This window comes from Schistocerca americana, chromosome 5 (assembly GCF_021461395.2).
Source record: "Schistocerca americana isolate TAMUIC-IGC-003095 chromosome 5, iqSchAmer2.1, whole genome shotgun sequence".
Taxonomy (NCBI): domain Eukaryota; kingdom Metazoa; phylum Arthropoda; class Insecta; order Orthoptera; family Acrididae; genus Schistocerca; species Schistocerca americana.
The window spans coordinates 217,961,825-218,106,003 of record NC_060123.1 but is presented as its reverse complement, the minus strand read 5'-3'; the positions used below and the strand labels follow the sequence as shown (position 1 = coordinate 218,106,003).

General features: G+C 39.9%; 1 protein-coding gene and 1 non-coding gene across 2 annotated transcripts; both read left to right on the top strand.

Moving 5' to 3' along the window:
* The first annotated feature begins 4,266 nt into the window (after positions 1 to 4,266).
* Trnas-cga lies at positions 4,267 to 4,341 on the top strand. The gene has a single exon. It is a non-coding gene; the product is annotated as a tRNA-Ser (tRNA).
* Positions 4,342 to 50,055: 45,714 nt separating this feature from the next.
* LOC124616699 (SPRY domain-containing SOCS box protein 3) lies at positions 50,056 to 140,097 on the top strand. The gene is made up of 4 exons (XM_047145041.1): positions 50,056 to 50,160; positions 102,377 to 102,512; positions 123,440 to 123,709; positions 139,020 to 140,097. The coding sequence occupies exons 2-4, from the start codon at positions 102,414 to 102,416 to the stop codon at positions 139,374 to 139,376; spliced, it is 726 nt and encodes a 241-aa protein (XP_047000997.1). The 5' UTR covers positions 50,056 to 50,160; positions 102,377 to 102,413; the 3' UTR covers positions 139,377 to 140,097.
* The last annotated feature ends 4,082 nt before the right edge of the window (positions 140,098 to 144,179 follow it).

Genomic DNA, 144,179 nt, shown 5'->3' with positions numbered 1-144,179 from the left:
TACTGATTACTGTATTGGGATGACCAATGATTAATTAATAATGCTTTGTAACTGGGAAATGAATGCTACTGATTACTGTATTGGGATGACCAATGATTAATTAATAATGCTTTGTAATTGAGAAATGAATGCTACTGATTACTGTATTGAGATGACCAATGATTAATTAATAATACTTTGTAACTGTGAAACGAATGCTACTGATTACTGTATTGGGATGACCAATGATTAATTAATAATGCTTTGTAATTGGGAAATGAATGCTACTGATTACTGTATTGGGATGACCAATGATTAATTAATAATGCTTTGTAACTGGGAAATGAATGCTACTGATTACTGTATGGGGATGACCAATGATTAATTATCAACATTATTCTGTAATACTATGTTATTGACTACCTCCTGTTTTAAGTAATGACTTCTGATGATTTGTAATTAGGCAACGAATTTCAATGTTCTCTGTAAAACAAATGACTACCGATGATTTGTAATTAGGCAATGAATGCCAATGTTCTCTGTAAAACAATTTATGAACATTTTTCTGTAATACCACATACACGTTACAGAAATGTTCAATAACTGGGCTATGACTGCCACAAACTACTAATGTAATTCCCAATGAAGACTAGTATGTGACTTAATGTCCTTCACCTTCTGACCTAACTACACTGAATTACTGCAATATCCATTTGTCCTGTATATCCTCTTGATCATGGAGCACTATATTTGGTTTTTGCACTAATTCTACGTTGGTGTGCCTTGTAAGAGCGTGGTGTTGACACGACATGCTGTCCACCACCGTGAGCGATGGAGACGTTATTATGGTCCCTCTGTTTGGTGTACCTGATGTACTGCCAAAATGATAACATGGAATATTACTACGACATTTCAGTGTCTTGGCTACGCTGATAAACACTTATGGGAAAAGAACTTCAGATTGTCTCACTTGGTGTTGTACTTCTGTGGAAAGATATGGACTTTCAGTGCAGCTGCGTGCAACCTAAAGTGCTACAACCATGATGCAATCCTTCCCTTTCCTATCCTAATTCTTGTAACATAGTGAAAATCATTTTTTTTTGCTAACATCATTTGTATTCATGGCCTATACATTTTTTTTGATTTGCTGATATATTCTGAACGACAGTGCGTGTGCACTTTTGTCATTTTTCTAACATGATTTCTACTTATTGTATATTCATTTTGTGATTTGCTGATATGTTCAGAACTATAGTAAATGTGCACTTATATCACTTGTCAATATGATTTTTTTGCCATTACGTTTATTTGTTGTGAAAATACTAAAGAGTTTTTCAGTGCGTGTGCACTTTTGTCATTTTTCTAACATGATTTCTACTCATTGTATGTGCATTTTGATTTGCTGATAAGTTCTGAACTACAGTACATGTGCACTTATGTCATTTGTCAATGAGATTTGTACTCATTATGTTTATTTGTTGTGAAAACATTGAAGAATTTTTCAGTGCATGTGCACTTATGTCATTTGTTAATATGTTTTGTACTCACATTTTGTTATTGTCTAATATGTTTTGTACTCAGTGCTTGTGCACCACATTTACTTCATATTCTACATCTGTATATTCTGTGATTGTAAAGATAATTAGTCAAGAAAAAATTTGTTGCTCATGGCAAGTCCAAATGACTCACCATCACTGCCAAATTTTTGCCCCCCCCAGTGGATGGTTATGAAACACGTATGTATTCAGTACCAGCGATGGCGAGGCATGACAGAATCTCTGACCAGAGATTTATTTATCGTGTCTACTCTGCGCTTGACTGTGCGAGAGTTCAGTTGCGAGTTGTACTCAGTCGGAAGTAGTGTGTGAGGAGTCGGCGGGCGTCGACATGGGTCTCTGGTCACGGTTCGGGACGAGGTATATTGTTAAATAAGGTAATGAAGCAGCATTGCGCACATCTGATAATGTAATGTATGTTAAATGTAATTAATTTGTTCAAGAAATGCCCCAATAATAATTTTGTTTTCAAAGCAATCGTTTTTAAGAAAAGAATCATTCCAATTGAAACAATATTTCCTATCCTTTTCCTCCCAGAATCAATTTATCAGATTAATTATTGCACAGGGCCTAAGGTCAGCGCAGCTGCCCTTATAAAATTTATCAGGTTCACCTTAACGTTAATTTTGTGGGGACTTAACATTTTTGCACATTTTTATTATCATTGAGTTTTATTACTGTGGGAAGCTAACATTTGGCATTATTTGCAATTCTATTCAATTCTTTTCACTTTTATATTTTCACGGGGAGGTTACAAAGTGTAGAATATGAGGGATGTTAGAGGAGCAGTCGTCGTAACTGTGCCATGGCCGAGTGCTCAATAAGAAGAATGTTGAAGATTAGATGGGCGACCACGTAACTAGTGAGGAAGTATTGAATATAACTGGGGAGACAAGAAATTTGTGGCACAACTTGATCAAAGGAGGGATTGGTTGATAGGACACATTCTGAGACATTAAAGGCTCACCAGTTTGGTGTTGAAGGAAAGTGTGTGTGTGCGTGGGGGGGGGGGGGGGGGGGGAGGGGATAAAAATCTTAAAGGGAAACCAAGAGATGAATACAGTAAGCAGTTTCAGAAAGATTGCAGTAGTTATTCAAACATAAAGAGGCTTGCATGGGATAGTGTAGCACGGTGAGCTGCACCATACCAGTCTTTGAACTGAAGACCGCAACAACAAAAGCAACAACATGGTCAAATCAAAACCAGCCAGCTGGTCCAGCCAGCACGGACTTCAATGTCACAGCGGGATTCGTTCCACAGAAATGCAGGACAAACAGAATATCCCGTGTCATTTACAAGTATGTGGTTATTGTAAACACATTTCATACAGTGGCCCTGACCCTAGTGCAACTGCTGATTCTCTGGATGGTAGGGATGGAATCAGGACTATTGAGCCGACAGTTGAGGCGAGAATTATGGTGCTTCTTCAATTTGCGCGGTTGTTTCCTCTGAACCACTCCAGTGGTCAGAACATTAGTTACGATTCCCTTGTCGCCTGTTCCGTTCGATCCACCCACTGAGTAACAGCACCAGACCCCTCTCTCCTGGTCCCTTGTGTGGTGCTTCCGACGGTGACTGTATTTCCATGCTCTTAGAGAAGCTGGATTCGGCAGTAATACCACATGATTTATCTCCCGTGACGCACGGATTGTCATGTTGACATGGTTCGGTCGCTTTTGCTGGCGGTTCCTCCTGTGCAGGCAGCTTCTGGTTCAGAGTCAGCAATGATTGACTTGATTGTGGTGAACGATCCTCACACTTCGCTGGCGGCGGAGATAACTTGCCACACGGCCGGTGTAAACAACGAATCCAGCCTGATCATGCTGTTGCAAGGAAAAACAGAGGCACGAAGGTTCGACGGGATTCATCGATGGATGCGGCGATCGACTGTGATGGTCGAGGGGTTGAATAAGGTGTCTTTTTTTTTTGTTACTGTTTTCACCTGTTTCTTATCCTGATTCATGATGTAAGCTAACGCCTATATTACCATGAATGTTGATATAATTGAATCACGTTTACGTTTGGGTTCGTTACGTCAGTTTATTTATGATTCCTGTGCTGACATGACACCTTTACAAGAAGTTTTAGTCACCAGTTTTGCTCACCCTGGATTTCAGACTGTTTTTTAATGTAACTTCTGAATGTGAGACGGGTATTGCCCTTTCCTTTCGTGAGAATATTCCCATTGCTGATATTGAAATACATGATATTGGCAGGGGGATAGGATGTCGTCTTTTTGACCTCACCTTGGTTGTTTTGTGTGAACCGTCTGGTTCTGGTCAAAAAGTGGGGCATTCGTGATTTTACAAAGAGGAGCCTTTTTATCTTTTACGCAGGAATCTTCGATGTCTCATGTTGGGCGGCGATTTTAATTGTGTTTACGTCCTAGCGATCAGTCTCCACATACACTTTTTTTCTTGTAGTAAATGAGTCGGTTCATTCGATGCGTTTGTCTGACGTATTGGAGTGGAAACATCCCACCGTGGTTGAATACACGTTTTGTACAGCCACCTCTTGTAGCTGTACCGACAAGTTTTATTTAACTTCCTGGCAGATTAAAACTGCGTGCCGGACCGAGACTCGAATTCGGGACCTTTGCCTTTCGCGGGCAAGTGTTCTACCAACAGAGCTACCCAAGCACAACTCACGCCCCCTCCTCACAGCCTTACTTCCGCCAGTACCTCGTCTCCTACCTTCCAAACTTAGGCTGTGAAGAGGGGGCGTGAGTCGTGCTTGGGTAGCTCAGTTGGTAGAGCACTTGCCCACGAAAGGCAAAGGTCCCGAGTTCGAGTCTCGGTCCGGCAAACAGTTTTAATCTGCCAGAAAGTTTCATATCAGCGCACACTCCGCTGCAGAGTGAAGATCTCATTCTGTAAGTTTTATTTATCTGATTGTTTATGAGGTAGGATTCTTGCAGCTATCGTTATCCCCGTTTCCTTTTCTGAGCACTGTTCAGTGGCGACAACTGCAGATCTTGAACGGCAACCTGCGCAGCTATTTCAGACAAAATTGATGATAAATATCTCCCACTTCATGGATAGCACACTGGATGATGTGACTGGTGCCATGCAGGACCGTTGCCTCCTCTCTGCCATGTGTTATTCTTCGCTTTTGGATTGGTGGTTAGATTTAGCGAAGCCGAAGCTCCATCGGTTATTAACACTATACTGTGCTGCTCGAGCGAGAGGCTTTAGGAAAACTTACGAGTTATATTACTCTCTTTTGTGTGAACTGCATGAACCTGTGGGTAATGCCCTTCTACGGATCCAACACGTTCACCAAATTAAAGCAAAGCTGCAGGAGCTCAAGCAGTACCAACTGGAGGGTTTACACGTCAAATCTAAACCTCGGTCGCTTGTTGAAGGGAACTGACACCATTGTATCATATGCTTCCTCATATGTCTCGACGACGTCACTCCTTCATTACCTGTCTCACAGTTCCCACAGGCTGACAACAGATTGAACAAGGTATATTTTTGTAGCTCACCACCAATGCTATGCGGAACTACACTGAGGTGAGAAAAGTCATGGGATATCTCATAATATTGTGTCGGACCTCCTTTCGCCCAGCACAGTGCAGCAACTCTACGTGACACGGTCTCAACAAGTCGTTGGAAGTCCCTCTATAGCCGTCCATAACTGCAAAACTGTTGCTGGTGCAGAATTTAGCGCACGAATTGACGTATCGATTATGTCCCATAAATGTTCGATGGGATTCATGTCGAGCGAGATGGGTGGCCAAATCACTCGCTGGAAATGTCCAGAACGTTTGCGGCGTGGCGGGTTTTTATTTGTTCAAATTGGTTCAAATGGCTCTGAGCACCATATGGCTTAACATCTGAGGTCATCAGTCCCATAGAACTTAGATCTACTTAAACCTAACTAACCTAAGGACATCACACACTTCCATGCCCGAGGCAGGATTCGAACTTGCGACCGTAGCGGTCGCGCGGTTCCAGACTGAAGCGCCTATAACCACTCGGCCACACCGGCTGGCTTTTTATTTATTTCGCTAGCACTTCGTGAAGCAAGATGCAAATTAAAATTCACCTAGCTCAGAACGGTGTCTGCTCAATATCCTTCACTCGGCAACATAGATACTTATAACATAAAGTGAAACCAGCGTTGATGAAAAACACAATATGTACAATTACTGAGGCCGCGCAACTCTAGTTACGAAAGAAATTTCTGTAGAATTACAGTATTAAAAATTTTATCGGGCGGGAAGATAATGGATTGACTTCTGAAAAATAATGTCCGGAATTTCCACACAAAAATGGTTATTTTGTCCTTGATAACCAAAGAAAAGTTACTATTCAGTCCACATTTAAACTATTGGCTATTTCCTTCCAGTTCACACGCACAGTAGCCAGGAATCTGTCCAAACCCTACCCAAATTAAACAACGTTTTCACAGTCATTAATCTCACTACTAATATGAGTTATTACATTCGGTCCTTCTTGTGGATTTCTAAAAAAGAAACTGCTCGCCATAAATGCTCAGTGGTTGAATACCGAAACATGCCATGCAGATACTATGAAGGCCAATATTTCACACACGAATATCTGTCCAACAGATTTAGTCAAAATCTCTAAAATTTTACCGAGCAGTCCTCAACAACAACTGGCCGGCCGCGGTGGTCTAGCGGTTCTAGGCGCGCAGTCCAGAGTCGCGCGACAGCTACGGTCGCAGGTTCGAATCCTGCCTCGGGCATGGATGTGTGTGATGTCCTTAGGTTAGTTAGGTTTAAGTAGTTCTAAGTTCTAGGGGACTGATGACCACAGTAGTTAAGTCCCATAGTGCTCAGTGCCATTTGAACCATTTTTGAACCTCAACAACAACTACTATCGACTTAGTTCACCAGTAACTCAAACACTAAGTAATTCTTCATCTTACACATTATTTTGACTGGCACTAGTAACATAAAGCAACGGCCTTCCCGCAGTGGATACACCGGTTCCCGTGAGATCACCGAAGTTAAGCGTTGTCGGGGGTGGCAGCACTTGGATGGGTGACCATCCAGACCGCCATGTGCTTTTGCTGTTTTTCGGGGTTGCACTCAACCTCGTGATGCCAATTGAGGAGCTACTCGACCGAATACTATATCGGTCAGGAATACCATCATAACGACCGGGAGAGCGGCGTGCTGACCCCATGCCACTCCTATCCGCATCCTCCACTGAGGATGACACGGTTGTCGGGTGGTCCCGGTAGGCCACTCGTGGCCTGAAGACGGAGTGCTACTAGTAACATGACCGTCCATGTTCAAATCTAGCGAGCAACTCCCTCTTCCAGCCTCACTCCCAGTGTAGCTATCAGGTAACGAGCTGGAACCGTCTCAGTTCTGATTGGCTGACCATACTCGCTGCCAATCAGAATGCTCAATCATGATCGTATTCGTGCCAAAACTGGCCTGCACCAATCCTTACACACAGACGCATCAATTTGTCATACAAATATTAAAGTAATGTTCAATAAACGAAAACGAAAAAAACAGTAAGTATGGATATATTCTTTAGATACAGATTATACTCCAGATGACTTTCTGGCTGCTCTGTTACAATAGCAATCACACCTAGACTTACGTCATCAGCGAAGTGAGTAAATCTCCTAGGATCATTTTTCCATGACAGACTTGTGTAACTCTTGAAGGTTACTTAAGATGATATATAATGCAACATTAAAATTTGACGAATGTCCCACGTACACACTCTCATTTACTCAAATTTATTCCCACAACAATATTAAACACAAATAATAATTTTGTCTGATTTTTTATATTACGAAAACGAAAAATAATTAAAGTTTTAATATGAAAATCTCAGTTAATTAATTCTGCACACTGAGAGTTCTGTTTATGTTTTTTTAAATGATAGCAAAAGATAAACTATTACAGTTCCTAACTGAATTTAATTCCCTAAGTGTCGGTTTTCGACTTTTTAAGTAATCCGAAAATATGATAGTTACAACGTTGAAATTTTTATACAGTCTTCTCCTGAATAGCAAAAGGTAGTGTGCCGATTTTGAAAATGACTGAATAATATTTAATATCGTTTATTTAGGTTCTTATAGGTGGTGAACGTACACGTTCAGTAAGAGACATTGAATAGCTTTCCCACGGCAGGCAGTGCCAGGTGCACGTGTTTCTCCCAGGTAGGATGCTAGATGTCAGCCCCCAAAGTTACATGCAGCAAGCTAACAAACGTTCGCTCGGAACAGCTTGCGACGCTACACGTTCTTCAAATCAATTGCGAAAATTGTGGCCCAGTGACATGGTGCATTATCACCCAAAAAAATTCCTTGATTGTTTGGGAACTCAAAGTAATCAAACATAATCATTTCCAGTGAACTTTCGGTTCAGATGGACCAGAGGACACAGTACAGTCCATGTAAGCACAGACCATGTCATTATGGAGCCACCGCCTTGTTGACAACTTGGGTCCATGGCTTCGTGGGGTCTGCGCGACACTCGAACCGTGCCATCAGCTCTTTCCAACTAAAATCGGGTTTCATCTGACCAGGCCACGGTTTTCCAGTCGTCTAGGGCCCAACCGATTTAGTCACGAGCCCAGGAGAGGTGCCGCAAGCAAAGTCGTGCTGCCAGCAAAGGCACTCGCGTCGGTCGTCTGCTGCCATAGTCCACTAACGCCAAATTTCATCGCATTGACCTGTCATTCATCGTACGTCCCACATTGATTTGTGCTATTATTCCACTGAATGTTGCTTTTCTGTGGGCACTGACAACTCTTCGCAAACACCGCAGCTCTCAGTCGTTAAGTGAAGCCCTTTGGGCAATATGGTGTCCGCAGTGAAAGGCAATGCATGGAATGTGGTATTCGTGGTAAATGGAATGTCCCATGCGTCTCGATTCAACCACCATTCCGCGTTTGGAGTCTATTAATTCCCATGGTGCGGTTTATTCACGTTGGAAACCCTTCCACATGAGCCACCTGTGTACAAATGGCAGCTCAACCGCTGCACTGTCCTTTTATACCTTATGTACGCGATACTACCGCCATCCGTATATGTGCCTACCGCCATCCCACGACTTTTGCCACCTCTGTGTATACACAGAGGATAACAACGTGACACCCTTTACCGATGATATTTATGGAGCCCTAAGTGGGATGATCACGCATGATCAGAACGTTGAATTCTTTGCCGCCTTTCAGGCGCACTATTGTTGCCGCGGATCGCCTGAAAGACAGTGTGGAATAATGTTAGTCTCCTGGCTCAGCCATGACAGTGGCCTCTTTTTGCTGTAGAGTCGCTGCAAAACCATGGATAACTTCGACAATGCCGAATGGAAAACAATCACAGTTAATGCCACTGATTAATCGACACGAGGAAATTTTAATAGCTGTTTCAGATTTATTTTTAATTTTAGCTTACATGTCCTTATCGTAGAGCAAGTGACACTGAAGAGCAACAAAAATAGTAAAGTTATTGTAATGGACATGATATGTAAGCTCATGTTAGATATGTCACATTGCACAATGAACGAATTTCATTTTATAAAAGTATGAAACATGTAATAATAACAGTAATAAAAGAGGTAACGTAGCTTTAAAAAACCTGTAAAGCACGTGCCTACAAACCGAGAGATTGTGGGATCAAATAGTAGTGAAACGTTCGTTTTAACCGAGCCTTCTCCTCTCAGCATTTGAGGAAAAAAAATAATAGCTCTGTCAATTTACCACAAAGGCAAAGGTCTCGGTTCGGTGTACTGTTTAATCCCCTACAGTTATAACACAATGTATTTCGTGCAACGGCGCAATCGGCATGGATGCGAAGTCTATAGGTACTGGTGTAGTCAACTTTGACAGCAGAAAAGGAAAAAAAAGTATCTCAGAATGGAAACACACCATCAGCAATGACTCATCAGCAATAACATCAGTGACTCAAAGCGCAGTGCTGTCTGCGGAGTAGGCGTTGCGTAGCGATTGATGAAATCACTGAGACCACAACACCAGTATTTCACTTTCTGGACTGAAACTGAGGTCTGATTATCGTGCTTGAGTGATAAACTTTGAATTCATGTCAGAGTGTCGTGGGTGAGTACTTGTACTGTTGCTTTTTGAAAGGAGGATGGTACTTCAAAATGCAAAGCGCAACACGTATGACAAGAAGTGCGCACTGTGTCTTACTTTCACTGCCAGTAGCCGTCATTCCGGAAAACAGCTGAATACAGATTAATTTTCACGAGCAGTTATTTCTAAATGCACTGCAATCGCAGTACATATTAGGCAAAATGTCACGAGGAGTGTCAACTGGTGCCTCTTAGCAGACTTCATCACTGTGGAGCGTTACAGCAAAAGACGCATCTGGAGGCTTGAATGGCGCAAAGTTATGCTTAGCTATGAAAGCAGAACCTGTCTCATAGTCTTACTTAATTTTCCTTTTTTTCAGTCTTCTGTTCTGACTAATTCGATGCTGGCTTCGCGCAGTTCTGTCTACTACCTGCTTCTTCATAAAAGAAAGAAAGATAGGGGATAAGTGCACTGACTGGCGATTTGTCGTTTAGGTTCGAATCCTACTGCTACCAACATTTTTATGCCTCAAAATATTTAGTAATTAACTATCAAATTTAAATATATTGAAACAGTTCAGTTTATCAAGACACAAATTAATTAAAGACATTAGTTGCCAGTGGGCACTGATTTATATCAATGGGGCAAATTGAAAATTAGTGACTGACCGGGATTTAATGGTTAATAGGCAGTAGTACTGAGCACTGCGCCATCTGGACACACTGCGCTTCTTTTTCTCTCCGTCCTTAAATTAAGGATGTGGCTTATACAGGGTGGTCAGAAACAGTCTGGAAAGCGTATAAGGGTTTTGCAGGATAGGTTGTTCTGAGAAATAATTGTTAAGAAAAAAATTCGATACGTTACACCATTTCCGATTTAATTTATCATTGACGTTATCCAGTCACGTAGTTGCACTCGCAAATGCAAGCCGCCTGCCACAGACAGTGTCGCCAAAGACTTCGTCGTTTGGTTCCCTCGAACCGAACAACCGCAGCTTTTGCTCACCCAGCTCAAAATTTATCACACTTGCAAAGGGCACATTTTAACTGGTAATGAGCATTTGAACAAGGGGTAACTCGCGGACTCATAGATGTCCGTGCATTGCCGCTTTTTAGCGGATGCAATCACTTGAATTTGCGGGCACAACGACCTATCTAATTAAATCGGAAACGGCGCACTTATCAAATCTTTTTGTCAATGTTTATTCCTCAACACAATGTACCCTCCAACACCCTCGCAAGCTTCTCAGACTGTTTTTGATCACCCTGTATGCAGGACTTATGTACAGGGTGTAATGAAATCTCGTTTCAGAGACTTTAGGGATTTATTCTTGACATAAAAAGTTCATATGAATACGTGTCCGAAAATCCTTCGATAGGGAATTATGGAAAAAATTCCCTGTAGTGAATCGTGTTTCTGTAATTTACTCAAAACATGCATTTTTACTCACTTTCTAGTTTGAGGTTTGTAATGACATTTGTTTTGTCTGGTTGTTCTTCGTTCTGTTTTAGAGCAATAGACGGCACAACTATGTGCGAATATTCACCGTCTGAAATGACGGATATACATTGCATCTATGCGCTAGCAGATGAGAATGCAGGCACAGGGCGTCAAGCTTTTACTGAACATTACCCTGAGGGGCAGTTACCTCGTGCAGGAACATTCGTATGACTCTCATCAACCCTTCCAAAGAACAAGCTCACTGAAGAAGAGAGATGCAGATGATAGGACACCACACGATGTACAAACGCCTGGGCTTGAAAAACGGTTTTGTCATACTGTGTAACCTATGAAACGCTATAATTTAGCACAAGGTGGATTACAAGAAAGGAAGGCGTTAACCACATGACAATTTGGAACAGTCTACGTGAAAATATTATATACCCATATCAGCTTCAACAAGTACAAGGATTAAATGAGGCAAGACTTTTGGCTAAGAATATCTTTCTGTCAGTGCAGACTAGGACAGTATGCTGTGCTGCAACAGTTCTTAGCATCTGTCTTATTCACTGATAAGACTGACTTTTCACATGAATGGATTTTCATTAAACATAACAATCACGCCTGGACTCATGAAAAGCCTCATGAAGTTTGACAAGACTGTCATCAACTGGGTTTCAACCTCAACATGTTCTGTAGTATCACTCTTGATCTGTACCTGCATCTATGTGGATTCTCAGCATATCAGACTGAACTGCCTGGCAGAGGATTCATCGAATCACCTTCACAATAATTCTCTACTATTCCACTCTCTAAGAGCGGGCGGGAATAAGGAACACCTATATAATTTTGTGCGAGCTCTGATTTCCTAATTTTATTATGATGATCGTTTCTCCCTATGTTCATCAACGTCAACGAAATATGTTCAAATTCGGAGGAGAAAGTTGGTGATTGAAATTTTGTGAGAAGATTCCACCGCAATAAGAAACGCCTTTGTCTTGATTATGTCCACCATAAATCCTGTATCATGTCTGTGACATTCTCTCCCCTATTTCTCGGTAGTACAAACGTGCTTCTCTTCTCTGAACTTTCTCTATTTACTCTGTTAACCCTATCTCGTGAGAATCCCACACAATGCAGCAGTACTCTTTAGTAGATTTGTTGCATCTTCTAAGTGTTCTGCCAATAAATCTCACTAAGGTTCGTCTTGCCACAAAATTTTCTATGTGTTCTTTCCGATTTAAGTTGTTCATAACTGTAATTCCTAGGTATTTAGTTGAGTTTATGGCCTTTAGATTTGATTGACTTATCGTTCAACCGAAGTTTAACAGATTTCTTATAGCACTGATGTGGATGACACCACGCTACAGTTCATATTTCATTATTTAGAGTCAATTGCCAATTTTCGCAACATACAGATATGTTTTCTAAATCGTTTTGTAATTGGTTATGATCGTCTAATGACTATGCTAGATGATAAGCGACAGCATCATCTGCAAACAACCTAAACTGGTTGCTCAGATTCTCCAGAATCGTTTATGTAGATAAGGAACAGCAGGGGAACCATAACACTACCATGAGCAACGCCAGAAATCACTTCATTTTTACTCAACGGCTTTCTGACAGTTACTACAAACTGTGACCTCTCTAAAAGGAAATCACAAATCCAGCTGCATAATTCAGAGTATATTCCACAAGTAAGCAATTTAATTACAAGCCTCTTGTGAGGTAAGTAGTTCATTGATGTGAGTTCTGGACCAAAGAGCATTTTGATTTTTAAATTCCACGTTATAGACCCAGATTCTAATTTTGCAGTATTTCCCAACCAAATCTCATTTGCCTACGTTGATAAACCAAGTTCACATTTTCTCTTTCAAAAGTTTACAAATCTAATAAATTATATTCTTTACAAATCTAATAAATTTTATTCCTTATAAGTAACAACCATCAAAACTCATTTACCGGTATTGAAAAACATAATTCTCACATTCTCATTTAAATATTTAAAATCTAATAAATTACATTTATAAATAAGAACCATCAAAACACATTCACCTATACAAAAAACAAATTCTGATTTATTTAAAAATAACAGCCTAATAAACGTTTCTATTTACAAATAACATCTATTAGACTTTTCCTATCAGTACCACCGATTGAAATTTAATCTAAAACTCAAATGTACATTTTAACCTAAACATTTTAGAAAAACAAACAACAAATTTCATTCTATATAAATAAAACCAAAACAAAATTACCAGCATAGTTGAGCTATTTAATAACTTTGAAAATTAGTAAAGGAAAGTATGGATTGAATTATAGTGATTTAGAAAATTATTGTAAAGAAAATAGTTATTCAAACGCAAACTAAATAATATCTGATGGAATTTTATGATTATTTGAATAAGAAAGAAAGGAAAAAATTGGGCTCTTTAATAAATAAGAAACCTATAGTAAAGGAATATATGGATTGAGTTACAGAGATTTAGAAAATTATTGTGAAGAAAATGTTTGTTCAAATTTAACTAGACAAGATCTGATGGGCTTCTATTGATTATTTTACTAAGAAAGAAATGAATGAAGAAACTTAATAAACAAAATTTAATCAAACTTAAGGTAAATTCTGTTGACAATAATAATAACAACCATGATGATAATGATTTGAATAAAAGATCTTTAAAAGAACGTCACCAAATCTGTAAAATGGAAGAAAAAAGTATATCTAAACTTATAAAACGACAATTAATCGATCTTGTAAAAGAAAAAATTAATAACAATAATGATTAGAATAAAACATATTTAAGTGATCTTCATAAAACCTGTAAAAGCAAAAATTTTAAAAATTAATATGATCTTAATTAACAACAGTTAATCAGACTTATAAGCAGAACTGAGAATAATTTTCAAAACCTTCTCCTAGCTAAACATCAAGAAATCAGGCAAAAAACTTGTAAGAAAAATTTAGGAGGTATCAATTTTCTAGATGCTAATGATTTTTTCAGAACACCTTGGTGAATTTATAAAAAAGATTTTGCTCTTATGAAGAGAATAATAATTTACTGAATTCATAATAATGATAACATTGTTGAACCACAAGCATTTTTTCATCAAGTTAAAGAAGAAATTATCATAAAATTATTTTAACTCAAAGAAGAGCAATTAAAGTTAACATGATATTTTTTATATCAAGTTTTTTTAAAGAACAACTGATTTAGAAGACTATTAATTGAAATGGAAGAAATGCAAAGGAAAGAATCTGGTTGGTCTTTATTTTATATAGATAATTTAAGATTCTATATTAATAATCAAAATCGAATTTTTTATTCTTCTTATATCGTTTCCCAAAAGTAATAAAAGATAAAAAACTGTAATGCATGTAAAAGAATGCAGATCAAAAATGTATTCATTATTCAATAAAATCAGCTTTGTATCCAGCAAATGATCATGTAGAAAGAGTTAATGATTTCAAAAAGATTGGCTTAGCATTAGATGACATTCCTGAAAAAGATTAGTTTAATTTTCAAGTTAAGTTAACTGACATATCAAAATTTAAAAAGAGATCAAATATTTCAATTAATGTTTATGGATATGAAAGCAATGAAGAAGAAAAAATAATTACTGTTTATCCTCTTTGACATACACAAAATAAACAAGAAAAACATCTTAATTTCTTCTAATTTGAGAAGAAATTAACTCACACTATTGTTGGCTAAAAAATCTAGATTAATAAGCTCACAAACAAGCAAACACAATGGAAAAATGTATCTTTGTGATAGTTGTTTAAGATATTTTGATTCACAAGGAAGATCAAGCAGTCTTGAAACCGACTGCAAAGAATGTACAGAAGTAAAAATACATATGGCTGTAAAAGGTCAAAAAAATTTAATTTCAAAATTATAATCATTTATTAAAGGTTCCTTTTCTAATTTATGCAGATTTCGAATGTTTATTAGAAGACAATAACCCTAGTCAACTTTTAGGGAAAAATATTATACTAAGGTGGGATCTGGCCGCGTGGCAGCTGCCTTACCCCTTTCCAACAGGTACGGGGTGCTTCCTAGTGGTGATGACATCGTTTCCGAGCCACCACAGGGTGCCTCGCCTGTTGGGCCAGTGGCCGATTCTCCGGCAAGGTCCCGACAGTCACAGAGGGCGGGCCTATTAGTTATAGGGAGCTCCAACGTTAGGCGGGTTATGGAGCCCCTCAGGAAAATAGCGGGTAGGTCGGGGAAGAATGCCAGTGTGCACTCGGTGTGCTTGCCGGGGGGTCTCGTCCGTAATGTGGAGGAGGCCCTTCCGGCAGCTATTGAACGCACTGGGTGTGACCGGCTGCAGATAGTAGCACATGTCGGAACGAATGACGCCTGCCGCTTGGGTTCTGAGGCCATCCTTGGTTCCTTCCGGCGGCTGGCTGATTTGGTGAAGACAACCAGCATCGCACGCGGAGTGCAAGCTGAGCTTAATATCTGCAGCATAGTGCCCAGAGTCGATCGCGGTCCTCTGGTTTGGAGCCGTGTGGAGGGTCTAAACCAGAGGCTCAGACGACTCTGCGACTATAATGGTTGCAAATTCATCGACCTCCGTTATTGGGTGGAGAACTGTAGGGCCCCCCTAGACAGGTCAGGCGTGCACTACACACCGGAAGCAGCTACTAGGGTAGCAGAGTACGTGTGGCGTGCACACGGGGGTTTTTTAGGTTAGAGGGACCCCCCCTTGGGCGAAACGATAAAATACCTGACGGCTTACCAGAGAGGACATTATCATCGTTGATAAAGAATGTCCGTCCTCAGAGACCAAAAACAGGAAAAGTTAACGTAATATTGGTAAACTGCAGGAGTATCCAGGGCAAGGTTCCTGAATTAGTATCTCTTATTGAAGGAAATAGTGCGCATATAGTATTAGGAACGGAAAGTTGGTTAAAACCGGAAGTGAACAGTAACGAAATCCTAGACACAGAATGGAATATATACCGCAAGGATAGGATAAACGCCAATGGTGGAGGAGTATTTATAGCAGTAAAGAATTCAATAATATCCAGTGAAGTTATTAGCGAATGCGAATGTGAAATAATCTGGGTTAAGTTAAGTATCAAAGGTGGATCAGATATGATAGTCGGATGCTTCTATAGACCACCTGCATCAGCAACCGTAGTAGTTGAGCGCCTCAGAGAGAACCTGCAGAACGTCGTGAAGAAGTTTCGTGATCATACTATTGTAATAGGGGGAGACTTCAATCTACCAGGTATAGAATGGGATAGTCACACAATCAGAACTGGAGCCAGGGACAGAGACTCTTGTGACATTATCCTGACTGCCTTGTCCGAGAATTACTTCGAGCAGATAGTTAGAGAACCAACTCGTGAAGCTAACGTTTTAGACCTCATAGCAACAAATAGACCGGAACTTTTCGACTCCGTGAATGTAGAAGAGGGTATCAGTGATCATAAGTCAGTGGTTGCATCAATGACTACAAGTGTAATAAGAAATGCCAAGAAAGGAAGGAAAATATATTTGCTTAACAAGAGTGATAGGGCACAAATCGCAGAATATCTGAGTGACCACCATCAAACGTTCATTTCTGAGGAAGAGGATGTGGAACAAAAATGGAAAAAATTCAGAAACATCGTCCAGTACGCCTTAGATAAGTTCGTACCGACTAAGGTCCAAAGCGAGGGGAAAGATCCACCGTGGTATAACAATCATGTACGAAAGGTACTACGGAAACAAAGAAAGCTTCATCATAGGTTTAAGAGTAGTCGAATCATAGCTGATAAGGAAAAGCTGAACGAAGCGAAAAAGAGCGTATAGAGAGCAATGAGAGAAGCATTCAACGAATTCGAACATAAAACATTGGCAAACAATCTAAACAAGAACCCTAAAAAGTTTTGGTCATATGTAAAATCGGTAAGCGGATCTAAATCCCCTATTCAGTCACTCGTTGACCACGATGGAACCGAAACAGAGGACGACCGAAGAAAGGCAGAAATACTGAATTCAGTGTTCCGAAACTGTTCCACTGCGGAAAATCGTAACACGGTCCCTGACTTCAGCCGTCGCACGGACGCCAAAATGGAAAATATTGAAATAAACGATATCGGAATTGCAAAACAACTGCTATCACTTAGTAGCGGAAAAGCATCCGGACCAGACGAGATACCCTTAAGATTCTACAGTGATTATGCTAAAGAACTTGCCCCCTTTCTATCAGCAATTTATCGTAGATCGCTGGAAGAACGTAAAGTACCTAGCGACTGGAAGAAAGCGCAGGTCGTTCCCATTTTCAAGAAGGGTCATAAATCAGATGCGAATAATTATAGGCCTATTTCGCTTACGTCAATCTGTTGTAGAATAATGGAACATGTTTTGTGTTCTCGTATTATGACGTTCTTAGATAATACAAATCTCCTTCATCATAACCAACATGGATTCCGCAAACAGAGATCATGTGAAACTCAGCTCGCCCTATTTGCCCAAGAAATTCACAGTGCCGTAGACACTGGCGAGCAGATTGATGCCGTATTCCTGGACTTCAGGAAGGCATTTGATACGGTTCCGCACTTACGTTTAGTGAAAAAAATACGAGCTTACGGAATATCGGACCAGGTTTGTGATTGGATTCAGGATTTCCTAGAAGAAAGAACACAACATGTCATTCTTAACGGTTCAAAATCTGCAGATGTAGAGGTAATTTCGGGAGTACCGCAGGGAAGCGTGATAGGACCTTTATTGTTTACAATATACATAAATGACTTAGTTGACAACATCGGTAGCTCCGTGAGGCTATTTGCAGATGACACGGTTGTCTACAAGAAAGTAGCAACATCAGAAGACTCGTACGTACTCCAGGAGGACCTGCAGAGGATTAATGCATGGTGCGACAGCTGGCAGCTTTCCCTAAACGTAGATAAATGTAATATAATGCGCATACATAGGGGCAGAAATCCATTCCAGTACGATTATGCCATAGGTGGTAAATCATTGGAAGCGGTAACGACCGTAAAATACTTAGGAGTTACTATCCGGAGCGATCTGAAGTGGAATGATCACATAAAACAAATAGTGGGAAAAGCAGGCGCCAGGTTGAGATTCATAGGAAGAATTCTAAGAAAATGTGACTCATCGACGAAAGAAGTAGCTTACAAAACGCTTGTTCGTCCGATTCTTGAGTATTGCTCATCAGTATGGGACCCTTACCAGGTTGGATTAATAGAAGAGATAGACATGATCCAGCGAAAAGCAGCGCGATTTGTCATGGGGACATTTAGTCAGCGCGAGAGCGTTACGGAGATGCTGAACAAGCTCCAGTGGCAGACACTTCAAGAAAGGCGTTACGCAATACGGAGAGGTTTATTATCGAAATTACGAGAGAGCACATTCCGGGAAGAGATGGGCAACATATTACTACCGCCCACATATATCTCGCGTAATGATCACAACGAAAAGATCCGAGAAATTAGAGCAAATACGGAGACTTACAAGCAGTCGTTCTTTCCACGCACAATTCGTGAATGGAACAGGGAAGGGGGGATCAGATAGTGGTACAATAAGTACCCTCCGCCACACACCGTAAGGTGGCTCGCGGAGTATAGATGTAGATGTAGATGTAGAATAAGAAAACCAAATAAATTTACCGATTTCATTCAGTTATTATGTTAAATATTCTAATGGTGATTATAAAAATCTTACTATATTTACTGGTATAATTGCAGGTAAAAATTGGTTGAAATTTTGAAAAAAGGTTCTAACAAAACAGCTGAAATATATAGACCAAATGTTCCAATGAAAATGACTAAATAACATGTAATCAATTTTAAAAATTCAGAAAAAGAATTTACTTTTGGTGAAAAGAAAATGAGAGATCATTGTCATTTAACAGAAAAATATCAAGGCATTACACATGAAGATTGTAATCTTAATTACCAAAATTCTAAATTTATTCCACTTTATACTCATAATTTAATAAATTACAATGTTCATTTGTATATGAAAGACATATCAATAGGTAAAAAATATATTGTTGTTCTTCCAAATCATGAACGAAAATATATTTCTTTTAGTAATTATATCAAAGATGGATTAACATTAAGAGTTTCAGAGACATTTAAATTTATGTCTTTGGTATTGATAAAATATCTTTAAATCTTAAAAAAGAATCATTTATAGAAACAGCAAAATATTTCGAATGTGAACAATTAGTTTTAATAGTACAAAGGAGTCTACCAATATGAATATATGAATCCAGAATAAAACTGCAAGAAACTAAATTACATAAAAATGAATGTTCTAGTCAAGATTTAATAAAGATAATATTTATGATGAAGATTATAATACAACAAAAACAGTCTGAAAAAAACTCAATCTTAAACATTTAGATGAATATACAAAATTATTTAGTAAATCTCATATTTCAGTTTTAGTAGATATTTTCGAAAATTTGAGAGATACATGTATTTAATCTTATAAAATTGTTCCATTTCATATTGTATTGCACCAGGATTATCTTGGCATCCTACATAAAATCATAAAAGTTGATTTAGATTTATTACATTATTATAATGTGATTTTATTTTATGAGAAAGGAAATCGAGGAAAACTTCTCAAACTATTAAAAGATATGTTAAGTCAAATATTAAGTACATGAAAAATTTGAGCAAAAACAAAACAATCGAATTATGTTGTATGTTTAGAAAGATATAATTTATATGGTTGGGCAATCTTAATTTTTACCACCTACAAATTTCACTTGGGTAGAACCAGAAAGTTGAAATTTTGAAAAAATATTAAAAATATCAAATTATCATAATAATGGTTATATTTTAGAAGTTGATTTATAATATCCAAAGGAATAAATTTATATAAAATTTTAAGCAATAGAACAAACTAAATTAATAAGAACTTTAAATAATAAAGAAAAATATCTCGAGGGGGAACCTGTTCCCCTACCGGGCGCGTCCCCAGGTGGCGGATAGGGGAAAGCTCTACAGATATGTAGGGTAGGTGGGAAATAAAATACCACCCGTGGACCAACACAGGACCAGAAATCCAAAGGCGACTGTCTCACATTGGGCGGTCTTTGGTCAGCGTCTGTTCCCCAGGTTAGGGGCGGCTGGGAAAAACCTCCAGGGCTAACAACCGTGGTTGTAAATTTGTGGCTCGAAGAGTCACCCCTTACATAATACTATCAATCATGGAAGAGTGTAATGTGAAACAAATTACCCCAGGTGGACAATCCACCGCACCAAGGTGTGCAAGCAGACTATCGGATTCTGGGGAGTCTGCAGCATTGCACAGAGATGAATCGGGACATGATAAGACATCAAGCAAATTGAAATGTAAAAAAACAAGTTACATAGCTACTTTCAATGTAAACTCTCTTTTAAAAACAGGAAAATTAAAACATCTTACAGATACCCTCAAACATCATAGAATACTCATAACATCACTACAAGAAACTCGATAAATAGATGAAAACAATTTTGAATCCGGAGGTTTCAGAATATACAAAGGAAAGGTAGGCAAAAGAATAATGAAAAACACACCCCACCTCGGAACGGGCTTTATAATAGATAAAAGTATTTTAGAGTCCATTATCAGCTTTCAATCACAATCGGAAAGACTCTCCACACTCACTTTTAAATCTGCTAATAGAGTATACACAATTGTGAATGCACATGCCCCCATAAATGAAGACAATAGGAAAAATAAGGAAAAGGTGGAACGTTTTTGGGAACAACTAGATGACGTGGGGCAAAAAGATCCCAGACAAACACAACATCATACTTACGGGGGACTTCAATGCTCAAGTAGGAAAAGAGAAGAAATACAAAAATATTGTTGGAAACTACCCAGCGCACAATAGAACTAACCAAAGTGGAGTCAGATTAGTAGAACTCTGACAAGCGCATGGCTTAATCCTGAAATCCACAGCCTTTAAGAGACTACCCAGAAAACAGAAGACATGGACCTCACCAAACCCACACTTGTGTGAATTTCAACTTGATCATGTGGCGATAAAATGGAAACACCATACAGAAATACAAAATGTCAAAGTACTCAGAGGAGCAAACTTGGATTCTGATCACTATCTTTCTAAAATAAAACTCAAAATTATCCCCAAAAGGAAAGATAGAAACAGTAAACCCAAAAGCAGAAGATACGATCCAGAAAAGATAATGAATTCGAAGGAGTTTCCCCTCGCGACTCAAGATATAAGGAACCAAAATTGGGATCAAATGAAGGAAAGCCTACTAACCAAAGCTGAACAAATAGCACCTATAACCAAAATCAAAAAACACGCATGGTGGACAGAGGAATGTGACAAACTTATTGAGCAAAGAAAGAAAGCATGGCAACAGATGCAATCTCAGAAAAATGAATATAATAGGCAAAATTTCCTGAGTGTAAGAAAACTAGTGAGTAAAAACCTCAAAAGAATTAAAAAAGCACAAGAAGATCAACTCCTTTTGCAGATCAACGAAGACTTCAACAAAAACAAGACTAGGCGCTTTTACAGAACTTTTAAACAAAAAATAACCAAGTACAGCCCACCGACACTCCAATTACAAGATAAAAATGGTAATATTGCACACAACAACAGGGATAATTGCAAAATTTTGAGGGAATATTTCAGAAACCTTCTCAACTGTAAAGAACCAATTGAAAATATGGATTTCAGCAACTCAACTTCAACAAGTCCTAACTCAGAACCACCCACCGTCGAGGAACTACAATCAATCATTTTGAATCTCAAAAACTATAAGGCTTCGGGAGAGAACTAAATTACAGCTGAACTGTGGAAAAATGTCAATAGAAATGCCATAGAATCTCTCCAAAACATATTTGAAGAAATATGGAAAACAGAAAGAATTCTGGATGAATGGAAGATGGCCCTCATTCACCCAATTCATAAGAGGGGATCCAGAACAGACCCCAACAATTACAGAGGGATTTCGCTCCTTGACGTAACATACAAAATACTGTCTAAAGTCCTTTTGAACAGAGCAAAACCCCAGCTAGATTGTCAACTTGGAGAATACCAGGCAGGCTTCAGGAAGGGAAGATCCTGCCCAGAACAAATTCTAAACCTCAAAAATCTTATGGCCTACCAAAAATCGAGAGCAAAAGCGTATGTCATCACATTCATTGACTTTCAAAAGTCGTACGACTCCATAGACAGGGAATCTCTAATCTCCATATTAAAAGAATTGAACCTAGACAATAAAACTACAAACCTAATTAGAGAAACCATCACCAACACATACTCCAAAATTAAATTTATGGGAGAACTCTCAGACCTATTTGAGATAAAAACTGGAGTACGACAAGGTGATGGACTCTCTCCATTGTTATTTAACTGTGCCCTAGAAAAAATAGTAAGAGAATGGAACAAGAAAATCAATAGTGGAATCCGACTAGGAACAAAAAACAAAGGCATCAAGGTTAATTGCCTAGCATTTGCAGATGATATGGCCCTACTAGCTGAAACATGGGAAGAAGCCAAAGAACAGATCCTCGAATTACAGAAACAAGCAGAGAAAATAGGCCTTAAAATTTCTTTTGAAAAAACCAAAATAATCACAAATATAAAAAAGCCAATGAAATATCTTAAAGTAAGAGACCAAAAGATCGAAATTGTTAAAGAATTCAAATATCTTGGTGAATGGATTAGCTGGAACGGCCTTGAGAAAAAAGCAATAGAATTAAGAAGAAACAAAGTTGAACTAGCCTTTCAGCTTACTAAAAATACTTATAATAAAAAGTCCCTCTCATGGAATTCAAAAATAAAACATTACAACACTGTCATTAAACCAGAAGCACTATATGCAGCTGAGACATTATCTATCACTAACCATGGCCCAATTGAAAGGCTAGAGATCAAAGAAAGAAAAATATTGAGAAAAATTTTAGGCGCCAAATTTCATAACGACAAACTAATTCATACCAAAAATGAAACACTCTACAAAACCACAGAAAAACTTTCGGATACAATAAGGAAAAGAAGAATTGAGTTTTATGGGCACATTCTCAGAATGAACCCAAACAGACTTACAAAAAGAATGTTTGACTACTTCAGGAATAAAAAATCCAAACCAAACTGGTTTATCCAAACAGAGAAAGACTTAAGAGAACTACACATCACAGAAAAAATGCTCACAGACAGGACAGCAAAAATGATAAGCAAAGACAGAAAAGAGGGATTCCAGCTCCAAAATAGAAAGAAAAGAACGATTGTCATCTCTGATGAGGAAAGAAAAGCAAGATCAGAAAGAATGAAGCAGTACTGGGCGAAAAGAAAGGCACAGAACACACAGAAGTGATTGATTCAACGTACCCCAAAGTTGGGTGAAACGAAGAAGAAGAAGAAGAAGAAAGAAAAATATGTTTTACATTACAGAAATCTTAAACAATGTTTAAATCCTGGATTAGAATTAAAGACTAGTTGCAGATTGGTTGCAGAAATACATTGATTTTAATATAGAAATCAGAAAAAGGCAGTTAAAGATTTTGAAAAAGATTTCCACAAGTTAATGAATAATTCAGTGTTTGGGGAAGCAATGGGGAATATTACAAATAGACAAAACATTAGAATAATAACAGATCCAAGAAAACATACGAATTATATTTCAAAATCAAATTATCAATATACTACTATATTTTCAGAAACAATAGTGGCATTTAAATGAAGAAAATTTTCAAAACTGTATCTGAGTGGACAGTGTGCCAGTTTGTCGTAATGTGGGGCCCCTTGTTCGATTCCCAGCTGGGTTGGAGATTTTCTCCACTCAGGGACTGGGTATTTGTGACCTCTTCATCATCATCAATTCATCATCATCGACTCCCAAGTCGCCCAAGTGGCATCACTTCAAAAGACCTGAACCAAGATGAGGCCCTCACCATTAATATGAAGCAAATAAAAATAACGTTCAACAAATGAATATATTTTGAAATGAGTATTCTAGACATTTAGAAAACAAAAATGTACAATTTTTCACTTTATTGTTATGAAACCAAAATATGGTGAAAATATTAATTTATGTTTTTGGATACTGATTCTTTCACTCATGATATAAGAAATAAAGATTTTCATAAAAATATGAAGTCAATGATTGATTACTTTGACACAAGTAATTATCCAAAAATTAATATTTATGGAATTCTGCAAAAACACGAAAGTGTTAGGAAAAATGAAAGATGAAAATTTTGAAACAATTATATTAGAACACGTTAGTTTAGGATCGAAAATGTATGCTTATAAAGTTGTTGATAAAGAAGAGAAATAACATAAAAAGTTAAATACTCTATTGTGAAAAACGAAATTAGTTTCGAAGAAAATAAAAATGTTTATCTAACAAAATAAAATTTGATTAAATCATTTAAAATATCAGTTGTATACAGCTCAGTGTAATAAAATTGTTTTAAGTTCTGATGATGATAAACATTCTGTATTACCAAATGGAATTAATACATTCCATATGGTAATTATAAATTAAATCAAAATAAAATAAAATATGATAAAAATGATTTCTTATGAGGATTAAACAGCCGACCAGAAGATTAAATGAAATAAAGAATTAATTACATTTTAATATTATTTTATGATATTGCAATATTTTACATCTTTCCAAAAATATTTTACAAAGAAATTTTCCACAGAAGACAATCAATTTTTAATAGTCCCTTTCTTTATTTTTTTGATAAATCAAAGCTATTTCCTCATTTCTAGAAAGATCACAATTATGAATATATTTAGAAGAATTTTTAATTTGTTCTCCACATATTCACAAATAAATGTCTTAATAAGCCAATTACAAAGTTATTGTTTTTGTTTCTGTGTTCTACAATCGTCACAACCTGATTTTGGAGGAATATACTGATTTGTTATTTTAATTTCTTTATGAATTTCGTTTTCTCGATTGCACAATGAACAAATCATTTTATTTTAGCTTTCCTTTTTTAAGGAAAATAATCACTGGAATTAAAAAATTAAAAAAATATAATTTTTATATATAAATGGAATCGCTTATGGATCTATAAAATATAACAAACTTATTTATAATGACAAACAAGTATTATAAACATTGATAAAAAATAATCTTTGTTTTTTTGCAAATCAAGTTGCTGATATCTTAGGATATGAAAGTCCTAGGAATGTAATTAAAGAACATGTTAAACCAATATATTGGAAAACATATGGAAATTTCAGTAGCACCAAAATCATGCTATTTCAAGATATTCATCCTCATACAAAATTTATTATTGAACCTGGTTTATGTTCTTTAATTACGAAACACAAAATAACTTTTGCAGAAAATTTTCAAGATTGGATTTATGAGCAGAAAATTTTCAAGATTGGATTTATGAGGAAGTCTTACCAGCCATTAGAAAACATGGTGAACATAAAACGAAAGAGAAAATAACTAACTTGGAAAATTTAAATGCAGCGTGATTATAATTAAAGTTAAAATTTCAAAACGCTGTAGAATTAACACCACTGGTCAAAATGAAGTCAAATTGCAACAACATATTGTCGGTGAAGGGGGAAATGTATGGCAGAGGAAAAAAAGAGTGAGAAAATGCAAAAATTGATGGCACTGTATGTGTCAGAATATGTCAATGACAACACCCTTCAAGCGCACGACTCCTTGAAGTTGGTATACACACACCCGGTATATGGCTTTTCCTCCTTGCCTATCTCTGACTTTCGCCATGGCTGTCTCAATGCAGGATCGCGCTCTGCTTGTAAAGCTGTATTACACAAATGATGATTGTGCAGAGGTCGCTCTGCAGAAGTTCCAGACACTATAGAATTTGAAAAAGGCGTTGGTCCAATGATGTTGTGGGTCTGGAGAAAATGTTTTGGAAATTCGAAAAGACGGGTTCTTTTGGTGTGCAACCTGGTAGAGGGAGGAAACGAATTGATTCAACGGCAGTGGAAGCAGCTGCCACAGCAATGCAGGAGGAGGTGAGTGGTGGTGTGCAGACGTGTAGCGCACGGAGAACTGCCCTAACATTGGAGATACCCATGTGTACAGTGTGTAAAACCCTATGAAACATCCTTCTTTGCTATCCATTCAAAATTACCCATACGCAAAATTTGCTTCCTGTTGACCTGCCAGCAAGAGAGACCTTTGCTTTAGAATTTCTTGCTCGCATGGAAGTGGACAGTGATTAGCCGTGGAAGATTTTTTGGACAGACGAAGCCCACTTCCATCTGACAGAATTGTCAAATAAGGGGAACAGAAAATCCACATGTAAATAACCAGTACCACTTCATTCTGGAAAGTTCACTGTGTGGTACCAGTTTATGGCATCATAGAGCCATATTTGTTCAAAGAGTCAGTTTCTTCTGGTCTAGTTACCTGTACTGTCATTGGTAAGTGCTATGAGTGTCTTTTACGCAACTACGTCATTACAGCTCTCCAACAGTGTGGATGTGTGGATGGAATCATTTTTATGCAAGATAGCACACCTCCTCACATTACAAATCCAGTTAACAGCTGCTGAAGCGCCATTTCGAAAATTCTAGAATAATCAACCGCCATCTCACTACAGCCTGGCCATCCCGATCACCTGATCCTAATCTGTGTGACTTCGTGCTGTGGGGCTATCTGAAAGACGTTATGTTCAGTGTTCAGATTGCAAACTTAGCTTCATTGAAGGTGTGCGCTGTGCAACACATCTGAACAAGACCCCAGATACACGGAGGCCAATTGTGGAAAATGCTGTGTCCCCATTTCAGCATGTTGCAGAAAACGGTGGACAGCATATTGAACATGTTATGTGCCAGTCACACGGAAATGAATAATCTGATTAGATTTTGATTCATGTTTTTTATGCAGTTTTTGGCTTCAGGACAATTAAAAACCTTTGTGATTGATGATTTTTTTAATGCAATTTTTGGCCGCAGGACAATTAAAAACCGATGTGAGTGATGATTTTTATGCGGTTTTTGGCCTCAGGACAATTAAAAACCGATTTTTCCCATTCTCTTTGGTATATGATTCATTTCTCATTTGTAGTCGACCACTATTAAATCATGGTGCTTACAGCGCCATCTATTGCTACATATTATAACTATTTATTTTTCTTCTGGTATACATTTTCCCCCTTCTCCGATAATATTCCATTGCAATTTGACGTCATTCTGACCAGTGGTGTTATTTATACAGCAGTTTGAAAGTTAAGTTTTAATTATAAGTGCCCTATAAAATCAAGAATAGAAGTATAGAAGTTTTCACACAAGTAATTCGTGATCCAGTTGGAGCAATAAACGAAAGAAATGAAGAAATAAATACATTATTCCCACTTATTGTTCCTCAATTAAGTCATCAGTATGTAAGACAACCATTTGTAGCTTAAATAGTACATTATTTTATTTATCCATTTGTGTTATTCAAACATGCACAAAAACGTATAGGTATTATTAGAAATGTTGTTTGTTGTTGTGGTCTTCTGTCCTGAGACTGGTTTGATGCAGCTGTCCATGATACTCTATCCTGTGCAAGCTTCTTCATCTCCCAGTATTTACTGCAACCTACATCCTTCTGAATCTGCTTAGTGTATTCATCTCTTGGTCTCCCTCTACGATTTTTACCCTCCACGCTGCCCTCCAATATCAAATTTGTGAACCCTTGATGCCTCAAAACATGTCCTACCAACCGGTCCCTTCTTTTTGTCAAGTTGTGCCACAAACTCCTCTTCTCCCCAATTCTATTCAATACCTCCTCATTAGTTATGTGATCTACCCATCTAATCTTCAGCATTCTTCTATAGCACCACATTTCGAAAGCTTCTATTCTCTTCTTGTCCAAACTATTTATCGTCCATGTTTCACTTCCACACATGGCCACACTCCACACATATACTTTCAGAAACGACTTCCTGATACTTAAATCTATACCCGATGTCAGCAAATTTCTCTTCTTCAGAAATGCTTTCCTTGCCATTGCCAGTCTACATTTTATATCCTCCCTACTTCGACCATCATCAGTTATTTTGCTCCCCAAATAGCAAAACTCCTTTACTACTTTAAGTATCTCATTTCGTAATCTAATTCCCTCAGCATCACCCGAATTAATTTGACTACATTCCATTATCCTCATTTTGCTTTTGATGATGTTCATCTTATATCCTCGTTTCAAGACACTGTCCATTCCGTTCAACTGCTCTTCCAAGTCCTTTGCTGTCTCTGACAGAATTACAATGTCATTGGCGAACCTCAAAGTTTTTATTTCTTCTCCATGGATTTTAATACCTACTCCGAATTTTTCTTTTGTTTCCTTTACTGCTTGCTCAATATACAGATTGAATAACATTGGGGAGAGGCTACAACCCTGTCTACTCCCTTCCCAACCACTGCATCCCTTTCATGCCCCTCGACTCTTATAACTGCCATCTGGTTTCTGTACAAATTGTAAATAGCCTTTCGCTCCCTGTATTTTACCTCTGCCATCTTCAGAATTTGAAAGAGAGTATTCCAGTTAACATTGTCAAAAGCTTTCTCTAAGTCTACAAATGCTACAAACGTAGGTTTGCCTTTTCTTAATCTTTCTTCTAAGATAAGTTGTAAGGTTAGTATTGCCTCATGTGTTCCAACATTTCTACGGAATCCAAAGTGATCTTCGCTGAGGTCTGCTTCTACTAGTTTTTCCATTTGTCTGTAAAGAATTCGCGTTAGTATTTTGCAGCTGTAACTTATTAAACTGATAGTTCGGTAATTTTCACATCTGTCAACACCTGCTTTCTTTGGGATTAGAATTATTATATTCTTCTTGAAGTCTGAGGGTATTTCGCCTCTATCGTACATCTTGCTCACCACATGGTAGAGTTTTGTCAGGACTGGCTCTCCCAAGGCCATCAGTAAATCTAATGGAATGTTGTCTACTCCTGGGGCCATTTTTCGACTCAGGTCTTTCAGTGCTCTGTCAAACTCTTCACGCAGTATCTTATCTCCCATTTCGTCTTCATCTATATCCTCTTCCATTTCCATAATATTGTCCTCAAGTACATCGCCCTTGTATAAACCCTCTACATACTCCTTCCACCTTTCTGCCTTCCCTTCTTTGCTTGGACCTGGGTCTCCATCTGAGCTCTTGATATTCATAAAAGTGGTTCTCTTCTCTCCAAAGGTCTCTTTAATTTTCCTGTAGGCAGTATCTATCTTACACATAGTGAGATAAGCCTCTACATCCTTACATTTGTCCTCTAGCTATGCCTGCTTAGCCATTTTGCACTTCCTGTCGATCTCATTTTTGAGACGTTTGTATTCGTTTTTGCCCACTTCATTTACTGCATTTTTATATTTTTTCCATTCTTCAATTAAATTCAATATTTCTTCTGTTACCCAAGGATTTCTATTAGCCCTCGTCTTTTTATCTACTTGATCGTCTGCTGCCTTCACTACTTGTTTCCTCAGAGCTACCCATTCTTCTTCTACTGTATTTCTTTCCCCCATTCCTGTCAGTTGTTCCCTTATGCTCTCCCTGAAACTCTCTACAACCTCTGTTTTAGTCAATTTATCCAGGTCCCATCTCCTTAAATTTGGACCTTTTTGTAGTTTCTTCAGTTTTAATCTACTGTTCATAACCAATAGATTGTGGTCAGAGTCCACATCTGCCCCTAGAAATGTCTTACAATTTAAACCTGGTTCCCAAATCTCTGTCTTACCATTATATAATCTATCTGATACCTTTTAGTATCTCCAGGTTTTTTCCATGTATACAACCTTCTTTTATGATTCTTGAACCAAGTTTTAGCTATGATTAAGTTATGCTCTGTGCAAAATTCTACCAGATGGCTTCCTCTTTCATTTCTTCCCACCAATCCATATTCACCTACTATGTATCCTTCTCTCCCTTTTCCTACTCTCGAATTTCAGTCACCCATGACTATTAAATTTTCGTCTCTCTTCACTACCTGAATAATTTCTTTTATCTCATCATACATTTCATCAATTTCTTCATCATCTGCAGAGCTAGTTGGCATATAAACTTGTACTACTGTAGTAGGCATGGGCTTTGTGTCTATCTTGGTCACAATAATGTGTTCACTATGCTGTTTGTAGTAGCTTACCCGTACTCCTTTTTGTTTATTCATTATTAAACCTTCTCCTGCATTACCCCTGTTTGATTTAGTATTTTTAACCCTGTATTCACCTGACCAAAAGTCTTGTTCCTCCCGCCACCGAACTTCACTAATTCCCACTATATCTAACTTTAACCTATCCATTTCCCTTTTTATATTTTCTAACCTACCTGCCCGATTAAGCGATCTGACATTCCACGCTCCGATCCATAGAACGCCAGTTTTCTTTCTCCTGATAACGACGTCCTCTTGAGTAGCCCCCGCCCGGAGATCCGAATGGGGAACTATTTTACCTCCAGAATATTTTACCCAAGAGGACGCCATCATCATTTAATCATACAGTAAAGCTGCATGCCCTCGGGAAAAATTACGGTTGTAGCTTCCCCTTGCTTTCAGCCGTTCGCAGCACCAGATCAGCAAGGCTGTTTTGGTTAATGTTACAAGGTCAGATCAGTCAGTCATCCAGACTGTTGCCCCTTGCAACTGCTGATAAGGCTGCTGCCCCTCTTAAGGAACCACGCATTTGTCTGGCCTCTCAACAGATACCCCTCCGTTGTGGTTGCACCTACGGTACGGCCATCTGTATCGCTGAGGCACCCTAGCCTCCCCACCAATGGCAAGGCCATGGCTCATGAGGGGGTTATTAGAAATAGTAATCTAAATTGCATAGGATTATAGAAATAGAAATCTAAATTGCATAGAATTATTAAGAATTAATTATTTAGCAAATTGAGTAAACTTACATCAATGAATGAAAGAAACTTGAAGAATTATGTACCAAAGAAATTATTTCAGTTCTTTGGATAATTATTTATGGGAACAGTTGTGTGAAGATATAAATAATTTATCTAACGTTTTTTAGAATATAAATCTGTAACATTTCTTAGAATATAAAACTGTAACATTTCTTAGAATATAAAACTGAATTTCCAAGTACTTTTTCAATAATATTCATAAACAATTTTATGTAAATCTAATAAACGAAACTCACTGTATCAAACATTTGATTCAATCCAATCAAATTTAAAATCCTCAAATGATTTTGACATTAAATCATTTTCATTAACATTGATTTGAATATCAAATTTAACTCTATCTTCTTTAATAAAACAATAAGTATAATGAATATTATGTTTAAATTTTCAATAATTAACTACATTTAATATAAGATATTCTATAAACATTTTTAAAAAAACTACATTACTTTTATTTGGCCAACTATTATACAAATTGTCACAACCTAACTATTTAACATATTGTATTGTATTTTATTGAATGTTAACCAAGGGCTTAGAAACAACAGAGAGGCTCAGTCCCTACCACAGCTGCAGCGGTCCACAACCCCACGATGACTACCACAGTCCACTTCATCCCTCTGCGGCCCCTCACTGAATCACTCTTTCATGGTTATTATGTAGCTTGCCCCCGGTGGACTCCCCCAGGAAACGTCTTACACGAGACAAGTGTAACTCCTATGTTTGCATGGTAGAGTAATGGTGGTGTAGGCATACATGGAGAATTTGTTTGCGCAGCAATTGCCGACATAGTGTAGCTGAGGTGGAATAATGGTAACCAGCCAGCATTTGCCGAGGGAAATGGAAAACCGCCTAAAAACTATCCACAGACTGGCCAGCTCACTGGACCTCGACACAAGTCTGCTGGGAGGATTCATGCCAGGGACCAGGTGCTCCTTCCCAATCCAGAAAGCCATGTTGTAGACTTTTTCCTTCCACATACTCACAAAAAGTTCAATTCTTTCTCTTCCATTTTTAGTAGATAATCTATAAAGATTACGAGTTCCAGTAAAATTTTTGCACATCAAACAGTAAATGTGAATATCACTTTTTACTTATATAGGATAAAAAATAATAGAATTATTTCACCAAATGCAATTATCCATACATCAACTGGAACAATTTTATCAGAGTCTTTTAATGTTGCAGTTACAAAATTTGATTTGTGCAATGTTTTATTGCAGTAATTTCAGGAGTTATTATCTAAAGTTTGTCAACAACATTCAGCCAAATATCAAAATCATTAAATGTTAAACCTCTGTTTAACTATCACTATTAACAATATTAAGAATAAAATCGTATTGATTGAAATTGTGTAATTTGAGTTCAGCTCCATCATAAAAGCAATTTCAATTATTTGTTTATCAAATACTTTAATTATTATGTTCTTTTTTAACCAGATATGGCATTAAATCTATTTATGAAAATATTTCCTTTTTTATAAAGTATTTGCTTAGTTCACATTTAGAAATATAATTATGCAACTGTTTTAAAATACTTGTATATTAATGTTTCATTTCAAGATTGCAACCTAATTCTGTAAATAATGTGTGTTCATTACATCTTTTGTATCAATTGCATTATTTACATTCACAATTCTTCTACCTTTAAAACCAATGTAACCACTAGTTACTTAAAAACGACATTTAATTCTTTATTAAATTGATCAATTACATTAATTATTTTTTAATCTACTGATAACTGAAAATTTTTGATTGGAATCGTTATTGAATTTATTTCCCAAATTGTCCATTTAGTAAATTTGAAATATTATTAACCTTATAATTCATGTGTAATAGTTTTAAAACAAATAGACACAAATGACTAAAAATTACTTCGTCACAGTTCTGTATTCTTTCGATATTTTACTACAAATTATTTTTCCAACATAGTTAATTAGTTGTTTAGGTGTATTTCCTCCACATAAATCAAAAACAAATTCTATATCTTTATCTTTAGGATAAGAAATCCAATGAGTACCAATATGATCAGACGTATCTGAATTTACAATACCACATTCAAAATTTTTTGGTTCCTTAGGTAATTCTTCAGTCACAAAAGCACCACGAATGTATTTAACTTTTTGTTGTTTAACTAATTCTTCTATATTGAAATTAGATAGACTTATTAAATTTTTCGAAAATTTGCTATAAATTTTTGTCCGCTTTGTTTCTTTTCCATTGCTAAATTGTCTTTTTTATTCTTCTATTCTTTATCACCTTTTTTATTATTTATAAATGCATTTCCAATTGCAGCACAGCCACCAGCAAGTGAACAAAGAGTTGCTAAATATAGTAATACAGCTGATAATAATGGTAAAATCCCACCTTCGTGTTTTGTTTCTTTTTTGTTTGTTAAATATTCAGTATTCTTTGTCACAACAGGAATAGGTAAAGTAACAACTAAATTTCTGCGAGCTTGTTTGATATTCCTTTCTTTTTTGAGCATCAGTTAGAATGGCCCAATATTATTTAATTGCCCATTATTTTTATTTAGTTTGACCAATTGGCAGCAAAGTACAGGGTGTAAATTTTTAGTTGTCAATCCATAATAACTCGAAAAATAAACTTCACACGAAAAAATGTGTAGAATCCAAAGTTGATTAGTTTCGAAGGGGACATCTGCTGGTGCTAAAACTAGCAAACTACCCCAGCCCTCTGGGGGTGGGGAACATCCATTTTTTACTGGAGAATCACATTCTACATCAAAAACTTTGTAAATTGTGTCTTGATTCTCGGTAGTTGCCGTTGTAATTCAAAAAAATCCATGTTCTCTTTTTTTCGTGGAAAATGGTTATGGATAAATAAACAATACTTATTTATTTCATAAATTTTGAATCGCTAAAACTAAAACTCTCCCTCTTCGTTAGCTAGTCAGATGATTTGTTTGATAATTAAAAGTTGTATGGCCTCATGACTACAAAACAAACAAAACTTGTATGAATCTATGAAAAAAATTAATATTTGGGTCAACTTTTGTTAAACCCTAATTCCTCTCTCTCAAACCCCACTCTATGGGGAGAGGGGGAGAGTTTTAGTTTGAGCAAATCAAAATTTATGAAGTAAATAAATATTGTTTATTTATCTGTAACCAATTTCTACACAAAAACTTTTTCAATCAGATAAACATTTGGAAAATTCGTTTTGAACATTTCTTGTCCCTAGAAATTTCCTTTCATTTGTTTATCATTTAAATTTTTCAATTTATATGTGATTGAATTAGAATGAATAACATCTTCAATTTCAAAAATTTCTGAGGAGCAATTGGCAGTATATCCTTTTACAAAAATTCCTATTGCTTTATTTACAGCACCAAATACCATGAATCAAAACGAATGTTTAAGACAAAACTTATATAGTTTTTTATGTGGGATGTGATTCTGCAATAAAAAATAGGGGTTCCCATTTGAAATTTCAAATCTGCCTAGAGGTCCAACCCCTAGGAGCTGGGGTGGCAGGATAATTTTAGCGCCAGCAGATATCCCCCTCAAAAATAATCAACATTGTATCCTACAAATTTTTTCGTGTGAAGCTTATTTTTCGAGTTATTCTGGTTTGTCAATTTAAAATTTACAGTCTTTATAATCTTTGCAAAAACAGACATAATGTCTTATGGGATAACAGCAATCAGTGATTTTATAATGATACTTTAAATCCGTCTTGATTGCAAATTTTTTATTATTCATATGACCGGTTTTGGTTCATTCAGAACCATCTTCAGATCTGTAAAAATAATTATACTGATATTTAAGTTACAGGAGTAACCCGTCCAATTCAGCAACTTTCACATGCTACGTCACATGTGAAATTATTTATCGAAAAAATTATCTATCGAAAAAATTATTTATCGAAAATCCAAATATTCATGTTAGAGCAGATAAAATTTTCAGCAGAGTTGTTATCAAAAGTGGTGTTAAATTATTTATGGGTAAAGAAGACAGTGGCACTCAAGGATTACAATATAATAATCAAATTACCGATTCTAAAAAAAGTCTTCCTAAAGATGTTCCAAAAATTATTCCCATTGAATTAATTAATGTAAATATTAATGTAACTGATGGAATGTTCATTATGTATATTGATCATTTTCATAGAGAAACTAATATTTTTGTTTCATTTAAATCTATGTCTGGATTTGTTGGTACCAAAATTTATGAACCAGATCATCGTATAAACATTCCGATTTTCCATACTATTCAGAATTTAAAAATAACTATAACTGATGAAAATGATAATTTGACTGTTTCTAATGGTGCTTATCAAATAGTTCTTTTAGGAATGAATAAATAAATTTTGTTCTTAATAAATCATGAACCAAACCGCGATTTAACTTTAAGTGTTACTTGGAGGTCAAGAAAAGGTGAAGAAGATTGTATTCTTCGTTGAACTACTGAAGATGATAATTCCACACATCCAAAAGAAGGTAAAATTGTTGAAAAAGTATGGAAATTAGTGTTCCAGTTGTTAAATATGAACCAAAATATTCACTTTAAGTAGTACAAGAAAGACTTAAAAATTCTAAAATTCGAATTACTTTCTTCGAAATCGAAACTATTGAATTTGCTGGGTTACAGGGTAAAAGAAATTTTGGACTAGATATTACGCCTACTAATTAGTATTATTCCACCAAATTTGATATTACTCCTTTATTTTCGTTGTTTTCCAAACTAATAGAAAAAATAGTCAGTTGAATGATTCTTATTTATTCGATCACGTTAAATTAACAAATATCTATGTCAACAATGGAAGAAAAGATGTTTTACTCAAGAATTATGGAATCTTGAACCACCAAATAACTTCTTAAAATCTTATTATTCTTTTAGAGATTTTAAAAGATTAACCCAATTAAATAATGATGTAAATGTAAGACCATTCATTTCATTAAAAATTACCCTATTTATGTAATCAGTACAACTAGAAGAATGAATGTTGTAACTACTCAAAAAACAACCTTGAAGCTATGCGTGTTCTTTAATGAAAATTTTCCAAATGATACAATTGCATATATTATTATATGTGGTAAAACTAATTTGATGTATCATTCACAACACAGAATGGTTACTGAAAATCTTTAATTACATGGATGAATAAAAAATTAGAAAAAATCAAAGAACTTTTAACTTCATGTCTTCATTTACTTTGGAAATATTTTCATAAACCTAAAGAAAAAAAAACAGAAAACGTTAGGTCTTCAAAAAATTAAAACGGTTTCCAAACATTTGAATAACATTTTAATTTTTCATTCCTTAAATTTTTGTGTAAGACTCAACCCAAAAAAAAATGAATGTGAATAGTAGTTCTGAAAATCCATTAAATGAACTTAATAATTATAGTAATGGCTGTTCAGAAGTGTTCACTAAATTATCAGAACTTACAACATATAACTCTTCTGTTTTTGAAAAAGATTCATTGAGGTAAAAAAACAAGTCATATTATTGAATTTTAATAATTTTAATTTTTTTCTATTTTTTAAACCGAATTATCAATTTCCTTTAAATTATTTTTCTAAGTTTTATTTTTAAATAGCTCAACTTTACAGATAATTTTGAAATGAAAATTTCGTTTTTGCAGCTATAGATATTTTTTTGGTTGGGAAATACTGCAAAATGAGAATGTTGCTTTATAACCTGCAATTCTTAATCAATAATGTTCTTTGGTCCAGAACTCTCATCAATAAACTTCTGAGGTACAGTGTCAAAAGCCTTCTTGAGATCTAGAAATCCCTTGTTAGTTGTACTCAATACTTCGTGTGAGTAAAGAGCTAGTTGTACTTCACAAGAACAATGTTTGACAAATCTGTGTTGATCGCGTTTCAATAGAACGTTTTCTTCAACGTAATTCATGATATTCAGACACAACTCATGTTCAAAACTCCTGCTGCATATCGACATCAATGATATGTGCCCATAATTTAGTGGATTACTCCTATTGCCTTTCTTGTATATTGGTGTGACCCGTGCAACTTGCCAGTCTTTGACTATGGATCTTTTGTCGAGGGAGTGGTTGTGTATGACTGTTAGGTATGGAGCTATTGTCTCAGCATACTCTGAAAGGAACCTAATTGACATACATTCTACATTGGAATACTTGTTTTTATTAAGTGATTTAAGTTGCTTCACTACTCTGAGAATATCTACTTCTAAGTTACTCATATCGGCTTCTGTTTTTGATTCGAATTGTGGCACATTTACTTCGTCTACTTTGGTGAAGGAATTTTGGAAGGCTGTGTTTAGTAACTCTGTTTTAGCAGCACTGTCATCGACAGTATTTCCATTGTTATCGTGCACAGATGGCATTGTTGGTGTTTTGCCGCTAGTATACTTTGCATTTGACCAGAATCTCTTTGGAATTTCTGCCAGGTTTCTAGACAATGTCATGCTTCTGTAAAAGTTCGCTAATCTTCTGGGATTTGGGTTCATGTAAATTTGACATGCTTTTTTCCTTGTTTCTGCAACAGTATACTGGCCCGTTTTGTGTACCAAAGGGTATCAGCATCGTCATTTGTTAATTTATTTGATGTAAATCAATCAGTTGCTCTTGCTACTATTTGTTTGAATCCAAGCCATATCTGGTCAATCCTCGCACTGTTAATTTGGATGGAGTGAATATGGCATCAAACAAATTTTTACCCACTTTTTTAAATACATATATTTTTCGTTTATTTTTGGAGGATTTGCGAGTTATGGTATTCAGTCTCACTATGACAGCCCTGCGTTCACTAATCCCTGTATCCATTTTGTTGCTCATTCTTAGTTAAAGATTATTTGTTGCTAACATGTCAAGTCTGTTTTCGCAACCATTCACTACTTGAGTGATCTCATGAACTAACTTCTCCAAATAATTTTCAGAGTATACATTTAGCACAATTTCGGGTAATATTTTTTTGTGTACCTTCTGATTTAAAGACGTATTTTCACCAACGTGTAATTGTTGTTGTGGTGGCGGTGGTCTTCAGTACGGATACTAGTTTGATACAGCTCTCCATGCTGCTCTATCCTGTGCAAGCTTCTTCATATCTGATTAACTACTGCAACATACATCTTTCTGAATCCACTTAATGTATTCATCTCTTGGTCTCCCTCTACAATTTTTACCTCCCATACTTTCCTCCAGTATTATATTGGTGATCCATTGATGTCTCAGAATGTGTCCTACCAACCGATCCTATCTTCTAATCAGGTTGTGCAACAAATTTCTTTTCTCCTCATTTCTATTCAGTACCACCTCATTAGTTTCGTGATCTACCCGTCTAGTCTTCAGCATTCTTCTGTAGCATCACATTTCAAAAACTTTTGTTCTCTTTTTATCTGAACTTTTCATCATCCCGATTTTAGTCCATACATGCCTACACTCCACGTAAATACTTTCAGAAAAGACTTCCTGACACTTTTTAGTGAACGTTAACAAATTTCTCTTCTTGAGAAACATCGCTAGTCTACAGTTTATATCCTGTCTACTTCCACCGTCATCAGTTATTTTGCTGCCCAAACTCATCTACTACTTTAAGTGTCTCATTTCCTAATCTAATTTCCTCGACATCACCTGATTTAATTCCACTATATACCATTACCCTTGTTTTGCTTTTGTTCATGTTCATCTTATATCCTCCTTTCAATACACTGCCCATTCCTTTCAACTGCTCTTCCAAGTCCATTACTGTTTCTGACAGAATTACAATGTCACCAACAAACCTCAAAGTTTTTGTTTCTTCTTCTGGACTTTAACCCCGACTCCAAATTTTTCTTTTGTTTCCTTTACTGCTTGCTCAATACAAATACTGACTGACATTGGGGATAGGCTAAAACCCTGTCTCACCCCCTTCTCAACCACTGCTTCCCTTTCATGCCCCTCAAGTCTTATAACTGCCATCTGGTTTCTGTACAAGTTTTAAATAGCCTTTCACTCCCTGTATTTTACCCATGCTACCCTCAGAATATCAAAGAGGGCATTCCAGTCAATATTGCCTAAAGCTTTCTCTAAGTTTACATATGCCATAAACATAGGTTGGCCTTTCCTTAAGCTATTTTCTATAAGAGGTCAGTAGGGACAGTATTGCCTCACATGTTCCTACATTTCTCTGGAATCCAATCTAGTCTTCCCTGAGGTCGACTTCAAACAGTTTTTCCATTCTTCTGCAAAGAATTCATGTTAGTATTTTGCAACAGTGACTTATTAAATGAATAGTTCGCTAAGTTTTGCACCTGTCAGCACCTGCTTTCTTTGAAATTGGAATTATTATGTTCTTCTTGAAGTAGGAGGGTATTTCACCTGTCTCATACATCTTGCTCACCAAATGGAAGAGTTTTGTTATGGCTGCCTCTCTCAAAGCTATCTGTAGTTCTAACGGAATGTTGTGTACTCCTAGGAGCTTCTTTCGACTGGGACCTTACACTGCGCTGTCAAATTCTTCACACAGTATCATATCTCCCACTTCATCTTCATCTACATCCTATTCCATTTCTGTAACATTTCCCTCAAGTACAAGTCTCTTCTATAGACCCTCTACATACTCCTTCCACCTTTCTGCTTTCCCTTCTTTGCTTAAGACTGATTTTCCATCTGAGCTTTTAAAATTCTCCAAAGGTCTCTTTGACTTTCCTGTTGGCGGCATCTATCTTTCCCCTAGTAATATATGTTTCTAAATCCTTATATTTGTCCTCTGAGCGGTCTTTCTTAGTCATTTTACACTTCCTGTCAATCTCATTTTTTAGACGTTTGTATTCCCTTTCGCCACTTATTTTACTGCATTTTTATATTTTCTCCTTTCATCGATTAAATTTGGTATCTCTAATGTTACCCAAGAATTTCTACTATCCCTCGTCTTTTTACCTTCTTGACCCTCTGTTGCCTTCACTGTTTCATGTGTCAAAGCTACCTATTCTTCTCCTACTTTATCCCTTTCCCCTGTTCATTCCCTAATGCTCCCTCTGAAATTCTCTAAAACCTCTATTTGTTTCAGTTTATGGAGATCTCATCTCCTTAAATTCCTACCTTTTTGCAGTCTCTTCAGGTTTAATCTGCAGTTCATAACCATAAATTGTGTTCAGAGTTCACATCTGGCCCTGGATAGGTCTTACAATTGAAAATGTGGTTGTGAAATCCCTGTCTTCTCATTATGTAATCAATCTGAGATCTTCTCAGTCTCCTGATATCTTCCAAGTATACAACCTTCTTTCATGATTCTTAAACCAAGTGTTAGCTATGATTAAATTGTGTCATGTGCAAAATCCTCCCAGGCAGCTTTCTCTGTCGTTCCTTTCTCCAAATCCATATTCACCTATCATTTTTCCTTTTTTCCTGCTATCGAATTTCAGTCCCCTATGACTATTAAATTTTCGTCTCCCTTTACTATCTGAATAATTTCTTTTATCTCACAATACATTTACTCAATCTCTTCATCATCTGCAAAGCTAGTCGGTGTATAAACTTGTACTACTGTGGTGGTGTGGGCTTCATGTGTATCTTGGCTACAATAATGCATTAACTACGCAGTTCATAGTAACTTATGCGCATTTCTATTCTTTTATTCATTATTAAGTCTACTCCTGCATTGTATTTTGTATTTATAACCCTGTATTTATCTGCCCAACAGTCCTGTTCCTCCTGCTACCAAACTTCATTAACTCCCACTATACCTAACTTTAACATATCTATTTGCCTTTTTAAATTTTCTAACCTACCAATAGGGATCTGACATTCCACCCTTCAATTTGTAGAACACCAGTTTCGCTTCTCCTGTTAACAAGATCCTCCTGAGTAGTTCCCACCCATAGATCCGAATTGGGGACTATTTTACCTCCAGAATATTTTACCCAAGAGGTTGCAGTCACCGTTTAACCATACAGTAGAGCTGCATGCCCTCAGGACAAATTATGGCTGTAGTTTCGTCTTGCTTTCAGCTGTTGACAGTATCAGTACAGCAAGGTCATTTTAGTTGATGTTACAAGGCCAGATCATTCAATCATCCAGACTGTTGCTCTTGCAACTAATTAAAAGACTGCTGCCCCTCTTCAGGAACCACACGTTTGTCTGGCCTCTCAACAGATACCCTTCATTGTGGTTACACCATTGCTGAGCCTTGCAAGCCTCCCCACCCATGACAAAGTCCATGGTTCATTGGGGAGTCCGTCAATGTATTGAGGGTAAATTGAAGTCATCACCAACTATATTTGTATGAGTCAGGTAAGTGATTCAAATTAGACTCAAGTTTTCTTTGAAACTTTCAGCAATTGTATCATTTGAGTTGGGGCGTCAGTAAAAGGTTCCAATTATTATTTTACTCTGGTTGCCAAGAATGACCTCTACCCATACCAACTCACAGGAACTGTCTATTTCAATTTCGCTACAAAATAAACTACCTCTAACACCAACAAACTCACCACTGCCAGCTGTGTTTAGCCTATCCTTTCTGAACACCGTTAGGTCCTTCGCAAAAGTTTCAGCTTGATCGTATATCTGGCTTCAGCCAGCTTGCAGTGCCTATAACGATTTGAACATCAGTGCTTTCTATTAGCACTTGGAGCTCTGATACTTTCCCAATGCAGCTACAACAGTTTACCACTGGTTCCTAGATCTAAATTATTCCTGTGTTAGACCTACAAGCATTGAGGCTGAATTCCTTTTTGTGTTTCTCTGATGCCCTCTAACCTAGAAAACCGCCTAGTCCACGCCACACAGCCCCTGTTATCCATGCAGCCTCCTGTGTGTGTTGGATTCCTATTTAGCAGAACCCAAAGCCCCACCACCCTATGGCACAAGTCGAGGAATCTGCAGGCTACATGGTCGCAGAACTGTGTGAGCCTCTGATTCAGACCCTCCACTTGGCACTTTACCAGAAGTCCGCAGTTGGTCCTGTCAACTATACAGCAAATGGTGCCCTTTGCTTTCAGGCTGCAAGCAAGACTGGCAGCCTTTACCACTTCTAATAGCCATTCGAAACCAGAGAGAATCTCTTCTGATCTAAAGCGACACTCATCATTGGTACCAATGTGAGCCACCACTTGCGGTTGGCTGTACCCTGTGCTCTTAATGGCATCCAGAAGGACAAGTTCCATTTCTGAAATGACTCCACTCAGTATGCACATGGAGTGCACATTGGTTTTCTTCCCCTCCTTGGCTGCCATCTCCCCTAGTGGCCCCTTAATGTTTGTAACACTGGAGCTCCCAACTACCATCAATCACACCCTCTTTGTCTTTCCGGATCTTGCAGGCTGAGAGGTTACCTCTGAAATAGGACAAGCGACTGCAACTTGCTTAGGGAGTGTCAGCCACAGACAGCACCTGGAACCTATTTTTCAGACTAACCAGGGAAGCCTTATGTTCAGCTCCCTGGGAAGTCTTTCGCCACCTGCAACGCACCAAGGCGACCTCTCACTCGACCATGAGTCAAGTACGAGCAGTAACTTGTCTGGTCACAGGTGTGGTCCAATTGGCAGACTCGTGGGTCATGCTGGGCGTCCATTGGATCCCCACAGCAAAACAGTGATGCCCAACCACTGCAGCCTCAAGCTGTGCAACTGAAGCCATCACAGTCTGGGGCTGAGAGTGAAATGTCACCAAATCGGCTCACATCCGGGCACACAGCAATCACAGTCCCTAAGCACACTAAACAACGTGGAGAACTACACTAAACAGACAAACAAAGGACTGTCAACATGTGCTACAGAACTCTACTGTAGACACTGTCGAAAACGCAAAACCTGTGTCCAATAAATTAGATTAACAAGCCGAGATTCAGAAACTATACTACGAAAGCACTCAGGTGAGACTAAATAATTCGCTCTTGATTATGAACTTGTAATACATCACAAAATTAATTTTAATTTCGGACACAAACGAAAACGTGAGAAATGTATGTAATAAATATTAAATTAACACACAGAATTCACGAAACTAAACTACCAAAGCACACAGATGAAACTATATAATTCGCTCCTGGTTAGGGACTCGTAAAATGTCACAAAATCTGTTACTTGCCTATTGTTGCTTTTGTCTTGACCAGTTGCGGCTGCCTGCCTCATGATCATTCATGATCATATCGTAGACTCCTGCTTCTTTCTGCAACGTCTTACTGGACGTATCTACAGTTTCTAAGACATGAGATGCTTCACTTACTAGATTCTGTGGCTCTAGACTTCATCAAAGAAATATGATATAACACAGTGGTGCAATACTTCACTTTACATGGATAGTTCGCGAGTATCTCGACAACCAATTTCCGAATAGGTGGATTGGTAGAGGGGGATCGATTGCGTGGCCCATCTCCCGTAACCAAATTGATGTTCTGAGAGAGCATATGCAACATGGAATTTACGAAATATGGAAACACCAGGAATCTTCCACTTTGAGCAATTTTTGTAAATGTAAATGTGTCTGTTAAATTTATAACTGTTATCCTGTGAATAATCAATCCTTTCATAAATGTAAATGTGCTGGGTAGATGAATAATTTTTGTGCTAGGAATAATAAATCATTTCATCCCTCCCTAACGATGGATTTTCGGACCCATTTTCATAAGAGCCTTTCATATGTTTTGATGTCAAGAATAAATCCCTAAAATTTCTGACATATGATTTTATACATCCCTTATACGTGACCTCCCCCCCCATGAACCATGGACCTTGCCGTTGGTGGGGAGGCTTGCGTGCCTCAGCGATACAGATAGCCGTACCGTAGGTGCAACCACAACGGAGGGGTATCTGTTCAGAGGCCAGACAAACGTGTGGTTCCTGAAGAGGGGCAGCAGCCTTTTCAGTAGTTGCAAGGGCAACAGTCTGGATGATTGACTGATCTGGCCTTGTAACAATAACCAAAACGGCCTTGCTGTGCTGGTACTGCGAACGGCTGAAAGCAAGGGGAAACTACAGCCGTAATTTTTCCCGAGGGCATGCAGCTTTACTGTATGATTACATGATGATGGCGTCCTCTTGGGTAAAATATTCCGGAGGTAAAATAGTCCCCCATTCGGATCTCCGGGCGGGGACTACTCAAGAGGATGTCGTTATCAGGAGAAAGAAAACTGGCGTTCTACGGATCGGAGCGTGGAATGTCAGATCCCTTAATCGGGCAGGTAGGTTAGAAAATTTAAAAAGGGAAATGGATAGGTTGAAGTTAGATATAGTGGGAATTAGTGAAGTTCGGTGGCAGGAGGAACAAGACTTCTGGTCAGGTGACTACAGGGTTGTAAACACAAAATCAAATAGGGGTAATGCAGGAGTAGGTTTAATAATGAATAGGAAAATAGGAATGCGGGTAAGCTACTACAAACAGCATAGTGAACGCATTATTGTGGCCAAGATAGATACGAAGCCCACGCCTGCTACAGTAGTACAAGTTTATATGCCAACTAGCTCTGCAGATGACGAAGAAATTGAAGAAATGTATGATGAAATAAAAGAAATTATTCAGATTGTGAAGGGAGACGAAAATTTAATAGTCATGGGTGACTGGAATTCGAGTGTAGGAAAAGGGAGAGAAGGAAACATAGTAGGTGAATATGGATTGGGGGACAGAAATGAAAGAGGAAGCCGCCTGGTCGAATTTTGCACAGAGCACAACATAATCATAACTAACACTTGGTTTAAGAATCATGAAAGAAGGTTGTATACATGGAAGAACCCTGGAGATACTAAAAGGTATCAGATAGATTATATAATGGTAAGACAGAGATTTAGGAACCAGGTTTTAAATTGTAAGACATTTCCAGGGGCAGATGTGGACTCTGACCACAATCTATTGGTTATGACCTGTAGATTAAAACTGAAGAAACTGCAAAAAGGTGGGAATTTAAGGAGATGGGACCTGGATAAACTAAAAGAACCAGAGGTTGTACAGAGATTCAGGGAGAGCATAAGGGAGCAATTGACAGGAATGGGGGAAATAAATGCAGTAGAAGAAGAATGGGTAGCTTTGAGGGATGAAGTAGTGAAGGCAGCAGAGGATCAAGTAGGTAAAAAGACGAGGGCTAGTAGAAATCCTTGGTTAACAGAAGAAATATTGAATTTAATTGATGAAAGGAGAAAATGTAAAAATGCAGTAAGTGAAACAGGCAAAAAGGAATACAAACGTCTCAAAAATGAGATCGACAGGAAGTGCAAAATGGCTAAGCAGGGATGGCTAGAGGACAAATGTAAGGATGTAGAGGCCTATCTCACTAGGGGTAAGATAGATACCGCCTACAGGAAAATTAGAGAGACCTTTGGAGATAAGAGAACGACTTGTATGAATATCAAGAGCTCAGATGGAAACCCAGTTCTAAGCAAAGAAGGGAAAGCAGAAAGGTGGAAGGAGTATATAGAGGGTCTATACAAGGGCGATGTACTTGAGGACAATATTATGGAAATGGAAGAGGATGTAGATGAAGATGAAATGGGAGATATGATACTGCGTGAAGAGTTTGACAGAGCACTGAAAGACCTGAGTCGAAACAAGGCCCCCGGAGTAGACAATATTCCATTGGAACTACTGACAGCCGTGGGAGAGCCAGTCCTGACAAAACTCTACCATCTGGTGAGCAAGATGTATGAAACAGGCGAAATACCCTCAGACTTCAAGAAGAATATAATAATTCCAATCCCAAAGAAAGCAGGTGTTGACAGATGTGAAAATTACCGAACTATCAGCTTAATAAGTCACAGCTGCAAAATACTAACACGAATTCTTTACAGACGAATGGAAAAACTAGTAGAAGCCAACCTCGGGGAAGATCAGTTTGGATTCCGTAGAAACACTGGAACACGTGAGGCAATACTGACCTTACGACTTATCTTAGAAGAAAGATTAAGGAAAGGCAAACCTACGTTTCTAGCATTTGTAGACTTAGAGAAAGCTTTTGACAATGTTGACTGGAATACTCTCTTTCAAATTCTAAAGGTGGCAGGGGTAAAATACAGGGAGCGAAAGGCTATCTACAATTTGTACAGAAACCAGATGGCAGTTATAAGAGTCGAGGGACATGAAAGGGAAGCAGTGGTTGGGAAGGGAGTAAGACAGGGTTGTAGCCTCTCCCCGATGTTGTTCAATCTGTATATTGAGCAAGCAGTGAAGGAAACAAAGGAAAAATTCGGAGTAGGTATTAAAATTCATGGAGAAGAAATAAAAACTTTGAGGTTCGCCGATGACATTGTAATTCTGTCAGAGACAGCAAAGGACTTGCAAGAGCAGTTGAATGGAATGGACAGTGTCTTGAAAGGAGGATATAAGATGAACATCAACAAAAGCAAAACAAGGATAATGGAATGTAGTCTAATTAAGTCGGGTGATGCTGAGGGAATTAGATTAGGAAATGAGGCACTCAAAGTAGTAAAGGAGTTTTGCTATTTGGGGAGCAAAATAACTGATGATGGTCGAAGTAGAGAGGATATAAAATGTAGGCTGGCAATGGCAAGGAAAGCGTTTCTGAAGAAGAGAAATTTGTTAACATCCAGTATAGATTTAAGTGTCAGGAAGTCATTTCTGAAAGTATTCGTATGGAGTGTAGCCATGTATGGAAGTGAAACATGGACGATAAATAGTTTGGGCAAGAAGAGAATAGAAGCTTTCGAAATGTGGTGCTACAGGAGAATGCTGAAGATTAGATGGGTAGATCACATAACTAATGAGGAAGTATTGAATAGGATTGGGGAGAAGAGAAGTTTGTGGCACAACTTGACCAGAAGAAGGGATCGGTTGGTAGGACATGTTCTGAGGCATCAAGGGATCACCAATTTAGTATTGGAGGGCAGCGTGGAGGGTAAAAATCGTAGAGGGAGACCAAGAGATGAATACACTAAGCAGATTCAGAAGGATGTAGGTTGCAGTAGGTACTGGGAGATGAAGAAGCTTGCACAGGATAGAGTAGCATGGAGAGCTGCATCAAACCAGTCTCAGAACTGAAGACCACAACAACAACAACATACGTGACCTGGTGAGGCTGATTACATGTAAGCACATTAAAAACAGAACAATTCCTGTTCTGTTCTGTTCTTAATAGCAACTTAAAAAAATGTTTAGTACAAGAGTGGACTCTTGAAAGGGCTAATACCGACCTCACCAAGCCAGTGAGGGTTTTACTTCACACTGCACTTGAGGAAATAGGACATCTGCGTGAGTGTGTGTGTGTGTGTGTGTGTGTGTGTGTGTGTGTGTGTGTGTGTGTGTGTGTGTCTGTGTGTGTACGGAGTGTGGACAAAAATATGGAAACATGATAAATATAATATGTTTAATACGGTGTAGGAAAACCGTTGGCATTCAAAACAGTTTCCATTCATCTTAGAATCCTGTATGGTCTTCAGGGGAAACGTATACCATGCCTCTTGCAAAGTAGGGGACGCTGACGGAAGTGGGTAGTGGTGACACGCACTTCTCTTTAAAGCAGTCCATAAAGGCTCAATAATAATGGGATCTGACCACTGCAGTGGCCAGGGGAGAGGCGACACTTCATCCTCGTTCTCACAAAGCAAGTGCTGGATGACGTGAGCATTTGAACAAGGACCCTGTTGTATTGGAACACAGTATCACCTTTAGAGAACAGAAATTTACAACGGAATGGACATGGTGAGCCATAATGGTCACATAATCCTTGGCACTTATGCGACTTGGTAGAGTACCCATGAAGTCTATGGAATACCATGACATATGATTGCCCAAATCATGTTTCATGCCCTGTCATGTTTCAATCTTGGGGCGTAATTGGAGAGTAAATTCGACCAGTAGTTGGATATAGAGTAAAACAAGACTCATCCGACGAAATGACTTTCTTCCATTGTTCCACAGTCCAGGTTTTATGACCGATGAGTTGTTTTTGTTTTTTTTTTTTTTTTTTTTTTTTTTTTTAGGGGTATTCCACCTTGTTCAGCAGTTCCCCACTTATGGAGCCCCTTTCGTGTTGTTTTGGTGCTGATAGGGTTCACGAGTGTGGCATTCAGTTCTGCAGTGACTTTTGAAGCGTCTTATTTTTCGTCAAAATCGTCTTCAATGACTGTCTGTCACGATCACTCAACACACAATTTTGTCTGCATTGTGACTTAGCTCATCATGTCTTCTGCTTTCACCATGTACGGTATAAATCTTCGATATGATACTTCTTGAAACATCAAATACTTCTGTTCCCTTGGTAGCAGAAGCACCCACCATAAGAGTATGAACAAATTGCCCACATTCCAATTCATTTAGTTTCGACGTACACTGAGGTGACAGAAGTCATGAGCCGGCCGAGGTGACCGAGCGGTTCTAGGCACTTCAGTCTGGAACCGCGTGACCGCTACAGTTGCAGGTTCGAATACTGCCTCAGGCATAGATGTGTGTGATGTCCTTAGGTTAGTTAGGTTTAAGTAGTTCTAAGTTCTAGGGGACTGATGGCCTCAGATGTTAAGTCCCATAGTGCTCAGAGCCATTTGAACAAAGTTCATGGATTACCTCCTAATATTGTGTCGAACTTCCTTTTGCCCGGTGAAGTGCAGCAGCTTGACATGGTGTGGACTCAACAAGTCACTGGAGGCACCTTGCAGAAATACTGAGCCATGTTGGCTCTATGACCGACCATAATTGGGAAAGTGTTGCCAGTGCAAGATTTTGTGCATGAACAGACTTCTATATTACGTCCCATAAATGTTCGATGGGATTCATGTCAGGCGATCTGGGCGGCCAAACCATTCGCACGAATTGTCCAGAATGTTCTTCAAACCAATCGTGAAGAACTGTGTCCCGGTGACGTGGCACATTGTCATCCACAAAAATATGGGAATATGACCTCCATGCATGGCTGCAAATGCTCTCCAGCCGTCGAACTTCCAGAAGACCCAGTCCACTCCGTGTAAACACAGCCCACACCATTATGGAGCCACCACCAGCTTGCATAGTGCTTGTTGACAACTTGAGTCCATGGCTTTGTGGGGTCTGCGGCACACTCGTACACTTCCATCAGCTCTTACCAATTGAAATCGGGACTTATGTGACCAGGCCACGGGTTTCCAACCGTTTAGGGTCCAACCGATACGGTCACGAGCCTAGGAAAGGCGCTGGAGGTGATGTCGTGATGTTAGCAAAGTCAATTGTGTCAGTCATCTGCTGTCATGGCCCATTAAGGCCAAATTTCACGACACTGTCCTAGTGAATACGTTCATCGTACAGCTCAGACTGATTTCTGCATGTATTTCACGCAGTGTTGCTTGTCTGTTAGCACTGACAACTCTACGCAAACGCCATAGCTTTCGGTCGTTAACTGAAGGCCGTCGGCCATTGTATTGTCCGTGGTGAGAGGTAATGCTTGAAATTTGGTATTCTTGGCAAGCTCTGTGGAATTCGGAATACTGAATTCCCTAACGATTTCCGAAAGAGAACGTTCCAGCCACCTTCCCGCGTTCAAACTCTGTTAATTCCCGCCTTGCAGCCTGAAATACATTGGGAACCTTTTCACACGAATGGCCTAAGTACAAAAGACAGCTTCGCCAATGCATTGCCATTTTATACCTTGTATACGCCACACTACCGCCTCCTGTACATGTGCATATTGGTATCCCATGTCTTTTGTCACGTAAGTGTAATCTACTCACAGCTACACAGAACACTATTCTGACGACGACTGCACTTGCAACGTATTGCGCAGGTACCGGAGGAGGAGGAGGAAGAGGAGGAGATTAGTGTTTAACGTCCCGTCGACGTCGAGATCATTAGAGACGGAGGACAACCTCGGATTAGGGAAGGATGGGGAAAGAAGTCGGCTGTGCCCTTTCAGAGGAACCCTCCCGGCATTTTCCTGGAGCGATTTAGGGAAATCACGGAAAACCTAAATCAGGACGCGGGTTTGAACCGTTGTCCTCTCAAGTGCGATTCCAGTGTGCTAAACACTGCGCCACCTCGCTTGGTCTTAGGTACCGTTCGTGGTCAAATACCACAGCGCCACATAAAGGCTTAGCTAGCATCTGCATTTATTTTCTAGCATGGATTTCTCGCAGTGTTTCCATATTTTGTCCATCCTCTGCCTGTGTGTGACAGAGCGAGAAATAGCGCGGCTCAGTAGAGTTAGAAAAGTGGGGCGTGCAGGGGCGCGTTTCCCCTGAGGCCGACGGTGTAGTACGGCAGTAGTACACACGCCCGCGCCAGCGCCCGCCCTGTCGAGAACAGTATCGATCGCGGTCGGCAGGCACCGCGCAGGCCCAGTAGCGACCGCGGCCCAGCTCGCCAGTCGATATTGAGCGTCAAGGCGTGCGGCGGTAGTGATGTGGGCACGCGCTGCACGCGCAAGGTTGCAGCGTTACCGCCGTCGCCACCGCCAAATTCGTCCCGTCAACTGCGCCACAAGGTGAGTAAGCACTGGGCCACCCCGCGCTTCCCTGCTTGTCACTGTCCACTAAGCGCCAGAGACTGCCTTGCTGCCGAAACACAGTAGTACTTGCAGCTAGACCCTGCGCGCCTGGAATACGCCAGCTTTTGTCATTTACATGTAACCCTTATCTTGAGGCGTGGGGCCGACGGTTTGGTGACATATGTTCTGCTACTAAGTACAACACGGCCTACATATACACTTCGGCAAAGAAGCCTGGCTACAGCACCTCGGAAAACGAATGGCGTCTTTGTTGTACAAGCAGACGCCCGGTCAAAAAGCTAAAAAAACCATGTACGGATCCCGCGACAAAATAGACCCAAACTGCAAAGCGGAAAAAGTCAAACAGGCGACTCAACGAAAAACTCATAAACCTTACTAAAATGCCAACTATGTTTGTCAGCGACAATAGTACAGCGTGCAATTTTGTCATATGATGACATGGTTGGATACTGTGGCTGTTATTTGAAGGCAAATGTTTATGGTTTTGGGACAGCAACCAGCCACAAATATACTTTCAGTTCCTTTATTCAAAGGGAACCGTTACCGGTTTCGAAACGTTATGATTCATCTTCAGACGGTTTACATGCTTTCCTTACAACATGTGGTGCATTTTTTTTTTTTTTTTTTTTTTTGCAGATTAATGTTGTAAGAAAAGTATGTCAACCGTCTGACGATGAATTATAACGATTCGAAACTGGTCACGGTACCCTTTGAATAAAGGAACTGAAAGTAAATTTTTGGTTGGTTGCTGTCCCAACACCATCAACAATAGTACAGCGTGTTATGACATTGTATAATTATTGAAAGTGCGTGGTTGGTAATAATTCTAGTGGCACGAATGAGGTCTTTGAGGGTTTCCCTCTGCTAGAAAGTTTTCGAACTACAGCTTGATCTGTCATCTGTAATATTGAAAGTACTTTCACAGCATTATTACCTTTATTATCACTATTGAAGGAGCATGGCACAACATAATACAGTAGGGTTTTAAACTGTTGGTGATTGAAAAGGTGCCGTGATTTCACTGAGACAGTACATTACTTGAATGTCTCATTTTCTCCTTATTTGTGATTTCATGAAAAATCTGCCAGTAGCATAAGGATATATATACCTATACACTTCAAAATGAACATTTGGTTGAAATTGGCCAACAAAGGCGAATGTAGCAAATTATTCAAATAATATACAGCCTTAGAGGAAACATGAATTCTCTTAATCAATGTTTGATGGCGGTAGACATAAGCAGTTGCTCCATTGCGATCGCAAAAAAATGAAAAATAATCTATCGTGCAGATCTATTCCTTAAACAAATTTATGTGGCCAATAATCCGACTTTGTTTCTTACATTCCATGTGTGTGTGTCACAGCGCGCGCTCTTCGTACCTATTGGGAGATTAACTGTATGAACCACACCGATACAGAACACCAGTTGCACATTTTACCAAATTTTGTATTGCTTGCGATTTTTTTATATCTTACATATAAGCGAAGATTATTTACTAACTCTGCAAAAGCGCCATTTTATTCCAGAACTCTCCTGTGTACATGCTGGGAATTAAATTTCTGTGTGGGTTTATTGCCTTGCTTTTGCAGCGATGCCAGTGACGTCATGCCCACGTTAATGGAGTGCAACAGCTGCCAATTTCTCATAATTTTCCTTTCACGAAAACCGTGTGTTGTTGTGTTCTCAAACTTTACGTTTAAGTCATCTTCATAGTGTTACGAGCAACTGTTTACATCACAATATCTGTTTGTTTCATAGAAAGAATAATGAATTACGATAGAATCGTCCATCGTTATAACCATTACGACTCCATGTCCAAATTACTTGTTTGCTGGATAAAAATATGGTATTAGAAGTTCGCCCTTGCTAAATACAACAATTTGTACTTTTGTTTCAAACTCCAAATATGTTTTGATATATGTGCGTATTCCTCAGTTGGTCCACTTTATTTATTCAATAGCATTCTTAGTGTTTCTGAGGTGAATTACAAGACTGCATTCATATGTATTTGAAAAAAGTCAGAAGATATTGTCTTTTGTCTTCAGTTACGTCATGCCCACGTCAGTGGAATGCAACAGCTGCCAGTTTGTCAGTAAATCTTTCATGAAGACCGTGTGTTGCTCTGCTCTCATACTTTACATTTAAGTCGTGTTCTCAGTGTTGAGCGCTATTGTCGGCATCACAGTATCTGGTTGTTTCACGGAAAGAGTAATTACTATAGATTCGTCCATCGTTGCAACCATTACGGCACCCTAACCAGATTACTTGTTTGCTGGATAAATATGTGTTGTTAAAGGTTCGCTTTTGCGAAATACAATCATTTGTACTTTTGTTTTAAGCTCCAAAAAATGTGTTTTGATGTATGTGCCTCATCCTCAGTACGTGCACTTTATTTATTCATTGCCATGTTTAGTGTTTCTGAGGTGCATAGCAGGACTGCCTTCAGATTTATTTGAAAAAGTTACAACGCATCATCTGCTGAAGATCTTTGATGCTGTTTTGCAAGGGAAATAGCCATGTTGTCGGTTAATTATGTGGTCTCTTTCGTATTTATTATTTACTGAGTGTGTGAGTGTTGTGGAGTAGAAAAATCAAACACAGAAAGGAATCGAAACTTTCTGGCAGAGTAAAACTGTGTGTTGGACCGAGACTGGAACTTGGGACCTTTGCCTTTGACAGGTAAGTGCTTTACTGACTGACCCACCCAAGCACAATTCACGACCCACAGCTGTAATTCTGCCAGTACCCCGTCTCCTACCTTCCTAACTTCACAGAAGCTATCCTGCAGAATTCAGGCGGTCGGGACAGGTCGTGAGTCATGCTTGGATAGCTCAGTCAGTAAAGCACTTGCCCGCGAAAGGCAAAGATCCAAGTTCGAGTTTCAGTCTGGCACAGATTTAATCAGCCCAGAAGTTTCATATCAGCTCACATTCCGCTTTCAGAGTGAAGATTTAATTTTGGAAACAGTAAAGAATCATTTTCAGACAAAAAAACAAAGAACAGTAACATTATTTACCGATTGCTCATTTTCAAATCGACATAGCCAACAAATAACTTTCCCAGGTAGCACATTAGAACCTCAGATAAATTAAACACAGTCACAATGAACTGTGTCAAGCATGAGCATCAACTGGGGACGAACAGATGTGGAGCAAGTTTGTGGCATAAAGCAGTTCAGATGATTGTGGTGTGAAAAGGCGTTTTGGAGCTATATGAATGGTCTGCGACTAAACATAGGAACAGAAAACAGTCTATTCAATTCTGACAACGTAGCTTATACTGTATAATCATCAACAATAATATACCATGGGGTTAGTGAGATATGGAACACCGTATGCACATGTAACTGCTAATTTTGATTATTAAGGTGTCAGATTTTTGTTTTACTTTGATACTTTCGTTCATTAATGCCGTATGAAAAACTTTCAAGGGACATTCTACAATAGCATGCAAAATATTCTATGCTCCAAAAGGCATTGTAAGGAATAAAATTGTATGTCCATCCTGGTGTCTAGTATATGTAAGGGTTGAAACGGTGCTAGGTATCACTCACCCTGCTCCTCCCAGCCATAATTTCACCTGACTCATGTACAAAAAGGAACAAAGTTATCAGTTACAGGAATATATGACCATCTCCCATATGAATTAAAGGTGTTGTCAGACAAGGAAAACAGTTTAAAAAACTACAATCAATTCTGTTTGACAACTTATAAATAATACATGAATTTCTGAATAGATCATTTCTATGTGTGGTTAATCTAAATTTATTAAATTTATCATTGAATAAGATAAAAGCTAAATAATGTCTCACTATATTTTCGCAAGAAAGTGTGTATAGTTCGTAAACCTTTTTACACATTCCACATTATAGCCACCAGCTTTTTTTCAGTTATTTCCAGGCAAACATCGACCAATAGTTGCTAAACCATGGGACTCATAATGGGGAAGAGTCATTTTTAAATTGGAATACTATATTATGCTATCCTTTAGGGGTTTTTTTCCTTTTTTTGCAGCTCTGACACATTCCATTGTCTATCATAGGCAAGTTCATAGTTTTGGCTTGCGATCATGTCTTCTCTTAAATGAGTTAATTCGTCTTTCTTATCGTCCCAGTTTCCTTAATCTAATTTTCTCAGGCTGCTCAATTTTTAATGTGTTAGATTTTTAATACTTTGGCTGTTTAATTTTCACTTATATTGAGCCATTAATCTTACTTTCGTTTCCATTACATTCATTATCTCTTTGAAATTCCTGTTGTTTATCCCTAAATTATCCATCTGATTTTTTTTATCATGATTTCAGATGATGTTTCTTCATTTTGGTACTTTTTTTAAATTTTGCTAACATTACTTTTACATATTTTTGACAGCGATCTATGAACCTTTATCTGTTTATATTTGTTCTTGCATGTATGGGATATTACCAACACTTCTTGTGAAAGTCTTTCCGTTGTCAATTTGAGCGTTACATCTTCCAATAAAATTTTTATGTTTTTCTCTGATATTTCACATAACCTTTTTTCCAATCGTTCCCAAAATTTTTGTACTTTCTCTAGATTGTACTTGTTATACTGATTACTTAGTGTATGTATATTAGTTGTATTGTACATCTTACTTCTGTTGCCCACTGACAGATATAAACTTTCTGGACACAATGAAAAATTCATTAACTGAGTCTAGTATTGATATGTTAATTGTAAATATAGTTCCTGTGTGTAACAGTTTCTGTCAGTTTCTTTCCTAGTTTCCCTTTGACGATTCTGTAATTATCCTAAAACAGGATTTCATTATGTGATAATCTGGCATCTTATAATGAAAACGTTTTTACTTTATGAATACAGCATCTGTGTTAATTAACTAAGGTTACCATCGGATATCATTGTTTGTATGTTGTACATTCCAAGGCAGAATTTAATTTGGGCTTGGAATTTTTTTTAGGTTTACAACATGCTCCAACAAGCATTAATTATTCGTGTTTGCCATCAATTATCACAGTTTGTATATTATATATTTCAAGCTGGAATTTCATTTGGGTTAGAATTTTGTGGTAGGGCTTACAAGCCCCCGCCCCCTTCATCCACGCATTTGTATATTGGTATGGACTTCCATCACTTGTTGTGACGATAGATTCACCTTGCGGTCTATTTGACAACCTGTCCGATTGCTACGAAAATACACAAATCAAAAAAACTTTTGCATCACCCCAGTTCCCAGAACTGCTGAAGATAGACGTTGACTGTGGGTATAATATCACATACACAGTCCCTTTGACTGCTCAGAGATGTCACTAAACCCACCCAAAGATGTAAACAACCATTCATGAGCAGCGACAGCCGATAGCCGTTCAGTTCCAGTCATTCCACCAGGAAGGACATACAAGGCTCGTGTTGTCTCTAGTTCAACCATGCCTAGGCAGTCAATATAGCAGTTCGATCGCGTCTGCATTGTTACTTTGTGCCAGGAAGGGATCTCGACAAGGAAACTGTCCAGGTGTCTTGGAGTGAACCAAAGCGATGTTGTTCTGACATGAAGGAGATACAGAGACACAGGAACTGCCGATGACATGCCTCGCTCAGACCGCCCAAGGGCTGCTACTGCAGTGGATGACCGCTACCTATCGATTATGGCTCGGAGGAACCCTGACAGCAACGCCACCATGTTAAATAATGCTTTTCGTGCAGCCACAGGACGTCTTGTTACGGCTCAAACTGTAAACAATAGGCTGCATGATGTGTAACTTCACTCCCAACGTCCATGGCGACGTCCATCTTTGCAACCACAACACAATATAGCGCGATACAGATGGGCCCAACCACATGCTGAATGGACCGCTCAGGATTGGCATCACGTTCTCTTCACCGATGAGTTTTAAATATGCCTTCAACCGGACAATCGTCGGAGACGTGTTTGGAGGCAATGCAGTCAGGCTGGCCGCCTTAGACACACTGTACAGCGAGTGCAGCAAGGTGGAGGCTCTCTGATGTTTTGGGGCGACATTATGTGCTGCCGATGTACGCCACTGGAGGTCATGGAAGGCGCTATAATGGCTGTATGATATGTAGTGCCATCTTCCAACTGATAGTGCGACCATATTGGCGAGGCATTCGTCTTCATGGACGACAATCGAGCAATCTTTTGTATGACTTCCTTCAGGATAACGACATCGCTCGACTAGAGTGGCCAACGTGTTCTCCAGACATGAACTCCATTGAACATGCCTGGGATTGACTGAAAAGGGGTTTTTATAGACAATGTGACCCACTAACCACTCTGAGGGATCTACGCCGAATCGCAGTTGAGGAGTGAGGCAGTCTTGAGCAACAGTGCCTTGATGAATTTGTGGATAGTATGCCAAAACGAACACATGCATGCATTAATGCAGGAGGACGTGCTAATGGGTATTAGAGGTACCAGTGTGTACAGAAATCTGGACCACCACCTCTAAAGGTCTCGCTGTATGGTGGTACAACATGCAATGTGGGGTTTCCATGAGCAATAAAAAGGGCGGAAATGATGTTTATGTTGATCTCTATTCCAGTTTTCTGTAGAGGTTCCAGAACACTCGGAACCTAGGTGATGTAAACCTTTTTTTGATCTGTGTAGTTTGTTAGGAAACAGTTGAAGTGCCTTATCATCTTAGAATAAGGTTGTGGTCTCCACAGCATCAGCTGCCACTTACATCTGACACAGACACCGTTGAACACCACCACTACTATGTGACACAGACATGACCAACAATTGCCAGTTACTGATCTACACTGGGTATTTTATTTTCTCAGAACATGTCGTATGTGATGATCGTTCCACAGTTCTCATCCCAGGGAGGCTCACATTGGGATATGGGCAACTCTACAAGTGTCTATTCTGTCATTTATTTAATTTTACCATAGAAGTTCTTTGAGAAACCCGCATTTATAGATGATGAAGAAATACGCAATTTGAAATTCTAAAGGTATTATGTACAGAATACAGGGAGCTAAAGGTTATCTGTAATTTTTTGGTGGTAATGTAATCCTGTTAGAAATGACAAAGTACTTTGAAGAGTAATTGAAGGAAATGGATAGTGTCTTCAAAAGAGGTAATAAGATAAAATAAAAGAAAAACAGGAGAGATGGGTGACACTTAGTGAATTAGATTAGAGAATGATAAGCTGAAAGCAGCAGAAGAGTTTTGCTATTTGCACAGCATAATAACTGATGATGTCAGAAGTAATGATGATGTAAATGTAGTCTGACAATAGCAAGAAACATTTCTCTGAAAAAGAGAAATATGTGAATGCAGAGTGGAAGCTTTCCGAATATGGCACTACAGAAGAATGATGAAGATTTGGTAGGCAGATGGAGGGCTACTTTGATGCAGGGTGGGATTGTGGTGGTGGATTGTGGTGAGGTTGCAGGCTGCTGGAAGCTCATATAAACAATGTCAAAGTCAAATATTTTGTTAAACTCATACGACTCACAGTATGGCAATGCGGTGGCCATGCCACCTCTCGGCACTTGGTCAGAATGGTGTGTGGTGCATGTTGCCAGCTAGCCGATGGCCATTGGGCTGTACTGTTTGCACGCATGAATGCTGACACCAGGAGCTCGCTCAGCGGCGCGTGCCCCGGTGAGGATTAGCATGTCTGCTCACAGATAATGCCAGCATTACAGAAAACTGCCAGAATACTTGCAGGGGATGACAGCCTCTGGTGCTGGATCTCGCCTGTACCAAGGTATGTGTACCAGTGTGGGAGCGTGAGTGGTTGTACTTCCCCAGCCGGCCAAAGTGGCCGAGCGGTTCTAGGCACTTCAGTCTGGAATCGCACGACCGCTACGGTCGCAGGTTCGAATCCTGCCTCGGGCATTGATGTGTGTGATGTCCTTATGTTAGTTAGGTTTAAGTAGTTTTAAGTTCTAGGGGACTGATGACCTCAGAAGTTAAGTCCCATAGTGCTCAGAGCCATTTGAACCATTTTTTTGTACTGCCCCAGTGTCAGGCAGGAGTCTGGCTGCTGCTGGAGTGAGAAGATGATGTGGTGGTGGAAGCATTAACTCATGGCAGCTGCTTGCTATCCCTTATTGTTCCAGCACCTGGTGTAGCCCCCTTATCATAGTAGGTGTTGCCAGACTGCTGATGCCTCTACTAGAATTGATGATTATTCAGACTGGCTAGCAGCCCACTTGTTGTCCTGACACGGTGGTTCCAGCTACATTCAGAACAACAAATCCGTGGCCCGATGATGTAGAAACTGCTTGGTTCTACCTGCAAGAGTACTGTCTTACTGCTCCATTGTCAGGATTGTGGTCCTTGACCTAGTCTACCTCATAATGCGTTAACAGCCCAGTTGCTCCAACTGGTATGCCAGCTGCCTATGGATCCTTCAGTTGCTGTGGCTGAGCTGCTAGTATCTCCAGTAATGCCCAAGAAATAGTGGCGTCACTACACATACTAGACTAGCATGGAGAGCTACATCAAACCACTCTTGGAACTAATGGCTACGACTACATCAACAAGAATAAGAACAGCATGAAGGTTTTTCCACTTACTTCAATTATAACTAAAATGCAACCATCTAATAGCACCCAAGCTCACATATCAAAGTGTTTTGACACAGTGCTTCAACTGAAAATGCGAAATAGCAATGATGCTCTTTGAAAAAAAGTATTGAAATATGTTATTTGAAACTCTGCATTTTAGGATAGGATTAGTAACACAGGTAGGTAAGCTCAAAGAAGAATACTGCAGTCGTTGTTGATTGTATCAGTAAGCCTGAGAATGTTTCGAAAATGCTTATAAGTTACTACCTCATACATATATCTCCTGAAATAAAAGTGGCCATAAAATTAGACAAAGGAGAGCTAACATGGATGCTTACAGACAGCTGTTATTTTTGCACACCATTCGCCAGTTGAAAAGGTAAGCGGAGAAGTAATAAGGGCGCAAAAGAAACCTACCTCCACACTTTGTAAAGTGGTGTGGTTCCGGTTTAAACTCATTAACTGATTGAAACTTATCGATATTGCGGAATACATGACCTGCCATAAATAAATAGTTACACCAATAAAAATAAATTTTTAATGTAACACATTTTAACTCAGATTAAAAAGTATAAAATAATTTCTCCCAGCTCCACACAGATTCATAACCCCATACAGACAATTCTGAAAATTTGTGAGTGTGAATTTTTAATATCTATGAAAATGCTTGTAAGATTTATAATGCAAAACGTGAGGTGTATGCAACAGATAGTAGGCAGGATATGAACTGTTCACGTGTCAGTTATGCATCGTATGTGTCCAACAGTTTTTTTGTTACAAATCTTATTAGTATTGTCACACCTATCAAAACTTCACCATTTCAGATTTCCAGAATATAGTGTCACTAATCTGTATGGGGCTGGGATAAATTATTTATACTTTTTTGCCCAATTAAGAAAGTATTATTAAAAAAATTATTTTTACTTAAATAAATATGTTCTGTTTTTTAGACTTGTTTTATTGTGCAAACTATTGTAATCAGAATATGAAAAGGATTGGGAGTGAGAAAAATAAGTGGTAGGGACTGATCCACTGGCCAGGGGCCGTCAACATTGGTCAGCTGAGCGTAAACAGGAGAACAACAGAAAGAGAAAAAAGGACAACAGAAATGGCATGGGAATAACCAAGTTCATGCAAGTAATCCAAGAGCAAAAACCTAAGGGGTAGGGAAGTCTGAGACCAAACCACTAGTGTGTAATGTGAACGATACGAGAGTGTAGCAAATACACAACTGAAGTCAAAGGCATGTTGCAGCTACCTTTATACGAGTACATAGTGCAGTCTTGAGCATCTATTGGCAAGGTGATCTTCCGGTGCTGCGAGGCCAGTGTTGCAGAGGCGATAGTAGCCCTTGCAGATATAGCAGTGCCATCTAGCAGCCGTCATCGAGTTGTATGCAAACTGCCTGGAACACAATCTAATACCACCCGCTCAACTCTCTGGTCCTGCACGGCAACCAAGATGTCAGATATTACCAAAACTTTTCACACTCTTATGAGAGCTATGTGAATCAGACAGACAAGCGAGCGAGTTAATACTGCATATCACCCAATTCTGAGCTATGTTTGAAATTTCTGGTCTCTAGTTCATCAGGAGCTGATTTAAAATCAATTGCAAAATTCGTATCGAATAGACAGACAGACAAGAAACTGACCTAATAAAAAATGTTAAAAATAAAGCAATTCCAGACAAACAATTTATTATAATTTTAAATTTAAGCAAAGCTGTCCTCTACAAGAATGTTGATTTGATCTCCACAGTGCTTTACTATTGTTGGAGGTGGCAAGCCCTTGCCATCCTCTCGCCTCTAAACTGACTTCCTCAGTCAGTTATAGGGAGAACTACTGTATAACGTGGACTATCCAGTGCAATTTGGGATTTTTCACGTTTATAAATCCTTTCCAGAGGTGAAGAAGCGATAAGTGACAGAAAAACATGCTTGGGAAATTCTATTGACATAAGCGACTTTGCCAAAGGGTAGATATTTGTTCGCAGCTCGTGGTCTTGCGGTAGCGTTCTCGCTTCCCGCGCACGGGGTCCAGGGTTCGATTCCCGGCGGGGTCACGGGTTCGATTCCCGGCGGGGTCAGGGACTTTCTCTGCCTCGAAATGACTGAGTGTTGTTGTGTCGTCTTCTTCATCATCATTCATCCCCATTACGGTCGGAGGAAGGCAATGGAAAACCACCTTCGCTAGGACCTTGCCTAGTCAGCAGTGCGGGTCTCCCGCATCGTCCCCTATGCTCCTCGGAGTATGGGACCTCAACATCAGATATTTATGCCCCAGCGTCTGGGAACGAGCTTTACGGACACCCATGAAGCTGGTTGTTTGTTCGTGTCGTAGTGTCGCGAGCAACCATGGAAAATAGTTGTAGGGCAGTGTTCTACGAGAAGGTGACAAGTTACTGGACACCGACTCTTCATGAGGAAAAGTGGAAGTGGAAGCTTGTCCGCTCTGTAATGTAGGACACGGGCGATCCATCGCAGATATGACGACAGAGACAGTGCTGGTGGATGTACTATTTTGGAGAACACCGTTCAGAGTACAGTGTTGAAGATGAGGTTGTACAACAGACACCTCCTGCGTGTTCCCATCATAGCTCAATGAAATCTTCGATTACGTTGGCAGTAAGCACAGGGTCGTCGAGATTTGGTCGTGGATCAATCTAAACATGTGGCCTGTTTGGATGAAACACACTTCTTTTCACACCTGGTCGATGGTCGTGCCATCATTAAGGCGAATAGTTGCTCGAACCATGCACCTCGCGACTAACGCAGGCCTGTGGGGGCAGTATTATGCTGTTGGGGACTTTCACCTTGGTTTCCGTGAAACCTGTGGTAATAATCGGAGGCACCAAGACACGTTAACAGTATTGCAGATTCATGTTTGATGTCTTCCCCGAAGGCGACTGCGTCGTGTAGCGGGATAACTGTCCGTGTCACAAAGCCATAATTGCGCTACAGTGGTTTGAGTTGCATAATAGTGTCACGTTGACGTCTTGGCTACCAATTCGCTTGATCAACCCCTGGCGGAACACACCTGAGAGCTATCGCGCGCTAGCTCGCTTCAAAACCTGGACGCAATAGAAAAAAGGACATAAAATCCTACAAAACTGTGTTCTTTTTATATTTTTGGGGTCACTGATTACGAATCCGATGTGGGAATTACAAAATTCAAAACGGCGGATCCGACTTGGCGATTCCAGTAAAACCTCGAGTGCAAAGTGTTTTGCGGTCGCTGATAACGAATTAGAAGTCGAAATCGCCGTATTGAAATGTTTTTATTCCATATTTTACATTTTTCAATCGAAATTGTAGACACATTCGTTGCTTGCGTCATTATCGCTGTAAGAAGGGTCGCTGTCGGGTTGTTCAAAAATGGCTCTAAGTACTATGGGACTTAACTTCTGAGGTCATCAGTCCCCTAGAACTTAGAAGTACTTAAACCTAACTAACCTAAGGACATCACACACATCCATGCCCGAGGCAGGATTCGAACCTGCGACCGTAGCGGTAGCGCGGTTCCAGACTGTAGCGCCTAGATCCGCTCGGCCACGCCGGCGGAAAGGAACCCCTTCCTTTTGAACCTTCGGAAGGCCATATAACCTAGGGGGAACAGCACTATAGGTGTTAACACCCTTGATAGTGTCTTGCGACAAACTACTTTTCTTCAGGAGGCTGTTGGCCTTTCTCTCAACACTTTTTGTGGAGTCAGCATCGATTCTGCGATAAATCAGATAGTAAACGTTGCATGCTACCTCATCTGCGAATTCGTAGTCTCACTATCGATAGTTCTGACTTTGCTCATCTTTGGTGGCACTAGTGATCAGTGTGTGTGTTATCTTTCTTGTATCAGTCCCAGACCCGAGGTTTCAAATTTGGCGGGTTGTTCACCGGGAGATTGTTCGAGAAGCAGATCTGCTACCTCAGGTGGCATCTGTTAATCTTCTTCAATTGTCATCATAAGTGAGTCCGAAGATGCCAAAGCCTATGGAATACGTCATGCATCATTTTCTCAAAGGAATATTTAAATTTTCTCGGAAATGTTGAATATCCTTATTCCGAGCCTCATGCGCATTTTCAGGTAGCCGACCAATCGGCAATGGAGCAGCTGCGATTTTGGCATGTCCTTACATCAAAACAATGGGGATGATATCGGCACCGGACACTATTGCAAAATATTACTCACTAGATTAGCGCCCGCTGCTTGGCTCGCGTAGACTATATGGCGTGCAGAGATTTTTGTTTGTTTTGCTTTTATTCAATCGAATTTTTATGTTGTTCACGAATTGCAACGCTTTTTAAATTTTTCACGCTACTTAAAACCATATAAACATGGTCTTTTCCGAATGTACTTCTGACCCAAAAGCGATTCTGATAGCTGGAGTAGAAAGTTTTTGTTAACCATGCCCTTTTGCGTTCTTGTGGAGATACTTCCATAGTAACAAAGTATTACTTTATATCTAACCAAGAAGTGAAACGCCAATTTCCATAAATTTAACTTTATAATTTTTTAATGTAACGAAATATTTTCTTAAAAAATTTCATCCCCAATTTCACTCCCTTAGTGGTTGAATTTCCAGAAACATTGATACACGTATTTATCTTGTTTGTAACCTAGAAGTCAAATACCAGTCGTCATAGATGTAGCCTTATAAATCCTTTAATAGCTCTTTAGTAATTACTTTTTTTAAAAATTTAACAACATTGTACCCCCTTTGTGGCTGAATTTCCAAAAAAGCTGAAACACGCATTTCTTTTGTTTTCAGACTGAGAAACCTAATACCAGTTTTCGTAGTTCTAGCTTCAAAAATCGTTTAATAGCGACATACTTTCAAAACTCCTTTCATTCCAAATTTCACCCCCTTAGGAGTAGAATTCCTGACAATCCCTTCTTAAACGATGCCTGCAGTATAAGATTGACACCCTCTCCAAGCTTCAGGATTCTATCCTTACCGGTCTGGGCTCGGCGATGATGACTCAGTGAATCAGTGTGACCCTTCAGCCTTAGAGGCTGAATTTCCAAAAACAGTGAAACACGTATTTTCTTCATCTATAACCGAGAAGCCAAACACCAATTTTCAAAGATTTAGCTTTAAAAATGCCGTCACAATGAAATATTTTCATAAAGCGTTCCACCCCCTTAGGGGCTGAATTTCCAAAAACAGTGAGATGCGTATGATTTATTTTTAACACTGAAGTCAAACACAAAATTTCATAGACTTAGCTTCAAAAATGCTTGCAAAATGAAATATTTTCATCCCCGTTTCACACCCATATGAGGTTGAATTTCCAAAAACAGTGAAAGACGTATTTTTTATTTCTGTGAAGCTAGATTTAAAATTTTCACAGATTAAGCTTTAAAAATGCTAACATAATAAAATATTTTTATAGAAAGTCTCATCGCCTATTTCACCCCCTTAGAAGTTCAGTTTCCAAAAACAATGAAACACGTGTATCTTTATTTGTAACCGAGAAGTCAAATACCAATTTTAATACACGTAGCTTTAAAAATGCGTTATTAGTTCTTTAATAGCGACATATTTTCAAAAAAGCTTTCGCCCTCTGTTACATCCCCATAGGGTTAAATTTCTAAAATTGCTGGAACACGTATTTCTTTCTTTATGACCGAGAAACCAAATACCAATTTTCGTTGATGTAAGTTCAGAATTGCCTTAATCGCGACATTTTTAATAAAAACACTTCATCCCCTATTTTATCTCCTTAGGGCTGGAATTTCGAAAAAAATCCTTGCTAAACGATGCCTATGGTATGACGCCAACGATATAAGATCCACACCTTCTCGAAATTTCAAATTTCTGTCCTTCGTCTTTTGGGCTGGGCGATGATGGGTCAGTCAGCACATTGCCTTTTATACACAGAGACTGTTGCACAATAACTGTACTTCCTTGTCAAAATTATCCCAAATTAGCTGATCGGTACGAATCGCTTACGAACGTCAGTTGTCAGAACTGGAAGACAGACAATAAAAGATCCTGAAGAGGATTGTAGGCAGCAACACGTTTCCCAATAGCATTCATGTCGAAATAAGGAGCTTCCATTTTGCAATTCTACGTCTATATCTACACTGTCCATTGGATGATTGAGGGTTTTCTTTTATCGGTAGCGATGTTATGTCCTATTTCATTCCTGTGTTTAGATAGGGAAATATGAGCTTGTGTATGCCTCTGTATGCACCCTATTCTCTCTTATCTTGTTCCCATGATCCACACGTGAGATACGTGATAGTGCCACCTGAACTGTCGCAGAGTATTCGCTGATATTCGGTTCTCAAAATGTACCCAACAGGGCTTTTTGAGAAAACAATCGCATTTCTTCAAAAGATTCTCATTTAACTTCCACTTACATACGTGCTATGCCGAATTGTTACGCTCTTAGCAACGCTTCTCGGAATTCTTTCGATATCTCTTCTCATGCCTACTTAATGAGAAATTCAAACGCTGGAGTGATACTACAGAACATGTCGTACTAGAATCATGTGCGCGATTTCCGCAGCAGATGCACCATACCATCCCAGAATCCTTCCAATAAACCTGAATCTGCCATTCGCCGTCCCAACTACAGATTTTAAGTGTTTGTTTAGTAAACTTTTGCTTTTAAAATGATGTGAGTAAATGATTTAAAGTTTTTTATAAAGAAATTCTTAGTTAAAAAGCTGACAGAACTGAATATGGTATTACTGAACCATGTAACATGGTTGGGAAGTAAATGTCTGAAGCAACTAAGACTCTTGCGGAGGCTGATACACCGGCTGTAATAGGTGTAAGTGCACATATTTCTATTGGTTACCAAGGGCGGTGCACTGAACAACGTTACATCAGTATTAACGTCATTTGTAGGCTAATAATTATACCTGTTACGAGTCGAATGTTTTTAGGCTGGTTAGTACCTCGAAGTAGGTGTGGCAAGAGCAAGTAATTAATGCTTATTTTCACTCTGGGCAGCAGATCTAGTGTTGAAGCATGGATGCAAAACGAATAATCTATACTGACAGGTGCAGTCCACTTAGTGGTGCAGTTATGATCATGCAGGAAACATCAGGAGTCGTGTCTGTGGGAAGACTGTTCGATGCAGAGATAAAACAACCAAAACACTGATGTGTGACGTATTAAGGTACTAAATAAAAATACGAGGGCAGTTCAATAAGTAATGCAACACTTTTTTTTCTCGGCCAATTTTGGTTGAAAAAACCGGAAATTTCTTGTGGAATATTTTCAAACATTCCCGCTTCGTCTCGTATAGTTTCATTGACTTCCGACAGGTGGCAGCGCTGTACGGAGCTGTTAAAATGGCGTCTGTAACGGATGTGTGTGGCAAACAACGGGCAGTGATCGAGTTTCTTTTGGCGGAAAACCAGGGCATCTCAGATATTCGTAGGCGCTTGCAGAATGTCTACGGTGATCTGGCAGTGGACAAAAGCACGGTGAGTCGTTGAGCAAAGCGTGTTTCATCATCGCCGCAAGGTCAAGCAAGACTGTCTGATCTCCCGCGTGCGTGCCGGCCGTGCACAGCTGTGACTCCTGCAATGGCGGAGCGTGCGAACACACTCGTTTGAGATGATCGACGGATCACCATCAAACAACTCAGTGCTCAACTTGACATCTCTGTTGGTAGTGCTGTCACAATTGTTCACCAGTTGGGATATTCAAAGGTTTGTTCCCGCTGGGTCCCTCATTGTCTAACCGAACACTATAAAGAGCAAAGGAGAACCATCTGTGCGGAATTGCTTGCTCGTCATGTGGCTGAGGGTGACAATTTCTTGTCAAAGATTGTTACAGGCGATGAAACATGGGTTCATCACTTCGAACCTGAAACAAAACGGCAATCAGTGGAGTGGCGCCACACCCACTCCCCTACCAAGAAAAAGTTTAAAGCCATACCCTCAGCCGGTAAAGTCATGGTTACAGTCTTCTGGGACGCTGAAGGGGTTATTCTGTTCGATGTCCTTCCCCATGGTCAAACGATCAACTCTGAAGTGTATTGTGCTACTCTTCAGAAATTGAAGAAACGACTTCAGCGTGTTCGTAGGCACAAAAATCTGAACGAACTTCTCCTTCTTCATGACAACACGAGACCTCACACAAGTCTTCGCACCCGAGAGGAGCTCACAAAACTTCAGTGGACTGTTCTTCCTCATGCACCCTACAGCCCCGATCTCGCACCGTCGAATTTCCATATGTTTGGCCCAATGAAGGACGCAATCCGTGGGAGGCACTACGCGGATGATGAAGAAGTTATTGATGCAGTACGACGTTGGCTCCGACATCGACCAGTGGAATGGTACCGTGCAGGCATACAGGCCCTCATTTCAAGGTGGCGTAAGGCCGTAGCATTGAATGGAGATTACGTTGAAAAATAGTGTTGTGTAGCTAAAAGATTGGGGAATAACCTGGTGTATTTCAATGCTGAATAAAACAACCGCTGTTTCAGAAAAAAAATGTGTTGCATTACTTATTGAACTGCCCTCGTATATGCACTTATTACACTCAGTATGTGCTGAAACTGAGTGAGATGACGCAGTCATATGACACTGGAGTCATATTACTGCTGACAACAGATCAAATCTACGTTAGGCCATCCAGATTTAGATTTAGCGTCATATCCCTAAATTGCTTCGCGCAAATGCCGAAATGGTTCCTTTGAGATGGCATGGCCGATTTCCTTCTGCATCCTTCTCCTACCTGAACCTGTACTACAATGACCTCATCATCGACAGGTTCAAAATGGTTCAAATGGCTCTGAGCACTATGGTACTTAACTGCTGTGGTCATCAGTCCCCTAGAACTTAGAACTACTTAAACCTAACTAACCTAAGGACATCACACACATCCATGCCCGAGGCAGGATTGGAACCTGCGACCGTAGCGGTCACGCGGCTCCAGACTGTGGCGCCTAGAACCGCACGGCCACTCAGGCCGGCCACCGACAGGACGTTAAACCCTACAATTACATCCATACCCTGCAAAAAGCCGTGAAGTGCATGGCAGACGGTACTTCCCGTTATACCAATTATTAGTGTTTCTTCTTATTTACATGTGGAGTGTGGGAAGAATGAGTTTTTAAATGTCTCTGTGCAGCATGTGTAAGTAGGCTGTTTATGTTTTCTTTATGTAAGTAGGCTGTTTAGGTTCTTATATTGGTAACGCTGCCGCCACATAGCGCTCTCTGTATGAAAATGAAATCACTGGCTGTGCTGTGTGCAGTCTGTGGCTAGTTTGCATTGTTGTCTGCCATTGTAGAGCGGCAGCTGGTTGTGAACAGCGCGTAGCGTTGCGCAGTTGGAGGTGAGCCGCCAGCAGTGGTGGATGTGGGGAGAGAGATGGCGGAGTTTTGAAATTTGTCATGAACTGCTATATTTATATGTGATGATATTAAGGTAAATACATTGTTTGCTCTCTATTAATATCTTTCATTTGCTAACTATCCCTATCAGTAGTTAGTGCCTTCCATAGTTTGAATCTTTTATTTAGCTGGCAGTAGTGGCGCTCGCTGTATTGCAGTAGCTTGAGCAGCGAAGATTTTTGTGAGGTAAGTGATTTGTGAAAGGTATAGTTTAATGTTAGTCAGGGCCATTCTTTTGTAGGGAATTTTGAAAGTCTGATTGCGTTGCGCTAACAAAATATTGTGTGTCAGTTTAAGGACAGTCGTGTATAATTGTTCAAAGGGGACGTTTCACATGTAATTAATCTAGCCCTCACGATCTCTACGGAAGCGGTATGTACGGGCTTGTAATACATTTCTAGAGTCGCCACTTACTTCTGGTTCTTCAAACTTAGTAAGTAGTCTTTCTCAAGATAGTCTGCTTCTAACTTCCAAGTGTCCTCCAATTCAGTTCTTCAGGATCTCTGTGACACTCTCCCACAGGTCAAACAAACCTGTGGCCATTCGAACTGCCATCCTCTGTGTATATTCAACGTCACCTGTTAGTCCTGTTTGGTTCACGTCTCACACATTTGAGCATTATTCTAGAACTGGTCGCATGAGTGATTTGTAAGCAATGTCCTTTATAGACTAATTGCACCTCCCAGTGTTCTACCAATAAACCAATGTCTACCACCTATTTTACCCACGAGTGAGTCTACGTGATCATTCCATTTTATGTACTTACGAAGTATACCCAGGTATTCGTATGAGTTGACAGCTTCCAACTGTGACTTGTTAATACTGCAGGCATAGGATACTACGTTTTTTCGTTTTATGAAGTGCACAGTTTTTTCATTTTTTAATATTTAAAGCACAATCTTTCTTTGCACCACTCGAAATCTTGAGATCTGACTTGAATATTTGATCATATTTTTTCAGACAGTAGTTCATTACAGATAACTGCATCGATTGCGAAATGTCTGAGGTTACTATTAATAATGTCTGCAAGGTCATTAACATATAATATGAACAGAACGGGTCCGTACAACCTCCCTGGACACAACCGAAGTAGCGATTGCATCTGTCGATGACTCTCCATCCAGCATAACATGCTACGTCCTCGCTGCCAAAAAATCCTCAATCCAGTGACAAATCTCCCTTCACAAGTTATGCTATCGATTTTTTTATAATAAGCGTAGATGTGGTACTGAGTGAAATCATCCTTCTTTCTTCTATGTGGTTAGTTAAGAGGACGAGCTCTCAATCTCTAAGGCAGTGGTTGTCAAACTTTTTTGTTCAAGAGCCAATACTTACATTGTGGGACAGCATCTCGGGCCGTATGTGTACCGTTCTTATCTTTAATTGGTAACCCACATAAATCAGCATGTAATGAGCCCCCAATAGAATAGCGATAGTAACGGCGCGAGAAGTTGCTCGCCGGCTCCCGAGTACCGATCGTTAATAATCGTCACCATTCGGAACACTTCGTTTGGGCTATGATCAGCTTCAGATTGTTGCCAACCTCACCGAACCAACAGTTGTAGCGCTTTGGTTGCGTGGTCAAGTGTTGTTGGTTTTACTATGTGTGCAAATGACTTTGATTATCAGTAGCATTTGTAATTACATGTAAATGCGCCAGTGAATACGGGGCACCATCACAAAAGTTTGATAAGTGATTTAAATTTCATTTGTATTCTACTCATTGCGTTGTATTACAACAGACTTCATTAATTTAATGTTCCTAACTACAAATAATTCCACGTGTGAAGATGGCCGTCTCTGCAATGCGCATTCACAAATCCACGTTACTTCCGTGTCAAAATTATCCCACAGCAGTTGATCGATACGAGTCGCGTACGACCGTGAGTTGTCAGTACTGGAAGACAGACAATGAGACGTCTCCCCTCTCAAATCCTCTAACCCCGCAGAGTCCGCGTTACTTGCCTCACTGCCACTGACATAAGCGGCCAACTTTACTTACTCCACGGCGAATTCACCAACATTAATTAAAAATGAGAACATCAGAAAATATTACTGTCCATATTCTTGTTTGTTTCCGAGAAGGAAAATTATAATCTTACGAAGCTTGCAAGAACTCTCCACTCTTACTAAACCTCCAGAAATGTCTCAGTTTATATAGTGAGTCCGTAAGTGGTGGTATAAGGGGCGTACAGAATAACTGGCCACGCTTTCCCTCCCGAATTTTGCGATAATTAAGCCAGTCCGTCCTTGAACTGACTTAGTGAGCCGCCGCATTGGAATTCTTCCTACCCGTTTCCTGGAGATGCTCTCATAGTTTTATGTTTCCATATAGAGCCGTAGCAGCGCCGTCGGATTCTGAAAGTGCAATACTACTATGTATATTTTAGGTAACGAAGCGGGAAGAAGTTTTTTGTGCAAATGATTCTCACATGGGAAGCCGTCATGGTGCGTTTATTTGAGAAACACCGTAAAATGAAACAGTTCATGCTGATTACAAGCTAACTATTAACGGTACGAGAGCATGGTTTACCGCATGACTGGATCGAAAGGCATCCAATCGACGGCTGCCGACTATGGCGCACCGTCTAACTTTAGCGTACAGTCGGTATAGTTCGTACAAGATCGTACATCTTCGTTTATGCCGGAGTTATTCATTTATTTGTTACTATCAACGTTTCCTGGCATTGTAAAAGTACTGAAAGATAGTATTTATGACCCATAGATGCGTCCTAATGTCTGATTGGCAAAACGTAACTTTTGTTAGCAAATGTTTATTAACAGCAGTTACTTAATTCGCGCCAGAATAGATATAATTGCCTATGTATCTTTTTGATGACGTCACGAGCGATTTCTGCATCGGTACCTCGTCTCACTGGCTCTGAAAGCCACAGATGGCCAACCGCCTCTGCTAGCGAGCTTGGCAATCTACCTGTCGTTCCTCATTCCATGCATACTGCAGCGGTCATACATCCACTTCACGTACGTGAAACAGCAGACTTGGAAATAAAGTAAAATCGCTCTTCTCTGCAAATAAGGGGTACCTTAGAAGCTCTTAACGTTAGTCGAAGTTTTTGGATTCGGCTGTAAGTACTAGATGCGTATTATTGGAAAATACGGCTTAGAACCGAAGGCCAGACGAATACGTGATTCGAACTGCATACGGCCCACGGGTCCCAATTTGACGGCCACTGCTCTGACTCGATAACGCTTGGCCTATGTACACTAACCGAGCGAGGTGGCTCAGTGGTTAGCTCGCATTCCGGAGGACACTGTTTCAAATCCCCAACCGGCCACCAAGATTTAGGTTTTCCGTGATTTCCCTCAGTAGGTTCAGGCAAATGCCTGGTCCCTTTGAAAAGTTCACGCCCGATTCCTTCCTTTGTTGTTGTTGTTGTGGTCTTCAGTCCTGAGACTGGTTTGATGCAGCTCTCCATGCTACTCTATCCTGTGCAAGCTTCTTCATCTCCCAGTACCTACTGCAACCTACATCCTTCTGAATCTGCTTAGTGTATTCATCTCTTGGTCTCCCTCTACGATTTTTACCCTCCACGCTGCCCTCCAATACTAAATTGGTGATCCCTTGATGCCTCAAAACATGTCCTACCAACCGATCCCTTCTTCTAGTCAAGTTGTGCCACAAACTTCTCTTCTCCCCAATCCTATTCAATACCTCCTCATTAGTTACGTGATCTACCCACCTTATCTTCAGCATTCTTCTGTAGCACCACATTTCGAAAGCTTCTATTCTCTTCTTGTCCAATCTGGTTATCGTCCATGTTTCACTTCCATACATGGCTACACTCCATACAAATACTTTCAGAAACGACTTCCTGACACTTAAATCTATACTCGATGTTAACAAATTTCTCTTCTTCAGAAACGATTTCCTTGCCATTGCTAGTCTACATTTTATATCCTCTCTACTTCGACTATCATCAGTTATTTTACTCCCTAAATAGCAAAACTCCTTTACTACTTTAAGTGTCTCATTTCCTAATCTAATCCCCTCAGCATCACCCGATTTAATTTGACTACATTCCATTATCCTCGTTTTGCTTTTGTTGGTGTTCATCTTATATCCTCCTTTCAAGACACTGTCCATTCCGTTCAACTGCTCTTCCAAGTCCTTTGCTGTCTCTGACAGAATTACAATGTCATCGGCAAACCTCAAAGTTTTTACTTCTTCTCCTTTTACTTCTTCTCCTTCTCCTTCAGTAATCCGAGCTTGTGCTCCGTCTCTAACTACCATGCTATTGACCGGAAGTTAAACTCGTCCCTCCCTTCTGTACATACACGAAATGTTTCAGCACACTGTTTACTAGTAGTGGCACTGCACGTTGCAGTAATTTGTTTTGAAGTAGTTAGATAAAATTCTTTCGTACTATTTCTTATTCCTGTGTATTCAAATCTCAAGATGACCATTGATGACTGAAACTGCTCACATGTGAAGAGTTGAAAGTAACTGTGTCTAGCAGTAAAATTGTTGAAGCCAAACTCTTTTATCTTCTTCACGTAGACGACGCATGTAGAGTACCTATATGGGCAGCAAGTGGGCTGCAGCTCCACTGGATTCCAAGTTGCGGTTTTGTATATCACTGCTACAGGAACAACACACTCCATGACCTCAGGGTAAGGCAATGTTGCGTAAAGTATAGGGCCACCTGTCCGAGTCTCGCCTTAGGCACGAGTGTGGATTTAAATTGCGACGCTGTCATGTTTCAGTCCTCACTAGCTGCTAAAACGGTAACGGGAATGGTGATATACAGGATGATTTTGCTAAATTGGGACTAACTGCAGCAAACGACATCTGAGAAGATAAGGAGCAAACAAAGTCATATGGACATATGGCCGGGAAAGCTGAAGTTAGAGATCTTTGACGGTGATCACTGTCTGAGCACTGGGCAGATGGCCCACTAGCATGTGGTAATCCAGACGACCGCGAGGAACATTCTCCGCATCTGCCACTATATGTACCATTTACAACACGCCCAGGCCTTATTACCTATGGACCTGCCTCCGTGGCGATCGTTTTGTGGCTGGTGCTGTGATTTTTGTTGTCCAGCCTATTCACAGATGAATATTCTTTTACGAGGAGCGGTCTCGTCAACGTTTTGATTGTAAAAAATCGCTCGAAAACAGCGGGAGGAATCACTCTTGAGCAGCTCTTCATGAGCCACACATTTTTGTAATCAATGTTAACCGACGCTCGAAATGGTGTAAAGAGCGATACCTGTGGACTGTGGATCCCTGGAAACAAGTGATTTGGAGTGATGCATTACGCTATACCCTGTGACGATCCGAAGGAAATGTTTTTTTTTTGGGTTTGGCGAGTGCCTGGAGAATGTTACCTACCACGATGTGTAGTGCGAACAGCGAAGTATGGTGGGTGTGGTGTAACTGCATGAAAGTGTTTTTCGTGGTTAAAATGTGACCCCTTACTGCACTTAAAAAAAACGCTAAATGCAGAGGATGTGAATACATTTTACAGCATTGTGGACTGCGTACAATAGAGGATCAGTTCGGAAACGATGATTGTTTGTATCGGTCAGTCAGTACACCATGTCATAAATAAACATGTGTGAGGAAATGGTTTATGGATCATAATAATCCCGCCCAGTTCTCGACCTGAACCCTACAGAATACCTTTGAGATGAAGAGACGTCGACTTCGCTCAGAGCCCAGGGTACGATATCAATATCTTCTCTGGTTTCGGGTTTCAAGGAAGAATGGATTGCCATTCCTTCACAGACATTCGGAAACCTCATTGAAAGAGTCCCCAGCAGAGTTCGAGCCGTGATAAAGGCGAAGGGTGGGCACTCAATATCCACTAACAGGTGTGCAGATACTTTTCACCAGATAGTGCAGTGACAAGATTACTTCCAAGACACAGAGAATCCGTATGATGGAAACAAGTTGAAGAAAATGTTATAGAAAGACAAGAGGAGCTTTCGAAGATGAAATGGGAGAATTTGACTGGCTTCTGAAAGACTTAAGTCGAAGTAAGGCTGCTGGAGTAGACGACATCCATCAGAATCATGAGAGCCTTAGCAGAGCCAGCCGTTACAAAACTATTTCACATTCTATGAAAGATATATCAGGCTGGCGAAATATCCTCAGACTTCAAGAAGAATATAGCAGAATGCAATTTGCACTCTAAAGCGGAGTGTATGCTGATATGAAACTTCCTGGCAGATTAAAACTGTGTCCGAACCGAGGCTCGAACTCGGGACCTTTGCCTTTCGCGGTCAAGTGCTCTCCAGTTTTTTAATGTTATTTTGTTTGTTATTTTCCGTTGCATTTGTTCGGGGAGGACGTCCCACGAAACCCGGTCAAGATCATCGCCGATCCATTCACTCAGTTTTTGTATTACAGTGGACAGCTGACCCTCTGACCGAACACGCTGAGCTAACCGTGCCGGCACTATACTATATCGAACACCCCAACTCGGTTCCGCAAGAATTACGTCAACTTTCTTCCAAGGATTCCCACTTAAATTTCCCTAGAATTTCTGTTACACTTTCGTACGGGCAACATCGACCAGTTAAAATCCTCGTTGCGTGTCTCTGGATTCCTTGTTATGTCTATTTGACAAGGATTCCACACACTGGAACAGTACCCCAGAATTGGTCACTCTGGCGTCTTCCGTATGTTTCCCTTTACAAATGTACAGCCTTTCCCAGAACCCTTCCAACAAATCTAAGTCTTCCATTTTCCTTCCCTACTTGTGTATTTTCAGAGGTGGAGCAAACGAAATGGAACTTGGCGATTGAGAGGGTATGTGATGCTATTGCTATGATTACAAAATCGAATCAAATTTACAAAGAACTTGGCAGTATGAGCCCACTCATTAGTATGACGTCACATACCCTCTGTCATGGATGCATGCACTGATACAGTATTGAAGGATGTCATAACCGTTGTTTCTTCTGAGTCCATCTGGCCCACAACTTTTGTAACTGGTCCTTGATATTCTTGATACTGGCACTGACGGAGTTGGCATCCGAGATGATCCCACACATTTTCTACTGGCGACAGATTTTGGGATCTTGCTGGCCACGGCAGTATCTCAACATCGCGCAGACAGTTCACAGAGACTCGTGCCGGATGTGGAGGAATATTGTACTGTTGAAAAATGCCACTACAATATTGTGGCATGAGAGGTAACACATGAGATCTGAAGGTGTTCTTGACGTACCATATTGCCATTAGAGTTTCTTCGATCCCAGCTGTGACCTGAAGTCATATCTGATGACTCCGTACCCTATGACATCATGAGTTACACCGCTGTGCCTCTCCAAAACAATGAAAGAATGGGACCTCTCATTGTGTCGCCGCCTTGCTCGCCGACAGTGATTCGTCATTAAACACAATGCGAGGGCATTCATCAACAGCCCATGCTTCCTGGTCATTGCACCACTCCAAATGCAGCCCACACTCGATTCGCATTCGGAAGGACGACCGTTCAAACCCGCGTCCGGCCATCCTGATTTAGGTTTTCCGTGATTTCCCTAAATCGCTTCAGGCAAATGCCGGGATGATTCCTTTGAAAGGGCACAGCCGACTTCCTAACCCATCCTTCCCTAATCCGATGGGACCAATGACCTCGCTGTTTGGTCCCCTCCCCCAAACCAACCAACCAACCAAACGCAGCCGTTTGTATTGTGATGTTAACGGCAGTCCACACGTGGGTCGGCAATTGCCTAGGCCGTCTGGTGTGGGATGAGACGGAATGTTGCAGTGAGGCATCGCTCGTTCTCGGCTGGCAAGCACAGATGTGAAAAGTTTGCGATGAGCTTGGTGCACCAAACAGCGATTATCTCTTGTATGGGCAGGCGTGGACGACCTGACGCTTGAGGACAAGTATGCCTGCGTTTACGTTCCCATACAGACCTACATGGAGCCATTGTTACATCTGAATGCCTCACAAATCTGGATACTGTGCGATTCAATCAGTCGGCCAAATAGGCACTCACCATGCGTCACCAAACTCTCTCAGGTTGTAATAGCGTTTTCTCATACGAGTACACGGTGTATTCGTGTCCTTCACAGTGATCATTCAAAATCTAACGCTATTCATGCCCTTTATATTCCCTACCAGGGCTGGTAGCAACACTAAACACGTACAACATTAATCAGCTCTTGTGGCTCTTCTACCTGTCGCAGAGAACTACAACTCTAATACACTGAAGAGCCAAAGAATCTGGTGCACCTGCCTAATATCGTGCGGGGCCACCGCGACGTGGCATGGACTCGACTAAGTAGTGCTGAAGGGAACAGACACCAAGAACCCTGCAGGGCTGTCCATAAATCCATAAGAGTTCAAGGGGGTGGAGAACTCTTCCGAGCAGCATCCTAGATATTCTCAATAATGTTCACGTCTGGCGAGTTTGGTGGACAGCGGAAGTGTTTAAACTCAGAAGAGTGTTCCTGGAGCCACTCTGTAGCAATTCTGGACGTGTGAGGCGTCGCATTGTCCTGCTGGAATTTCCAAGTCCGTCGGAATGCATAATGGTCATGAATGGATGCCGGTGATCAGACAGGATGCTTACGTACAACAGACCCATCAGAGTCGTATTTAGACATATCAGGGGTCCCATATCACATGCAGGGTCCATGGATTCATGAGGTTGTCTCCATACCCGTACACGTCCATCCGCTCGATACAATATGAAACGAGACTCGTCCTATCAGACAACATGTTTCCAGTCATCAACTGTCCAATGTCGGTGCTGATGGACCCAGGCGTGAAGCTTTGTGTCATGCAGTCATCAATGGTATACGAGTGGGCCTTCGGCTCTGAAAGCCCTATCGATAATGTTTCGTTGAATGATTCGTACACTGACACTTCTTGATGCCCCAGCATTAAAATCTCCAGCAATTTGCGAAAGGGTTGCACTTCTGTCTCGTTGAACGATTCTCTTCAATCGTCATTGGTCCCGTTCTTGCAGGATCTTTCTCCAGCCGCAGCGATGTCGGAGATTTGATGTTTTACAGATTCCTGATATTCACGGTACACTCTTGAAATGATCGTATGGGAAAATTGCCACTTCATCGCTACTTCGAATCCGCTGTGTCCCATCGCTCGTGCGCCGACTATAACGCCACGTTCAAACTCACGTAAATCTTGATAACCTACCATTTTAGCAGCAGTAAGCGGTCTAACAACTGCGCCAGACACTTGTCTTATATAGGCGTTGCCGACAGCAGCACCGTATTTTGCCTGTTAACGTATCTCTGTATTTGAAGATGCATGCCTATACCAGTTTCTTTCGCGCTTCAGTGTAGTTTACATACCCACGCACGGTGTGTACATGTACGAAGTTACATTGACATCCGAGCATTACTAAAGCTTACAGTATGAAAGCTGTTAGCATTCAGTGTTCTCGACCCATCAGCCTTTCTGAGCAATGCCGTTTCAGTTTCATTCAGAAATGTTAAGACTATGATTTGTTCTAAGCCTAGTTACGTTATCGTAATGAACAGGGACAGGTTCCAAAGAGCAGCACGTTTTAAAACGCCTCGTGCTGCAGGTGAGTTGCAACGGGAGGGGCCGACCCATGCCCTGCGAAAATACGTGAGCACGTTATTGATTTCTGTCACCGTTGCCATGTTCTCCGCTCGTCGAGCCAGGACATATCATTAATTTCTATATGATGGCTACGCTGTCAGCCCTCCTTCGTATTCCTCAACCTTTGTTGCTTGTTGTTATTGCTGCTGTTGTCGTCCTCAGTCCGAAGATTGGTTCGATGAAGCTCATACGTAAGTCTTTTCAAATCTGTATCTACACTGCACCCTACATTCACTTCTACTTGCTTACTGTAGTCGTTTTACGTCTAAAGTTTTTATCCCCATGCTTCCATCCAGTACCAAATAACTATTTCTTTACATCTTCATATGTACCCTATCATCTTATCTCTTCATTTAGCCATCATGTGCTATAAGCTCTTTTACCCCTAACTCGATTAAGGACGTCTTTATTATATATCCAATCTAGCTATCTAATCTTCCGCATTCTTTTGTAGAACCAAATTTTAAAAGCTACTCTTAAATTTATTGGCGATGTTAACATGTTACCGTTTTTTCAACACAACCTCTCTTTCAATAGCCACTGTACATTTTATGTTCTTCTTACGTCTGCCATCATCAGCTATTTTGTCGCCCGAGTAGCAAAAGTCAACTACAAATTTCAGCGTCTCATCTCCTAATCATAATTCATTCAGTACCATGTAGTTCGATCACACTCCTTTATCGTTGTTTTACTTTCATAGACGTTCATCTTAGAGTCCCTCTTTTAGACACTATCCTTTCCATTCAACCGATCTTCGTTTTCCGTCTTGAGGGAGAGACAGTGTCATTGGCAAACTTGATAGTTTTTATTTCTTCTTCCCAATCTTTAATTCCATTTTCAGATTCATCCTTAGTTTCCTATACTGCTTGTTCTAGGTTCAAATCGAATAACGGGGGCGGGGGTATACTACAACTCTACAATACCTCACTTCCTCTCTCCATTACTAACTCTGTTTTATGTCCGAGTCTCAGAACTGCAGTTCGGTTTCTGAATAAGTTGTAAATAGCCCTTCGCTCTGTTTTATCCTTGCTATCTTTGTGAGTTCAAATTACTGTCAGCAAAGTCAAAGATTTCTCTCAGGTGCTATAAACGTACGTTTGCCTTTCTTCAGCTTTTCTTCCAACATAAGTTGTGGTGTCAGCGTTGCCTCGCATATTCCTACATTTTTCCAGAACGAAGACTGATATTTCTCGAGGTCGGGCTCTACCAGTTTTTATTTTATTTTGCGTGTAATTCGTGTTAGTATTTTGCAACCTTGATTCATTAAACTGATAGTTCGCTAATATTCGCGTCTGTCAGCACCTGCCTCCGTTAGAAACACAATTATTAGATTTTTCTTGTAGTGTGAGGGTGTTTCCCCTGCTTCATATATCTTCCATACTGGCTGGAACTTTTTTGTCATCCTTGGTTCTCCCAAGGATCTCAGTAGTTCTTCTCCAAGTGCCTTGTTGCGTCCTAAGTCTTACACAACTCTGCCAAAATTTTGCCCGTTTCATTTGCTACATTTTTATTTTCTCCTTACTAACAATAGTAATGACGGAAAACATGCAGCATAAAAATGTAATTATTTTTTCGTACTCCTAATCGGCAAGAAACTGGGAAACTGTTGGACACGCCCTATCAGTTTTTCAGCGGAATGGTTAAAGGAAACCTCATCACTACTCTCCAAATGAAAGAGACGTTTTAATTTCCAAGGCTTGGGATCGATCATAATTCCAGTTAAAGAGGATAGAAATCTTTCTACAGTGCAGAAAAATTAGTTATTCATTTGGTTTTAGAAGTATAAATACAATACGGAAAGCTGCCGTCAAATCGAAGGTTGGTCTGAACCATTACAGTGTTTTACTAGGCATGGTCTGTGCCGTCCTCCGACCTTTATGCTGACTTTCGCAGCTTTGGTATTGGGTGATCTGCATCTTAACGTGGACTCCGACCCACACTGCAACTTTACATGTTTCTCATGAACATATCATTACCAGAGGTGAAAGAAACAACAAGTGATTAAAAAAAAACATTCTAGGACTGAATGCGAATCTAACAGCGAACCTTGGCATGTGTGTTCTGCCACTGTGCCACAAAGACACACGTATATTATGCATTACAAAGTAAAGAGTTTGGTGGCCAGCGGAAGTGTTTAAACTCAGAAGAGTGTTCCTGGAGCCACTCTGTAGCAATTCTGGACGTGTAGAGTGTCACATTGTCCTGCTGAAATTGTCCAAGTCTGTCGGAATACATAATGGACACGAACGGATGCAGGTGTGAAACATGTCATGGGACTTAAGGAAAGGCAGGATTCGGTGTGGACAGGACCGTACTCAGTTACCGTTGACTTTTTTTAAAAAAATCATGTACATTTTATTTGGAAACAATTGCAAATAAGGTTGACAAAAAGGAACAATTATCAAATTTGGCTGTTAAGACACAATGTCTAATAAAAAATTCTTAAGACAAATTGCCTTATTGACAAGAAATTCAAATTATTTGTTGGCTGAAGACCCCAATAGTAATAACTCAAAAACAATTTGACGGCTGAAGGCCTGGATAGCAAATTCTTAAGAACGAGTTAAACTTCTCCAAGAGATACTAAAATATTATAAAAAGGGACAAATATCAAATTCTCGCTATTAACAGACTATATCTAATTAAAAATTCTTAAGACAAATTGCATTCACGGTTGAAGGCCTTACTGACAAGAAGTTTCAATTATTTGTCAGCTGGAGACCCCAATAGTAATAACTGAAAAAACAATTTGACGGCTGAAGGCCTGGATAGCAAATTCTTAAGAACGAGTTAAACTTCTCCAAGACATACTAAAATATTGTAAAAAAAGGACAATCATCAAAATTTCACTATTAAGAGACAATACCTAACTAAAAAATTTTAAGACCAATTGCATTCACCGCTGAAGGCCTTTATTGACAACAAATCCAAATTATTTGTCGGCTGAAGCCCACAATAGTAATAATTCAAAATTAAAATAAAACAAAAGACAGTCATCACAATCTGACGAAATCAAGAGCGAAGTAGGCCTCAGACAGTGCTCCAAAGATCGACCTGGGAAAGTCGCTCAGCTTTGTAAACGAGGAGACAGGCAGCCAAGAGATGTATCCACTTAACCAAATGGTAACTCAAACTAGTGACAGTTTAAATGCAGGCCAACACTCTTGCAAAATCTACCTAACATCTGATAACCAATACAACGATGGAATAACCCAGGCAAGGCGGAACTGGTGGACAGCACTGCATCTTCAGAATCCAGTGTTTAGAACATCCAGAGGCAGAAGGAACCACAACGACCAAAGTAGTCCAAAAGAAACAAATATCCGAACCACAATCAAGGAGGCTGTCGAACTACACGCCTTACCGGACAGCAGCGGCAAGGCGAGGAAAGGTGCACTTCCGCGAAAATACGCTAACCTCCGGGGCAAGTAACTGGGGCGTTAGCGGCCACTAGGCAGAAAAATACCGCTGGTTGAACTTCATCAATGAACACAAGGAATTCAATGATTAATAATAAAAGGTGGGGGACAGCTTATTAATTTCGCCAACTCCAAACACTCCACTCGCTGCCCTTCGTCTCAGCAACCCAGCAAGCAAGAACGCGCGAACAAACAGCGTGATCTCAAATAGTGGAGGTTTCACTACTGGGCTAATGTTCACTAAACTCAAACGTTCTGGGTTCAATGGAGAACGAGCTTGTGGCCCTAGCAACTACAGCTCCTCGACCCGGCAGTGCCTGCATGCCGCCAGCGGTCCTGGCATGTTCTCGCGCTGCCGGACCTCACTGCTGCTCTGTCCCAACCAAACTCCGCGACACACCCGACCTGGAAAACACTTGACGTCCTTCCAAAGATAGTGCCGCGGTACTAGATATGGATAACCGCTGCTGCTGCCACTCGTGGACAGGCAACACTAGCAAACGTAGTGGCGCCAGTAAACACAAGAAGAAAACAAGACGCCACTATCCCTATTACACGATGCCAACGGCACCAACGCGAGCCACAACACGGCTCAGTGATCCGACAGGATGCTTACGTACGCGCCACCTGTCAGAGTCGTATCTCGTCGTAATAGGGGTCTCATATTACTCCAACTGTACACGTTCCACACCATTACAGGGCCTCCACCAGCTTGAACAGTCTCCTGCAGACGTGCAGGAGCCTTGGATCCGTGACACGTCCGTCCGCTCGATATAATTTGAAACAAGACTCGTCTGGCCAGTCAACATGTTTCCAGTCATCAACAGTTCAATGTCGGTGTTGACGGGCCCAGGAGAGGCGTAAAGCTTTGTGTCGTACAGTCATCAAAGGTACACGAGTGGACCTCCGGCTCGGAAAGCCCATACCGATGATGTTTCGTTGAATGGCTCACACGCTGACACTTGAAATATCCAGCAATTTGTGGAAGGGTTGTCCGCCTGTCAGGTTCAACGATTCTCTTCAGTCGTCGTTGGTCCCGTTCTTGAGGGATCTTTTTCCGGCCGCGGCGATGTCGGAGATTTGATGTTTTACCGGATTCCTGACATTCAAGGTACGCTCGTGAAATGGTCGTACGGGAGAATCCCCATTTCATTGCTACCTCGAAGATGCTATGGCCCATAGTTCGTGCACCGACTGTAATACCATGTTCAGACTCACTTAAATCTTCATAACCTGCCATTGTAGCAGCAGTAACCACCCAATAACAGCGTCAGACACTTGTCTTATGTAGGCTTGCCGACCGCAGCGTCATATTCTTCTTGTTTACATCCTACCCATGCTTGGCCTTGTAACATTAACCAAAACGGCCTTGCTGTGCTGGTACTGCGAACGGCTGAAAGCAAGGGGAAACTACAGCCGTAATTTTTCCCGAGGACATGCAGCTTTACTGTATGAAGTCAGGTGATGCTGAGGGAATTAGATTAGGAAGTGAGACACTTAAAGTAGTAAAGGAGCTTTGCTATTTAGGGAGTAAAATAACCGATGATGGTCGAAGCAGAGAGGATATAAAATGTAGACTGGCAATGGCAAGGAAAGCGTTTCTCAAGAAGAGAAACTTATTAACATCGAGTATAGATTTAAGTGTCAGGAAGTCGTTTCTGAAAGTATTTGTATGGAGTGTAGCCGTGTATGGAAGTGAAACATGGACGATAACTAGTTTGGACAAGAAGAGAATAGAAGCTTTCGAAATGTGGTGCTACAGAAGATTGCTGAAGATAAGGTGGGTAGATCACGTAACTAATGAGGAGGTATTGAGTAGGATTGGGGAGGAGTTTGTGGCACAACTTGACTAGAAGAAGGGATCGGTTGGTAGGACATATTCTGAGGCATCGAGGGATCACAAATTTAGCATTGGAGGGCACCGTGGAGGGTAAAAATCGTAGAGGGAGACCAAGAGATGAATACACTAAGCAGATTCAGAAGGATGTAGGTTGCAGTAGGTATTGGGAGATGAAGAAGCTTGCACAGGATAGAGTAGCATGGAGAGCTGCATCAAACCAGTCTCAGGACTGAAGACCACAACAACAACAACCAGTTTCTTTGGCTCTTCAGTGTATGAGAACGACTGCGTAGTGAAAAACCATTCGAATCCAGAATCCGTGGTTTCTAATTTTGTACGGAAAAAGTGAAACGTTTCCCGAAAAACTACTTCAGCATCATATTCAACTTAGCTTCGTTTCATAAAGAAAATTTTTTCAGCATCGCAACAGATGACTCAGCTTTCAGCTTCTGCTTTCCTTGAATGAAACGAACACGTTTCTTCCTGTGCCAGGGCGAAAAAGTCTGCCACAAGAGTCAGTGACAAAGAATTGCGACAATGAACCTAAAAAGTGAATCAGTGCGTACCAAGCTTCACAAGACGAGTGCTGCCAAGGATACACATCTAGATCAGGCGCGTTCAGCAGGCGGCATGGCGAGCACGAGCGTCGTGACAAAATGGCACAACCAAAGAGCCATATGTGGCGCAAAATGTGTGCTGGCTTTAGAGGCATGAGCAGATGTTAAATTTGTTGTAGCAAAGATCGCAGGCAACGCCACTCCACACACCGTGACGATAGTGAATATTTTCTCTTGTTATGTTAATGACAATATTGTAACAAAATACGTCTCACCGATTTCCTTAAGGACTTTCCTCATCTTAATCTCAAGAAATTCCCTCCTGGTTGGGAATCATCTAGATTCTAGAATGATTCCCCATTCCTCTCTACCGGCCTTGTGACCGAGCGGTTCTAGGCGCTTCAGTCCGGAACCGCGCTGCTGCTACAGTCGCAGGGTCGATTGCTGCCTCGGGCATGGATGTGTGTGATGTCCTTGGGTTGGTTAGGTTTAAGTAGTTCTAAGTCTAGGGGACTGATGACCTCAGATGTTAAGTCCCGTAGTGCGTAGAGCCATTTGAACCTTGCCTCTCTGCCCCACTTGTTTACTTTCATTGTCGCGTCACGTGAGCGCAAAGCCACCAGGAGGCATTCCATCTAGCGATGGGCAGTGGTCCTAAGATTTTGGGTTATCAGTTTGTGTGTACCACGCTTGGTTCAAATTGCACCTGGGGTTCCAGTGGGTTCCAATGCTATTCTGGACCACGCACACTCATACACACACATATTCATACATAGTACGTCCATCTACACACACACACACACACACACACACACACACAGACACACACACACAAATAAGAGATGTTTCCCCTAGGAGTCGTTAGCATATTTTCTCCGTTGTTTCGGGAAATATTTGCAATTTCGCTTTTACGGTATATAGATGGGCCCGGAAAAATACTGCTCATCCTGTCTTCCCTGCAACGCCCAGTGTCAACAGAAAGCGTCGGTTTGTTCCCCGTTCTATCGTTTCTTCCTTCGTCGTCGGCGTTATCGTTGTTGCCGTGAGGCACCGTTATACCAAGTGGAAAGGCGCGTCGATCTTAGAGCATGAGATATGGTAAACTTAAGTCATTGACTACACAACGGTCACGGTAGCACCTGATTCCAGAATAGCTGCAGTAGTTAGGTTCTACGAACTAACCCCTCTTGACCAGGTCCCTAAAACTTAACTCGTAACGAGATCCCTTCGAAGCAAATTGTCACAATGATCATCTATAAAGGCTTCGTACAACGATAAGAAATGTTACAGTTTATGGAATGATGACAGATACGACCAAACTGTCTTGTTTCTTGTTTTATTTAACGTAACTTTGTTCACAATTTTATTTCGCATTCACCACTCATTTACACTCTGATGTGGAGTATTTTAAAAAAAAAAAAAAAAAAAAAAAAAAAAAAAAAAAAAAAAAAAAAAAACGGTCTCAATTCCGCGTCCCTCGTGAGATGCATATAGATTTATCCCGGAATTGACCGCCCTGTAGGTGTACTCAATTTAATGACCACACTTCGCTATGAGCGATTTTGTGTAACTAATTGTCCTTTTGTTATTCTGATTGTATAACGTAGTTATTTAAAACTCGCCCCTATATTTTTTTCACTACGCACAATTAGCACTTCTTTACTTGTTTATTTCTAAGAGTAAACGAAAAAAATGACGCCGTATCATCGGCTTCGTCGATATAAAGCAAAACATCTCAATATGCCCAATTTTACATATTCTTATAGGATCGGCTACCTTACCCACTAATTTACTACATATTATTTCCAATAACACTAAACAGGTATCGCCGTTATATTTTAATTGTATTCAAAAGCATGTTATTATTATTATGACCGACCAAATCGTAACAAATCGCGCGGCGTGCGTTTTTAATGATAGCTTTACACTCGCCCAGCCTTTATTCATGCAATATTATATATAAATATACAGACAGGACCGAAAGATCGATCTCTCTACCGTAACCAATAGATGCAAATACGCTATTCAAGTTCCGTTACATCTATCTTGACTCGTATTGTTACACCGTTACAAACGGAATGAATCTTAAAGTGGAATTTTGCGTGCCCTTTCGATAGAGCGGTCCCAAATTAGCCTACAGCGATATTCGTTTTGTCGACATGTGTTAACAGGGACAATAAATCAGAAGGAGTAACCAGCACACCAGCTACGACTAGTGTGCCGCTCTGGCTAGCGCCGACTGTTGCCGCCGTGCAGGAGATCTGCTCAGTAGCTGCTGGAGTACTGGTTATTCTTCATGTTTTACTGTCCCTGTTAATACATATCGAGAAAACGAATATCGCTGTAGGCTAATTTCGGACTGCTCAATCGAACGGACGCGTAAAATTCCGCTTTAAAAATCATTTCGTTTGTGACGGGGAAACAAACCGGCGCTCTCTGTTGACACAGGGTGTCTCCTGAAAGTCGTGATGAGCATTTTTTGTCTGAGTTGACCGCAGCTACTCACTGCAAAAACTAAATTCAAATATCTGCCACAATAGCAAAGAAAATTCGCCTGGCGACCCAAACTGTGTAAAATCAGGTATTTTAACGAATGCCTGGGCAATTTACCTTTCTTATATACTGGAGTCACCTGCGCTTTTTTCCGGTCGCTTGGGACTTTGCGCTGGGCGAGAGATTCACGATAAATGCAAGCTAGATAAGGGGCCATTGCCTTAGAGCACTCTTTGTAAAAACTAACTGGGATTCCATCCGGACCTGGTCATTTATTTGCTTTCAAATTCTTCAGTTGTTTCTCTACGCCAGGTGTGCATATTACTGTGTCATCCATATGGGACTCTGTCCGATGCTCAAATGATGGTATGTTTGTACGACTCTCCTGTGTGAACGATTTCTTGAACTTGAAATTTAAAGCTTCAGCTTTCGTTTTGCTATCTTTAGCTGCCCCTCCAGACTGGTAAAGAAGGGACTGAATGGAAGCCTTAGACCCGCTTAGCGATTTTACATATTCACAGAATTTTCTCGGGTTTTCTGCCAGATCTTTTGCTATGATGTGACGATGGTAGTTGTCGTGTGCTTCGCGCATAGATCTTTTCACAGACACACGAATCTCTACTAACCTTCCCTTGTCGTCATTTACGCGTTCCCTTTTGAACCGAGAGTGCCACAGCCTCTGCTTCCTCAGCATCCGCCGAATTTCGTAATTAAACCATAGTGGGTCTTTTCCATCCTTTTATCCACTTACTAGGCACCAAACTCTCCAGACCACGATTTACAATATGCTTAAACTCCAGCCATAATTCCTCTACATCGATCTTATTGGAACCAAGAGATGCAAATTCACTAAGTGAAATGGTAGCAACTGTTTATCTCCACTGTTTAGTAGAAACACTCTCCTAGTCTTCTTACTGATTTATTAACTTTCGTAACCATAGTTGCTATAATGACATCATGATCGCTAATCCTCGTTTCTATGCTGACATTGTCAATAATGTCCAGATTAATTGTAGCTACAAGGTCTAAGATATTTCCATTGCGCCTAGGGTGCTGAGCTAGCTGCTCAAGGAACTTTCCAAAATGGTTCAAACGGCTCTAAGCACTGTGGGACTTAATATCTGAGGTCATCAGTCCCCTAGACTTAGGAGTACTTAAACCTAATTAACCTAAGGACATCACACACATCCATGTCCGAGGCAGGATTCGAACCTGCGACCGTAGCAGCAGCCTTGTTCCGGACTGAAGCGCCTAAAACCGCTCGGCCACAGCGGCCGGCCGAACTTTTCAGAAAACATGTTGAAAAGAATTTCTCATGACTGTCTGTCTTTACACCCCGCAATGAATCCATAGACATTCCAGTCTATATTCTGCAGGTTACAGTCGCCTCTTGCCCTCATCTCGTGGTCGTGCGGTAGCGTTCTCGCTTCCCACGCCCGGGTTCCCGGGTTCGATTCCTGGCGGGGTCAGGGATTTTCTCTGCCTCGTGATGGCTGGGTGTTGTGTGACGTCCTTAGGTTAGTTAGGTTTAAGTAGTTCTAAGTTCTAGGGGACTGATGACCATAGATGTTAAGTCCCATAGTGCTCAGCGCCAGCCATACAGTCGCCTCCAACCAGTCTTACATGATCTGGGTATTTACACGGTATTAACGGTAGACTTTCTTTGAATGATTCTAGAACTGTCACAGCAAAATGGAGTGGTCGGTAAAAACATCCAACAATTAACTTCGTTTCACATAGACCTGTTATACGCGACCAGATGGTTGCACTGTCACACTCAACTTCGACCTCAATAGAGACAATATTTTTGTCAACTGCAGTGAACACTCCCCCTCCTATGGCATCCAATCTGTCTTTCGGATATACATTCCACGACTTGCTAAATATCTCAGAGCTTTCCACTTTGGGTTTCAGCCAGCTCTCGGTACCAAGAATAATTTGAGCACGAAAACTTTCCAGGAGGGCAGTAAATTCGGGAACTTTATCGCGAATACTTCTACAGTTTACTAATAAAATTGTGACAGTCGAAGTGTCTTTTTTGTGAGAGCCATTTGACTTCCCTTACTGCAAATCGACTGGCGAGTGTTCATCAAAGCACATCAAGCTACTGCTTAGCCTGAAGGGCCTTATGTGCACTCCACAAATAGTCTGCTACCCGAGTAGCTGCTTCCTTTGTGCAGTGCACCCTTGGGACGCAGGTCTAGAAATCTGCAGCCAAAACCATCAAAAAGTCGACGAAGCCTACATTCGGCTCCAAACCAAAGGACCCCCATCAACTCTACTGCAGATTGTGAGCACTGCGTGCACCCTCGCGCGAGGCCTAGTGTCTTCATCACGTCCGCCAGCCGCCAGTACGAACTGATGATCGCCTCAGAACCCTTGCGACAGGCGTCGCTGGTGCCGACATGGGCCACAACATGCAGACGACTGCACCCTGCACGCTCGATAGCCACAGGCAAGGCCGCCTCCACATCTCGGATAAGGTTCCCCGGCAGACATACCGAGTGGACAATGGCTTTCTTTCCAGTCCTGAAAGCTATCTGTCTAAGGGGCTCCATAACGCGCCTAACATTGGAGCTCCCAATAAAATCCCTACCCCCATGTGACAACCCAGACCCTGGTGAAGGGACGACCACCTGTCCACTCACTGGGTGAATGGGCGAGGTCAGACGACCAGTTTCCACATTGGCCCTCCACCTTCAGCGACGCGAACGCGATACTACCCGCCATTCATCCCGCTGAGAGGGCGGATCCAAAGCGTCGGTTGCACTTGGTGCCTCGGAAGCAGAGTCCATGGGCAAAACAAATAAGACCAAATGTGTCCCACGCGACGCGCCAGATTCTCCGCCACCGCTACACCCCGAGGCAACAGCCTGAAGGTGACCCACCGTAGCCAAAAGCACATTCAGCTATTCGCGCGAACGGCGGCCAGTTCCTCCTGCCTCCGTACACAGAATGTGCATATCCTCGTCATCCTAGCAAGACTAACTGAGCAAGTGAACTATAAAAGCAGACAATCCTACATATGCAGTTTGTTACCCTTCTGATGCGTCACCAAAGGACGCTGATGGGTTAATGAGCTACGTAGCTGCCTGTTCAGTGAGCGATTATTACGCTACACACTGAATGAATTTACACTTAACAAAAACGCGAGATCAAACCTCTTACATTTCCCCATACATTTCCTAGGAAAAGTATGAAATTAAAATTAAATTAAACACCTTTGCCAAAAAGTTCTAAGCATTCTATAAATTGCCGACACATTCAATACAATGCCTTGATTTGACACTTTGCCAGTAAAATACACGAGGGCGGGCCGAAAAGTAATACCTCAGAATTTTTTTATGTTAAAAATCTCAAAAATTCTTACATAAAACGGAAGTTATTAACATTCTACATCTTTATTGTTCGTGTCTACATATTTATTTCTCAGCAGGGTAACCCTGACGACGAACACATTTCTCACAACGAGAGACCAGTTTGTTGATGCTTTCACTGTAGGAAGTTTGATTTTGTTGATGAAGCCACAACCTCACCACTGCTTGCACTGCTTCATCACTATCAAAGTGAAGTCCTCAAAGGAAAAGATCAAAATCAGATCTGGCCAAGTAGGGACTGCCTCGTTACGGAGTTACAGATTATATAAGTGACCTCGGTCGCTGGCGGCTCGTTACAGAGTTGTTGCATTTTGTTTGGTTTCTTCCCTTATTAGCATTGTGTCAATATCGCACTGAAAATAACGCTCAAGAGAGCAAATGTAGGCAGTATCCGCTGTCTTCTCTCCATTCGCTAACAGTACCTACTGTTGACAACGGTAGTAGCCATTTTACTCTTCATCTTCTAGCTCCCAATCAGTATCGCTCGGTTCTGTCTTCGGCTCGTTTTTCCGGCGATGTTAGTTGCACGTCAACAGTGATGTTGCAGATTTCTTCACCGTTGTGAAGGTATTTTCGCAGAAACAAGGGTGACTGTGGTAACAAACTGAATAAATCATAATTATATTATTACTCTGTAACGAGCCGCCAGAGACCGTGAGTCCCTCATATCAAAAAATTCAGAAAGCAACCCTGAACAACTTTTAAAAGTCTGTCGGTGTAGTTCTAGTTCACCCTGTGTATCAGCATAGGCAAGAGGGAACAAAAGTGGACGTTTGCCCTCCTGTAATCTGGGGTACAGAGATTTTACTCACTACGGAATTCGCGTACACTTCTAGAGGTAATTTTCTGCGATTCCGCTAAACATCTCGTTTAGCTAAGTGTAGCCTTAAGTCGCTGATCTTAGTGCGACAATTCTAAGGCTTCTTGATACAGACCAGCTCATTTGTATAAAAAAGAGCGATTTTAGTCTTACACTCCTAAATAAACTTCTGCAGATACCCATGCACACATGTAAGTTCATTAATATATTCAACTCTTGTCACTTTGGCACTTTCAAAGCTTTCACTTAGGTCTCCTTAGTCAATATTACGTAATTTACCTTTTATGTTAAAGAGTGAACTCCAACGGTGAACATTCTAAATTACAAAAAAAAGAACTATTACTTAGACTTTTTTTAATTTTGCATATTTTAACTCTCAAGGAGTTGCATGACGTATTGATACGCAGACACTTACATCGGGTCTATTTGACCGAAAACTAAAACACAAAAAGCATAATGCTCCATCGTTCAGTGAGATAGTTCTTTACATTATATGTTGCCTGATAAAAAAGTGAAGTACCTAGAAAGGGAAGGGGAAAAGAAATGAAGCTCCATGGATTGAGGGAGTTGTCTGATGTTATTTCACTGATTACAAAATCGAGTCAAATTTACAAATAATTTGCCAGTATGAGCCCACTTGTCAGTATCAAGTAGGGTCCATTCTGTAATTAGGATTCATGCACAGATTCGGTTGGGAAGGGTATCATAAAGCCGTTGATCCTCGCCCTTAAAAATTACATTCTTTCGAAAAAGTCTGCAATGAGTGGAATAACATGGTAGGTAATGAAGATTTGCATAACAACCGTATGGCAAAACACTCTACTCTTTTTGTAGCTTATCATTTGCCAAAATCTCATTTCGATATCTCAAACCTTTTATGAAATATAAGGAATGTTGCGGATATTTCACTCTGGCATTATCGCTGGCGCACACGACCGTGTACTACATCAGATGGATTTTTTCGAGACTGGAGACAGATAGAGACCTCCATTCAAGTCTAAAGAAACATTCATTGTGTTAGCTAAATATTATATGCAGCAACATATTATTTAATATGCACCAAACGCAAAATCGTAGTGACCCGCAGTTTTCATTTCAAACATTTTCGAATTTTGCCCAGTGTCTTACATACATGGAAATATCACAATAACTATAACCACTAACGAAATGATGGGCACATTATCATGAAGCTGACGTATAAAATTACAAGTAATTCAAAAATATGATTTTTCTTTACCGAACAATCGTTTGAAAAAGTCTACAGCAGGTGGGCCTCGATTCCTCATCGCCGACCGGCCGAAACGGGGCAAATGCTGTCAGCCACCCCTTGCTAACAAAGGAATGAACTCACCCGGCGCGAAAACTGGTCACTGCATTGGCTGCCGCGTCCTGTGTGGGCTCTACACGAACTGAAGTCTCGCTGAGAACATCTGCCGCCGCTGGGCCACTCTGTACGCTCCCCTAGGACGGGGAGAAATGATTCAGTTGTTAAAATTAAGGAATTGTCAACCAGTTACTCATCTGACATTTACTTTCTACACATTTTAAATTTTGCACAATACTTCGATTGCAGCTGCAAAATGATGATGATGAAACTGGACTGAAGAAGTATATAAATGTTGACTTTCAAGTAAAACGGGATGAAGATATGAAACTACTTGAAAAAATGATGTCAGCTGAATCTTTTCTGAAGGTAATTCCCTACTTGCGTCGACTTTAATGTGCACTCGGTACCACGCTGCTACTTGGTGACTTTTTTCACGTAAAGAAACAAAAATCAGATTTTTATTATATTTGAACACAGAACCTCTTCTCATTGTAGAGGAGTGTTTAACCGACTGGTGGACGATGATATTGCTTGAAGTTTCCAAAGATATCGACTACAGTTCGAAATGTGAGGTCAATTTTCGCAATGTTGGTAGGTCCACACTTTCAAAGAAAGAAAAGACATCTGTAGCTTCCAATATTGCAATGAATATAGCAATTGAAGATATAATGAGGCGCTCCTGTAATTCGTCTGCAAGAATGGCTACCGCGGCTTAGCATCTGGAACGATCAGAAAAGTCTGTCGTCTTCGATACAGTTTGAACACGTCATAATGATGTCACGTCTTTCGGCCGTTGTCAGTTTGTGACCTGGAGCCGCCACTACTCGGTCGAGTACCTCCCCAATTGGCATCAGGAAGTTGAGTGGGCCCCATTCCTACCAACCCCCAAGGAAAGATCCCTGGCAGTACCGGGAATCGATAGACTACGCGACCAAGTCAGCGGTACACTGCGGACTCACGGGCGAATCCCAGTGAAATGGGACTGGTCGGACGTAGTCGGTGCAAACGAGCGGTTGTTGCTGTTTGTGTCAGGTTGTGTTGTGTACCTCACTATCGACTATGGATATAGAGAACATTGTCAACAAGAACAGACTACGCCCATCTGCTTGTCAAATTTCGCAGACAACAGTACAGTTTCATAAACGAAACGTTTTATCTATTCTATGTGCAATATACGTAAATACAACAACGGGCTCTAAATTGTTTCACAGATTTCGTAAGTAATTTTGTAATATAATTCAAGGATGTTATTATAAAAATATCATTGTACGTTTTTTATTCTTTTGAGACCATTAAATATATGTACAACTTGCTTCAATGTTAAAATCAGACGTTGTATTGTTTCCCTGAAATTTGGCTGGTTTGTAATTGAGTGCTGAATAGCTGTAAGGATGTACTGAAACGTTTCCATGTTCATTTTGCAGTATTTGAATATTTTTCCTGTGTATCTCTTCAGTTATCCCGTAAATGGTCTAGGGGTAGTGCCTTTTCCTCGGTCACGGGTTCTAAACCCGCGACCGTTTATTTTTTGAATAATAATTAGCTCTGGCGGCCTAAGTCTTCCGGCATAAGAAGCCATCCACATTCTACTAACGGCTTCGTCAAAGAGAGCAAATGAGCGGACAGAGGTTCAGGGCACTCTGTTGTCCTTGGGGCGGGAAACTAGGCACAAGAATCAGTAATGATTGACGGCATGGGGATGCAAAAGGCAATGGAAACCACTGCGTTAAATACACATAACATGTATCCACTGGATATGTGGCCTGTAATTGAAAAAGTGTATGATGATCTCTCCATTGGCAAAAGATTCCGGAATAGTCTCCATTCGGATCTCTGGGAGTGGACTGCCAAGAGGGAGATGCCCATGAGAAAAAGATTGAATAACCAACGAAAGATGACGTTCTACAAGTAGAAGCTTAAACGTGGTAGGGAAGCTAGAGAATCTGAAAAGGGAAATGCAAAGGCTCAATATAGATATAGTAGGGGTCAGTCAAGTGAAATGGAAAGCAGACAAGGATTTCTGGTCAGATGAGTAGAGGGTAATAGCAACAGCAGCAGAAAATGGTATAAGAGGCGTAGGACTCGTTATGAATACAAAAGTGGGGCAGAGAGTGTGTTACTATAAACAGTTCAATGACAGTGTTGTTCTTATCAGAATCGACAGCAAACCAACACTAACAACGATGGTTCAGGTATAAATGCCGACATCGCAAGCTGAAGATGAAGAGACAGAGAAAGTATGTGAGGATATTGAAATGGTAATACAGTACGTAGAGGGAGATGAAAATCTAATAGTCATGGGACACTGGAATTCAGTTGTAGAGAAGGAGTAGAAGAAAAGGTTACGGGGGAATATGGGCTTCGGACGAGGAATGAGCGAGGAGAAAGATTAATTCTGTAATAAATTTCAACTAGTAATAGCAAATGGTTCAAATGCCTCTGAGCACTACGGGACTTAACATCTGAGGTCATCAGTCCCCTAGAACTTAGAACTACTTAAACCTAACTAACCTAAGGACATGACACACATCCATGCACGAGGCAGGATTCGAGCCTGCGACCGTAGCGGTCGCGCGGTTCCAGACTGAAGCGCCTAGAACCGCTCGGCCACACCAGCCGGCCAATTGCAAATACAGTACTCTGGTCAAGACTCACAAGAGGCTGCAATGGATGAACTACAGCGGTCGGCTGTAGTCTTAACTACGATGCGGACAATCAGTTTGTGGGACGAATACGATCCCACTGGATGTCGAAACTATATACGAGGGGACCGATGTCGACCGACTTCTGCTGATGCAGAACAAGGGAGCCCTGGTTCAGGACTTTGTGAACAAACAGTACCTATGCGCTCCATAAATACCGATTTGACCAGTCTCCTCAGAGTTTTTTAAACACATTTCAGCCACTCAGAAGAATATAATCATTTTCCAAGCTGTTTATGTACTTGATGTTTAAACCCACAAACAAAAGGGAAACTTCTTCCATAATTTTCAAGTAAACATTAATTATAGCCTCTTGAATATGTGTGAATTTTAACTACATCGCCGCCGGCCGCAGTGGCCGAGCGGTTCTAGGCGCTTCAGTCCGGAACCGCGCTGCTGCTACGGACGCAGGTTCGAATCCTGCCTCGGATATGGATGTGTGTGATGTCTTTAGGTTAGTTAGGTTTAAGTAGTTCTAAGTCTAGGGGACTGATGACCTCAGATGTTAAGTCCCATAGTACTCAGAGCCATTTGAACCATCTTTTAACTCCATCGCCGAGTAGAGAAGAATGCCTGTAGCTCAACAAGACATCTTACTTGCGATAAAAAGTAAGATTTCAATGGCGAATAGACCTCCAATACTTTTTCAGCTACAGGCAAAAGTGCCAGGTTTTCTTGTTTTGCTATATCCCAACATTCTTTTGTATTGTACCTCTATTTCTCCTCAAAAATTTTTGATAGCTTCTACACGCCGTTTGCATTTATAAAAGTACGAATAAATGTTCAACATCTAATGGTAACATATCAGCTGCTTAAATAAACTGCGATTAATGCAATATTTGCTGCACCTCTAACTCCATCTATTTTTCTTGCTAAGCTCTCTTGAAGTTACATCGTCCTGCATGTTGAACTCTGCCAAAATTTGTAACGGCATTGTCTGTACAAATTTCAATCACTTTCACCTTAAGGTTGTGATTTTCAAGAATTCCCATTAAAGTACCATATATAACTCAAAAGATCTAATATTTTGATGTTAATTCTGGTCGTGGGATGCAAATACCTCATTAGCATTGGAAATATTTTCATGTCCTTATGGTTTGAAACATCTACACTCCTGGAAATGGAAAAAAGAACACATTGACACCAGTGTGTCATACCCACCATACTTGCTCCGGACACTGCGAGAGGGCTGTACAAGCAATGATCACACGCACGGCACAGCGGACACACCAGGAACCGCGGTGTTGGCCGTCGAATGGCGCTAGCTGCGCAGTATTTGTGCACCGCCGCCGTCAGTGTCAGCCAGTTTGCCGTGGCATACGGAGCTCCATCGCAGTCTTCAACACTGGTAGCATGCCGCGACAGCGTGGACGTGAACCGTATGTGCAGTTGACGGACTTTGAGCGAGGGCGTATAGTGGGCATGCGGGAGGCTGGGTGGACGTACCGCCGAATTGCTCAACACGTGGGGCGTGAGGTCTCCACAGTACATCGATGTTGTCGCCAGTGGTCGGCGGAAGGTGCACGTGCCCGTCGACCTGCGACCGGACCGCAGCGACGCACGGATGCACGCCAAGACCGTAGGATCCTACGCAGTGCCGTAGGGGACCGCACCGCCACTTCCCAGCAAATTAGGGACACTGTTGCTCCTGGGGTATCGGCGAGGACCATTCGCAACCGTCTCCATGAAGCTGGGCTACGGTCCCGCACACCGTTAGGCCGTCGTCCGCTCACGCCCCAACATCGTGCAGCCCGCCTCCAGTGGTGTCGCGACAGGCGTGAATGGAGGGACGAATGGAGACGTGTCGTCTTCAGCGATGAGAGTCGCTTCTGCCTTGGTGCCAATGATGGTCGTATGCGTGTTTGGCGCCGTGCAGGTGAGCGCCACAATCAGGACTGCATACGACCGAGGCACACAGGGCCAACACCCGGCATCATGGTGTGGGGAGCGATCTCCTACACTGGCCGTACACCACTGGTGATCGTCGAGGGGACACTGAATAGTGCACGGTACATCCAAACCGTCATCGAACCCATCGTTCTACCATTCCTAGACCGGCAAGGGAACTTGCTGTTCCAACAGGACAATGCACGTCCGCATGTATCCCGTGCCACCCAACGTGCTCTAGAAGGTGTAAGTCAACTACCCTGGCCAGCAAGATCTCCGGATCTGTCCCCCATTGAGCATGTTTGGGACTGGATGAAGCGTCGTCTCACGCGGTCTGCACGTCCAGCACGAACGCTGGTCCAACTGAGGCGTCAGGTGGAAATGGCATGGCAAGCCGTTCCACAGGACTACATCCAGCATCTCTACGATCGTCTCCATGGGAGAATAGCAGCCTGCATTGCTGCGAAAGGTGGATATACACTGTACTAGTGCCGACATTGTGCATGCTCTGTTGCCTGTGTCTATGTGCCTGTGGTTCTGTCAGTGTGATCATGTGATGTATCTGACCCCAGGAATGTGTCAATAAAGTTTCCCCTTCCTGGGACAATGAATTCACGGTGTTCTTATTTCAATTTCCAGGAGTGTATTAAATATACAGATAAATGATACATCATGTCATGAAAACAAAGCTATCCATAAAATAACATCTGTACCAGTGCCAGGATTCTAAACCAGGTCTGCTCACTTTGCAGACGCACCAACCACTACACTACCCTGGCGCAGTGGCTTTGCACAACTGCACAGACTACCCTAGCATACCTTTCTCCTCAATCCAAAACCCCATTCATGCCTCAGCCCCCATGGTATTCCCCCTAAACTTGAACAGTGAGCTAAGGCATCAATGGAAATTTTATTGTCGTGGGAGGCGAGCTAGGTTAGTCCGAGCAGTTGTAAAAAGCCACTGTGTCAGGGTCGTGTAGTGGTTAGTACATCTGCCAAGCAAGCGGGAGACTTGGGTTCGAATCCTGGCCTCGGTCATTCATCGCTTCAGTCTGCATATACAGGGTGGTCGGAAATTCCCGTTACAGACTTCTAGGACTCATTCATCGCTTCAGTCTGCATATACAGGGTGGTCGGAAATTCCCGTTACAGATTTCTAGGACTTATTCATCGCTTCAGTCTGCATATACAGGGTGGTCGGAAATTCCCGTTACAGACTTCTAGGACTTATAGAAGGGAGTGAGTACATCGTATTTTGAATAGGAACCCATGTCCGGAAACGTCATCCATCGAGACTACAGAGCGTCAAAGTTATAGGCGCGGGGCTCTGTAAATGTACTTATACACGGGGTGATTCTGTGATGATGCCACAGACTTTCTAGGATGATGGAGAACGATAAATGTGTTAATGTGAAGTAAGGATCCATAAACGAAAACTGTTCTGATACCTCTGACAGTTGAATACATGTACCGGTTCTTGTGTTGGGACGAGTGTAGGGCTGGTAACTTTCAGTGTGGTAGTGTGGACAAAAACAAGAAAAAATGTCCAATAAACGTGTTCTCTAAAGTGCGTACCTTAGCAGCTATGAACACTTGCTCAGTAGAGGGGATGGTTTCACATTAACGAAGATGAACGAATGGTCATAGCTCCTCAGGTATGGAATTTAGAGCCCACGTTTATTTGACATTTTTTCTCGTTTTTGTCCACACTATCATCACCGAAAGTTAGCTTGCCCACACTCTTCGCAACACAACTACCGGTACACGTATTCAACTGTCAGAGATATCAGAACGGTTTTCGTTTATAACTTTCGACTCGTTCGTTTCGGGTACAGGGATCCTTATTTCAGATTAATACATTTATCGTTCTCCATCATCCTAGAAAGTCTGTAACATCATCACGGAATCGCGCCGTGTATACGTACATTTACAGACTCCCGCGCCTATACCTTTGATGCTCTGCAGTCTCGCTGGATGTAGGTTCCTATTCAAAATACGACGTACTCACTCCCCTCTACAAGTCCTAGAAGTCTGTAACGGGAATTTCCGACCATCCTGCATACATGATAGATTTCTCATACTTGAAAATGTCTCTTGAACCACTTAGTGTCATTTCAACAAAATAAAGATTAAGGGGATACAAAAGCACAAAATTCGTTACTATAATAGGAGTGAGTTAGGCGAGAATAGGCTAACTTCTGATCACTGGCATCACTGTCCCTGTCATGACGTGGTTGGCTGCTGATTTAGCTGCAAACATACAACGCGCACCCACAACAAGTAGTCGATTTTGACCAGAAAAGTCACTCATGTAAAACAAGCATAAAGTTATCCTAAGAATACGGCATAATCACATTCATTACAATAGCCACCAAGGGCGCCCACCCCCCTGGGGCAACAGGGACCCTGCCCCCTTAGCTCTTATTGTAGCTTACCAGTACCATATGGAAGCCCCACAAACCATGTCTTTTTGCAAGCTATGCTTCTTCATCGTCATATTTTTCTTAATGGAAGTAAGTGAACAATAATGACAATGTAGCTGTGACGGTCATGCTGTTTTATGCTTTTAAGACGTTAAATGGCTTTACCTTCCATATTTGCTGCTATGAGCAACGGAAAATATTCCTTATATTGTTGCATCGTACTTCAAAGAGTTGAACATTTTTTTTAAAAAAAGGAAACTCCTTTTGCAAGTCCTCTGTGAATCACAGTCTCTTTCTGGCGGCACTGCTAAATAAACTAAAGAACTGTTGTAGCGCAACTGCGCGAAGCAGACAAATACAAGTTGACAATGCCATGTCACCACATGCACTAATTGAAAGCCAAAACAGTTGCTACTGCTGGTGCATTCTGACTTTGACGAATAGTCTTATTGCATTCACTCATACATGTAGGTGCGTTATGAAGTTGACTTGTACCTCATCCGGCATACGTAAATAGGTAGGACTGGTGCCATAGACTAGGAATTTAACCGTTAAAGGACACATTAGGCGTTTTTTAGGATTAAAAATGGCTCTAAGCACTATGGGACTTAACATCTGAGGTCATCAGTCCCCTAGACTTAGAACTACTTAAACCTAACTAACCTGAGAACATCACACACAGCCATGCCCGAGGCAGGATTCCAACCCGCGACCGCAGCAGCAGCGCGGTTCCGAACTGAAGTGCCTAGAACCATTCGGCCACAGCTTTGTAGGATGTTTTTCTTAATTAGTCCAGTGTGAGATTACAACTACGACTGTGGGATGATTCTGCAGAAACTGGGACATTTAACCACCTTATTTATAATAGGTATCAAATACTAGCAGTGTACTGGGTGGTTATAATTAAAATGCAACTACCCACATAGGTCCAGTGTGAGCTGTAATTATCGTATAGCAGCGAAACTTGGTTGATATGCTTATGTGTTAATGCAGAACCGATTTATGCTGGAAAAAAAATTAGTTCCAGTTTGGTCACCATGTGCAGATCGGGCGCTGTGAATGCAAGAAAACGTATAGAAATGTTTCTGTATTCAATGGCTTAGGAATGGGGCATGGGCAGAAAAGGTCAAACAAGTTAGAAAGGCATAGTGGTGATTTTATTATTAACCATTATGGCTTGTCAAAAGACAGCATGAATGTCATACCTTCATACAAACAGTGCACAACGCCAGAATTGCCCCTGGTGGCCACAATTGGAACGAACTTTTTTCCAATGTAAATCGGCTCCCCACTAACGCATTAGCATATCTACAAAGTTTCGCTGCCGTACGATAAATACAGCCGACCTCTGTGAGTAGCTGCCCTGGTACTTCACTGATAGAGAAAGTTTATATGGGGTTAATACTTCGCTCTCAGACAGACAACTTTTAGATACACACGCATATTTCTGATATTCACTGAGTTTGAGACTGGGTCATAACACGATTTAGAAAAATCGCGAAATGGTCAGTCTTCAAATTTATATGTCTGGCTATGGAATGAGGCAGGATGTGAATTTAGTTTTCAATGATCATAATTTTTTTCTGAGGAGCGTTGGGAGGGGGTGAGGGTGGTCAGCTGACCTCTCAGTGTTATATCCTTATTGACAGGTACCTAACTGTGATCATGACAGCGAGTGGACAAACACTTCAAAATAATTGGAGAGAAAGAGTAACCCCATTTAATAAAAGATGCGCTTTGACAAGGACACATCGCAAAGGGCTTCGAAAACGGTGGGTAATTAAACCCACTCCAACGCAATGGCTCCCAATATTAAGCCACATCCCGCCGCCACACCTGCGACGTACTGACGCCCTTGTACGTGAATACAAAAACATCATGGGAAATCGAAGCCTGCCAATCCACCAAGACATTGAGGCTGCAAACACTAATAGGCTTCGATCTAGGAACCCGCCAACAAGAACAGCAAGGACCTGTGTACAAGAAGGTTTCAGTATCACAAATGCATGGTCTGAAAAATGGAACGCAAGGCAAAACCATAACATGCCTTGCATCACACAAAAGTCACCTGATTTTGACCTACCACGCAAAACGTGGTCCACTCTAAATAGGATTAGAACTCGCCGTGGCAGATGTGCTTACTCCCTGTATAAATGGGGTAAGATACCATCCCCTCAGTTTGACTGCGGAGAAAGTCAGACCATCAGCCACATTGTTGAAGAGTGTTCCAGAAGAGCCTATAATGGGAGCCCCGACGACTTCCTGCTCGCAACTCCAGTCTATACGAGGTGTGGCTAGAAAAAAACCGGACTAGTACTGGTGAAACAATAAAACGAATGCAATAAGGCTGAAAGTCGCGTGGCCTGTCACGTGACTCTCGCTCCGCCTACTGCTCGAGTTTCATCTGCCTCCTGCACTCAGTCTGCCCGTGGCGTCTGTTTTAAGTCGAGCGTCGGAAAATGTTGAGTGTACAGAAAGAACAGCGTGTTAACATCAAATTTTGTTTCAAACTAGGAAAATCTGCAAGTGAAACGTTTGTGATGTTACAACAAGTGTATGGCGATGATTGTTTATCGCGAACATAAGTGGTTTAAACGATTTAAAGATGGCCGCGAAGACACCAGTGATGACACTCGCACTGGCAGACCATTGTCAGCAAAAACTGACGCAAACATTGAAAAAATCGGTAAACGTGTTCGACAAGATCGCCGTTTAACAATCAGAGCAGTGTCTGAGTTAACAGGAGTTGACAAGGAAAGTGTTAGGCAGATTCTTCATGAAAGTTTCAACATGAACAAAGTGTGTTCAAAAATGGTTCCAAAGTGTCTCACAATTGAACAGAAGGAACGCCGAAGAATGATTTGTTCTGACATTCTGGAAAACATTGAAAGTGATCCCACCTTCTTACAAAATGTTATTACTTGCGATGAATCGTGGTTTTTTACTTACGATCCCGAAACTAAACGCCAATCGATGCATTGGAAAACTTCTGGTTCTCCACGACAAAAAAAGCACGAATGTCAAAATCGAAATTCAAGGCAATGATGATTGTTTTTTTTGACATCAAAGGGATTGTGCACATTGATTGGGTACCAGAGGGACAAACAGTGAATCAGCATTACTACATTAGCGTCCTGGCTACCCTACGTGAGCGAGTACGGAGAAAACGGAACGACTTGTGGAGAAAAAAGTCATGGATCCTTCACCAAGACAATGCCCCAGCTCACAGTGCGTTGTCAGTGAAGACGTTTTTGGCAAAACACAACATTCCCATCTTAGATCATCCACCCTACTCACCTGATTTGGCCCCCTGTGACTTTTTTCTTTTTCCTAAAGTCAAGTCAGCTTTGAAAGGAACTAGATTTGAGACTGTTGAAGCAGTAAAAGAAAAAGCGACGGAAGTAATGTATGGACTTACCGAAAATGATCTGCAGCATTGCTATGAACAGTGGAAAATTCGTATGGAGCGGTGTAGAGACCGAGGAGGAGAGTACATTGAAGGAGATAACATGAAATTGTAAATAATTGTAAATAAATGTTTTTTCCAGCATCAGTCCGGTTTTTTTCTAGCCGCACCTCGTATATTATATTAATAGACTTGATGTTTGTTTGTAATCCGTAAACTTTGTTATATTAGTAATGATGGTTTGCAATTATTAACGTTTGTTATATTAGTGATTTGTCTGTTTGTTTCTTATGTGTCTGTATTGCCATACGATAAATAAATAAATAATGTGGTATCAGAACTGGAAGGATAGGTTATTGGTGACGTACAAGTGTTGGTCATCAGCACAGAGCCAATAGGTGACTAAGCATGTGTGACCGTCTTTCCTGATGACTGACTGCAGCTGATTCCTGTAGAGCTTGGAGAGTCAGAGCACAAACTGGTGTTGCAGGAGGTCCAATGCGGAATAAGCGGCGCCCTCTGGGGGCATGGGCGAGCCGCCACTGCGCCACGGCTGCGATGACCATTGGTCGTGGGACCGGCGAGACTGCAGCCACGAGGTCCGCCTCTACGGGCCCTTCCTGCAGGTAGGCACGCTTGCTCTGCGCCCTGCATCTCTGCGTTCTTCAATTTTAAAACTTACTATTATTCTCGTAATGCAGCCTCCTTGCACACAGTTACATACTACAGTCAAACACAAAAAGGATGTTATGATAGTTTTTACCAATAATTTGCAGCATTCAATGCATTCTGCACTGCCTAAAATTGTTTCATTTAAGTACCATAGACAGGAGCAATACAATCCCAGATTAGGTACAATATCTGGTATCAAAATCAATAGCTAAATTTGTATCAGTACCTCAGACTGTATCAGATTGGTGCATAATTTCGTCGTGGTCTTTTTTGCATGTTGGTATTGCGGTTGCTATAGGTTTATTTATATATTTCGTTTTTTATTTGTAGTTTGCTATTGCTATTCGAATTTACATAGTGTCATTTTGTCATTTGGAGATACTGAGTGGGGCTGTGGAGACCGAGCGAGGTGGCGCAGTGGTAGCACACTGGACTCGCATTCGGGAGGACGACGGTTCAATCCCGCGTCTGGCCATCCTGATTTAGGTTTTCCGTGATTTCCCTAAATCGCTCCAGGCAAATGCTGGGATGGTTCCTTTCAAAGGGCACGGCCGCCTTCCTTTCCTAATCCGATGAGACCGATGACCTCGCTGTCTGGTCTCTTCCCCCAAAGCAACCCAACCCAACCCTGGGACTGTGGACGCTAGAAAATGGAGTGCCAAGTGGAGAAATCGGAACATTTCCGACATATTCTTCTGTTTGAGTTCAGCAGAAGGGCGACAGCAGCGGAGGCAGCCAGAAACATTTGCGCCGTGTATGGGGATAATGCCATTGGACAGAGTACGGCAAGAAAATGGTTTGCTCGTTTTAAGGAGGATCTTTCTGACATATGTAACTCTCCACTTTCAGGAGGACCGTCCAAGTTTGCTGAAGATCGTTTAAACGCATCAATCCACAATGATCCACGTCATTGTAATCGAGACCCGACAAATGTGATGGACTGTGATCATTCCACCATCGTGCGATTTTTACACGCAATGGGAAAAGTTCAAAAATCAGGTTTATGAGTATGGTCTAAGCAAAGATCATAAAAATCAGCGGGTGGCCATGTGTGCTTCTCTGGTTGTTCGACATCAATTGCCTGGTGAACAACGCTAACCATTGTTATCCATAATCGTTACTGGTGACGAGAAATTGTGTCTTTACGCTAAGGAAAAGAGAGAAATTGTTGAGCCCAGTAAAGCAGCAACTGCCCCTACAAAGACTTGCCTGAATCCACGAAAGATAGTGTTATGCATCTGGTGGAACAGCGGCGGTGTGGTAATCTATGAATTGCTTCCCCCATGTGTAACCATCACTGCTGACATTTATTGTCAACATCTGAGACGTTTTGCAGACGTAACCCACGGTCAATGACCAGAAAGACTGCGTTCAGTGAAGCTACTCCACGATAACGCACGCCAGCATCACGTTAAACTGACAAAAAACCCTGTCCAGAAGCTGAGGTGGGAAGTCACTCCACACCCACCTTATTCACGAGATCTTGACCTCTTTCATCTTTTCCGATCTCTATGGAACAACTTTCAAGGAACTCTCTTCCAGACGAAAATGCGCTCCGAACATGGTTCGACGAGTTCTTCGCATCAAAACCACAAAATTGCTACCGTCGCGGAATCGAAGTTACCCAAGCGTTAGCAGACTGTTGTAAATAGTGAAGGAGACTATATTATTGATGAATTAAGTCTCTGTTATGTTTATCTGCTACTTGTTCATTAAACTTATGGCAAAACACTATGAACTCGTGCACCATCCACATAAATATCGATACTGACAGTGTCGCGAAATATTGGTTACTTTTTTGTGTATATTTAAGGAATATGAAAATTATGGTATGTTTGCATACATGGTAATCAATAAATAGTGTATGAGACTGGTCGAGCATGGTATACAGCAGGCCTGTTGATCGATCTGCTCGCGCGCGATGGCTCATGCTGAGCCAGTGAGCAACCGGCCAGCTCCCGAAGAGTGATGGTTTATTGGTTTGGGAAGGGAGGAGAGGAGGAATCGGAACAAGGCAGTTCGGCATGAGAAACTATTCTACGGCCGATAATGTTACTTCTGCGAAGATAAATAGCTGCACGGTGGATAATTGATTTTTTTTTAATTTTCGTTGCAATTTTTTTTTTTTAAAAAAAAAGATCGCCGATTGATGAAAAATAACAGTGAAATTAAACAACTGACGAGCCGAAGTACAGGGGGCAGATATCTCTGCTGACTGAAAATCGGTTTCCATTAGTATCAACAAGGTATCATCCCAGAGTAAAGATGATTTTTTGGACTGGACATAGTGTTCGATTTCACCCCGGTAGTTCCAGATCACACCAGGCTATGATACAGTCTTCAGCCTCCTACTCTCTCTAACCCCACCCCCTCCTACCCCTTCGTCTTTGCATCCTGTTGCCCTCACAATAAGTGGATCCTGTTCATCCTGGCAACCGAGTGATATGCTCCATTTCCTAAACTATTCTTTTTCTCTCCTGAGGAAGGAGTTAATAGTTCTAAAAGCTAGGAATAATTTTTCTGCTTTAATGTATGTCTATTACCAAAACTCAAGTTTTGGTTCTTGCAGATAAGTGATAGGTAGCCTTCTCATTACCTTGGAATTTTACGAAATACTTAGAAGTGCATTTTTATTATTTATTTATATTATTAATTCCTTTAACTCCTTATGTGGAACATAGGGCTGCAATGATGGATTGCCATCTTGTTCTGTCTTCTGCTAGTATTTTCACTTCTTCCCACCCTATTCCTATACTTTTTCATTCCTTCAACTGATCGTCTCCACTTCATTTTGGGCCTGCTTTGTCTCTGTCATCCCTGCGGGATCCAATAAGGTGCTTCCTTTGCAATGTGCTCATTTGGTCTTACAAGTGTATGTCCAAACCATCTTTACTTCCTGCTTCTTATTTGTAGCTCAATTGGCTTCTAGCTAGTTCTTTCCCAGAGTGTTTCGTTAGAGATGATATTTGGGCACCGTTTTCCCAGGATGTTCCCCAGACGTATGTTGCTGAATAACTGCAATTTATGGATTAGCTGCTTTGTCACTTTCCAGGTTTCAGATCCATATACATGCACAGATTTTACATTACTTTCAAATATCCGCAATTCGGTCCTCAACGTTATTTCCTTCGATAACCAGATAGAGCGAAGAGTTGCGAAAGCAACTTTGGCTTTGTTGAAGCAGCTGTTAATGTCATCTGTTGTACGACCATTTGGTGTAATCATGCTTCCTGGGTAGCAAAACGTATCCACCCTTTCGATTATCTGACTCCCAAGCTAAAGCTCTGTGGTCTTGTTATCATTTCCCCACATGTCTTTTGGTTTTTGGGCATTAATTTTCGAACCAACTTTCTTCGCCGCAGATTTCAGATCTTCTAGTTTCTCTTCATGTTGTTGAGGCTGTGGGACACAAGGTAAAGTCATCTGCAAAATCTAGGTCTTCTAGATGTGTACCATTGCTCCATTTTATTCCTCTCACTTTATCCATTGCTTGCGCCATTACAAGATTGAGTTCTATGTTAAAAAGTATTGGTGAGAGCCTACAACCTTGCTTAGCTCCTCTTTTCACTGCTGAAAGCAGACCTTGATGTTGAACCTGGCATGTGTAGTTTTCATACATGTGCTCGATGAGCAATTATTTTCTTGGGAATTCTAAAAGTTTGCAGTGAGCTCCATATTTTTGCTCTAATTATACTGTCAAATGCCTTTTCAGAGTCTACAAACAGCACACAAAGTGGTTACTGGTATTCATATGAATGTTCAACTTTTATTCTCAAAGTGTTTATCTGGTCAATGCAAGAGCCACCTTTCCTGAAACCTGCTTGTTCTCTTCTTATTTTCTTGTCTGCATATGCTTTTGTCCTATTTAGCATTATTCATGAGAGGGTCTTGCTTGGGATTGACAGCAGGATGATGCCTGTCCAATTATCACAAACAGATAGGTCGGATTTCTTGGGGAGCTTTATGAGCGAGCCTCTGTTCCAATCATTTGGTACTTTTTCATTCATTCATATGACTGTCAGGAGTGGATGTAAAATTTCTGCTGTTATAGAGGGATCTACTTTAAGTAACTCTGGACTGATGTTCTCCAGGTCTGGAGCTTTTCCATTATTTATTTGTTGGACTGCTTTAGCAATTTCTTCTTTGGATGGCAGTTATAAGCTAATTGGCATATCTTGTGGGAGTCCTTCCCCATCCACATTCAGTTGAATTACACTGTCTGTAGTTTCGTGGTTCAGAACATTCTCAAAATGTCGTTTCCATTCCTGCATTTGGTCTTCTCGATTTGTGAGTGGTTTTCCTTACTGCGTTGGCATATCACCCCCAAATTTCTTGTGTGGCCATTTCCTTGTGATGTTATATAATGTCTTGTTATTGCCTCTGTTAGTTGCTGCTTTCACCTTAGCTGTGAGATTATTGGTGAGAGTACTCTCATCTTCTCTGAAACCCTCTTCACCATCCTATTTAATATGCAGAGTTCCTGTTGGATTTCCTCTTTTACTTCCCTTGTCTGTGCACAATTTAGCTGGAGTTTTGCCTTCCTCCTCTGTTGTATTGCATCTCAAGAATCGTCAGAGATCCAGTCTTGTCTGCTGTGGTTCGTTGTTCCAAGAATTTCTTCAGCAGTCTGTGCATAGGTCATTTTCACTGCAGTCCACTGAGCCTCAATGTCATACTCTTTGATTCCTCTGCTAAGCATCTCAAAACGATTTCTCAGTCAGATAAAGAACATTAGAGCTAGAGTATTATGTGTCACCTAACAAAATATGTTCTGTTTGTAATATTATTCATATATTTTCACATGCCATTCTGTTTCAAAAATTTCTGAATTTTATTAGTGTAAAATGCACTTTTATTAGAAGTGCATTTTACACTAATAAAATTCAAAAATTTTTGAAACAGAGTGGCATGTGAAAATATCTGAATAATATTACAAACAGAACATATTTTGCTGGATGACTCATAATGCTCTAGCTCTAATGCTGAAAACTGGCTGTGGTTCCATTAAGAGTCCGTGCAAAAAGTTATACCGTAGACATGCATCTTAAAAGTACTACAGTCCATGTGAGCATACTGTGGCTGCTTCATGCGTATGCCACAACCTATCAAATAATGCAATTTCGTATATGTCTGTATGGTAACATCTCAGTGTTGCTGCAGCTCTATAGACAGTTATTGTTTTCAATCATGTAGATTTGATACTGCCAGGAGCCTTTGTGCTTCATAATTGAAAGCTGGGAATAAAGCTGCAAACTGCAAATGCTCTTCTTGTATGAAGAATGGCAGTATCCAGTGAAGCCAAACAATAAATAGTACTGAGTAGTATTAACACTTAAGTGGACGATGTACAAGTAAATATGCTGTCATGTATTCTTGACGGCATTACATAAATTATAATTAAATATGCAGCCTTTCCAACATATAGAGGAGATGATGAGTCACAGATAGGCCCAACAAAAAAACCGCTATACTTGTAGCTTTCAGCCAGAAGGCCATATTCTGAAGTAGGTAACATGCATACATTCACACAACATGCGTATGATATATAGGATGTACATGTTTGAGGGAATGTAAAACATGTTATTTGGTCTTTTTTTCTTGAGTCAGTCTTCTGACTGGTTTGATGTGGCCTGCCATGAATTCCTCTCCTGTGCGAAACTCTTCATCCCAGTGTAGCACTTGCAACCTACATCTTCAATTATTTGCTGGATTTATTCCAATCTCTGTCTTCCTTTACAATTTTTGCCCTCTACAGCTCCCTCTAGTACTATGGAAGTCATTTCCTGATGTCTTAACAGATATTCTGTCACCCTGTCCCTTCTCATTGTCACTGTTTTCCACATATTCCTTTCCTCTCCGATTCTACACAGAACCTCCTTATGCCTTCCTTTATCAGTCCACCTAACTTTCAACATTCACCTGTTGCACCACATCTCAATTGCTTTGATTGTCTTCTGTTCTGGTTTTCCCACAGTCCATGTTTCACTACCATACAATGCTGTGCTCCAAACGTAAATCCTCAGAAATTCTTTTCCTAAATTAAGGTCTACTAGTGGACTTCTCTTGGCCTGAAATGCCCTTTTTTCCAGTGCTAGTCTGCTTTTGATGTCCTCCTTGTTCCATTCATCATTGGTTATTTTGCTGCCTAGGTAGCAGAATTTCTTAACTTCATCTACTTCATCACCACCAATCCTGATGTTAAGTTTCTTGCTCTTCTCAGTTCTGCTATTTCTCACGACTTTTGTCTTTCTTTTATTTACTCTCAATCCATATTCTGTACTCATCAGCAGATCGTGTAATTCTTCTTCAATTTCACTCAGAATCGCAATTTCATCAGCAAATCATATCATTGGTAACTTTTCACCTTGAATTTTAATCCCATTCCTGAACCTTCTCTTATTTCCATCACTGCTTCTTCAATGTACAGATTGAACAGTAGGGGCAAAAAGACATCCATGTCTTACATATTTTTTAATCCGAGCATTTCATTCTTGATCGTCCATTCTTATTATTCCCTCTTGGCTCATGTCCATATTATATATTACATGTCCCTCCCGGTAGGTTACCCCTATTTTTCTCAGAATTTCACTGTCCCATTACACAGTACCATTTTTCACTGTCAAACGCTTTTTTCAGATTGACAAATCCTATGAACATATCTCTATTTTTCTTTATTATTGCATCAGTTATCGACCACAACATCAGATTTGCTTCTCTGGTGCCTTGACCTTTCCTAAAGCTAAACTGATCATCATCCAACACATCCTCAATTTTCTTTTCCATTTTTCTGTATATTATTCATGTCAGCAACTTGGATGCATGAGCCGTTAAGCTGATTATGAGGTAATTCTCGCACTTGTAAGCTCTTGCAATCTTCAGAATAGTGTGCATTTGGTCTTAAGTGTGCCAAAGTGCAGTACCACACCTCTTCAAACAGCATTCTTCTATTGCATGTCACTGTATGTTGCTCTGTGGAATTCAAATGTTTATATTTTGTAATGGAAGCCATCAAACCTATATTCAGCACAGTGGAAGTTAAAATGTTCTGTTGTCCTCTGTTGCTCCCAGTCGGCCGGTTCGACATTCTACCTGCCTTAAAAAAACTCACAATTAATACTAGGTGGGATTATTTGTAAATGGGAGAATAAGAAATCTTCAGAAAATCTGCACTCTTTATTGCCTATTAGCTAATAACTTTCTCTTTCATGTGATACAAAATTAAATATAGGAAACACTAAAACAGTAAAGATGAGATAAGCAAGATGTTACACACTTCTTCAATCCACAGGTCCCAGCATTTTTTTTCTCTCTAATCTTGCTACAACTTTCCTTTCTGCAAGAGAATCTATTACCGCATCAAAGTTCGTCAAACGTTTTGCTACATGAAAAATCAAAATGCTGTTGTCTAATACTGAAAAAGCTGCTAAAACAAATAGTATCCAAGACTGGTGTGGCTTCTTGATCTGATTTGTCACTGTCTGATAGATAAAATAAAATAGGCTTTTCTATTATCGCAGCACTTGTAACACACGCCAAACAACTGAGACTGTTTTGGCACACATGATCATTTTTATCTATCTCATTTACACAGATAAAATGCCAGAATATAATTCACAAAGTACCAATATCAAATGCCTATTAGACCTACTACAAGCAAAAAGTTTTATGTTAGGAAATATTTTCAGAGAGGCACTCTGGATCGTAGTGTAGCTTGCTGTCCAGGTTTCGAGAGGGTGCATTTCTGGATGAGGTATCGAATATATTGCTTCCCCCTACGTATACCTCCTGAGGAGATCACGAATGTAAAATTAGAGAGATTTGAGCGCGCATGGAGGCTTTCTGTCACTCGTTCTTCCCACGAACCATACGCGACTGGAACAGGAAAGGGAGGTAATGACAGTGGCACGTAAAGTGCCCTCCGCCACACACCATTGGGTGGCTTGTGGAGTATAAATGTAGATGTAGACATTTCATTCATACACTCCAGTTTCTCAAGCATGAGATCAATAGGTAGCAGTACAATTTTCTTATATAAAATTGGAATTATCATATTCATCCATATAATTTGTGTGATGTCTCCATTTCTTCTCCTTCCTTGTTCTAACAATTGATTTTGTGATTACTAATTCTGTAACTATTCCTGCCATTAACTAAATTTATTACGTGCTTATCTTCACTAACACTGCCAGAACCACCAGTTTAGTCATCCTGCATTTATTCTCCGGTTAGGCATTATTATGTGTGCTGTTCCAAGAATAGAACTTAAAGCAGCTGTTAACCAGGGGCTGTACAACTGGTCCTCAGTAGTGTAGTGATCTAGCAAAAATTTTCTGTCAGAATTTCATTTTCTTGAATACACTGAGGAGATAATATATAATCTTTCTTACCTGTTATTCCTGGTAGTCATTTATTTCCACTCTGGTTGTCTGAATCTATGGATTTTGCATACTCAATCAACCACAAAGACAAACAGCGAGTGGCATTCACCCGTTCAGCTTTACTCAGCTTAGCTATTATAGCTCTGTCCCCTTTTGTCTGCGTGATTTTTTTTTTTTTTTTTTTAATTTTATTTCTAGGAGCATTGGGGAGTGCCATGCAGAGACAATATGTACACTATGCACGCCCTCAAAAATCAACTTATGGTTCATTCAGAAAGCAACTTAGGATGTGTTCAAAAATGTTTAAAAACCGACTGAGATGCATCTCAATTTCATATGAATAATCAATAGACCAATGTGCACTTGATGCTGGGCGCTTTGCAAAACAAGGGTTTTTCTTCAAGAATATGAATTTGGCACCCCCTGAAACTGCCATCTGGGGCTGATAGCCCGGTTTGCCTCCACCCCCTAGAACTGGGCCTGTGTGTGAGTTATACTCATACAAATATGTGTGTGTTGTTTTCTACTTCAGAAGAAGGCCTTGTGGCTAAAAGCTAAAATGAACAGCAATGTTTTTGTTGTGCCTACCTGCATCTCAACATCCACTCTGTACGGTGAGTAGCAATCTATCCTTCTCATAATACTGTTGTTCTTCAATCCTGGACTTTCTATTTCCTCACTTTAAAATTGTAGATATTTGAGATCTTGAGAAGTAAACAATAGCTTGTGGCACACATAATTGATGCAAACACTCATCAGACAGACTGAACAAAACAGATGCACTTCTGCTCAGTCCTGGCTCTGTCTTGTACCTCAGTGTACAAGAATTTTGAATTGCTGGGACTTCCCTGGAGCTGAATTGCAGTATGATTGCCAGTTGAGAAGGGATATTTGTGAGCTGCTGCACATACAAAGAGGGTTCCCAGTCCTTAGTACCTCACAGGAGGACAGATTCTTGCATGTCTAATACACATCTTCTTACAAAATTAAACTCTTATTAGGTACTTAACGCTTTCCTTTACCTAGATTTGAAAACACAAACCAATTTTCAAGATAGTGGATACACGCTTAACATTACTGTTATATGTTGCTGAAATCTAATGAGTTGGTTATGAACTGTACACAGCATGTAGTGTTTATATACTCCCAACACAGTGTTGGTGGAACAACGATCAATCCAATAAAAAAAAATATTTGTTTTCATTTACAGTCACACACTTATTCTGCGTACAGGTTATCAGTTTTGGTACCAAGTGTCACCATCAGACCATCCCATTATGCGCAGTCATCAAGCTGGTTTTCCTATTAGGTCTGTCATATATTGAGCTTCCGTTCACAAACCTACCTGGGCAACAAGCAAGTGTGACTATAGACTAAAATAAATAATTTTTATCTTATGTGCCTTTTACTTCACAATCTTGATAAATACACAGATTCTAAATAAATTTTAATTCTCATTAATTAGTGCTGAAATATTATTTTCTTCCATAGTGATCAATACTTGTGATACTGATATTCCGATATTTCTTACAATACTATTTCATTGTGAATGCTTGGTGTGGTAGTGATACCATGGATATCAAAACAGAAGTGTTAATACTTACTATCGTAACAACCCTAGCCATGGAATTACTTGCTGAGCTTTGGAGTGCATGTTTCATAGTTTAGTCTTTGTCATACTTGCATTTGATAGTTTTAGGATTGATGTAGCCAATCCCACAAGACTGATTTTCGACCAGATTGCTTCTGCCCTCATTCTGTTCAGATGTTTCTGCATGATACAAGTTTATTTACATCCAGGTGCTAAGTTTCATTGCTGTCATTTGCTTCCAGATGTTGTCAATTTTGGATTAATGCAACTCTACTGCCACCATTTTAGGCAATCCAGTTAATTCCTGTAACATTCCCAGCAAGCTTTCCTAGACTCTAGGATCATAACTGGGTGTAAATGTCCATGCAGAAAGGGTGTACCTGAACATTGTGAGCCAACAATTCAGCAGCCATTGGATGATCCCTTGGTAATGGCATTGTGCCAGTCCAAGTTCTCACGCCAGAAAGAAACACCAGAATACCCATCCACCCTTTTTTGAATCACAGTACACTATACAGTCACCTCTGTTAACATATAAGGTATGTCTCATCCAGAAAGGATCTGGTACAGGACCTATGTAGTGTTCATTCATACTTTCACACACTGTGTTACGTAAATCCTATAATGAAAGAAAGCTTATTGAAGCCCGAAATTGATAACAGGAAGATTTTTGGAGAAAATTTGAGTTTATACTGAAAGGAAAGGCTAATGGGAAATGGAGGTGGTGTATTTGTCATTGTATACAAGAAACCCAAATCCACTGAGATAGAAATGGAAGCTGCATGTGAGACTCTTTGGGCAAGATTCAGTATCAGGGGTGGGCATAAAATGATAACTGGATCCTTCTATTGCCCACCAGACTCAACTCCTGATGTAACCAAAAACTTTATAGAAAACTTCAGTTTACTCATACGTAAGTTCCCCAGTCATACTTTAATCACTGGTGGAGACTTTAATCATCTAACAGTTACTTGAGGAAAATACAGTTTTGCTAGTCGTGGGTGTGTTAAGATGTTCTGTGAAACATTACTAAATACCTTCGCTAAAAAGTACCTAGAACAGATAGTTAGGAACCCCCACTCATGATGGAAGTATATTGGATTTAATGGAAACAAGTAGACCTGACCTCTTTGTGCACATCCACATTGAAATTGTTACCAGTGGCCAACACACAGTTGTGGCAACAATAATTACCAAAGTTACAAAGAACAAGCAAAATAAGTGTGTGTGTGTGTGTGTGTGTGTGTGTGTGTGTGTGTGTGTGTGTGTGTGTGTGTTTTCAGTGAAGTACTAGATAAAAAATCAGTAGTGTCATATCTAGACGTGGAACTTGAAACTTACAGCGTGGGGCAGAAGCATGTAGGTGAGCTATGGCTCAGGATTAAAAAAATAGTTGACCATGCACTGGATAGATATGTATCCAGTATAACAGTTCACAATGGGAGGGAACCTCCATGGTAACTTCTAAAGAAACAGAGATTACTGCATAATACACTGAAGAGCCAAAGAAACTGGTACACCTACCTCATATTGCACAGGGCTCCTGTGAGCACACAGAAGTGCCACAACACAATGTGGAATGGACTCAAATAATGTCTGAAATAGTGTTGGAGGGAACTGACACCATGAATACTGCAGGGCTGTTCATAAGTAAGAGTAAGAGGGGGTGGAGATTTCTTCTGAACAGCACATAGTAAGGCATCCCAGATATTCTCAATAATATTCATGTCTGGAGGGTTTGGTAGCCAGAAGAAATGTTTAAACTCAGAAGAGTGTTTTTGGAGCCACTCGGTAGCAACTCTGGACATGTGGGATGTTGCATTGTCCTGCTGGAATTTCCCAGGTCTGTCAGAATGCACAATGGACATGAATGGATGCAGGTGATCAGACAGGATGCTTATGTATGTGTCAACTGTCAGAGTTGCATCTAGACATACCAGGTGTTCCATATCACTCCAGCTGCACACGTCCCACACCATTACAGAGCCTCCACCAGCTTGAACAGTACCCTGCTGACATGCTGGGTCCATGGAATCGTGAGGTTGTCTCCATACCCGTACACGTTCATCCACTTGATACAATTTGAAATGAAACACGTCCGACCAAGCAACATATTTCCAGTCATCAACAGTCCAATATGGGTGTTGATGGGCCCAGGTGAAGCATAAAACTTTGTGTTGTGCGATCATCAAGGGTACACAAGTGGACCTTCAGCTCTGAAATCCCATATTGATGGTGTTTTGTTGAATGGTCCACATGATGACACTTTTTGATGGCCCAGCATTGAAATCTGCAGCAATTTGTGGAACGGTTGCACGTCTTTCACGTTGAACAATTCTCTTCAGTCACTGTTGGTCCCATTCTTATAGGATCTTTTTCTGGCTGCATTGATGTCAGAGATTTGATGTTTTACCGGATTCCTGATATTCATATACACTCATGAAATGGTCATGTGGAAAAATCCCCACTTCATCACTACCTCGGAGATGCTGTGTCCCATAGCTCGTGCGCCAACTATAATACCACGTTCAAACTCACTTATATCTTGATAACCTGCCATTGTAGCAGCAGTAACAGATCTAACAACTGTGTCAGACACTTGATGTTTTATATAGGCATTCCCGACTGCAGCGTCATATTCTGGCTGTTTACATATCTCTGTATTTGAGTATGCATGCCTATACCAGATTCTTTAGCACTTCAGTGTTGGTGTAAAATAGGCATAGGACTATAGATAGAGAGATGCTGAATGAAATGTATTTGACTGTCAAGAGAGCAACATGTGTTACCTTCAGTGGCTAACATAGCAGAATATTGCCAAATGATCCTCAGAGAACCCAAAGAAATTCTGGTCATATGTAAAGGGTGTTAATGGTACTGATGTTAGTATCCAGCCCTTAACGAATGAGACAGGAGGGTAGCAAATCAAAAGCTTTACTAAGGAAAGCTAAGGAGAATTGCCACAATTTAATCCTTTTATCACTGAAAATATGAGTGAAATAAGTAATAGTGTCATTGGTGTTGCAAAACTGCTGAAATCATTAAAACTTAAGAAAGCTTCAGGGGACGATGGAATCCCTATCAGATTCTGTACTGAAATTGCCACAGAGTTAGTCCCTCTTCTATCTATAATCTATCATAGACTCCTCAAACAAAAAACGGTGCCCAATTCTTAGAAAAAAGCATAGATCACACCTATCTACAAGAAGGGTAGTACAAGTGATCCACATAACTACTGTCCAATATCCATGACATCGATTTGTTGCAGAATCTTATAACATATTCTGAGCTCAAACATAATGAGGTATCTTGAACAGAATTACCTTCTCAATGCCTGTCAGCATGGATTCCAAAAACATTGATTATGTAAAGCCCAACTCCCACTTTTCTCCCACAGCATAGTGAAAGCTTTGGATCAAGAGAATCAGGTACCTGCAGTATTTCTTGATTTCCAAAAAGCATTTGAATTAGTACCAAACCTAAGCTTATTGCCAAAAGTATGATCATATGGAGTACCAAGTAAAATTTGTGACTGGATTGAGAACTTTTTGGTAGGGAGGACACAGCATGTTGTCTTGAATGGAGAGTCATCATCAGATGTAGAAGTAACTTTGTGTGTACCCCAGGGACCCTTGCTGTTCATATTGTATATTAATGATCTTGCAGACAATATTAAAAGTAACATCAGGTTTTTTCAGATGATACAGTAACCTATAATGAAATACTCTCTGAAATAAGCTGCACATATATTCAGTCAGATGTTGATAAGACTTCAAAGTGGTGCAAAGATTGGCAACTTGCTTTAAATGTTCAGAAATGTAAAATTGTGCACTTCACAAAATGAAAAAAAACATAGTGGTCCATGACTATAATATCAGTGACTCACTGCTGGAATGTCCGCCCCAGTAGCTGAGTGGTCAGCGTGACGGATTGCCGTCCTCTGGGCCCGGGTTCGATTCCCGGCTGGGTCGGAGATTTTCTCCGCTCAGGGACTGGGTGTTGTGTTGTGTTCATCATCATTTCATCCCCATCCGGCGTGCAGGTCGCCCAATGTGGCGCCGAATGTAATAAGACCTGCGATATGGCGGCCGGACCTGCCCCGCGAGGGGCCTCCCGGCCAATGACGCCAAACGCTCATTTCCATTTCCACTGCTGGAATCAGCCAAATCATACAAATACTTGAGTTAACACTTTGTGGGGATATGAAATGGAATGATCACGTAGGTTTGGTCAGGGGTAAGGCAGGTGGTAAACTTTGGTTTATTGGTAGAATACTAGGGAAGTGCAATCAGTCTACAAAGGCGATTGCTTACAAATCACTCATGTGCCTGGTTCTAGAATATTCCTCAAATGTGTGGGATCAGTACCAAATAGGTCTAACAGAGGTCAGAGGCCTAACAGAGTTTTAACGTATACAGAGAACGGCATCAGAAATGGTCACAGCGTTTTTTTTTTTTTTTTTCTTTTTTTTTTTTTTTAAAAAAAAATCTGATGGAACTGAAGTGGAAAAGTGGAAAACTCTTGAAGACAGATATAAACTCTGCTGAGAAAGTCTGTTAGCAAAGTTTAAGGAACCAACTATAAATGATGTCTCTAAGAATATACACATAGAGATCATGAGGATAAGATTAATAACTGTTACACTGTTACAATGGGACGTACCCTCTGCCATGCATCTCATGTTGTTTTGTGGAGTATAGCCCTAGATGTAGATGCAGGTGTACAAGGAAAGCCTTCAAGAGTGTGTAATGTGTCAAATAATACATTAACTGGCAGAAGCAGCCATTGCAGGATGTTTCCGCAGTGTATGCTAACAATGTGTATCACACATTTTTGAATGTCTGGGGATTTCAGAAGTCCTGCCTGATGTCTCTCCATTCTGAACCCATTCTGATATGGCTCCATTCTAGTCTTACTTTTACGTCTGCTATTGTGGTTGTGAATATCATAGTTAATTCTAAATTCACTCTTTATTGTTTATCACAGTTACCATTAAGGAGTAAATGTATTTGCAATAACCGTAAGCATCTAAGATCCTGAAGGGCCTTTTGCAATATGTTTGCTTGCCAACTTCATATAGTATTCTTACTGCAAATTTCTGTTGAATAAATGCTTCTTTGACATTATGTATATTGCCACAGAAGATTATGTGATACAACATTACTGAGTGCAAAGTCTGATAGTAGTCCCATCTGAAAGTCAACAGTACAAGAGACATTTTCAAAGGGCAAAGCAGTTAGAACTGAGACAACATAATAAATGTCACAATCTGTGTGTTCTGGAAGCACTTAGAAGCAGCAAAATACATCACACAAATTCAATGGAGCACTCTCAGCAATTTTAAAAGTAATCTTACACACATCAAATACAAATATCAGTCAAACAGCAACCCTCAACCAATAGTAACTCAGTATTAGTAGGAATTAAGGATCACGGACTCATCATGCCAAAAATCTCGCAAGAGACTAAAACATAGTACTTCATTGTTCTTGTATAGGATGGCGACAATTTTCCATGAATGGATGTTGTAAAGCTAACCCCCCTCCCCCCCCCCCCTTTCCAAGATTTGACCTGTAGAGGAATTTTACCACTGCACATTGGAGTAAAGTTATGCCATAGTAATCATCCACACCAAGTGAAATAAGACAACAGTAAAACACTGAACTCACATGTGGAAGGACAATGGTTCAAATCCCTTTCTGCACATGTAGGTTTAGGTTTCTCATAGTTTTCCAGTATAACTTAAGGTAAATGCCAAAATGATAAACCTTGAAAAGGATGCAGGAATTTCTTTCCTTATCCTTTCTCTGATCTAAGCTTTTGTTCCATCTCTACAATATCATCATTAACCGGACATTTTATTAGATCCTCAGTAGATGTATTGGCTAAATGGTGAAAGACCAACTCTTCTAACTTCAAAACTTAATTTCTCCATTGCTGAGCTACAATGGATTATGCATTATTTGTTTGTGGGACTTAGTAATTTGCCAAGAACAGTATACTTGGTAGGAAGGGAACACTTGTTAGATCTGGCTATATTGGTTTTCATATGCTAAGGAATGTTGTCATAAAACCTGTAATAAGTCATGAAAATTTAAAAGTAATTGACACAAACATCACCACAGTAGAGTTACACAAAACTACCACACACAAAATAGCACCCTTGAAATCCACTTACCGTCATCTGTATGTTGTTGACAACTGCGCATTTAAGAGTACAGCAGCAGTTGGTGCTGTGATTGTGAGAGAATATAGCAGCCATAGCAGTCTGGTTAAATGGTACCAAGTCATCAACTGGCACACAGTTTCTACCCATGGGGATTGCATCTGGAATATTCTGCCAATGATGTAATTGTTTGGTGGGTCACCAATGTTTAATACCTGCTTTCCTACACCTAAATGAATAGGAACATGACTGCAGCCATATTTGATCTATCCCTGCAGCAAGCCCAAATCATCTAGAGTAGTACATAGGAAGAAACACAAAAGATGTTTGTATGTAAAATAATTATTTATATGAATAACAATCTATCCCTGCAGCAAGCCCAAATCATCTAGAGTAGTACATAGGAAGAAACACAAAAGATGTTTGTATGTAAAATAATTATTTATATGAATAACAATCTGTACTCACTCTAGCAGGGAACATTTTGCAGCAATCATGCCAGTGTGTATACACTGTGCAATAGATCAGTGGGGTACCGGTATTGTTCTTTTCACAGACAAGTCCTAGTTTAGCTCTAAAAGTAACAATAAATATGTTTTGACTTTGCAAGAATCCAGAATACATTACCATCCAGTTAACATCAATGGAAAAAAAAGCATTGAGAAGAGGTATGACCTCTGTAGAGGCCTCCTGTGAGACCTGTGACCCTGCTCAAGTTAAATTTCTTCACATCAGACTTCACTGCAACATGTGATATTCAATATTTTTGTTTTGCAGCCTCATAATTTAATTTCCCATTATTAATAATTTCATTTGTGAAGTTGGCACATCAAAAATTTTAATAAAATTCTTAAAAGTTCCTTTGTGCCTTCTCTAGAGTTCAGGTTGGAGTTAAACACTCTTGTGCAATGGTACTCAACAAATCCACACCTAGTGTTAAGCAAGAAACTGGGAAACCATACCAATTAAAAAATAAAAGAAACTACTTCATTAGTAGCTCCTATGTATTGCCCAAGTATCTAGACTCATGGATTGGAAGATCTTGATCTGCTTCACGGTAAGTTGAAGTGTTTGATGTAGAGCTGACAAGTAGTAGCATATTGTAAACATGCCTCTTCATTTACTTACATAGGCAACTATTTTCTATGATAAATTCCAGTGTAATAAAGTAAATATTAAGCTACCAGTATGAGATAAAAAGGAGCTATATAACCTAACTGAGAATGCAGCAACTTTCTTCAAAGTAGTAACTTTACTTCTAATTTCCTAGAATAAATATCGCAGGTATAAGAACAAAAAGTTTTAATCTGTAAAGCGATAGTTTATTGTTAATACAGTGCACATAATCAGTTTCTATGATTTGTTCATACTTTGTTAATGTACACCTTGGCTCATTCCACATTCTTGAATTTTCTTCTTTTTGGGATTATGGAACATAAGTTACTGAAAGAGGAAAAATAAGTACCTGGCCACTTATGCTTCTGGAGACTGAAATAAAATGACATATTATACAACAAAATATCCATCCTCATATAAGACTATTAACAGTAAAATTACAGACCTTGTGATAATCCCACTAGGCAACACTTTACTTGTTCAAATTTCAGGATAAAAGTAAGACAGTTATTCTTTCATAATTCTTAGTTATAGCCACAAACCACAATATTTTTCTAACTGCACAGGTCTATAGAGATGAAATTTTTAATGCTCACTTAATCTTTATATGAACCCCTATCCTGCAAGATAAATTTATGTCTACATCTACATCTATACTCGGCAAGCCACTGTGAAATACATGGCAAAGAGTACGTCCCATTTTACCAGTTATTAAAGGTTTTTCCCATTCCATTCATGTATGGAGTGCAAGAAGAACCATTTAAATGCCCTCCATGGACGTTGTAATTAACCTAACCCCTACAGAAGTGATACATAGGCGACTATACACTGAAGTGCCAAAGAAACTGGTATAGGCATGCATATTCAAATACAGAGATATGTAAACAGGCAGAATATGGCACTACGGTCGGCACTGCCTATATAAGACAATAAGTGTCTGGCACAGATGTTAGATTGGTTGCTGCTGCTACAAGGGCAGGTTATCAAGATTTAAGAGAGTTTGAATGTGGTGTTATAGTCATCCATAAGCAATAAGACACTGCATCTCTGAGGTAGTGATGAAGTGGGGATTTTCCCATACGACCCTTTCACGAGTGTACCGTGAATATCAGGATCAGGTAAAACAACAAATCTCTGACATCTCTGCGGCCAGAAAAAGATCCTATAAGAATGGGACCAACAATGAATGAAGAGAATCATTCAACGTGACAGAACTGAAATCCTTCTGCCAATTGCTGCAAACTTCAATGCTTGGCGATCAAGAAATGTCAGTATGCAACCCATTTAACAAAACATCACCAATATGGGCTTTCAGAGCCGAGGCCCACTCGTGTAATGTTGATGACAGCACAACACAAAGCCTTACACGTTGCCTGGGCCCGCCAACACCGACATTGGACTGTTGATGACTCGAAACATGTTGCCTGGTCAGACGTGTTTTGTTTCAAATTGTATCAAGTGGATGGACATGAACGGGTATGGAGGCAACCTCATAAATCCATGGACCCAGCATGTCAGCAGGGAACAGTTCAAGCTGGTGGAGGCTCTGTAATGGTGTGGGACGTGTGCAGGTGGAGTGATATGGAACACCTGATATGTCTAGATGCAACTCTGACAGGTGACACATACATAAGCATCCTGTCTGATGACCTGCATCCATTCATGTCCATTGTGCATTCCGACAGATTTGGGAAAGTCCAGCAGGACACTGCAACATCCCACATGTCCAGAATTACTACAGAGTGACTCCAGGAACACTATTTTGAGTTTAAACACTTCTTCTGGCCACCAAACTCCCCAGACATGAACATTATTGAGCATATCTGGGATGCCTTACTATGTGCTGTTCAGAAGAGAACCCCACCCCCTCATACTCTTACGGATTTGTGGACAGCTCTGCACGATTTATGGTATCAATTCCCTCCAGCACTACCTCAGAAATTAGTCAATTCCATGCCACATCATGTTGCAGTACTTCTCCACCACTCAGGGGCCCTACACGATATGAGGCTGGTGTACCTGTTTCATTGGTCTCTTCAGTGTAGTATACTGCTTGACAGTGGTACAAATTTCACCACATAGGAAAGCAGGATAACAAACATAATTAACAGTCATGTTTGACACAGGTCATACTCCTAACAGAAAGGTTGATATTAGACTCTCAATAAGGAATATGCCCTCCTCAGGCAGTAATGCACATTTTGCACCCTTTTATTCATGCTTACCAAACTGCTGACGAGTCCTTGTTGGGGGAATATTGTCCCATTCCTCTGTCAAAGCAATTTTCAGTTCTAGCAGGGTTGGGGTGGGAGTGTTTGTTGAGATACATGTCTGCCAAGAGCATCCCAGGCATGCTGTATTGGGTTTAGGTCCTGGCAGACCATTCATTCAGTATCTTCATTTTACAGTGTGTCTGACACCTCAGTGATCCTGTGTGGGTGGGCATTGTCATCCATAAACATAAAGTCAGAACCTGCTGCACCCATAACCAGATGGATATGATAAAGAATGTTCTCCATGCAGTATCACTGTGCTGTAACAATACATCATGCAAAGATATGCAGCTGTGTTCAGCCATTGTGTTCAGTGCCTGCTCATGTCATAACACCTCAGCCATATGGATGATGTTAATGAGTATTCTGTGGTGTATAACATGTTCCCCTCTCTCTCCACATCAACTAGTGGCCAGAATCACTTTGTACAGTGAAGCAGGATTCATCAGAAAACATCAGTCTGGATGATTGTTGCAGACCCCAAGCAACATGCTCCCTACACCAACAAACTCTTTCTCAACAAAGGTGTAGTTCCACTAGGATGCATTTAACAGGTTTCCAAGCATATAAACCAGCCTGATTTAATCACCATGAAATGGTTATGGCGGAGACACATGTGCCAGTAGCAACTACAAAGTCTACAGCGATCTGCCTAGGAGTGAGATATCTGTTCCCTTTCACCGCTAAGGCTACATATCGACCTTCTTGCGGTGTGGTGGTCCATCAACAACCACTGGCATGCTTTTGCATAGCATTTCCACCTTTAGCAGCCTTTTTCAATCTCAACACACCTATTACTGGGGCTGCAGCAGTAACACTGTGACCGGCTTCAAGTCATCCAACTGCTCATCCATGTCATAACCACTCAGATGATGTCTTGCAGACATGTTGCCTCACCACATGGAATATCATGTTAATAGGTTCCACAACCACCTTCATCAAGCACAGTACTGCATGAACTGTCGAAAGCATACAGAGTCTTTGTGCACAGGCTTCACTGCAGTTAACATGTCCTTCCCTCTAGATTTCCTTTTACTATCATTAGTCATGTGTTCCACAGCAATTGTCACTCATTCCTCAGCAATTGTTGGTTGTTCCATAGCAAGTGTCAGTTATTTCTTAATAACCGACAAGCAGTGTGTATTCTCCCAGGGTCAAACAAACCTGTGACCATTTGTGCTGTTGTTATTCCTACACGGTAAGGGTCCCAAACAGTTGAGCAATACTCTGTGTTAGCTTGCACAAGTGATTTGAAAGCAATCCCCTTTGTGGACAGATAGCAGCATTCAATAACATAAATTAGTGTGACGACGTAGAAATACATTAACAACCATATGTTTTTGTGTCTTGCTGGCAGGTGGCACACTTCCATCCTAACTGGAGCAGTGGAACAGCTGGGGTGCGAGGAACACGGGTGCTCAATCATGGCCGCTACTACTGGGAACTGCGAGTGTCACACCGTGTCTTCGGCACCAGCATGATGTTCGGCGTGGGTACACGGCGTGCTCGTTTACATGTTGACGCTTTCAAGAATCTGCTTGGAGAGGATGAAAATGGATGGGGGCTCTCGCACAAAGGCTTGCTGTGGCATGGTGGCCGCTGGACACACTACACACGCCCCTTTCAGGTTAGGCTATCACTATCTACTGATAGAGCTGATAGTGCACCAAAGTGTTTTTTCCACTTGTGATGTACCAGTCTAGTAATGTTTAAAGTTCCCTGTTCAAGTACTACTGGAATTTCATTATTTCAATAACATTTTTGCAGTTAATGGTGAAGGTCATCACAAATAAAACAATTCAGTGTTAAATAATCTTTGCCTTTCACTGGTATTTATTCAATAACAAGCACATAGGTGGGTCACTGCCCAAAACTTTACACACTGTCAGTTTGGTGCCTTGCAGTTCTTATGCAAAATTCTCATTGGAGACACTACATCACTTTTACAAAGCCTTAGAAAATTATGGTTGTATATGTGTTATCCATACACTTTGTGCCAAGTATGTGCCGACTACTACTAACAATTCAATATAACAACTCCCATTGTGCTTTGTTTTCCAGTTCTATACATATTTTAAATTTGAATGTATTTATACCAGTACTTTATAAAAGTTATTTAAATAAGTTTATTTACAGTTTAACATAATGTAATTTTAGTTACTAATGTAACACAATTTACATGCATATCCTTGTATTGCTCAGAAATTTGTGTAGCCTTTTAGAGATTAACTAACCAGACTCTACTTTTCTAGAATGGGATTGAAGTATAATTAATTGATATGTATAAACAATATTCTTTTAAAAAAATTAATGTATTTTCTGAGTTATTGTATATGGTAAAATCAAATGAAGAGTGAAAATGCAAAACATTGTAAGTGCTACTTTTTTCAAAAACATGTTTCCAGTGATATTGTGTTCTCAGTACTGTTACAACTTTTTACATTTCTACACCTACATCGACATCTACAGTTGTCAGTCTGCAAACATCTGTGAAGAGAATGGCAGAGGGTACATCCCACTATACCAGTTATTAGGATTTCTTGCCATTTCAAACACATATGGACTATGGGAAGAATGATAGTTTAAATGTCTCTGTGCAAGCTGCAATTAATCTAATCTTGTCCTCACAATCCGTAGGTGAATGATACATAGGGCATAGTAATGTATTCCTAAAGTCATAATTTAAAACTGATTCTAGAAACTTTGTAAGTATGATTTCTCGGGATAGTTTTTGCCTACCTTCAAGAGTCTGCAAGATCAGTTTCTTTAGCATATCTGTGATGCTCTCTCATGGACCATTCATGCTGACATTCTCTGTATACATTCAATATCCCTAGTTTGTCCTGTTTGGTGCAGGTCCCACACTTGAGCAATAATTTAGAATGGTTTGCACAAGTGATTTGCAAGCATTCTATTTGTAGACTGATTACATTTCCCAGTATTCTACTGATAAACTGAAGCCTACCACCTGCTTTACCCATGACTAAGCCTGTCTGATCATTCCATTCCATATACTTACAAAGTGCTACACTCAGGTAACTATACTTCAGCTGATTCCAGCTGAAACTCATTGATATTACAGTAACAGGATACTACTTTTTTGTGTTGTGAAGTGCACAACTTTAAACTTTTGAACATTTAAAGCAAGTTTCCAGTCTATGCTCCACTTTGAAATCTTATCAAGATCTAACTGAATATTTATGCAACTTATTTCTGAGAGTATTTCATTATAGATAACTGCATAATCTGCAAAAAATCTGAGGTTATCATTAATATTGTCCATGAGGTCATTGATGTACAACACAAACAGCAAGATTCCCAACACTCTTCCTGGCAACACAACCAAAGTTATGTCTACATCTGACAATGACTGTCTGTCCAAGATAACATGCTGCATCCTCCCTTTCAAAAAATCCCTCACGCAATCACAGATTTTGCTTGATACCTCATATGATTATACTTTTCACAATGAGTGTAGATGTGGTACTGAGTTAAATGCTTTTTTGAAATCAAGAAATGCTGCATCTACCTGCGAAATACTGTATCTGCCCGATTCCCTTGATCCAAGTTTTCAGTATGTCATGTGAGAAAAGTGTGAGATGGGTTTTGCATGATCGATGTTTTCAGAATCTATGCTGGTTGGCATGGAGGTGGTCATTCTGTTTGATATACTTCATTGCGTTTGAGCTGAGAATATGTTCTAAGATTTCAACACCATGATGTCAAGGATATTGGATGGTAGTTTTGTGGATCACTTCTACTACCCGTCTTGTAAACAGGTGTGACCCGTTCTTGCTTCCGTTTACTTGGCACCTTTTTATGTCTGCCCTCAGACATAAAAAGGTGCCAAGTAAACGGAAGCAAGAACGGGTCACACCTGTTTACAAGACGGGTAGTAGAAGTGATCCACAAAACTACCATCCAATATCCTTGACATCATGGTGTTGAAATCTTAGAACATATTCTCAGCTCAAACGCAATGAAGTATATCAAACAGAATGACCACCTCCATGCCAACCAGCATAGATTCTGAAAACATCGATCATGCAAAACCCATCTCACACTTTTCTCACATGACATACTGAAAACTTGGATCAAGGGAATCGGGCAGCTCAGCCAAAAATTCAATATCAAATATGATAGGGATCCCATCGAGCCCTGGAGCTTTCTTCAATTTTAACAGTTTTAGCTGTTCTTGTCACCACTGACACTAATACTTATTTCATTCATCTTTTCAGTGGTATAAGGATTAAATTGAGGCAATTATCCTGGGTTTTCCTTTGAAAAGAAATATAAGCATTTCAGCATTTGCTTTACCACCCTCAGTTTCAGTTTCTGTCTCTTTCTCTAGGGACTGGGCACTAACTTTGGTGCCACTAACAGCCTTTACATACAACCAGAATTTCTAGTGGTTTTGTGAAAGATCGTTTGGCAATATTCTGTTACAGTAGCCATTGAAGGTATCACGCATTGTGCTCTTGACAGCCAAATGCATTTCATTCAACATCTATAACCCTATGCCTTGTTTTACACCCACTGTGCAGTAATCTCTGTTTCTCTAGAAGTTTCTTTACAGTGAATGTATACTGTGGAGGTTCCCTCCCATTATGAACTGTTCTACTGGGTACATATCTACCCAGTGCATGGTCAACTATTATTTTAAACCTGAGCCATAGTTGATCTACATGCTCCACTCCTGTGTTGAAAGTTCCAAGCTCCTCATTGAGACATGACACTACTGCTTTTTTACCTACTTTACTGAGCACATATATCCTGCTGCTTACTGCAGTTGTCATTTGTTCTTTGGTAATCATTGTTATCACAACAGAGCCATGGTCACTGATAATAGTTTTGATTTGGACATCCTCAAATAGGTCAGGTTTAATTGTCGCCATTAGACCCAATATATTTCCATCATGAATGGATTTTTACCTACTTTACTGAGCACATATATTCTGCTACTTATTGTAGTTGTCATTTGTACTTTGGTAATCATTGTTATCACAACAGCACCATGGTCATTGACACCAGTTTTGATTTGGACATCCTCAAATAGGTCAGGTTTAATTGTTGCCATTAGATCCAATATATTTCCATCATTAATGGGGTTCCAAACTATCTGTTCTAGGCAGTTTTCAGAGAATGATTTAGTAATGTTTCATAGAATGTCTTGTCACACCTACCACTAACATAACTGTAATTTTCCTAATTTATTGTTTGTTGGTTAAAGTCTCTACTGATGATTAAAGTATGACTGGACAACTTACATACAAGCTCACTGAGTTTTTCTCTTAATTTTTTGGTTATATCAGTAGGTGAGTCTGGTGGATGTCAGAAGGATCCAATTACTATTTTAAGCCACCCCCTGATACTGAATCTTTCCCAAACAATCTTGCTTGCAGTTTCAATTTCTAACTCAGTGGATTTGAGTTTCTTGTCTACTGTGACAAAATACATGACCTCCATTTCCCATTAGCCTCTCCTTTTAAAATACACTTCAGTTTCAGCTTTCAACTGGATTTCTGTACCTACTATTATGTGAGCTTCACTGCATTTCAGGAGCGCTTCAAACTCTGGCACTCTGTTGTACATGCTTTGACAGTTAACTGCTAGGACTTTCATACTCTCACCCGTGGGAAGGAGAGGGGGAATTCTTTTGGATCTTACACTTATAGTTTTGGGACTCTTACAGCTATTGTTATCTGGACTTGATGGAGAGTTGCCTAATCTAAAAAAAACTTGTGAGCATTCCACGCACCATTCAACATCTATAACCCTATGCTTTATGATATGTTGTGCACATCTCAACCATTTATGGGGACACTACCGTCCTCAACCCTCTGGTGCATATCCAGAAAATTGCAGTCGAGCTTGTTATAGAAACTTCAAAGTCTCTGGTTCAGTTCTTCCACTCATCTCAGAATGATGGGGCCACAATCAGTTCTGGAGAGAATGTTGCAAATTGTGAGTGTCATTGAAACCCCATGCACAAGGCTGATCTTCTAAACCTTCTCTGCCATTCACAGAGTCAAAGTATGACCTCATAGCCCAGATGACAGGCAGTATTTGTTCCAGCATTCACCACATTCTGCAGCTGGTTGCGACCAGTTCCCACAGTGGCTGCCAGAATAACCTCTTCAGCATGTTGCATGAAGCCCCCAAGCATACATACTGTATGCACCTGATGTTCTTTTGTGTCTGTTGCTATCATTTCCATAATGGGTACCATTATTCACCATACGTTTGAAATGTGAATGATTAATAGACCCCCTACACTTTTGTGTTTGCCTCTTCTTGACACAGGACAAAAAGTTTTCCCCTAAATAGGCAAAGTGGATCCCACTGGCCAAGTTTCAGTTTCAGTGAAAGACTTATTCCAAGTGTCAAATCACAAAAAAATATTTCAAACATTCATTACAAGAAGGTGCATGGTCTTTGTTTAAAGCAACGCTTCCCTGCAGAACCTCTGTCAGCTAGAACTATGAACCCATTCCATGTAATTCCAATGCATATAACCGACATATTTGATTTGAAAGATGCTGCTGAAGCATTTTTTCAATACAGTTGTGTAAGATAGCCAACTTCAGTATGATCAAAGTATCTCATAGTCATTCACCTCAAATGGTTATTAAAAATCCTTACTCTGAAACATAAGAATGGAAAAATATCAGTGCATTCTAAGGAGGAAAGGTCACAACAAATTTAGGCCATGCCATACTTAATCTGAAAGACCAGCAATGTTTATCAGCTGGAAAACAGAAACAGCTGTTGACAATGATGCCAGTTCTTTCCCAACAGTACACAAAATTTTACTAAACTTTGCAACATTTGATCCTGAGAAATAGAACCCAAAACAGCGATTTTTTTTTCACGAATTAATTTTGATAAAAGAAATGAGAAATGTTTTTTGACTACAGTTCTACTAGTTAAAATAGTACTGCTGCATTTCTGTGCTTGCATTATCAAAAATAAAAAATAGAGCCTCTGTATTAATGGCACTTGGAACAAAAACTTTCTTATTAAAAATTTCTTATTGGTGTCAGAACCACTCTGTTTGCTGGTATGGCACTTAGAAACTTCTTAGTAAATTATTTATTTTCTAATTTGTATTATTGTTTTTTGTGGTGACAAGGTGTGCAGCGTAATTATTTGAAATCTGAATACCTGTTCATTTTTTGGACACAAATAAGTTATGTACAAAAAGAGATACATTGTTTTTATTTATTTCTCTTGCTGTAACATGAACTGGTTTATTGTTACATGAAACACATAATACTAACAAGTTTACATTTTTGCCAGAATATAAGTACAGTCATGACACACATTAATATAGTACATCTCCCCCTTTTTTCTGAAATCCTCACATTTTCTCATTGCTATCACTTGACACGCAATTGTCTGGCATAGCTTTTTGGTGATCTTCCATTTGGAGACAGTGGTCTGACAGCTCAAATCTCTGTTCTGAGTTACTTCTGCTCCATTGGACTTCTTCATGAAGTTCTTCATCAAGTTCCATCTTGATGAATGCTTCTGTTGGTCAAACACGTTGAGTGTTATATATGTATAGCTTTCTATCCCATATTTTTAACCACTGGCAACCTTGAAGCATTTGCTGATCTTATAACTTCTCTTCCTTTCCAGTTTCTATGAACAAACAGTATTATAACTTTGTCAGTTCCCTGTGGAGTATGTGGAGATTTTCTATGTCTATTTACATAGCTATTTTACTGGCATGTCAAGTTTCTCAGTTTTTGGCTAACTTATTGTGGTTTTACAGCCTGTGGACAGAGAGCTTCTAGTGCAGGGGGTAGCAGGGTTTTTCTTTTGCTTGAAAATGTTCTCTGATTAGTTAACCCCAACTCTGTGGTGTGTTTCAGTAATTGAATAGTGCTAAATATATGTTTGTTTTATTCACTGGGCACTTTGAGAGTAAGCTTTTGGCTGTTTGTACATAATGTTCAGCAAAGCTAGAGTAAACTTTTGGCTGTTTGTACATAATGTTCAGCAAAGCTATTGCTTCTAGGAAATCCAGATCTCAAAGTCTGACGGTTACTGGTATAAATACTTAGCTGATCCATAAATTTCCTGGAGTTGAAGGGTGGTCCATTACCAGTGTCGAGCAATACAGATATTCCAAATAATTTTTTTAAAACTTCTTTGGTGGTATTGTTTGGCATCTCATAAAATTCAAAAAATCCACAATAACGGTCCACTATGAGCAAATATTCTTGTTTTCCAAAATAAAATAAATCTGCAGCAATTATTTGTTATTGTTAACTAGATGCTGATTTCACTATATTGGGTTCATGTATCTCAGTCCTTGAGTGCTGTTCACATGTGTTACAACTTGATATGTAATTCTTGATGTTTTATGTCACACATATTCTCTAGCTCTCTTGCAACAACTTTCTACATCAAAGTGTCCTTCATGGATTGATTCCAGTATCCTTTCAATCAATTGTGCAGGTATAATTATCTTTTGCCCTTTGAGGAAAATTCTGTCAGCATAATTAATGATTTCTTTAGAGGTCCAAAAAGTGATAATTCTTTAGGCATTTCCTTAATTATATCTTGAAATCCATGCATTGCATATGGTACAAGTAATTGTGATTCTTTATCATAAATATAGCTTCCAGTTGAGTCAGGAATTCTTCACTGACAAGTAAAACTAACAATACTTTTAGTTCTTCCATTTCCACTTTATATTCTTGTTCCTTTCCGACTCTACTTAGAACATCAGGTATTGGTATATTTGACCCTTCATTATAAATTATTTTAGGAGAATATGGCAAAATTTCAAAAAACGTGTGTTTTAGTCTTGGAGGTACACCTTCAATGATTTTTTTAAAAATATTTCCTGTAGTTTATGGTCATTTTCAGTTATGAACTTTTTCCCATAAATATATTTGTGAAATTTTTTGACTGTAACTTTAATTGCCATGACCTCTTTTTCTATTTGTGGATGTAACTATTGTGCTGGTGGCAGTGACTTTACAACATTTGCAACTGTTTGTTCATCTTGCAATAGCACAGCAGGCAATAACTAACAACTTTACATCTTGGCTTACATCATCATAACGAAGCACTGGAGCTGTTGTGAGACATTTTTTTTATTTTGGTAAGTGCTTGCTGATGTGCCAAATTCCATTTCCATTCAGCTTCTTTCTTTAGCAACTCCCATAACGGGACCATAAGTTCAGAAAGATGTGGTATACACTTAAATAACTATTTCACCTCCCCTAATCTATGTTGGAGCTGCTTTTTATATTGAGGAGCACTTATTTTAACAGGATCAAGTTGAAGTCCATTCTCTGCTGAAAAGTGTCCTAAGAAGTTTGTTTCCTTCACACAAAATTCACATTTGTCTTTATGCAGTTTAATGCCCGCATTTTTCAATCCCTGTGTAATTTGCTTCATTGCTTAATTAAGTTCTTTTTTATAGTTTTTGTATAAATGAAAATATCATCTATAAAATTTCTACATTCTTAATTACATTTAGGAGTTTACATGTGACTTGTTGAAAAACTTCTGGGGCTGAGGATGAGCCAAATGGTGATCTTGGCCAAAATATTAAATTTTTAGAAGTTTTTTCTGACAATGATTTGCCAAACTCCTTTTCCACAGTCTAAACAAGTGAAATATTTTACTCCTCCCACCATTATACTACTTTCTTCCAGTGTCCTCATTTGATAGTAATGTTGAAAAATGTTTTTATTAATTTCACTTGGATCCAAGCAAATTCGAAGTTTCCTTTTCTTGTGTATGACTATCATAGGGGACACGGCAGGTGTAGCTACTTCTGCTGGCTTGCTTAACCCATTTCAATCATTTTCTCCATTTCATCTCATATTTGGTTTCTCAATTTGTGTGGGTCCCTTGTCGGCTATCTTGAAGTCAGCCCCTTCTTTGTTACTGTGTCATGCTTAAAATCTTTAAGACATCTCAAGCTGAAATAATGTTCTCATCTGAAATTTTGACTCCTGGCATGTTTCTTTTTTTATCAGCTCTGCTCTTTTTATCAGATTCAGTTCTGAACATGTTTCTCGTCCTGAGATTACCTGAAATCCAGCTCCACCAGTAAAAACTTCCCATTTGCTAGCCTTTCCCAGCCTTGCAGAAGAATGTGGTTTCTCTCAGAACATCTATTGTACTTGTGTTACAGGTAAGTAGCTTTTTCATCACAGAATCTGGTATTGTGGCATATGCTTTGTTTGCTGTTTTTCTGTTTATGATGTTACATTGCACACTTGTGTCAAGTTTGGCTTTTACTCTTACATCATTTTTAAAAATGACAGTTTTGCACCAGTCCTTATCAAAATTACAATTGTTTTGCAGAGCATTTATAAACATTTCTTTCTCCTCATTGGAAGATTGAAATCCATCCTTGGCAACATTTTTTAGCCATTTTTCTTTTAGTTTTACATTCGTTTGCAAAATGGCTCATTATGTGACAATTATGACACTTGCTTTTAAAACCTGGACATTTCTTAACATTATGGCTACCAGTGCAACTTGTACAATCTTTTATTATATTTATCTTTACATTAGCATATTGTCTTCCTTTGTTCCAGACTCAACAGGACTGTGAATACCTACGACAATTTTGTCTCACAAAATTGTACTCAATAAGTTGCCATAGTGACAAGCTTTGCTTTTATTAACAATAGTGTAAAATTTGTCAAACATTTCACCAGGTTTTTGTTGTAAGGAGTTCAATCCATACCTTTCAGGTGTTACATTTACCTTTGGGACAAAGTAATCATCGAACATTTTCAATATCATTTGAAGGTTTGGTTCTTCACTGGCACCAAATTCAAACATATTGTTTATAACCAAGGCATCAATACCAGTCATGGACATAACTGTTGCTAGTTGCATATTTCATGGTTTGGTATTTATTTGTGTTGCCATTGTGTAGAACTCAATGTGTTGCTTCCACAGTTTCAGACACTCACCATGTTTTCTGTATTCAGCACCAATGGTTTCAACTTGTGTAAGCCCACTTCCCATCATTGTATTTGTACTGTTGACAGACATTGTAGATATAAACTTTTTTTTAAATTCTGAGACCATGGAACATGAACTGGTATATTGATGTAAGCAATACACAAAACTAGCAAAGCGCATATATCTCATTGATCAGAATATAAGTACAATGATGGCACATATTATATATCACACTAGCAACATACCAAAGAATTGTTTCATGATGTTAATCCTGGATGAGAAAACTATTTGCAAAATCCCTTTATGTGCAGTATCTGGGCAATGCACAGCACTATACAGAATTGTGGCTTGATGTAGTCATACAATCGAGTTGTATATGTCTGCAGTCCTACCCAGCAGCCAAACTTGCTGCAGTATACTTATCTAAGTATTGCCATTTAATGTGAATTATTAAGTCAAACATGTTGCAATAAAATTGAATAATAATAACTGATGAAAGGGGTTTCATTCTAATGAATAATTTATGTACACAACACCAAATGGTTTAAATTGAATTAACTGATTTATTCAGACAGTCAAACGTGGAAATCATTAAAAATGGTGGCCATACAACAAATTATTAAAATATGAAATAAAATGATCATAGTTTTCAGATGCAGTTAAGCTTATGTATATGTGTACCTAGAATGACAGCAGACTCCTCAAATGCTATGCAGATATACTGGGATGCAAAAAAAATAGAGTCCCATTCCATTAACTAAATATGACTTGTTTGCCAAATCATAAATATTTAAAGTGCACTCATGACAATGAACATACTAACACACGTGAATTCACAAGAAGATTCTCGTACTCTATCCAGTATGAATTCCAAAAGAGTGACTGAAATAAATTATAGTTCAATCTTGCACATCCTCTAATACTCAAAAAATGTTGAAGTTCCAGTCAGTTCTCAGAGTTTAAGTCCCACTTGACTAAGAAATTTTGTAAACACAAATGAATGCCACTTGCCATCCAGAAATCAACACTACCAGATCCATGATGTAGAATGTTCTGCACCAAACTTGGCTTTCAAACACAAAGTGTTTCCCAACTCAGCTTCACAATACCTTCCTTGCTCCAAAGAGCCACTCAGAACACTAGAGTGTGTATCCGCTATTGCCAATGAGAACTTGTTTTTCCTCACTGTACCTGCACATAAAATAAAGAAAATGGACCACCATTTGCATAAGAGTAATGTTACAACTTAGATATATGGCTTAAATGCAAGATCATTTTCTCCCAGTTCCACTGTAGAGATCAGACACAATATTCTTCACATAAAAGTTTAGTATAAATAATTAAACATGTATCTAGCACATATGTGCTTATAACACTCTAGGTAACCCAGAAATGCTTCACAGTTGTTTAATATGTATAGGAGTTGGATGTATGTCCTAATCTCCTTTTTCTCCTTCTCTCTGTCCACCTCCTCCCCCCTCTCTCTGCCCTTCTCCTCCTCTCTGCCCATCCCGTACTTCATCATCTCTCTGACAGTTGCCTTCCCCTGTCTCTGTTTGTCTCCTCTTCCTGCTTCTCTCCAACTTTGAGCCTTGTTTATTGTAATTGCCAACTAATCCTTGATTGTGGCTGAAATCGGTTAAAATGAATGAGTGAATCAGTTGGAATCATTGATACACAGTATGTGAGAGATCTCTCCTACTGCTGCACCTGTGAGTATAGTAGCTTCATTGACAGTGTTTCACATAGTCTTAATCCATAAACGATTAGGATTACACATTTTTAGATGATTCAGATTCCATAGTAATATTCTAAATACAACTTTCCTGTTTTCCTTTAAAACTGACTGAGAGGAAGAAAACAAAAATGACACATAGTTGTGAATACATTTTTTGTCCAAAATTATATACAGGGTGAGTCGTTTAAGACATAACACCCCCATTCTTCTGGGGGCGATTGCACGTATTGACAAGCAGTGTTTGGCGAATCATAGCCAACTATGGGGCACATACTTTGGTACAAGCACAATAATCACAACATTTATATTACCAAAGATAATGAGGCAAGTACATGTTTTTTAAAGGGGATGCTATACTTTTTTACCATCATTCAAACACTCTGGAAAAGAAGTGTATAGTGATGTAACACATGTTGCTATTGTGATTCAAACTTTGCTTAAAAGACGCTGGGAAATATTGTACAATTGAAGGTCGAGGTCGTCAGAAGAGGCTGCAGACTGTAAACACGCCTCGTGTGACCCGAAGGCCAAGTTGCCATGCCCTATGCAGCATGCACGGCCTACGCTACATAGATAAATCCTCATCCGCCCTCTTCAAGATACACCATAGGTACAAGGGTGGCAAGCTGAGTTTCATATTTAACTGTGGCACATGCTAGCTAATTGCATATCAAAAGGGGATTATGAGAACTATGCCAAATGCATGGACATTTCCAGGCTGAATTGAATAGTTATTGTGTGAACATAGCAACCACTTTATCACGCAGTTTCTCATTTAAGCTTTGCCCCCTTCCTGCTTGTATGTCACACCCGATGCACAGTAAGCTGCTGATAATGTTATTGATGGATGCGTCATGGAAAGTCTTCACTAGGTGACGCCTGAGTGTGTCTGTGGGGTAACAAAGCATCTGCTGTGAAACTATTGTTTCCACAGATAGTATTGGACATTACAATTAGAGAGAATACACATTTGATAAGATAATCATTTTATTCACTTTCATATGCTGACCACCACCCATCAAACAACACGACAGAAGGACAACCTACGTGGTATACATTGTTCACACACGTTACATTTATACTTCAAGGATGTTACTGGTCATTGACACATATCATTTAATAATACATTGGTACCTATTAATAACCTTCACAATTCTTAGTGTTCTTAACAAAACACGGCGTTGTATTTAACTTAAGCATGTACTCAAATGGTTTACCCTCGAATGCAAGACACATCTGTAATCGACATTCAAGAGAATGGGTAACAGATGAAAGGTCAGTAGATGATATGGCAGAACAAGCTGCGATGATTCAGCAGCGCATGTCATCTGGCATTGTTGAGGCTTCGCGGTAGACCGCGTCTTTCAGTGTTCCCCACAAAAATAAATCAAGTGGAGTCAAATTGGAGGACCTGACAGGCCACTGTACTGCAGCATTCCGTCCAATCTAGCGGTCAGGAAATGTCTCGTTCAATATCTGACTTGCAACACGTGAGGAGTGAGCTGGGCAGTCGTCATGTTGGAACCACATACACAGGTTCTCATTGAGTGGTATCTCCTCTAGCAGAATGAGTAGAATGTTCCTAAGAAAGTCTCCATACTTATTTCCATTTAATACTCCTCTAATGAAATAAGGTCCTATGATGTAATTTCCTACAATGCCGCACCACACGTTGACGCGCCATGGCCTTTGGTGCTGTACCTGACGCAGCCAATATGGGTTTTCAGCTGCCCAGTAGTGCATGTTACATAAATTTACATTCCCGTGATTAGTGAATGTTGCTTTGTTGGTGAAGAGCACACATTTGAAGTATGTATTATCAGCTCACAGGCGTTCCAGAGCAAACCAACAAAATTCCATACGATGTTCGAAATTGTGTCCTTCAAGTGCCTGATGGAGTGAAAGGTGATATGGGTGGAACTTATGCCAGTGCAGAATGCGCATGACACTCATCTGGCTGTCCCCACATTCCGCGGCAATACGTCTCGTGCCACAGTGAGGATCGATAAATGTCATGGCCAGAACAGCCTCTTCATGGTCTCTGTCGGTCACAGTCTTCTTCCTCATCCTTTGTTTGCTGTTAAAGCTGCCTGTTCGCACTAGTGTAGTAATCATTCTTGCAATGGCCTGGCGAGTAGGACATCAACGATCAGGATACATATCCCTGTACCACCATACGGTTTCGACAGCATTCCTATGGCATTTGCCATACAGAAGTAACATGTCTAACTTCTCCTGATTTTTGTACATATCTGGACATAAAGTTCCAGCAGCAACTATGTCTGGATAGGAGATACACGTCCTACTGGTTCAACGTCGCACGACCTTCTAGTTGTACGATGCGGCCTGCTTTCTGGATGTTTAAAGTCTGCAGCTGCTTACGACCGCCTCGACCATCAATCGTGCAATATTTCCCAGCGTCTTTTAAGCAAAGTTTGAATCACAATATCGACATGTGTTACATCACTATATGCATCTTTTAAAGTGCGTTCGAATGATGGAAAAGAAGTATAGAGTCCCATTTAAAAAACATGTATTTGCCTCATTATCTCAGTCAATATAAATGTTGTGATTATTGTGCATGTACCAATGTATGTGCCCCATAGTCCACTATGATTTGTCGAAAACCGCTTGCCGATATATGCAATTGCCCCTGGAATAAAGGGGGTGTTACGTCTTACATGACTCACCCTGTATAAGGAGAAAGAATATACATGGGAGAATCAGTTTGTCTAATGGTACCAAATGTTCTGCTATCATAGTTAAAACCAGGAGAAAGAAAACAAAACCATACATTTACACAGCACAGCATTTTCTTTCTGGCACTTGGTTTTAACAGAAAACGAAAACATGTACATTGTTGTTTAAAGACATATATAGCCTATGTCCTTACGAATATTTATTAGAGTATTGTATAAAATTTGAAGTAAATTGGTCAAGAACTTTTCAAGATTTTTGGTAACAACATTACTTTGGGAACAGCCGTAAACAATGACTTCTCATAATATAGCAGTATACAGAACATATAATAAAGAATACATACTAAAACATATGAAAATATAAACTTGGCTTGCTTAACTGATGCATCTTTTCATGACAAGTCTAGTGATGGTATTAAATCTTATGAATAATTTACTGTTTTCAAGTTGCATATTTTTTAATATTGGCCAACTTAACTTTTAGTTCAATAAATCTAAAACCGTTAATAAATTAGGTAAATGTAACATGGTAAAGTATGGGGAGACCTGAGAATTGCCATACTGCTTTTTTCTGTGTAACTGTGGTGAATCTGATGATCTACTGCAGTTAAATAATACAAAAGATATAAAAAATTTTAATAACTCCACAAATAAAATGTGTACAAATATATGGCATTCAGGAATGATAGCTGGAGTCCTAAGCTATTATCCAATATCTTGTTTATAAAGATCGCTTGCAGTGATCAGCATTTATTAAAATTCAATGATTGTTGTCAGAATAACTTATTTTTGTGATATTTATAATATTATTGTCTCATATGCACCTCAGAGCCATTGATTACCAACTTGCACTACAATGAAACATCAAATTATTGCAGAATAAAGAAGTATATAAATATCATCATCTTCAAACATGTAGAAAAAGCTGCCATTGTACCAGATATACACCTCTAACCGCTGGATGCTTCCTATTTCTTAGGAAAAACCAGCCTATCATCTGTTTTTGACAGCTCCCTGGTCGGTGCTCTGCCCACCATCAAAGCACCAGCCATCATGTCTCACCTCAGCCAAAACAATTAAATTCCACATGTCAAAACATTAATTTGGCTGATTTCTTGTCAGCATATAGATTTCATTACATCCTGACTAATGTGATATTTGGCACTTAGAACATTTTCCACTTCCACTCTTCAGATAAGATTATGTAATTACTTTCTTTCATCAAAAATCACTGTGGATCATCTTTAGCAAGTTTATTGAAGAACCATAATGAGACAGTGTTTCTAAAAACAGAATAAAATCTTCCCAAATAAATAGCCACACTTCAATCTGATCAACCAACCTGTATATGTATACCAACAGAATAAGTATATTTATTTTATCAAGTGACTCAGATCCTGTTTATGGTGGATACTTCACAAACATCATAAAGAATAGTGTGAGCAAAGACTCCACCATACAGTGGAGTTGTTAGCAATGAATATGTACGTAACTTTAAGAAGACGTAACAAATTAATACTCTGTTTCACCTTAACCTTTCATTATTTTTACAGGAGAATGAATCTACAACTATTGGAATCTTATTTGATGGGATAGCAGGAACAATTACATACTACAAGGATGGGGCTTGCCTTGGTGTTGCTTTCAGAGGCCTTAATGAGGTGCGTGAGCCCCTGTATCCCATTGTTTGTTCAACTGCAGCAAAGACTGAAATGACATTAATAACAACAAAACGTGATTTTGTAAACCTGCAAGATCGTTGCCGAGCTATCATTCTGAAGTATGTGCGCACACGGAGTGACCTACAGCTTCTTAAACTACCACAAAGTATCAAGGAATATTTGTCTGAGACTCTAACAGACACTGTTCAAATATTCAAGCCATGCAATGAATATGTGCATATAGTGTGATATTAATGAATTACTCAGGTATTTGTATGAGAAGTACATAGTTTGTTTTATTTATTGATTTGTTTTTAATTTTGTGTGGACATGCAAAATTGTTGTTATAGGTGTGATTACAGCACACGTTTTAATGCTCATCTGGATGGTACAGTGATGTAAACTGGCAAACAGGTAAAATAAGGGAAAGGCTGCTACTCACCTATAATGGATAACAGAAAACAGTATTCACACTAGCTTTTGAGCAATGGTTCTTTTTCCAGCAATAGCACACATACACACACAGCCACACAGACATCCAAACGCATGCTTGCTGTAGTGATGGGAGTGTGCATTTGGGTTTCTGTGTCAATGTGTGTGTAAATGTGTGTACTGCTGCTAGAGAAAGAGCTATTGCTCAAAAGCTAGTGTGAATGTTCTTTTCTGTTGTGTGTTTATATACTCCATGCATTGATCTGCTACAGGTGAGTGGTTGCCTTTCCTTTATTTTACATTTTGCTCCAGCCAGGAATTTCCATTATTGTTAACTGGCAAACAGTTGGATATTGTAGCTTGATACTTCTTATTAAATTCTGACTGTGAACAATATCCTCAGAAGTTTCTTACCTGAAACAATACTCATTGTAAAGGTCAACAACTGGTGATAATCATTAAAAAAATAATGTTTGGTGTAATGATTGTAAATTGATAAAAATGCTGACCAGCTATATACTTACTGAAAAATACTGCAAAAGTCTGCATTTTATGCATACAAAATTTTAAAATGTGCATACCTTTACAAATATATTGCATTAAATTGTATACTTAGATATTTGTTCTAAGGGACTCAAGAACTCTTACCTACAGTTAATTAGATGGGAAAAGTAAGAAAACTCAAGTCCATTGCTGTTGTTATGTTTCAGAAACTTTATTCTGCATGTGAGAATGTAGTTAATGTTTCCAGTGTATAATGTTTATATAAAGCTAATAGTTGACAATATAAGCAAATGTGAACTATTAAGAATGAATTAACTAATATATTCACCAATGCGAGGCAGATGTGCCACAGAAGAAGTATTTGTGTAACCAAACACCAAATCTAGGGCATCTTGGACTGCTGTTTCTTATGCAACTAGAAAGTACAATAACAGAAACCAATAAAGTACTGTAATACTAGCAAAATAGCAGGCATATGGGATAAGAATGACAGAAGGATGACTTGATTAGCAGTTAGCTAATGAAATATAAACATAAATTGGGGTAGTTAAGTACAAACAATGTTACTCAGTGAGAAATTAAAGAAAACAAAAAGGAAGAATGGATAATATAAGAGAAATATGAGGGAAAGGAAAGAGCTAAGAAGAGAGGGCATCTGTAAAGTTGAAATGGTATAAGAGAGCAAAGGGAGGAGGGTGAGAGATCAGAAACTGAAAGTTAGGTAGCTAGGTAGAAAAGTGGGACAGAAGACTGAAAATAGTGGTGTCCAAATGACAAACTGCATCCAATATAATCTCAGAAGACACCTTCAATATGGAGGTGATGGCATATAAGCCTACTTCCTTAAACAAGTTTCTGTGTAGTAAGGCCATTTCCAGGGGCACTGCAGGGCTATGAATTTGGGGTAACAACACTATAGTGAGCCACAAGCATACAGAATTAATTTCAGATGATTTCAGATATTGACTGTAGGGTTATTTAGGTGAAATTGAAAGCAGGTACCTTCTACGAAATACAGCTCACACTGAAGTGATTATACACCACTTTTTGCCCATCTACATCAATGTGCTGCAAACCATTCCAAAATGCATGGCAGAGACTGCTTTCAGTTGTATCAGAAAGTACAGCTTCTTCCCATTCCATTCACATATGAGCATGGGAAGAAGGACTGTTTAAACATCTCTGTGCACATTGTAATTAATCTAATATTATTCTTGCAAAACCTATGGGAGTGAAATGTAGTGTTTTGTAGTATATGCCTAGATTCATCATTTAAAACTGGTTCTTCAAACTTTGTGAGCAGTCTTTCTCAAGACAGCCTATGCCTATCTTCAAGTGTTTGCCAATTCAATTTCTTCAGCCTCTCCATGACACTAGCCACAGGTCAAGCAACCCTGAGACCATTTGTGCTGCTCTTCTCAGTATACATTCAATATCCTCCCCTCAGTCCTAATTAGTTGGGGATTCTACCCATTTGAGCAGTATTCTAGTGCGGGTTGCATGAGTTTTGTAAGCAGTCTTCTGTGTAGAATGACTGCAGTTACCTAGTATTCTACCAATGAACTGATGCCTGCCACCTACTTTACATATGACAGAATTTACATGATAGTTCCATTTCATGTCCCTTTAAATTGTTACAGTCAGGTATTTGTGAGTTGACCAATTCCAGTTGTGGGTCATTGATATAGCAGTCGTAGGATACTACATTTTTTGTTTTGTGAAGTGCACAGTTTTTAGTGTGAAGATAAAGTGATGATATTTCAGGAACTCACAGTTATGTATTACACACATGAAACTCTGTTCATTATACTCTCATTTTATATCAGTTGATTGCCACTTTGCAAGATTTTTATCATCATTGGTCCCCTTTATTGATATGAAAAATAAACTTCGCCCTTCCACTGCCTAGAACATATATTTATGCTCTATAATCTCTTACACATATGGCATCTCTTGCACTGAACATTTCCTTTGCTAAATCTGACAGCATGCTCTTTTCCATTTTTGACATCTAAAACCTCAAAGCAATCCACTTGGAGAGTGGCTTTGTTAAATTGCAACTCTGTAGTTTTCTTTTTTATGTGGCTAATTCAGTGATTATACCTTATTGAACATTATTTCTATATTTCTTCATGTATCTTCTCAAGAATATGAGACTTTGGCCATTTGGCTTTATGTGGCATCAACCTCTCTGGAAGCTAGATTTGTGGTCCTCTCGTTGCCCATAATATAAAGAGGGGATAATGTATTCAGACTGACATTTTCACCCAGTCATATAAAATGAAGTCATATTTCTCTGGGAAGCTCATCTATTACTCAGAAAATATGGCAGACAGATTGATGTTATTACACTTGGCAATAAATCATGACTGCTGTGTGAAGTGAGCAATGAGTCTCCTGCATTCATATTATTAATTTTTACAAAATATTCTTCCTGCATGACCAGTAGCAGTCTTTCAGTAACACCTGAATCAATATCACCAAATAATTGGGAGTTATAGAAGCAGTTGAAGGTTTCTTCATTCTGTAATTCATACAATGCAATAATCCCAATGCCAAGCTCACCTTTTGTTCCTATAACCTATTCCACTATTGCCTTCAGGATTGTTGTGAGATGGGAAGCATTAACAGCATTTAGTATATGCTATCAAATCTCTTCTTACATCAGCATGGTAAGTATTAGTTGATGCAGGAAAACAGCATGGCATTTAATGCTGTCCACTGAATACTAGTACTATCAGACACTACTAATGCTTTCTCTTTCACTAATCTTTTCATCCCCTTTCCCCCTTCTTCTCCTTAATTAAAAAATATATATTTTTCAATCTCTAGTGTTCCTTACTGTTCTCATCTATTGCCTACTTAACCCTTGAAACACTCTCATATGATAACAAATTTTTTTGCATGCCGTCCCTCATGTGTGCTCTATTGGTGAAAGAAGGCATAGTTGTGAGGGCTTGTATTGATTTCACAGAGCGCTTTTTATCCATTCCAGAATTTTTATTTTTCTGGTAAGACTAACTACTTCAAAATTAGATTTTTTAGTATTTCTTTCAGACTTTTTTTTCGTTTGCTATTTTTTTCATTTTTCAGCTCTGTGCAACAAACATTTAAGATTCCATAATGTGCATCAATGTATTTGAAACACTTTCAAGTATGAAGTCACTGAAATAACATAATTGTACAGTTGCAAAAATATACCTGAAGGTAAATTTCATTCAGTGTCTGCTTTGGGGTGAATAATTCAGGTCACTGTATTAGACATTTCAGGACATATCACTATATGTTCCCACTATAATATTATTTACACTTACTCCAAGTTACAAAATTGTTGGTGACAATTATCATAATTCATAAAAGCATAATTTGCATGTCAACATTTTGGGATATTATCTGGGATATGATTGTTATCAGTAACTAGGAATGAAGTGTGAAGTAGTTAACTATTCTGCATACTATTACACAGTAAATTTTTTACATGTCCAAAAATTTCACACTAAATCTCATGTTAATAATACATGTTGTAACAGGTGGGTGGAAAAAGGCATTTTTGTCAACTGAGACATCTCCTGACATGTAGAAAATGTGCAAGTCATAGGTGAAGGACCCTCAAGTACTGCAGTGTCAAGACAGAGTACGCATTCTCTGCTGAGGCGAATCTGCCAACATATTTGGAATCAGTGCAGCACCAAAAAATGTCTGCAAGACCGTAGTGAATATTCTTACAGTTGCTTTTCTCAAATAAACTGCCTTTGAAATTATGGTACACTTGCTTAAATCCTAAATTTAGTTTACTGCAGAAATAAGACTTCACCAGAACAACCATAAGCCAGTTACTCAGTTGATATACTTATCAGTTAATGCAGATACAGAACAAGACCATCACCATGTGTATTTTGTCTCTACAGAGAATACAAAATGGAATGTAAAGGTGGACAGGGCTGCTAATGCATATGTACCACACAAAAACAAATGTATGTAGAGTGCAAACAAGAAGCAGTATCCATGAAAGCATTAATGCAGTCAACAGAAAAAATAGATAACTAACATGAAATAGCTTATTGTATGAATGTTTATGAGCTGTTAAAAAACTATGTTGGACTTGTTACATTTTGA

Excerpts from the sequence above, each read along its gene's own strand:
- LOC124616699 (XM_047145041.1), top strand. The coding sequence starts at position 102,414 with ATGGGCGAGCCGCCACTGCGCCACGGCTGCGATGACCATTGGTCGTGG. Across the intron at positions 102,513-123,439 it reads TCTACGGGCCCTTCCTGCAG|GTGGCACACTTCCATCCTAA; the intron begins GTAGGCACGCTT and ends TCTTGCTGGCAG. Across the intron at positions 123,710-139,019 it reads ACTACACACGCCCCTTTCAG|GAGAATGAATCTACAACTAT; the intron begins GTTAGGCTATCA and ends TTATTTTTACAG.